At 44.6% G+C, this 121896-nt stretch overlaps 1 protein-coding gene and 1 long non-coding RNA gene across 7 annotated transcripts; one reads left to right on the forward strand and one right to left on the reverse strand.

Annotated features, from left to right (window-relative positions):
• Positions 1–4953: 4953 nt before the first annotated feature.
• TMEM150C (transmembrane protein 150C) lies at positions 4954–51094 on the reverse strand. 5 transcript variants are annotated; one of them, XM_053252153.1, is made up of 9 exons: positions 50494–51094; positions 45378–45441; positions 33120–33201; positions 30346–30399; positions 26964–26996; positions 26762–26829; positions 21967–22094; positions 18666–18843; positions 4954–9986 (listed from the first exon to the last, which is right to left on the reverse strand). In XM_053252153.1, exons 2-9 carry the CDS (start codon positions 45385–45387, stop codon positions 9778–9780), a joined length of 762 nt encoding a protein of 253 aa, XP_053108128.1. In that variant the 5' UTR covers positions 45388–45441; positions 50494–51094; the 3' UTR covers positions 4954–9777. The 5 variants fall into 5 exon arrangements, with proteins under 5 accessions (XP_053108128.1, XP_053108129.1, XP_053108131.1 ...); XM_053252154.1 differs by lacking the exons at positions 45378–45441; positions 50494–51094 and adding exons at positions 35965–36052; positions 38797–38919; XM_053252156.1 differs by lacking the exons at positions 45378–45441; positions 50494–51094 and adding exons at positions 35965–36033; positions 38797–38882.
• Positions 50281–119082, forward strand: LOC128326072 (uncharacterized). 2 transcript variants are annotated; one of them, XR_008307834.1, is made up of 4 exons: positions 50281–50390; positions 81829–81901; positions 83892–84005; positions 118217–119082. It is a non-coding gene; the product is annotated as an uncharacterized LOC128326072 (long non-coding RNA). The 2 variants fall into 2 exon arrangements; XR_008307835.1 differs by lacking the exon at positions 118217–119082 and adding an exon at positions 86237–87460.
• The last annotated feature ends 2814 nt before the right edge of the window (positions 119083–121896 follow it).

A 121896-nucleotide genomic window follows, 5' to 3' on the forward strand; every position in this document is an offset into this window, starting at 1 on the left:
TATCCAGCAACTCTTCTTATGTGGTCAGACTGGATCACTTTTGGTTTGTGACTCCTGAAGATGAGGACAAGTTGTTTCGGACTGTGCGTCCTACCACCTGCCCTCTTGACCCTTGCCCAACTTGGCTTATTTTATCTAACAATCAGATTGTTGGAGAGGGTTTGGTAAACATCGCAAATGCTTCTCTGAGGGAGGGTAGGATGCCTCCTTGTTTTAAGGAAGCTATCAGTACACCCTACTTGAAAAAAAACTACATTGGACCCCTCAGATGCAACTAATCTCCCATGACTGGGCAAGGTGATTGAGAGGTTGGTGGCCTCTCAGCATAAATGTTAGTCTGAGGAAGGGTAGGATGCCTTCTTGTCTTATCATTAGACAATACTTGAAAAAACCTACATTTGACCCCTCAGAGTTAGGCAACTATAGGCCTGTCTCTAATCTCCCATGGTTGGGCAAGGAGATTGAGAGGGTGTTGACCTCGGCTCTAGATACTCCTAGAGGAAACTGATTATCTAGACCCATTTCAAACTGGCTTTCAGGTGGGTTATGGGGTTGAGACTGCCTTGGTCAGCCTGATGGATGATCTCCAATTAGGTATTGTAGTGATCAGCCACCTCTCCCCTAAAGAGTTAACCAGAAGTGAACTCTGTCCTGGCTGACAGGCTGGTGAACTCCAGAGCTCAGCCACTCAGCACACCAGGTGGGTGGGACGTAAAGAGCTGTTGTGGGGATGAGAAGAGTTCTTTGTTAGAAGCAGCAGGCTGGGAATGCAGAGAGGAGGACATGTGACCTTGAAGGCTGGCTTCAGGAAAATGTCTCTGCAAGGCCTGGAAAGCCAGGAGGGCAGGAAGCTTGATTCTCAACCAGGAATTTGGTGAGTTCAAGACAAAGGAAGCCAGTGCTTTGGCTTTGGGAAATTTAGTCTAGGGAAAGTTTGTTTAGTCAGATTTTGTGTTAGACTTTCAGTTTCTTTTGTGTGCATTTTGTATATCTCTAAAACTGTTCTTTGATTGTTTACCTGTAATGTAACTAAACTAAGAAACACTAGCCTTTGCCAATCCAGCCAAGGCTTTGCAAAAGACTCTGTATGTTTGAATTGTGCTTTTATATTTTCCTATATACCTGTTCCTTGCAACTGGATAACCATGATTTTTAAAGCGTGCTGCCCCAACTTTTAAAGTATGGTTGGGGTGCCTTTTAAAGTATTATTGTAACTGAGTATTTTTACCTGTAACTAAATGCTGAGAAAGCCACAGACAGAAGCAGTCTGTAGCATTTGCATAAACATGTTTTTGTTCTTTTACAAGCCTTTCCAAGGGGATTTTTAACTCAGGAGAAGGGGGGGGCTGAAAGGGGGCCTTTCCCCTGCTCTGGTGCAAACACTCCTCAGGAGCTTAGCAGCTATTTGTTTTCTTACCATGTGTAAGCTTGCACGTGGAAGATTGTTGGTACTTCTCCAATAGCAAAAGAGAGTTTCCCCTGGGATTCCACCCAAGCCCAGCACAGTACAAGCTCTGTCAATAAGTGGGTCATGGTGGCAGCCATTAGAACCTACCAAAAATCACAGAAGAGTTTTAGGAGTAGCCTTTGCCGGGAAGCTCAGCATTTCTTTCCCTCACATGAGCTTGCTCTGAGACAAAGGCTTTAATCCGCTACAGGTATTGACAGAAGGAGTATGGATCTCTTGGCGGTTTTCAATACAATCAACCATGGTATCCTGGGTCGCCTGAGGGAGGTGGGATTAGGTGGCACTGTTCTACCTCTCGGGTAGATTCCAGATGGTCTCATGTGGAGACTGTTGCTCTGCAAATTGAGTTACTCTATGGAGTTCCACAAGGCTCCATACTGTCTCCTATGCTCTTTAACATCTACATGAATTCAGCAGGAGAAATCATCAGGAGATTTGGTGTGGGGTGTTATAAATATGCTGATGACACTCAAATCTATTTATCCTATCAACTTCATCAGGAAATGGCATAATTCCCTAAATGCTACCTGGGGGCGATGATGGGCTGGATGCGGGATAACAAACTGAAGTTGAATCCAAATAAGATGGAGGTAACCCCCCCTGAATCAGGTACGTAGCTTGGAGATGCACCTGGATCCAAGACTGGTTTTTCAGGTTGAGGCAGTGGCCAGGAGTGCTTTGTATCAGCTTCATCTGATACGTCAACTACACCCATTTTTGGAGGTAAATGGCCTTAAAACAGTAGTACATATGCTGATGACCTCCAGGCATGACTACTGTAATGCACTCTATGCAGGGCCAGTGGCACTCTTACCCCTGGACTTTGGGGCTGAAGTCCAGGGCCTCCACACCCTCTGGGGGGCCCCCAAATCCTCTTTAGTCTGTCCTGGGTGGTTTGGTCACCACTGGCCTGCATTATGCTGGGCGGCTGATTGTGATTATAACCTGTGCTGGGTGCTTTAGAGACAGAGTGGGGAAAGAAATATGTGGGATGGGAATATGTTAAGTTGCATGTTGAAATGTTTCTGCTAATGCATATTTGCATAAATATGCCTGTTTCATAATCTTACATTATTGTGAGTTCAGTTGCTGTTTGTGACCTCAAGAACCCACGTTAAAAACACTGCGTTTGTCACAGTGTGTGCATGTAGGGGGCTGATGCTTAACTTGCAGTGGTGGGCAGCAGGGTTTCCAAAAGGCCTTTAGTTCCAGGCTCCAAAATTACCTAGGGGCACCTTTGCAGGGGGCTGCCTTTGTACATAGTTCAGAAACTACAACTGGTACAGAGTGTGGCAACCAAGTTGGTCTCTGGGACAATGTGAAGGGTCCATATAACACAGAATCGGAAAGAATTTGTCACTGGCTGTTGATATGTTTCTGAATGAAATACAAAATGCTGATCATTACCTATAAAGCCCTGAACGGCTTAGGTCCAGGGTACTTAAGAGACCACCTTCTTTGTCAAGAACCCTGCCACCTATTAAGATCTTCTGGGGAGGTTGGGGTTACGGTTGCCACCGACTCGTCTGGTGGTAGCTCGGGGCTGGGTCTTCTCTGTGGCTGTCCCAAGGCTTTGGAATGCACTCCGTCAAAACAAGAGCTTCTGATTGCTTTTAAAAAGACCCTTAAGACACACCTTGTTCTCTTAGGCTTTTAATTAAAATTAATTGTAAACTCTTTTTATCCTGTGAACGTGTTTTGTTCTTGTTTTTCATATTGTAATTTGGATAGTGTACACTGCCTGAATATATCAGGTGGCCTGAATATATCAGGTGGTATATATATGCCTGAATATATCAGGTGGTATATAAATATGATAAATAAATAAATAGCTTTTTGCTTCAGAAAGATCTTTAGCCATAAACAAATTTACATTAATTGACAAAAGCGCATATGTTTAATTAATTACAATGTCTTTGTGTTGCAACCCTTGTTTCCTGCTGTTGCTCCTGTCTTTGCTGTACCACAACTTTAAGGAAAGATTGTGCTGTCAAGTTGGTGTTGACTCCTAGTGACCACAGAGCCATGTGGTTTTCTTGGTAGACTACAAGGAGGGGTTTACCATTGCCTTCCTCCCATGCAGTATGAGATGAGGTCTTTGCCATTATAACTGAAGTGAGCATCCGCCTCCAGCACCTTCTTATATTGCTGCTGCCCCATATAGGTGACTACAAATAGATATTTACAAGGCACAGTCTGGGAAGCACACCGGTCCCTAGGCAAGCTGCTTCCCTGCTGTGCCACCACAGCTGAGACAACTTTAAGAACATAGGCCTAATGTACTTCAGATACTACCTCCTCAGGTCACAACCTCTGTGATCTGTGGAGGGCATCCTGTGAGTGATGTAACTGATGTGCGAGTGTCAAACAATAAGACCTTTCTCGATAGTTTCCCTCTGTCTATGGAACTCCCTCCCACTGCAAACTCACCATTGGCCAAGGCTGAACACCTTTTGGCAGCATTGTAAGACCTACTTGTTTAGGCGGGGTTTGGTGACTCAGGTTTAAAATGTTAATGCATTTATTATGAAATGTTGCTGGATGTTTTTTATTGCTTTTGTTACCCACTCCAGACTTTGTAAAAAAGAAACATAGAAACAACATAGGAAGTTGCTTTATACCAAGCCAGACCATTTTCTGCCATGAAGCAAGCCAGTTATAGGACACTTCTGATGTATTTTTTTAAAAAAATTATTAAAAACCAACAGATTGTCCAATCCATTTTAAATTATATATAAAAAGTTCTCCTATCCTGCCCTATATCTGTGTCTGATATCAAAGCCCTACAGCAAGCCATTCCAGAAATATATACGGGGGGGGGGGCGGATAACCACAAAAAGGGAATCACAGACCTTCCATGATGAGTTTTGTTCTGGGCAGCAACACCTGCATTCAGAGTGGGGCCTTCCTGATTCAACCTGAGCGGGATCTAAAATTAACTGAGCGGTCATTAAAAAAATGTGTGCACACCTTAGCGGGAACACTGCTTCCATTACTAGGTCTGAGGAGGAGGCAGGCGCAGGCAGCACGCCAGGATTTGGGGGCAGGGCAGAGGGTGGGCACCATACTCGGGTGGGCAGTCAGCCCGGGCACACTCTGCCTCTGTTGTCTCTGCTGCCTGCGGGCAGCCTGCCAGCCTGTGCTGGGGAGCTTCGGGGAGGCTGCCAGAGGTGCCTCCAGATGACCCACCAAACAGCTGATAGTTGGGTGTGGGGGAGCTGGAGCAGGCAGCCTACCACCACTCCAGGAGCTTCCCAATGGCCAGGCAAGCCTCGAGATGATGGCCAGCCCCATGCTGCCGGTGCGTATGGGGCACAGAGGAAGCATTGCAAAGCCCGTGCCAGCTGTGGAGTAGGGAGGCAGGTGCCCTGGGACCTCCAGGGAAGAGGGGCCACTGAGGCCATGGACCTGCACCCCAGTGTCCAGGCCTAACGGCGCCTCTGGCTGCAGTTCATGTGTATTCATGAGTGTAATAATGCACTTGCTCTCCATAAAAGAAATTTATTTAGTGCTCATGTTTCAGTGTACAATAATTACTCATTGCTCAGCTGTACTGAAATGTGCCATAAGAAATACTCTTAAATGTACAACAGATAATCAAGGGGTGGCGGGAGCTTGAATTTCAGCTCGAGTTGAATATTTTGGGGAGGGGGGACTTTTCACAAACTGATTTTTATTTTCTTCCAATAAAATTTCAAAATATAAAAATGATACAACATAAACATTTATTTTTAAAAAAATGTCACAGTGGACTATTTACAGTAAAACACATGTGAACAGAAACCTATCTTTATCTATGTGTGTTTGTGTCTAAATTCCTGTAGCTTCTGCTATGCTTGGTTTTCCATAGCTGTGCATAAAATACATTTGGCTTGGGTTCACTTTGTTTTCATTTGGGTTCATTCTCCCGCAGGAGAAGTCCCCATGCCTACCTTTCTACCTACCAAGACATGTGTGTATTCAACAATTTCTAACTATTTTTTTTAGTCCAACACCAACGATTCCATATTCAAAGACAGCCTTTGGAATACAATAAACATTTTATACTGCCCACTTTGACAAGTCTCTTTCTGGACATTTAACTTGAGGCCAATAACTGGACGGACTGCCTGCCTATCATCACAGAAGTAAAGGGGTATTTAATCAGCCCATCTTCACCTGTATTTCTCAGCTCTCTTGAATGAGATGGACAGAGACAGAAACCAAGGACTTGGAATGTTTTAGTACCAAAGAACTATGCCCACACAGTTAGATTTGCTGATCTCCAGTGCAAGGGTAGTTAACTTTTCAACTAGTGCTACAGCTGTGCCTTTAACAGCAGTTTGATCAGCCGCAATTAACAGGTGAGATCATGTTTAGCGCCATCCTGTGAAAAGCATCACCTGGTGATTTCTGCACATCAAGCATCTATTCAAGGTACCAGGCTGCTTTTTCCTCCAGGTCACCTGACAACCCTGCCTTTCAGTGTGCATTTTAAAAACACAGCCAATATCAGGTGAAGCTTTTTGCCCAAGGGAGATTGTATCATCTGCTAATGTCTACAAATCTAGGGGTGTTCATTGTGTGCAGATCCCTGTCTGTGTGAGAGAGAGGAGCAGGTGCTGCCTCCAAGTTCCTGTAAAGCACGCCTGTGCTGCTTCTGAAGCCAGTGGGTGCTGCGTGGCTACTAAGCATTGCGAAAATATAGTTCTGACACTGCTCTCATTATCCCCAGTGCTTAGTAGCCATGCAGCTCCCCAGCAATGAGAGCAGCTTCGGAAATGCATTTTCAAAATGTTTAGTAGCCACGCAGCACCCCCACCTTTGGAAGCAGCCATGGGAGTAGCATTGGAAACTCAATTCTGCCGTGCTTAGTAACTATGCAGCACTCCTGCCTTTGGCAGCAGCATAAGTGCTTCATTCATATGGACTCGAAGCAGTGCTTGTATTTCTCTCTAACGTGGATAGGGACCTGAGCAGAATCTAAGCCAGGGTGCATTAAAAAAAAAAAAGGTGGCAAACCCAAACTACAACTAGTGTTAGGATGGCTAGTCCCAACCATCCTGAAACCCTGGAGAAGGGAGATCATACCATTTGTATCTGCAGCAGGTGAGTCTCTTAGAACAAAATGAGGCATCGACTTCCCCCCTGCAGGATAAACAGGATTTATGGTGATCTTTAAGTGATAAGGACACAGAGCTGCCAACTCTTGCTCAGAGGACTCTCCTGTGTGCTTAAGAGCCATATAGGAGGAAGAAGCCCTGCAGCTCCACCTGCCAAATGTTTTGTCCTTGCCATGCAATTATAGAAAGCATGAGAACCCATTTTGTATTAGGAACTGGAAACCCAGAAAGTTTTCTTTTCTTATTAGCCCTGATCTTGTGCCTTCAACAAGACACAGAAATACTGCAGTTGACATTTTCTCTGGAACAGAGGCCAAAACCTTCACCTGTCTAGGTTATACATGTCAAGCTGTTCTTAATGGACCCAGGGTAGTGTTTTTTGTTTTAATCACTGTGGAGGCCCCAGTGGGTATTGAATGTATCAGATCCCGGAGACTCATACAAAATTTAAAGTTCTCCAGGACATGGTCATTACGCCCCCCACCAAACCCCTCCCCCCCACAAAACTCCTTATAAAAATGATGGAGGGGTGTGTGTCAGCTTTTAGTGAAGAACAAGCATGAAAATTGGGTATGTTGAAGAATCAGACACGTGTTTTAACAGGATGCAAGAAGCCCACAAGGTATTGAATCACCCACCCAAACAACTTACTCCACCTTAGTGCTGCTGATGTTAAGGCAAGTATACTAGAGTTGGTGACCAATGGGTCATCCACTTGAGTAGACAACTGCAAACCTGTATTGTATCTGGATCACATCCAAGCTACTGCCATGACTTCGGATTCTCCCCGTGTGCCAAGAAAGGCAGTATAACACACATTAGGCAGTGTTATCTTATGGAAGCACTAAATACATGCTTTGTTTTGTGTTTTTAAATGTATGTCTCTGCCATCATTAACATGTTAGAACACTGCTGTTTGCTCCCTAGTTAGTCCTCTCCCCAGTTGGGGTTATAGTTCCTGCCAGAACATATCTGGACAGAAAATATCCAGGATCACAGGTTGAGCTCTATAACTGGGGCTGCCCTTGCTTTAAGGACACAGGCTCTGTGCATTTAACAGCTGCCTAAGAGGCAGAAATCCAACAGGAAAAGTGTGGCAATGTAGTGCTGGGAAAAGCTTTGCCTGTTGGTTTTCACCTGCCACTAAGACACATGGTCTCTGTCAACAGTGCTCAAACAGGAGCACGGGAGATATCCATGTGAGAAGGAGGATCCATTCCTCCCTCCCCCAAAGGATGGCACAAAAGTCAATCCTGACAGCAGTTCGCAGTGGCTGACATCCAGAGCAACCTAACAGAACGTCCCAACTAACTGCACCAGTGCAGAAGGAGAGCGGCAATTTCTGATGCCTTCCGGGTCTTCAGGAAGCTCTCTGTCCCCAAGGGCTGCACGACCATCAGATACATATTTTCAGTTGGCACAGAGAGCTTTCTGCAGAATAGGAGGATGTCAAAACTGCTGCTTCCCTGCGGCACTGGTGCAGTTAGTTGGGAAGTTCTGCTAGGCTGCTCTCTTGCTGCACCAATGCATCCTTACTCTTTAGATCAACCAGAGCTCCCAATCAGTTCTGCAGACTGGCAAAGGCACACCTCACATGCCTTGACCATAGGGATCAGAAGTGCTGCAACAGCATATGGTCTCTGAAATGAAGCTCTGGTTGCTCTATGCATTTGTGCACCGTCTTTTTTTCTAGAAGGTGTGCTATGCTATTAAGAGCTGTCCAACATGTAGATACTAAGTAGATGAATCTTTCCCCATCACTTCATGATGGCAAAAGTGCATCAGCTGCCATTTTTGTATGTGTCAGGCAACTCTTAAAGGCATAGGAGTGCTACAAGAAAAAAGTTGGCAATCATCATGCTGAATTTAGGAAGACAGGGAGGCGCCATCTCCCCTTCTCTCTTGCTCTGGTGCTCTCGTAGATGAGACTGCCTCTAGGGTTGCCAGGTTTTGTTTTCTAGCAGAACTCCTGTGTTTTTAATAGCAGGCTTGCAGAAGTTTAGTTTGCACAAACCTAGGGTGAAGCTGCAGTAAGGCTGCCAGACAGCAACCTGGAAGTTAACTTTAATCGGCTACTGAATCAGGAAAGAAGGTTACTGTGGCTTCTCCCCACCTGGACCTTCTGTCAGCACGCTTCCCTACCTACCGTGTGGCACACCAGGAGACCTGCATGCCAGGTTGGAGAGGACAACAAAAGAACCTGAAGATAATGGGCAGAAAATGGCCCACTTGCCAAGTCCCTCCATTCTGCAGCAAATGGAAAGATCCCCTGGGTTGCAACCTGATAACGCTCTACTGTGAGACCAACACAGATTGCAGTTTGCATGGCCAGATTCCCAACCATCTGTGTGAAAATGCCCGGGGAAAGGCACCTGCCTTCTCTAAGGTTTCTGCATTTCCAAGTTTGGGCTTGGGAGTGCAGGCAGCCAACAGGCAACCATGCCCAAAGGGGAGCTGCCAGCAGGATCTGAAATTCATGACGAGATATTCCCCAAATCATTTACAAGGCTTCTTGCTCCTCCCACTCTCCTTTCATAGCCACCCTCAGGGTGGAACGAGATCTTACAAGAGCCACAGAGCTGCCGCCACTCTGGTCTCTGCCGCTTCTTCCTTGGAATGCCTGCCACAACACAATGCATGATACAAAGGTATTGGGCTTGGTGTTCTCCACCTGTGCCAGCCAATAAGAGGCAAGGGGAAGGGAGGAAGGATGCTCAGCTTAGTGATGTCATGCCATACAAGGGGCAGCTTTACATAATCACTGGGAACTCTGGCTCCCAAGGAGCGTTTCCTCTTGGTGTGTCATCTATACTTGCCAATCATCAGTTTCCAAGTCCTCTGCCTGACTTTCACCTGACATTCTCTACTTAATGTCAAGCATTGGATACAGAAGTCAAGCAAAAATTGGACAGAGGGCTTAGGAACTGGTGGTTGGCAGGTTCGGAGAACAGACCTGCTGGGAGCAGGAACTCCCCCTGGGAACCAGACTTCCCAGTGATCATCAGGAGCTGCCCATTGGGCTGTCGAGGTGGTGAGGGAGGAGGAACAAGGAAGCATAGAGCAGTGGCAGCTCCACCACCCTTTGGCAACTTGCCTGTGATGATAGGCATGGGAAATGAACAAGGGTCTTAAAAGATAAGTTGGAAATGGGTCCAATCATGTGACTGTGGCTGCCCAACGCCATGACAAAAAGGAGGGGAGGCTGGGCTACACCTGATCCGTTTGGTACTCAGAGGCTTCCGAGAGACTTTCAGAGAAACTGAGGAAGTTTTCCTGGAACTCGGAGCAAATTATCTCGAATCGATAGTGTCTGAACTCCACTGCGAAGGTGCCAAAGTAGCAGAGGAAACACATCACCATGCCCCACTGTATCCGTGCGGCGTGCATATGAAACTTCTGGGCCATCAGGATAAAATCTGAAAAGGAGTCAAGGAAAATGCACAGGGAAGAAACAAGCGCACAGTGGGAGCAACTGCTCATGTTGTTACCTTGATATGGTGGGTACTTGCTAAAAACAACTATGCAAATTCTACAACAAGGCAAGCTGAATTCTGCAACCTGTTCAAGGAAACTGAGCAAATTTGCAAGGTACTCTTATTTTGCATAATTTATGTTGCAGTTTTGGTTACTCTGCAGAATTCTTTCGGTTTTGCTATTCATGGGAGGAGCAAGGACACTGAAGTCACACCCCTCCCCCCCTGCAACCACTTCAGATCTTTGATGCTTGTTATTTCAGTAGATATTGATTGCCCACACAGTTTCAAGTATATCTTCATAACCATAAGGCTTAGAAACACTTTGAAAAAATTAAAGCTGAGATTCTCAGAAGGCTGATTTTTCTTCACTCCCGCAGCACACAAATAGCCCTGCTTAGGCAAATTCTGGTCTGTCAAGACCCCCACTTCCTTTTGTACTTGGACTGGCAATGGCTCTTCAAGGTCTCTGGCAGAGAAAAGTGTTTCCCAGCCCTGGAAACAAAGATGTTTTACTGGGATGAATTTAGGGCCATCTGCATACAAGCCATGTACTCTACCCGCAAGCTACAGGACCTCTCTAAGCTGGGTTGCTTCTGAAAAGGAAAAAGAGGAGAGCGTGTTTTCACTCTCCCACTTCTCCAAGCCGCTGTAAGTTCCAGGGAGACATAATTTTACACAGCCAGCCAGTTCCCTGGCCACAGAGAGAGAATATCAGAGACTGCAGGTGCATGCAGATATAATAACCGACAGGAGCCAGAGCCGTCTCTCCCTGTGGTAGTGCAAGCTCTGCTTCCCCGCCACCTGGGCTCCTCTAATGATCCGACAATATACCCAGACCTGAATCCAGTTCTGACCCTTCCCTCATGCTTCAAGCAAATGTTTAGCTTTTCCTGGAAAAGCAAAGGCACCTGGCTAAATATGTATTCATTATCTTTTGGGGGAGTGACCTTTTCTTCTTTTCAAGTCAATCTGAAGGGTTTTTTCTTGGCTTGAAACCTTGCTTGTCACAAGGGCCAGCCAATCAACAATCTGCAGAATCCGCTTCTGCTGGAAACAGGGATAACTGGCTGCTCCTAAGCTTGAATCTTTAAGAAGCTGTATATTCAGCCAAAAACGGGTGAATGCAGAGCTACAGCAGACTTGCCAATCTATATCTAGACTTGCTCCTCCAGAGATGATGTAGTATCTGTGAGTAGCATTCAGACAAAAATGTCCCTGCTAATGCAGCAAAGTGGTGGCTTTCTTATATTAAGTAGCCGGAGAACAATTGTCTTTATTCAGTCCTGCATAGCATCTCTCCAGTGGTTGTTGCTTTTGTCTCTTTTGTATTTTTAGATTTCAAGCCCTTTAGGGACAGGGAGATTTTGTCTGCAAATAACTCATTAAAAACATCACAGCAGGTAACTGGTGGCTCAAAATTCTGATTCAAGGAAGCAGGGGGGACATACTAGCCCCCTCACAACCCTGAACAACTCTGCTGGACGTGAACTCGCGGATGCCATACAGGCAGAAAAGAACCGCTTCTTTGCCGCACGTATTGCCTGAGCATAGATCTTCAAATGCTCTCTATGTCATAATCAGTCATATTCGAGTCAAGTCTTTCTCCACTTGCGCTCCAGTCGCCTACCTTGCCGCTTCTGCCCCCGTAGATCATCTGTACACCAAGGGGCCAATTTCAAAGCAGGTCGGAGGGGATGCTTAGGGGCAATCGTGTCTACTGCCCTGGTGAGCTTGTTGTTCCAGTTCTTCACCAGAGCATCAACAGGATCACCAGCAGAGCCAACAATAAATCCCTCCAAGGCTTTTTGGAATCTAATTGGATCCAATAACCTCTTTGGGTGGACCATTCTAATAGGCCCCTCACCCCTGCAGAGGGGGGAAGTGGTTGTAAGCCTAACCTTAACCAGATGGTGGTCTGTCCATGACAATGAGGAAATCATAGCAGTCCCCACCCATGGAACACCACCCTGATCAGAGCAAAAGGCCAAATCAAGGGTGTGACCTGCAACATGCATCGGTCCAGAGACCCCTTGGGATAGGCCTATATTTGTCATGGCTGCTATGGACTCCTGAGCTGCCCTGGACAAGTTGACCCCAAACTGAACACTGAAGTTCCCCAGCACCAAAAGTCTGGGAGACTCCAACACAAGCCCATGAGCTCAGTAAGAAATTCTGTTGGACAGTGGGGCGCTCGGTACACCAACAGAAGTCCCAATCTGTCCCTGGTCCCCATACGTAAGTACAGATACCCCAACAGGGATCCTGGTGAGGGAGATGTTATCTTTATAGACCACAGCCACTCTACCTCCCCACCCACGTCCCCTCGCTTGCTCCTCTACAGAATACCCTGGAGGGAAAAGCTGGAACCAAACTGGGCCACTAGCCTCCCCCAACCAAGTATCCATGATGCACACCAGGTTGGCCCCTTCACCCAGAATCAAATCATGGATGAGTTCAAGTTTATTCTGGACTGACCTGACATTGCAAAGGAGCAAGGTGAGGCTATGTGGGTTGTTGGCAGTGCTCCCCGAGGTCAAAGAGCTGGCAGAACAGCTGGAGGAAAAGATAGGTATTAAATTTCTGACTTCCCTTCCCCTAGAATGGCCTTTTGACCTGCCAACGTTACTGCTTCTATTCCCAACCACCACCAGCATAGCAGCCCCACAATCAACCAAGGAGCCCTCTGTCTCCCCATTTCTAGACAAACCCAAACACAATACAAACTAACTTCAACCAAGTCTTGATAACAAAGCTGGCAAACCAGCTATTGCAGCTCCTAAAAGAGCCAAAGGGAATATAATATGCCCCAGCCCTCTGTCCCACACCAAAGGCCAGCCCGCTTTGGTGGCTGCCTGCAGACGGCAAGCACCAGCGGCTGCTCCTTGGTGCTGCTCGCCCTTATAAGGGCCAGGAGTTCAATAGCTTGACCAGTGTGGCTCCCACCTACTACCAATCAGGCCAGCCCTCCCAGGTGCAAGAAGTCACAGCACAATTAAAGTGAGCTAAGACACCAGAGAGCTGGAAGCAGCCTACAAAAGGGAGAAGCACACAGGAGCTGTTGCCAAAAATCCCTCTCGCCCCATACAAAATGGGGGGTGGGGGAGGAGGCCAGATGAACCAGACGGCTTACCCCACAATGTGCCTTCAGTTAGGGATGTGCATGGAACCACACCGGGTGGCTTGATGGCGGGGTGGTTGAGTTGCACTTTAAGGGTGAGGGAGGGTGCACTTGCCCCTCCCTCCACTTTTCCCCCACCAGTGCCCAGTTTTCCTCAAGTCCTATGGGGCGGCAGCATACTTCCCTGCCACCCTGTTTGCTCTTTGGCTGGAAGTGGCCGGAAGTAGCTGGTGTGCATGCACCCAGTGGGCGGGCACGTGGGCGCTTGCGACGCCCAGCTCAACAGAGTACCCTGGAGGGAGAAGCTGGGACCAAACTGGGCCACCAGCCTCCTCCAGCCAACTTTCTGTGATACATACCAGGTTGGCCCCTTCATCCATAATCAGATCATGGATGATTTCAGAATTACTCTGGACTAACCTGTCATTACAAAGGAGCAAGGTGAGGTTCCGAGGGTAGTTGGCACTGCTCCCCGAGGTCAAGAAGGTAGCACGACAGCCGAAAAGGGAAACAGCTATTAGATTTCTGATTTCCCTTCCCCTGTAACGGCCTGCTGACCTGCCAGTGTTACTTCTTCTATTCCCCAACACCATCAGAATAGCTGCCCCACAGTCAATGGACACCCTGCCATCTCCCCATCTCCAGACAAGCCTAGGTACACTAGACACAGTAGACATTAGATACAGTAGACTAACTTCACCCAAGACTCAGGAACAGAAGCCTTCTCAACAACATCTTCAGATTCTTATGCTACCATAAAATAACATTAATCTCCGGTCCAACACCAAAGGCAGCAAGCTTTGGTGGCCGGCTGCAGGCCAGCCGCCTGCTGCTGGGCATATCTTCCATCCTTTTAAGCCCCAGAAACCCAGAGTCTCTCCTCTCGTGAGAGATTTTGAAACAGGGCTGATGTAATTGGTGCCCACAAATGTAGATTATCAGGTAATCAGGAAAAGAAGGCCAATCAGGAAAGGAAGGCCACAACTCTAACGAAGGCAGCAGAGCAAGAGCCAAGCAGAGCTGATCTTCCAGCTGTCCAGACCGGGCAAGCAGGGTGGGACTACAACTCCCATCATCCCTAGCCACAATGGCTTTGGCACTGTAGTCCAACAGCGTCTGGGGACCCAAGGTTGGGAACCCCTGTACATAACAACAGCCCTGCTGGATCAGGTGCAAGGCCTGTTTAGTCCAGCATTAGGTTTCCCACAGTGGCCCACCAGATGCCTCTGAGGTGCCCACAGGCAAGAGATGAAGGTGTTGATGTGGACCTAGTTTGGACTAAGCTGGACTATGGAAGCTCATACTGAAAAAGAACAATGGACCATAAACTGAACCAAATGAAGACAAATAAAGGGAAAATGTAACTTTTTGCTGTGTACTATGAGAGATTCTAGCACAGAGGCCACACTTCGGCTAACTTAGCTTGAAGAAAGGGCCTCCAAGCAAGAGAAAGGCACAGCTTGATACCATTTAGCCAAGGGTTTCTTGAAGGCAACTAACAAATCTTGGGGTTACAGGTCTTGTAATGTACATGAGGAGGAGACTGGAAGACTCATTCCACCTGTGCCTTATCAAGTGGGTACCTTATTGAGGATGAAGAAGAAGAATTACAAGGCCTGATGGTAGCAGTTAACTGGGGAAGTAAACATTAACAAGCCCTGTCAAAAACTGGGGCATTTGATTTTTGATGGGTCTCCCCCTTTGTTTTCTCTCCTCTTGAGCCGTCCCTCTTTCTATCCAAGATGCTTTGAGCCCTTTCTTACAACTGCGTGAGAGGGCTGGAGGACGGGTGGTGAGGAAAGCAGTGGAAGCTCGCCTTTCCCACAGATGATCCACATGCAGTTGCTGGGTGCATGAATTGTGTACCCTGATGGTCCGCAGCTGCCATGGGCCGCACGGAGGTGCAGGGGTTGGGACATGCATCGCAAGTGTGTGGTGCATTGTGCGGATCCCCCTGACAAGTGGGTGCCCGTCAGTGTTACGGGCACACGGCGCTGACACACGGTCAATTAATCAGGGTTAAGGGAGTGCTTACTCCCTTAACCTTGTTTAACAGCCTGTCTTCTGTTACCACAGGCAGAAGGCGGTTACCACAGGCCACCAAGCCCAGGCTTAGCTGCCCTAGCCCAGTCTTGGCTGCTTGTGAGAACAGCCGCATTCTCTCTCTCTCTCTCTCTCTCTATATATATATATGGCATACCAGCCGCTAATCCAATGCATTGCAGCTCTCGCGAGCTGCTGGCAAAAGTAGAGGAAAGTGGTGGCACCGACGATAGGCTGGCAGGCGAGGCAGGAAAGATGGGGCGGGGGGAGAAAATGGCGGTGGGTAGGCGGAGAAAGAAAACGGCTGCGGCAGGTGGGGGAAGAACTACAGGTGCAGCCCAGCTAGTTCTTATTAAATCTCAAGCATTCTCTTCCATTCTAAATATATAGGCTTAATCTATGCAATTTATATTCTGATATATTCACCTACCCACTGAGTAGCTAATTCTTTGTTTAGTTTGTTCTGATTTCTTTTGGAGAAGCCTGAAAACACCTCAAGCTGCCGTAAGGGTAAATGTGATTTCTCTTAAGGATATAGGTTAAGGGGTTTAAATCCATTTAGTATAGAAAAGGGGTAGGGGACATTAGGGTGGATTTTATTATTCACATCACTCTCAACAGTAGTTTCAAATGCCACACATTTTATGCTTCTTAGAATGTTAGTTTGGAGCCTAGGAAGCTGCCATATACGGAGTCAGACCACTGGTCCATCTAGCTCAGTATTGTCTACAGACTGGCAGCGGCTTCTCCAAGGTTGCAGGCAGAAGTCCCAGCCCTATCTTGGAGATGCCAAGGAGGGAACTTGGAACCTAGATGCTCTTCCCAGAGTGGCTCCACCCCCTGAGGGGAATATCTTACAGTAGAGACACATGCTGTCTCCTATTCAAATGCAAACTAGGGCATACCCTGTTTAGCAAAGGGGACAATTCATGCTTGCTACCACAAGACAAGCTCTCCCATGCTTATATTTGGATGTATCTTTTGTGATGCATTTACCATTCTATGGTAAATTTACCATTTACCATTCTATGGTAAATTTATCCAGGAAAAAAGAAAATAATTATCTTGATTCAAGTCCTTGAATAAAAATTTTAAGCTTTAGAAGGCGTGGTCATTGGGCTTTGGGTTTGACCATATGAAAAACCTACTGAGGCAATAGAAGAGCCAATCTTTCAGAAGGCATCCTCCACTCCTGCTGTTGCTCTCCTGCAACTAGTATTCAGAGGCACAAACATACTTCCTGCCTCTGAGCCTGGAGGTACCCTACCGCTAACAAGACTAGTAGCCTTTTATAGATGTGTCCTCCATGGATTTGACTAAGCCCCTTTTAAAGCCATCCAAGCTGGTGCCATCACCACGTTCCATGGCAGAGAATTCCATAGGTTCCTTTTTTCTGTCCTATATAGAATTTGGGTGTCTGCAGAGTTTTTAACAAGAACTATGCCACACTGGTACACTGATCCAGCAACAGTCCACCAAACTCCTGCAAGCTTTGTGTAAGTACATTTCAAATGACGCTTTTTGCCAGACTAAACTTGCTACTGTTATTTTATTAGTACCACACCTCTGTCAGGTACGCATTTCTGGGAACTGAATTAGCTGGCGGAGAAGTATGTAAAAGGTACAGGCTGGGCAAACGTCCAATATTATGTAAGCACAAGGAAGGAGGCAAAATATTCTGAAAGAAAACTAGGACTGAGTGTGAGAGTGAGGTCATAGTCATACAAAGCACTTCACTTCAGTTGCAGATGAGTTGACTCAGAAGAATAATGATTGCTCTCTGGTTTTGTACCTGCAATATTATGTTTACAAGGGTCACATTCTGTCCCAAAAGAATCGACGTTGAACACAGGCAAGCCAAATGTACTGAAGAATATTCAGAAACTGCAGCTAGCGCAAAATGCGGCAGCTAGGATGTTATCTAGAGCTGCCCACTGGGACCATATTACAACTATTTTGAAAGAGCTACATTGGCTGCCGATATGTTTTCGGGTCCAATTCAAGGTGCTGGTTTTGTATTTTAAAGCCCTTAACGGTTTGGGCCCTGGATATCTGAGGGATCGCCCAAGAGTTTTTGCCAGCTTGATGAGGTCATCAGCAGGGGGCCCTGCTCCATGTGCCGACAATGAAGAAGGCTCGCCTTTCGTGCACAAGGGACAGGGTCTTCTCAGTCATTGCCCCCAGACTCAATAGAATGCTCTCCCAGTGGGCATCTGCTCTCCAGTCTCCATCACTGTCTTTAGAAAGCAAGTAAAATATTGCCTTTTACCCCGGGCTTTTATATGTGTATGTTGTTGCTGCTGCTTTGTATCTTATGGTTATATTGTACTTTTAAAAAACCTTTTAAATTAGATTTGTATTTTCTATATTCAAATGTCATTTTAATTGTGCAGTATTTATGGTTTCATATTGTTTTAAATGTCTTGTAAACTGCCTTGAGATTTTAATGAAAGGAGGTATAAAAATTTAACAATAAATAAATAAAATGTCACACTCAAAAGAAAATCTACAGCTAAATGTTATGCAAAATATAGACTTGCACATATAGCATGTGTGTACAGTCAAGCCATGGGGAAGGTGTGGGAGGGAAGAGATTGTGGTCCCTGCCCCTATCCCCCATGCATTGTTTGGGGCTTGTGAACAAACTATATGTATGCAGGCTTTGTTCACAAGACCTAAGTAACATATAGGGCTCAAGAGCAAAACCAAGGAGTCCTCTCCCCTCCATTGACTGCAAGTACGTTGACTGCATGGACATTTGTTGGGTACAAGAGGCTGATGCCTGTAGCTTTAGCTAGTCCATATGGAAACAAGCAAATTAGAAACAGAAATGCATCCACTCATCCAACTGTAATAAATCCAAATCTGAAGCACACCTGTAAGAAATCTATTAGTTGAGAAAACTGGTGTTGTATCTGTTCATAGATACTCTATGCAAGGGACACCCACCAATCTATGCACAGCTCAGCTTATCCATATATGGCAGAACAAGAACTCAACAAACCTCCTGCTTTTTCCGCTTTCCTAGGACGGGAAACAGAGGGGGGCTGCCAAGAATCTGATAGGCTACCATATAGTAGTGGTGAAATGCACTTGGCTTGGCACATCAGAAGTTTGAGAAAATGGTTCAGTTGGAGAAAATTGAGGTATTATTAAAGGGCCATGGTAAATTCATTTATATGGTTTTGCTTTGTCAAAAACATATTTTTATTAATAACTAATTTTGGACTCAGCATCCAAAATATCTTGCTTTGAATTCAAAAGTGCCAAGATGTAATTTTCAGTTCATCTTTAGTTTGTGAAATATGCACTGGGTTTAATTTTCTGATCTAAGGATAGGTTTAAGATTTAGGCCCATGACACAAACACAATATTTGCATTTCTGTGAACAATAGTTTCATCCAAACAGTCATCTGAAAGTTCACAGGGGGGGTGGGATATGTAGAATTAAAGGATACAAAGGGCTACGCAGAGCGTTATCGCTGCTGACAAGACAACCCGTGGAATTCCGCTTTTTCTTCCTTCATTCTTCAAGTTTATTTTGAGTGTTAATGCAGACTGAATCCAGCAAGCCAGCGTGCCAAAGCCAAAAGTCAGGGATGTGCCAACATTATGTATTTCTTCGTCATTGGAAAGCTACAAGAAAAAAACAACATGTGGTTTTTCTTTATACAACCAGTGCAAAAATTGCATGCCCCAAGCCTCCTGATGATTCTGCTTTTTGTTGTCCTGCTCAGGGGATGTACCATATTTGGTCACATCATTGTCAAGGGAGAAGCATGTGAGGGCTGAAAGGCCTTGTCCTGCTCTTCCCGTCTCAGTTTCCTCTCCATCCTCCTCTGAACTCCATGGCTTAAGTGGCTCTAATGGAGGCTTAGAGTAAGTGCATTATGTCTTCCACAGACAGCCTGACATCTTCCCAACGCAACCCTTATCGCGTGGTGGGAACTGTTCGTTCAAATGGCACTTACGAGTGTTTGGAGTGCATGCAGAGGGCAGCCATTTGGACAAAAAAAGGCCCTCAACCCCTAGCAACATAACAAAAGGATGTACTGGGAGGCTACTGGGACATCCATGGAAGGCATCACATAGGGTGCACTTTCAGTGTATTCCCTTCCTAACTGTGAGGGCAAGGAATGTAGTGCCCATACCAGCCCAGAGTTGTATTTGATTGCAAGTTCCACATGGTTATCAAGACTATGGGCTATTGCAGATGTTAATTTTGGTCATACCAGTCTTAAGACAAATATCTATTAATGGCCCTTGTGAGTGGTTAGTCAGTTTCATTTCAGGGAAAACTGAGGCCACTCATCAAAAATGAAATAGAGGCATGAAACTCTTATGTAGCTAGGTCTCTCAAAAGTAACCTGGAAAAGACCATATTTAGATTCCTGATGACAAAACATAATACCCCAAGGAAGAATGATATCAATCTTTTGCAATCCCCCATCCCCAGTTCAGTGCCAGGGAAACCAGAAACCAGTATACATTATGCAAATGAAACATGTATTTGGATACATAATTTATTTGGCTACTTCTTGTCAGGGGAGAGCACAGAGCACTGTAGAAGGCACCAATGCTTGGCCCACGGTCACTGAAAATCCTATTCAGCTCCCACTCTGACTTCTGAGTCTTGATTGCCCAGGCACCTAAAGCAAATCTATTAAACTATAAGAACCAGAATAATGGTTTTGGGGTTTTGTTTTGTTTTTCATTTTTAAAAATGCAAGGTGGTATTCTCAGCATGCTGGATTCTGTACCTACAACTTAATTCCAGACTTGCATGGTGTGATCAGGCCCACAGATATGCAGGGATTTAGGGAACTGGAGGTGGGGATGAGGGAACACCTGCCTATGTAGCCACCCCATCAGCTCTTTTGGGATTTGATACATTTTCATTCCGTTCTCCTTCCCAGAATGCAGAGTGGTATACATAGGACCAGGCCCACATTGGTAGTTGTGGCTAAGTACAATCTGCAGGAGGCAGAATCTAGAAAATTCTGTACATGGTCCCATGACTTTCACACAACCCTGTCAAAATGAAGTCCAAGACAATTTTCTGTCTGATTTCTGATATTAAACCCAGCTGGATATTACAATCCATTTCCACAGCTGACTTGGCAGCTCAATCAAAACTTCCTACAGTAGAAAACTATTGATTTTTGTGGAGCTACCTGCGTAAAGGGAGAAAGCGTCTCCTGCCTGCTCAGCAGTTTCCAAATCATAGCTTTCCTTAGCAAATCCTATTTTTGCCCAAAGACTGCAGAATTAGCGGATAGTGGGGGCATGTTGGATTTATCTCCACTCCAGAATCCATTTGCAATGGCTCAGAAGACCAGCTGGCTTGCAAGAACAAGGAAGGCAGTCGACTGGCATTATGTGAAGTGTGATCTAGCATCACTATCAGGAAGTACACAACCAGGCGTACAGAAATGCCCTCTCGTGGCCAGTTAAGGAAAAGCAGGAGATCATTTCTAGATAAGGAAGCAGAGATTCATACAATGCCCTAGCCCAGAGTTGCACAACTTCGGCTCTCCAGCTGTTGTTGGACTACAGCTCCCATGATCCCTGACTAGTGGCCACTGTGGCTGGGAATGATACCAGTTGTACTCCAACAACAGCTGGAGGGCCAAAGTTGTACAGTCCAGCCCTAGCCCCACTGGAATGTTGGTCAGGAGCAGCATATAATAGACCAGAGCTCTCTAAGACAGTTGGGAGACTCAAACTGGGGAAGAAGAGTACGGTGAGAGAATACAGGAATAAATACTGCATTTCCATATGTCTCAAAACTTAAGTTGACATTTTCAAAACTTAAGACACATTGCTTATGGAAATTTCCCATATCTTCAGATTGCAGTTTGCTTCTGTACTGTACAGATTGCTTCTGTACTGAATATTAAAATGTTCCATAGAATTTGTGGTTTTTGTGTCTGAACAACCAAGTTGAGGATCCATTATACAGTTTGATTGCCTTTTGTCTCAATGAATCAAGTTATTTTGAAAAAAACAATTCAAGTAAAGTAAAGTAACCTTTCTGGCTTTTGCTTTGACCAAAGTCTCTCATTCTAGATTACATACCAGAACAATGAAAATCTTAATTTTTAATATATCAGACATATCAATTTTTTAATGGCTAATCACGGAAATAAACTGAAATTGAATAAAACAGAAATATTCTGTAAGGATACTGATGCTTATGTGAATCATCTACTATCTGTTATATCTGGTTTTATGTGATTATACACTATTTTGGAATTTTTAACAGAAAAATGATCTTAAAATGTTAATAAATACATACATCTGAACATGCATTTGTAGTGAAGCTTTGCATAAAGAAGATCCTGTCTTTGGCATCTCTGGCTGAATGAATCTCAGAGTGTATAACTGGAGAAAGCCTCCTAGTCAGGTAGTAGTCAGAAGAGATACTGCTAGGCTCAGTGATCTGACTTGGTGCAAGGCTGAGGTTCCCAAACTTGGGTCCCTAGATGTTGTTGGACTACAACTCCCATCATCCCCTGACACAATGGCCTTTGTGGCTGAGGATGATGAGAGCACTGGTCCAACAACATCTGGGGACCCAAGTTTGAGAACCCCAGGCCATTGTAGCTAGGAATGAGGAGAGCTGTAGTCCAACAACATGGTGGTCTTGGACAGATAGTCCACATTTGAGAGCTCCTGGTATAAGATAATTTACAATAGTTCACATGTAGATTGGATTTTTGCTCATTGGGAAGGGTGAGAGGGAGTAGAACAATGTACCTGGAAGTTGCCCAGTAGGGTCATTCCGAAAGAGGCCAAGCATAAGGCCACCAAGCCACTCACATTGAGCCAGGGATTAAGGACCTTTGGCTTTAGCTGAATAAAGCGGAGGACAGCCACGACAAGTGCTGCATGAGGAACAGAAGGTGAAAGACATGCAATTGTAAGTCCAAACACAAGTATAATTAAACATCCAAACAGAGGTCTATAAGCCATGTTTACAAATGCACTCACTACAAGCCCGTTACTAGGAGAATATCTGTAGAATTTCAGCAGTCCAAGAATTTGCACCTCGTTTGAACTATGATGTCCTTGGCTGACCCATCAGTAACTGGATCTGCCTGCACCCCTTTAGGCATGTGGAGGTGGTGTGCAGGAAGGTATGTGGCTGTGTACACTCCATTTTGTGATACAACGCAGGTTATTTCTAGGTAGGCAACAACACATGGAACAGATAGACTCCACTTGGAATCCACTTCTTCTCTCAGCTCATTATTTGGGACAGCTATTCATTGCTTCTTATTTACAGTCAGGGCTACAAATATACAGAATGAAGTAGAAAAGTCCTGAGATGGTAGAATGGACTGTACTATTTCAGACTTCAAGTGGAGGATCACATTTTCTGAATGCTTCCCTACACAAAAAGCACCCTGCAATCAGAAAACTAGAACAGAGAGTAGCCTTGAATAGAACCTTTACCCCTGATGAGCTAGTTTTTCCTTGCAGAAAACTTGGCAGCAAAAGAGGGCAATCAAAACTGGCACACACACCCCACCCCTCGCACCTCAAGATTCTACCAGCTCATTCTGCTGCATGAGTAGACCAAGTCTAAGCAGGATGAGCAAAGGTGAAGGAAGGAAGCCAGGACTTGAGTAGTTTTAATAGCTGTGCAGAAATGGAGAGTTTGGCAAGTATAACCTGTATGTCAGCACAATGCTGGTCAAAATGCCTTATATTTATTATTTATTTTTAAAGATGCCTTTCTTTTAGTTCCTTTTTGTTAACACACCCGAGGGGGTTAACAGTTAAAACCACAATCATAAAATAACGCAGTTAACAACAACAAAAAAGACATTGGCTAACGTGATTTGCAGCCGTAAAAGAGAAAGAGGGAGGTGCAGAGATGCTGCTGCAGACTCCTAAACAGCGAGACTGTGAGGAGCTCCAAAAGGATCTCTCCAAACTGGGGGAGTGGGTAACAAAATGGCAAATGCGGTTCAATGTAAGCAAATGTAAAGTAAGGCATATTTGGGCAAAAAAACCCAACTTTACATATACACTGCTGGGTCTGAGCTGTCAGTGACTGACCAGGATAGAGATCTTGGGGTCATGGTGGACAGCTCATTAAAAGTGTCAGCTCAGTGTGTGGCAGTGGTTAAAAAATGGCAAATTCCATGCTAGAGATCATTAGGAAGGATAATTAAAACTGCAAATATTATAATACTCTTATACAAATCTATGGTGCGGCCACATTTGGAGTACTTCATACAGTTCTGGTGATTGTATCTTAAGAAGGAAGTTGTAGAACTGGGAAAGATGCAGAAGAGGGCAACCAAGACGACAAGGGGCAGGAGCACTTTCCTTTATCTATCTGTCTATCTTTCTATCTATCTATCTATACCATCTGATATGAATATCTCTAGGCGGTGTATTAAAATTTAATATTTAAAAGTCACAGATTAAAAATACATGACAATAAAAACAGTAAAATAAAATTCTAAAAAAAATTTAAATTTTTTTTAAAATTAAAATTAATTCTAATTAAAAGCCTGAGAAAATAGGAGGGTCTTGAGGTTCTTCCTGAAAACAAACAGAGAAGGAGATGCTCTTATTTCAGCAGGGAGCTTATTCCAAAGCCCTAGAGCATCCACAGAGAAAGCCCAGTCCTGGGTCGCCACCAAACGAGTCAGTAACAACTGTAACTGGTCCTCTCCAGAAGATCATAACAGGTGGCAGGGATTATGACATAGGAGGCGCTCTCTCAAATAGCCTGGACCCAAGCCATTAAGGGCTTTATCGGTAATAACCAGCACTTTGTATCTCACCTGGAAACTTATTGGCAGCCAGTGCAGTTCTTAGGAACGTAGGAACCTAGGAAACTGCCATATACTGAGTCAGACCATTAGTCTATGTAGCGCAGTATTGTCTTCACAGCGGCTTCTCCAAGGTTGCAGGCAGGAATCTCTTTTAGAACTAGTGTTATGTGGTCCCTTCATGTTGTCCCAGAGACCAATTTGGCTGCCGCATTCTGTACCAATTGTAGTTTCCGGACTACGTACAAAGGCATCCCCACACAGAGTGCATTACCAGCATATGTACCACTGTTTTAAGGTCATTCACCTCTAGAAATGGACATCGCTGATGTATCAACCGAAGCTGATAAAAAGCGCTCCTGACCACCGCCTCAACCTGAGAAACCAGGGAGAGCTTGGGATCCAGGAGCACTCCCAGACTACATACCTGATCTTTCAGTGGGAGTGTAACCCTATCCAGAGCAGGCAGATCTAAACCATCTCTCGGGTCCTGGCCCCAAAGTCAGTAAGGTAAAGTATGTCATCAAGTCGATTTCGACTCCTGGTGCCCACAGAGCCCTGTGGTTTTCTTTGGTAGAATAAAGAAGGGGTTTACTGTTGCCTGCTCCCGCACAGAATGAGATGATGCCTTTCAGCATCTTCCTATATTGCTGCTGCCCAATATAGTACCAGCTGGGATTTGAACCAGCAACTTTCTGCTTGTTAGTCAAGCATTTCCCCGCTGCGCCACATAAGGTGATTCCACAGTCAGTACCTCTATCTTATTTGGATTCAACTTCGGTTTGCTATCCCTCATCCAGCCAATTACTGCCTCCAGGCAGGCATTTAGGGAAGATATGCCATTTCCTGATGAGGTCAGCATGGAGAAGTAGATCTGGGTGTCATCAGCATATTGATAACACCCAGCACCAAACCTCCAGATGATCTCTCCCAGCGGTTTCATGTAGATGTTAAAAAGCATTGGAGACAGTATGGAGCCTTATGAGACTAGTCTACAGCATCTGTGGCTTTTTAGTCTGGAAAAGAGGTGACTATGGGGAGACATGATCGAGGTGTATAAAATTATGCATAGAGTAGAGAGAGTGGACGGAGAAAATTATTTCTCCCTCCCTCAAAACCCTCGTATACAAGAGGGCATCCCACAAAACTGAAGACTGGGAAATTTACGACCAATAGAAAGAAGTACTTTTTCACAAGCACATAATTAATTTATAAAATTCTCTTCCAACGGATGTGGTGATGGCCACAAGCTTGGATGGCTTTAAAAGGGACTTAGACAAATTCATGGAGGACAGGTCTATCAGTGGCTACTAGCCTGGTGGCTGTAGGTCACCTCCAGTCTCAAAGGCAAGATGCCTCTAGATACCATTTGTCGGAGAGCAACAGCAAGAGAGAGGGGATGCCCTCACCTCTTGCCTGTGGACTTCTCAGAGGCATCTGGTGAGCCACTGCATGAAACAGGCTGCTGGACTAGATAGGTCTTGGGCTTGATCCAGCAGGCTTCTGTTTATGTTCTAGGATTTTAAAGCTGCAGATTGGTAGATGTGTCATATAAATAAAAAATCATGTCTAAGATGAGATGGTTGTAAAAAATAAAGCAAATGGTGAAAAGAAAGCAAGCTTTAATGTTTCAGTATCTGAATATTTTACAAACATTCCCTGTAAAGATTATATTATGAGTGTTCCCAAGATGGTAGACTCTTGCCTGGGCTATACCACTGCAGTGGCAGGACTCACATCATCGACTGCTCCTCCAAATTAAAACAAAAGCAAAAAAACCCTGCATATAGAAAACTAGCATTCTGGTACAAGCCTTTTCACAAGTATTACACCCATATTGCGGTGGCTTCACTGGTTACCAGTCTGCTTCCAGGCTAGATTCAAGGTGCTGGTCTTGTCCTTTTAAACCCTACACAGTTTGATGCCAGAGTATCTGTCAGACCACATCCGCCTATATGAACCTGCCAGGGCCCTCCATTTGGCATCCCAGGCCCTCTGCATGCTCTAACAGATTTAATTGGATCTAACAGAGATCCAACTGGGAGGGACTAGAGACACGGACTTTTTGGTTGTGGCCCCTCGACTTTGGAACACCCTCCTGGAGAGCTCTGCCATGCTCCCTCCCTCATGGTCTTCAAGAATTGGTTGAAGAACCATCTTTTCAGAGAGGTGTTTTAACATTTTAGCTGTAACTATATCTGGCGGTTTAATCTTTTAACATTTTAACTTATAATTCTAAATTTTAGTTTTAACTGAGTTTTATTTTTATTTAGTTTCCATTTTATGAGTTTTATATTGTTTTATAGTGTATTGGTTTTATTGACTTTGTTAGCTGTCCTGAGCATTAATGTATTGGAGGGGCGGGGTATAAATATTTTTAATACATACGTATTAAATAAATAGCATGTCAGGGAGAAGGGTTCTAGCCCAGTTTTTATATGCAGAGAATGACTGTGTTTGGAAAAGCAGTTATTTGGATGAGGTGTGAATGTGAATGTGAGTCCTTTCTCCCTGACTTGCTAGCTTTCCAAGTGCAAGGATTTTTTAAAAAAAATTATTTGTAAGGAGGAGCAGTCAGAAGTGAGGTCCCATCACTAGTTTCAAGAGATACAGTCCAAACACATACTTGAGAACTAGACCACAGCAGTTGCAGCTCACTGGACCTGACCAGGACAACATTGACTGAGTTGCATCTGGTGATTCTCTAATGTGAATTACAAGAGACAAAAAAAGAAGCCAGACATTATTCATGCAATGCCTACCTAGAAATGCTGCCATGTTCATGACTTGGCTAAACACACAGCTTGCAGGAGGGGCATCACCTGCAATACTTCAAAAAATATAACGCGTATCATTGTAACTCTATTAAGCCTGCAACAAAGACAAATCAATCAATCAAAGTCCATTGATAAGTATGGACCTTTTTGGGGGGTGAGGGGAAGAAAAAAGAACAAAAGTGATTACCTTATATAAGGTGGCCTTTGGGAACTTTGTTGCCTAAGGGACATAAAAAGTAATCAACTGTACACAAGTCAGCATGACAGAGATTATGATGTTTCAGAACTTGTTAGCTTAGATTTTCCAGACAGTTTAAACCATGGGATGTATTTAGGGCAAGGGCAGACAGAACATCAATTGTGATCTCTTAGGAAATCCTGGGGTGGGGCAAGCAGATCACCAAAAGCTCCTGATGAGACCTGTGGGGAGCCCTCATTACCCAGCACGCCCTGGCTTAAATGTGGCCCCCAGACTGCATCTCATCTTCTCCCCACCCCACCCCACCCTCATGGAAGAACCCCCTGGGTCAGCTCAGCCCAGCCCAGGCCCTGTTCATGGCTCTGCCACTAACAGAGATGCTCCTGCTTGTAAGCAGTAGCACTGGCATGCCATCAGTCTCACGGGGCAGTAGCCACTGCCAGAGACTGCCCCCACTCCAGCTTCAAAGGCCAGCTGAGATTGCCCTCTTTGTGACTGGAGCAACGGGGCAGGCAATGGCACCATCAGCCCATACCATGATGAGCAGCCAGTCAAGGAGCTATTTGTGGGTGGCAGTAAAGAAGGTGTGCATGGGCATTGCATGTGTGTGTGTGTGTGGCGGGGGAAGAGATGCATGTATCCGTGACTCTCAGGCTCTCCTCCTTCTCCCTCTCTTGGGCCCTGCAGTGAATTCCTTCCTGCTCCAGGCAGAAGGGAGGAGATGAGTGAACCTTCCTTCCTCCATGTGGGCTGTGATGATGGTGGATTCTCCCTTCTTCCCCAATGCATTTGTGGTGGGGGGAACTGGGTGAATCCCTTTCTTCTGCAATGGGCGGGATGGGATGTATTTCTCTCTCTGCTTGTGTGTGTGTATAGTCTGTGTGTCCCTTCTGTCTTTGTGTATACATAAATGAGAACTGTTTCTCTGTGTGTCTGTCTATTCACTGTTCTTGTGTACTGCCTGCTGTAATAGAGTTAAAGAGGCATTTGACTTTGCATTTGAGTTTTTCACAGATTGTTCTTGGGATTTCTCTTAGCCTCAACTTTCCCCATCAGTAAAATTGGGTAAACATTTTCTAGAATGTCTCCTACATGCTCAGTTCCTTGACCATATGCACAGAAGTTATTTGACCTGTAACTTGACTCACTTTCTTAGTTGCTTTGCATGTCTACCCCTCATTCCTGCTTTTTTATTGTGGCATGGTTGTCTGCCAGACATCTGGATCATGTTGTGATCTGGGGAAACCGAATATTATCTTTGAACTGAGCTGATGTTCTTGCATCTCCCTTTGACATGCAAGAACATGCTGGACTCTCCCCCAGGTTCTGGTTTAACATGTTCACATTTCCCCTAGTTCTCATTCTCCCCAGTTTGCAATAAGATCTCTTTTAACTGTCATATGAACGCAAGAGGTATACAATGGGCATTAGTAACTTCTTGTATGGGGACTGGAGTCTGTATGTAGGTTGGGGGTGATCCTTCTCCCTTCTATGCATATCTTGCCCTATTCCTTCCCATGGTTCTGAGACTGAAAGAAACAGTTCCTGGTTTAATTCCATGTGAACAACAACGCAGTCTGCCTCTGGAAGCCACAATTTCACTCCATGTACTCAGCCTGGGTATTTTTCACACAGGGTTTTTAGCTCGCATCTCCACCGGAATAGAGGATGTGCGTTCACATATCGACCAGATTTACCCCGAACACGATTCAGGTTTTTCATTGCGCATTAGAGTGTAGCCCAATTTATACCCAGAGTTTAAAGAATCCACTTTTAGCGACTTTTGCGGGGGGCAACTTCGAACCCACAGAAAAACCTTGCAATAAAGCCTGTTGTGTGAAAAACACCCAGGTGCTACTAAATCTGCAATAAATTGTCATGGCTGCTAAGCAACTTGCAGTAGGTCTATGGCAATATTTCCATAGCAAACACAGGGATGGACATAGGTATCTTTGGCGCCCAGACAAGAATTGCTAGCGCTACTGGGGAGTGCCGCTGGAGTCCATACTCTTATTGCGCACATGCACAGGCCGAGGAGGCCCACCTGCGCCCGCCGCCAACCAGGTGGTAGTAATAATAATAATAATAATTCAATTTCTATACCGCCCTTCCAAAAATGGCTCAGGGCGGTTTACAAAGAGAAATAACAAATAAGATGGCTCCCTGTCCCCAAAGGGCTCACATTCTAGAAAGAAACATAAGACACACACCAGCAACAGTCACTGAGGGGTACTGTGCTGGGGGTGGATAGGGCCAGTTACTCTCCCCCTGCTAAATAAAGAGAATCACCACGGTAAAAGGTGCCTCTTTGCCCAGTTAGCAATAGCCTGCTCCGCCCAGCTCCCTGCTGGCAGTGAAGAGGGAGAAATAGCGGCGGCGCATGGCGGGGGCCCGGCAGCAGCGGCGGGACATTGGGACTCTGGGGAGGCCCCCCCAGAGCACTTTGGGGGGCCCCAGGAGGCCATGGACCCCCGCCCCATGCCTAAATGTGCCTCTGAGCAAACATATTTCTAAGGTCACTATCAAATAACAGAGATCAAGCAACAGTCAGCATTTATTTAGTAAGATTATTAATAAGAATGCTGGCAAAATGAAGTTTTTGTTTTTAACTGTAAGTAAGAAACATTCTGTGCCATGGCTTCAGTGACTAGCCTTGGGCTAGCTACTTCTCTCTCTGACTCAGTGTTTCCAAAGGTAGACTTCTTAATTGGAGGCCTGTGACCAGGCCCTTGTGTAGCATTTTTAGGGTTCAGGGTTGGAATTTCTGATGAGTGTACTAATTCAGATATAAATTTGTCTGTGCACAGGCAAGCATTCCAGCATATGGCTCATAAGATGCGGTAGGTAACTGAGACTGGCACCATCATTTGGCAAAAGGCTGCACCCCAGTGCTGCCCTTTTGCAACTCACACGACCTTCTTTGCTGTCATTTTGTGACTGGCTCCAGCTGGTGGACTCCAGAGCTCTGCCCCCCACCCCAGAAGTGGATTGCTCAAGCCTGAAATCTGCTTGAAACAAGGAGGCCATTGCAGAGTAATTTTCAGTCAGCAGGTTACTCTGTACTATTTTTCTCCTTTTTTCTGTTATTGCCTTACCCTTGTGTTATTGTTTGGCTTGCACTATGCAGAGCCGTTGGTGGAGAGCATTTGTCTGTACTGGGGAGTACAAAAGCCATGACGCACTGCATCCCAGGCTGGAGGCAAGCTGATTCTGTGTCACTAAAGGTGTTGATCGAGGGGGGCTCCCAGCCCTGCTTTGCCTCATGCACTCACACACAGCTCAATAAATCTGATACTGTAAAGCATTCAAAAACTGATGGAAAGGAGCCATGTGATTATAAAACAGATTTAAAAGATTTGAAATATTTTACCTGTCTAGCACATTTAGTGGGATAATTTTGTTGTCTTCTACAGCTATAAAATATCTGCAAAAAAGAAACAGAGAAGTTTGGAAAAACTGAATACAACAAACTTTTAAAAAAAAAAACAGTCCAGGAAGGAAGGAAGGAAGGAAGGAAGCAAGGTAGGTAGGTAGGTAGGTGTCAGGGCTCGTGGCCTGGTGCAGTTCAGTAAGGAGGCAGTTCAGCAAGTAGAACTTTCTCACTGTTGCTCCTCTGCAACTGGTATTCAGAGGCATCCTGAACAGCCAACAAGACTGCTAACAACATTGCCAACAAGCCAACAGCATTGATGGACTTGCCCTCCAGGAACTTGACCAATCTCCTTTTAAAGCCTTCCAGGCTAATGGTCATCACATTATCCTCGGAAAGAATACAATATAGCAATCTGTACACTGACATATTATGCACAAGATCCAAAAAGAGACAAACAACATGTGGGGAATATCTTTCTGTAGTGATCAACCTCCCCTCCCTCTAAAGAGTTAACAGGGCGTGAATTCTTGACTTGACTGACAGGCTGGTGAACTCCTGGGCAGCCAATCAGTACACCACATGGGTGGGACCTAGAGAGTCGTTGCTGGGAATTCTGGGAACAAGAAGAAAGGCTTAGTGAGGGGCATGGAGTTTGCTCCCTCATAGCAGGTGCCAGTATGGAGGTTTCTTTCATGAAATAACTCTGCGGATCTTTGAAATACAGGATTGCAGGAGGCTTGATTCTCATCAGGTGTTGGGTGAGTTTTCAAGGAAAAGGGAATTCAGCATAAGGAACAGTTTGTTAGTCAGATTTTGCGTTAGATACTTATATTTCTTTGTGTGTGTGTGTGCTTTGCATATTCCTGATACTGTTCTATAATTGTTTACCTGCAACGTAATTAAAATATGATACACTAACCTATACTCAACCCACCTAGGGTGTTGCAAAAGACTCTGTAAACCTTTAAGTGGGCCTAAATGCAACCTGAAACTGAAGCCTAAGACAACCTATTTTTGTAACCTACTAAGTATTTTTGAGTGTATTTAAAAACTAAAAGCCTCAGACGGAAGCAGTCTGTAATAATTGAATAAAAGTGGGGGGGTTTGTTCTTTTTTTAGCCTCTCAGAGTCGGTTTTTAACTCAAGAAAAAGGGAGGGTAGAAAGATTTATCTGGTGCAAAAGCATCCTCAAGTGCTCAGCAGCTATCGGTTTTCTCATCATGTGTAGGCCTACACGTGGAAGGTTTTTGTACTTAGCCAATAGCAGAATGAAGAGAGTTTTCCCTGGGATTCCACTCCAAGCCCAGGGAGTTTCAAGCTCTGTCGATAAGAAGAGTGGCGGTGGCAGCATTTTAATTCTACTGGAAATATAGATTCGTTTTATGAGAAGCCCAGTCAGGCAGCTCGCCAGGGATGATTCAGCATTTTAACCCCCTCACATGAGCTGCTCTGAGACAAAGACTCTAATCCGTTACACTTTCACTACTTGAAACCTTTTTATGTCTAATGAGAGAAAGTGGGTTAATCTTTTACTATTCTTCAATGTTTACATAAGAACAAAAGGCCAAAGGCAGCCCAAAGGCCTACGTAGTTTAGCATCCTGTTTCCCACAGATGCTTCTAAGAAGTCCACAAGCAGGAGATGAAGGCATGCCCTCTCTCTCCTGCCGTTGCTACTCTGTAACTGGTATTCAGAAGCATAATGCCACTGAAACCGGAGGTAACCATAGCCATCGAGATTAGTGGCCATGAATTTGTCGAATCCCCTTTTAAAGCTATCTAAGCTATCTATGTGGCCATCACATCTTGAGGCAGTGAATTCCACAGATTAAGTATGCATTATGTGAAGAAGAAGTTCCTTTTGTCCATCCTAAATCTCCTGCCAGTCAGTTTCTTTGGATTAACTGGGGTTCTAGTTTTATGGGAGAGGGAGAAACACTTCCCTCTATACACTTTCTCCACACCATACATAGTTTTATAAACCTGTATTGCGTTCCCCTTTAATCTTCTTTCTTCCAAACTAAAAAGCCCCAAATGCTTTAGCCTTTCCTCAAAGGGGAAGTACTCCAGCCCTCAGATCATTTTGGTTGCCCTTTTCTGCACTTTGTCCAGTTCTACTATTTATTTATTTATTTATTTATTTATTTATTTATTTATTTATTTATTTTGGTGACATGACAACCAGAACTGTACAGTGTGGGCAAGGCCTGCTAAAATCTCAGAAACTATTAGATTTCCAGTAGCTGGTATTGGGTTTTGAAAAAGATTTGGCCCTTCGCATGACTCGTCAGATCAAAAGGCCAAAGGTCTTTTCCAAAGGCCAAAGGTCTTTTCCAAAAGAGTAAGAGTTAGAGTTACAGAATAAAGCATGCAAAGAATGAACAATAATACAAATTTGCTCAATTCACATAACTTATACAGGTGATGAAATCTGGATTGCCTGGTCAAGCATATATTGATATAGATATACATCGGGGTGGCCAACCTAAGGATCTCCAGCTGTTGTTGGACTACAAATCCTATCATCCCAACCTTGCAGGATGGAATGATGGGAGTTGTAGTCCAATATCAGCTGGGGAGCCTCAAGTGGGCCTCCCCTGATATTGATGCAGGAAAGGAATGGAGATGTCAAGAAAGATTTTTAAGGACAATAATGGTCATCTGACAATGAGCGATTTCAGTTTAAAATATGTTGGTGGGATTCATTGAACTCTGTTGTGCTAAAGAATTATTATTCCCACAAACTACCCCCTTCCCACAAAGGTCACTTACACAATCCACAGCCCTGCTGAGGTAAACAGTGTCAACACGAGAGGTAAGAACATCCATACACTGCATTTCTTCCCATCCATGCCTGTGAAAAACAAACACAAAAGAAGTAAAACAAAGCAAATGGGGTCTGTTTGTTGAGGACTAGTGGCCTTTTCTTACCTAAAAAGAGAGCATGTTTTTCTTACCTAAAAAAGAGTTCTTGACTTCTATAAGACTGTAACACCCTTCATCCAATTTGCACATTTATTATTGTTTATCTCATCTGCCCCCCACTGTTCTTCCAAGTAGTTTATTTGCTACCACGGTACATATATAAGTAAGAATCACAACTTAAATGGTAGGAAATGAAGAACAGTAAAAGAAGTTTTTTATCATATGTGTTTCGTATCTGGATAAAAAACGGAAAAAGATTAAAACCTTAAAGGAAAAATCTTGGAAAAACTATCTCATTGTTGTTCTTTCTCATTTATATCAAGGATACTACCCCAAATAAGAACAGAGAATCAATACATGGTGGTAGCTGCAACAATAGATTTATGACAAATATTGGTGCCAACCTGAAATGCTACATTTCAATAAATAGTTAGACAGATCAAGGGAATCTTCAGAACCCAGCAAAAACTGCCAGTTATACAAGAATGACAAATAACAGACATACATTAAAAAACTGAGATTTAATTGATACTTTTCATCAATAATAATAATAATAATAATAATTATTATTATTAGCATTTTGATCAACACATCACTTCTGTTAATTATTAATTATTGTACTATAACAATTTTTGAAAAAAGCCATGTCCCCAGAGATGTCCAGAGCAAGCAGACTAGGGGGCAAATGAACCCACAGTTTGGGGGACCTAGAGAGGTTCTCATGGGACCTTGAGTGCACGCCCACAACATTTTATCTCCTACTAGCCAAACTGAGCATCAGCCCATAAAATCCCGTTAGTGACCCCAAGTCAGAGATTGTTTTAAATCTACCTTAATGAAACCCAAATTCATCCCTCAGAGCAAACTTGGAATAAAATATAATAAAATATATAATCTCCCACACCAAAAACTTTTTGTGAAGTGTTCGGTTGTTTGTTAATTGTGGAGGAGAGCTTGTCTTGTGGAAGCAAGCATGAATTGTCCCATTGCTAAGCAAAGTCTGCCCTGGTTTGCATTTGAATGGGAGATGACATGTGATCGCTGTAAGGTATAAGGTATTCCCCCTAGAGGATAGGGCTGCTCTGGGAAAAACATCCAAGGGCCGAGAGAGACTCCTGCCTGCAACCTTAGAGAAGCCGATGATGCCAGTCTGTGTAGACAATACTGAGCAAGACAGACCAAGGTATGTGGCAGTTTCCTATACAATAGATTTGCAAATCCGTAAAATCAGCAGATTGGCCTGTATTTTAGCCTGCTCTGCACCAAATTGCTTCTTTCATGGTCGCTAGTTACATCCTCATCTACTCTGTGGCGCCCTTCTTCTTATTCATCATCTATTTTGTGCTGTCCCATACAGCTCCCGGTTAGAAAATGTCAACACTCTGCAAAATTGGGGGGTGGGGAGGGGGCAGTTCAGCATGCAAACTGGACTTATTTATTCCTACATTTTATATTTGCACATGTTTTTGTGTCGTGGTATACATTTACGATGAGCGCAGTTTGAGTTCCCTCAGTGCAATTTGCATACTTAATGTCAAACAAGCAAGATGCAGGTCATCCTAGGAAATAGCTCTCCTACTATTCCCTCCACTCCAGTCCTCAAAGCCTACTAGTTCATTAATAAAGTTAATAGAAGCTGTCACTTGGGTACCAGGAGACACGCCAGCAGGGACAAAAGTCAATTTCTCTACGCTTCTAGCTTTCTCATAAGAAATTTCTGCCTATGCTGGATTTTGGTTCAGCATCATGCAGCAAAAGCTAAATCCCATCCCTCAGTACTGCAGCAATTTACCACCTCTCCCCAGTTGCCTGCTTTGGGGTATGCACCACTTTTCATTCCTCCCAACATCATTACCATAGTCAGTGCAAAAAATGCAGATCAAGTTCTTCTTGACTGACTTCAAAGAATCTTTGAGTGACATTCTGAATAAGCTGGCATTTATAGAATCACAGGGTAGTATCCAGACTAAGTTAAGTATGGATAAGCATCACAGAAATCAATGGGACAAGTTGGCCATGACTAATGTACCCTCCAACATTTCATCAATTAAAATAAGGACATGCCTGTGAATGTGTAGGGGGTGTGGCCAAGCAACCTGGAAAGTGTGGCACAGAATTCTGATTACAAGCATACCACAAAGGGAAAGCTTGTAATAAGGTGCATGCAGAACACATTATTCCAGATTACCAAAAGGCAAGCCCCTACCTTCCAACATTTTGCAGAAGAAAATAGAGATATAATAACAATAATAAAAATTTCTGATACCTATTATTACTGCCCGTGCCCTCCACCCACTATTACACATGGCTGATGATTGGATTCCACCTGCTATATGCTATACACTGTATAGCGCAACTGTGGCCCTCCTGCAGATATTGGTCTGCAATTACCATCATCCCTGGCTACTGGCATTGTGCCTGGGGATGACTGGGAATTACAATCCAACAACAGCTGGAAGGCCACATCTGGTACACTAAAGACAAGATGCATCCACCACCTACTTGGAGATTTAATTTCTAGAAATTTTGGAGAGGGAGCTCAATTGTGAAGAATGACAACTCTAGCAACTCACGTGAAAAAACTGCACAAGGCATCCCCAAGTGGGAGTAAAACAGAGACAAAAAAGGGATAGATTCCAGCAAACAAGGTCTGTCCCTGGTAAATAGGAACAGTTGGAGATTATGGACTCACCTATTTATTTCAATGGGACTTAGTCATGACTAACTTGCCTGCAGTATTTGCTGACACAGCGGGATCACTCTATCAAAAGATCAGAAAACTGAAGGAAAGATTACATATGCAAATTCATTGCTTGATTACTATTACATGTTGACTGTCATACCTAAAGATATAGTGGTGGAGGAAAAACACTTCCTCTCATCACACAACTGAGGTAACTGTGATCCAGGTACTCCAAACAGAAGCCCTTATGCCTGAAGGCCTAATTTGTGCACATCAAAAGGTGTGGGTCTCCTTTGATCCAAGGAGATTAAAGTCTCTAGGGCAGGGGTTCCCAGTCTTGGGGCTCCAGGTGTTCTTGGACTACAAATTCCATCATCCTTTGGCCACTGTGGCTAGGGATGATGGGAGTTGGACTACAATTACAACTCTCTACATCAGGGGTGGGCAAACCTGGCCCTCCAGCTGTGGCTGGGGATGATGGGAGTTGTAGTTCAACAACAGCTGGAGGGCCAAGTTTGCCCATCCCTGCTCTACATCAACATCCCCAGATACTGATGCAGTCCAACAACATCTACAGATCCAAGCCTGTGGACCCTGCTCTAGAGAGACAAGAATGTTAAGTTGTTTGTAGCGCAGTTGGCATGAGCAAAATCACATGCTTGTACTCTGTATTCAGAATACTTCAGAATCATTACTGCTCCATGTTTCTGCACCACTTCATCCCTGGCCATTCTGACTGTGCGTAGGAAAAAGCCTGTCACTTCAATGCAGGCTTATAGGTGAAGTGGGTGCAGAGCCATGGGGCAGTAATTATTCTAAATTATTAACACAGGTTACAAGGGTGTGATCTTGTATATGTAGCTTACGTCAGCTACACGACCTACGTAACAGCACATTCTTGTTCCCTTAGAGAATTTATTCTTTGGAAATCTTGCATGCGAACAACAGCAGAATCAGACATTCATTTCTGTGCATACTTAGTGGAGAGGAAGGGGAGGTAGGAAGCATGCAAGCCAAAGCCTGCTCACAGTATCTCTCCAGGGAGACTCTTGAGAGGAAATAAGAACGTAAGAACAGCCCTGCCGGATCAGGCCTAAGGCCTATCTGGTCCAGCATCTTGTTTCACACTTGAAGCTGTGCTCTAAAAATGGATGGACAAAGTGTCTTCAGGCGTTAACTAACAGAAATTATTTCATATTGAGTATGCTCTCAGTAAATGAGTATCAACAGCAGGTACAGTAAAACTGCGTGAGAAAACAAACTTTATTAACACTGAAACAAAAAACTGCTGTCTCCTCATGAGTTACTTCCTCTGCCATGTCTGGCCCGCTTCCAACAATCTTCCCACATTCACACTATCAAACTTCAGAGTAAGCATATAATGATCGGGGAACTTGCAAACCCCAGTTTTCCAACAAAAAAATGTTTTGTTGAGACATGACAAAACTTGACTTTTCCCCCACATAAGGGAACCAAACTTTCACAGCAAAAACATTTGATTTTCCCCACCCTTGTTGTGGAAAACAAAACAAAACAATACAAAAAGCAGTTGGGCCTTCCCCAGATGGTCACATTTTGCAAACACAGATCTGGCCTTCTATCCTGATTTCTGTTTCAGACATAGATGCAATTCATGCATCATATCAGCCGGTTGACAGCTGCTGTTTCTCAGCGGCATCCCACAGCAGTGGTGCAGCCACAACCAGCTCTAGGTTTGAGGGGGTCTTGAGCAAGGCGACCTATAGTGGACCCCGCTCCCCTTACTGCTGTGGCAGACAATGGTGTCTTTCAGAGGAGAGCTGGTCTTGTGGTAGCAAGCATGACGTGTCCCCTTAGCTAAGCAGGGTCCACCCTGGTTGCATATGAATGGGAGACTAGAAGCATGAGCACTGCAATATATTCCCCTTAGGCGATGGAGTCGCTCTGGGAAGAGCAGAAGGTTCCAAGATCCCTCCCTGGCAGCATCTCCAAGATAGGGCTGAGAGAGACTCCTGCCTGCAACCTTGGAGAAGCCGCTGCCAATCTGTGAAGACAATACTGCGCTAGATAGACCAATGGTCTGACTCAGTATATGGCAGCTTCCTATGTTCCTATTTTTGGCAGGCCATCAGTAACTACTGCCCTGCCCACCATGTTTCTTCCTCCACAATGCTGCATTTAGCAAAACTGGTGTGTGTGGGGGGGTGCATTGTGGAGCTAAAGAACATGGCAGGAGGCAGTGGCTGGCTAGATGGTTGCTGTCAGCAGGCCTGCTCAGCTGCACCCCCTCCCCCAGCTGTTCTTGGACTACAACTCCCATAATCCTTAGCCACAGTGGCCAACAGCCAGGGTTTATGGGAGTTGTAGTCCAACATCTGCAGGAGGGCCGAACTTGAGCAGCCCTGTGAAGCTAGATTGTTGCTGGCTAGCTTGCTGCTGGTGGTCCATTGGGGGCTCATCCAGCCAGGGGCATCCAGTTGCTGGCTGGGCCTAGCCCTCACCAGGGGACCAGGGCAGGCTTTAGCAATGGGCTCTGTGTGTGCTGGGCCCTCAGCAGCTGACCAAGGGTGCCTTGCAGAGAAGTCAGCCCTGACTATAATGTGCCCTGTGTGGTCAGGGCCAGTTGTGTAGGCCTTCCCCAGCCAGGCACGATTGTGCAGGAAAGGCCTGTGCAAATGGTGCTGCCCCAGCGGTGCCAGCCTTTAAATGCCAAAGCAGCCCCATCTTGGGATGGAGCCTCTGAAAACCGCTTCCCATGTGGATGCTGTAACCTTAATGTGGTTGTCGGATATATTTCTTCGGATCGTGGTGTGTGTGTGTGGTAATCCAGGGACAGTAACCTATTATGTGGGACAGACTCACATGTCAGCCATTGGCCCAGCCATCTGCTTGCTTGAGGCACCTCAGTAGCTGCTCTTTGGCAATGTGGGGTGGGCCTTTGTTGTCGGGCGCTCTCTGCCATCATCGGTATATATTTAGGCCGGAAGCCCCTAAAAGTCTGGAAATGGCACACTACTGCCCAACTATGTGGGAGTGAGGCTCAGCCCAAACAAGTAGGCCTCACATAGCGACCGTTTCAATCACGCACGAGCTAGTTTTGACTTACTGCCTCCTATAGGTCAGGAAGATTACTGAATGGGGGTTTAGCAACAGCCTCAACAAACTCTTCAGTTATTGAGGCACTGTGGTAGCTCCTGAATAAAACAAAATCTCTCTCCCATGGCCCAGCTCCGCACTGCCTTAGGAACACATGGAGGTCTCAGTGGGTTGCCCTAGTGCCACAGGCCTAGTTCTTTCAAACAGGGGACAAAGGGTAAACTTGTATTTTGACGGTTCCCTTTCAGACTGCAGATTGGGACTCGCATGATGGTATACACCTCCTTTAAAAATAAATAAATAAATCCATTCACACAGATAATTAGCATGGCAGAGGGAAGGCTAAGCTAGCACCCTCCATTCTGACATCTAGTTTTCTACATGCAGTGATTTGATTTGGTACGAAGAGGCATTCGATCAAGTGAGTCCCAACCTCCAGTTTAAAGTGGCACAATATGGATACAGGTTTACTATTTTGCCTGCTATTAGTGAGAACGAAGACCTGTTTGCTTCCTAAATAGCATCCCCAGCTCTGATACATGAGCAGTGCTGGCATGGAAAGCAAGAGCATGATAAGAGCTCCCCACACAATACTCTCCTATGCTAATTTGAATTTATATCTCACATTTTCATTCTACTTTTTAGCCAATGGCTCTCAAAGCAACTAAATAATCCACACAGATGAGTACTGGGACATCCTTACATTTCTCACAACAAAGATAACATTATTATTATTATTATTATTATTATTATTATTATTATTATTATTATTATTATTTAGATTTCTATACCGCCCTTCCAAAAATGGCTCAGGGCGGTTTACACAGAGGAAATAAATAAATAAATAAGATGGATCCCTGTCCCCAAAGGGCTCACAATCTAAAAAGAAACATAAGACAGACACCAGCAACAGTCACTGGAGGTACTGTGCTGGGGGTGGATAGGGCCAGTTGCTCTCCCCCTGCTAAATAAAGAGAATCGCCACGTTAAAAGATGCCTCTAACATGCTGCACAATGCTCCGTCTGCAGAGCAACAGAGTATTTCAGCAGTTGTGCAAGAGCGTTCTTGCACAAGATGCTAGAATTGCACAAACACAGCTGTGCAATTCTAGTGTCCTGTGCAAGAGTGCCTTGTACAAGAGTGCTCTTGTGCAACTGCACAAATGCACCATTTCTAGGCAAAATGTTGCACAGCATGTCAGCCTCTGCCTAAGACCTAATCAAACCCCCATTAAACACTGCTGAAGGCTCTTTTCTGCCAGCTGTATGCTGTATTCATTTATTTTTCAATAGCCTTCCTTGAACTGGTTCCTTAAAAAATTGTGTTAGTAAACTGACTTATCAGTTTTCTGCATTTAAAAAAACCAGCTAGAAATAGGACAGTCATTTCTATCTATGCATGGATGAAATGTTCACTGCCATATAGAACCTCAGTTTTAATTCCACATAGATTGTGAGCCCTTTGAGACAGGCACCTGTCTTCTAAGTGCCAGGCACACAGATGGTGCTATATAAATAATAAATATATCAGATGGCTGAAAAGTAATTATCGGGTAGCACTAAAGGGCCCTAATATGGCCCTAATATGGCAACAATATTAAATCCCACACTGCTTAAGTTCATGACAGTTCTGGGTTTATGATGTCTAATCGATATCCTACCCTTCCCACAGAGGAGGGTGTACCTAGAGCAAACCCCACATTATCATCACAACAGCCCTGTGAGATAGGTTAGGCCAAGAGACAGAAACTTATGAATTGGAATTGGATCTGAATCTTAGCTGTAAAACTGTGGAACAGCACTTTGAGGTAGAATCAGCTATATGAAAAAACCCATAATAAAACAGCAATTCTAAACGTATTTGGGAAAGTATGCTTGGGCATTCCACTGAATTTCAATACTTGGACATTCCACCAAAGCCCCTGGGACTTATTTCCACGCATGCATGATGAATCTTGGTCTATTAAAAAAGTGCATTTAACAGCATTTTACAGTTGATGAGCACTAGAGGGCACAAAAATACCATATCAAAGATGTAAGTAGTTTTGATATTAAATCCCACATTATTAACCCTAGGGACCCTAGAAGGGGGTGTATGAAGTTTCCCATAGCAAAGATGTGCTTTCCACCCTGCTCACCTAAACATGCTAACTGTGACATTCTTTGCATAGGAAGTAGCTACCCTGTTCCACACCAGAGGTCACTGGAAATATATCATGAGCTAGGGTCAATATCCCTACGCTCCAAGATTCCTCTCCATATGGACATCAACACTGCCAGAGCCTCCTGTTTTATAGCGGCTTCCCTCACAAACACAAAGTAATCTTATGTAGATTTAATTAAGAGTTTATTCAGGAACAATTCCATTTTCTCCTTCTTCTCCTTTCCCCCCACTTTGCCTTTCTGACTACACCTCCAACACTCTCTACAGCAGTGTTTCTCAACAGTGTTTTTGGAGTCATGGACTGGTACATTATTCATGCGCAGTTTCCTGGACCAACAGTTAGTAAGGGGGTTGCCCCCCTCACCCCCAACCCAACCCCCAGGCACCTCCCAATAAATAATTTCAGGCAGTTCTCTGGAACTCATTTCCAGGCAGCCCTCTCTGCTGGATAATGTTCATTTCAAGGAAGTGAAATGAATGTTGTCCAGAAGCAAGGGCTACCTGGAAATGAGCTTTGGAAAGCTCCCAGTGGCCCCCGCTGGCCCCCCAAATTTTTTTGGGGGGGTGATTTTTATTAATGATGCCTCACGGACCGATACCCAATGCCTCGCAGACCGGCACTGGTCCACGGACCGGTGGTTGAGAAATACTAATGGGGATCTACAGGATCCCCACTGGGTGAGACAAACTTTTAAACAACAAAATATAAAAGATACTGGAAAGAATACAACACTTCTCTTCCCAGAAGACCTTAAAGCAGGCTCCAGCCACAATAATGACAACCATAAACCCCGTACCAGCCAGCTAACATGTCCCTATTTTCCCATTCAGGTGAATGTTTGGCAGTTATGGAATCCAAGCTACTGGCAAATTCACCGCTGGCTGACCAGTGACTAAAGAATTGGAGTCGGAGAATCAGCTCTGCTCTGCAAGTTCACATGACTGGATAGTAGGAGAAGAAGCACATGTCACATGGTCTGAGCAGCGGGGCAGCTGGGGGTGGGGGATATAGAAGCAAGTCTGCTTTGATTGTGAAGGCCCTACCCTTCCAACCTTTCCCTGGTCACCCTTGTCAAACTATAAGGTATTCTCAGTTACACAATGAGGGAGGTATGCATGGAGCTGCCTTTCTCAAGTTCCTTGTCTTACTGTTCAGGGGGATTCCAGCCAGGCAAGGGCTGTATAGGAGCAGCTGAAATCCCTGGGTCCCCACAGGCCAAAGCAAGTCTTATCCTAACTCTTCTGCATCATAGCCTGGGCCCACGCAACACGTTGTGTGAGCAAGTGCGATGCACTTCAGGATACAGATGACAGACATCTGAATGCTCCCCCTATCCACCAAAGCCTCCTTGCACTTAGAAAACTAGCACACCCAGAGAGAAGTGGAAGTCCTTCTCCCTTACATGCTAGTTTTCTACACACAGGGAACTTAGCTGGAAGGGAAGCATCAAAAACTGTGACCCCCACCTCCAATAAATGCTTTACTTCCTCAGTGGGGAAGCATTCAAAAACGGGACCCGCACTCTCCAAGAAATGCTTTACCACTTGTATAAACTGGCCTTTTATTGCAGCAGCACAAATGCCCAGGACCTGCCTTAGCTATGACAGGCTGAAGTGAGAGCATCCCTCTGCAGTGCTCCCTCAGCATCTGCTCGAGAAACAGCCGTTGCTTATTTTCACGTGTTGCAAGCCAAGAACCATTCCCTGCTGCTGCTACACTGCAGTTCTGATAAGTAGCAGCAATGAGGCCAGCAGCCAGAGAGTACCAGTGTTCTGAGACACACCCACTGCTGCAGAGAGAAGGGAACGCAGGCAAGGGTGACAGGTGAGTGGCTGCAAGGTACTCATCTTCAGTTCCACTCTTAGCCTCAAGACCTCTTTGCCTGTGCTGGCAAATGTCTCATGTCAGATAAACTGTCAGAGAATCAGGGCAATGTAGCACCCAGCTTTTACTCCAGGATTACATGGATTAGGATGGATGGCAGAGCTCACTTTGCGGCTCCAAGCCAGAGATCAGGCTGTCATCTTAATTCTGCTCTGTAGACCAAGAGGCCAAAATATTCCATTTGAGAAACAAGCTCTATGCAAGCACAAGCAAATATTATTAACTGTTCAAGTGCATGAAGCAAGAAGAATCTGGGGCAAGAGTTACAAGTCAGTTAGCTGCAGGTGAACTATTGGCTTGTTTTCTGTGCTTTTGGATGCTTTGTCCTGGGTAGAGATGAGTAGAACCAAGAATTTAGGGGAATCCAGAATTAACTGATTCAGCCTCAACAAAGCTGGATTCTAGAATCCTCTCTAGAGCATAAGCAGGGATATTGCTAAGCCAGGCTTGTTTGCAGTAGGTTTGCCCCTTCAGAAAGGGGGTCAAAACATACCTTTCTTGGCCCCTTCCAGAACAGGCCAGAGTACAGAAGGAACCAGGTCTAGTCCAGAAATCAATCAGTCCATCTCAGCTAGCACCCTAGCTTCTAGCCCGCATTCCAGTTGGCTTGGACTTTACCCTCATCTCTTGTACAATCAGGGCTTCCATTGCACATCAGACAAATGAGGATATGGATACAGAAGTGTGGAATAGGTGACAATTCAAATGCGCAGTTGCTGAGATGGTACAGTCCTCTCCTTGACTATACCACCGCAGTATGACATGAGGAATTACTTGTTCAAAAACACCCCATCAAGTGGGACTACAAAATGGTAATTACAAAACTGAAATAACCAGTTCCCATCCTTTCATTTCCCATCCAAGACGTAACTGTCACAATGCCCATTCCCTTTCCTATTAGATAACAGTTCAAAAATGTAGAGGTTGGGGGTGGGGGAGTTGAGTCAGCTCAAATCCCGGTATTTCTGCAATCCATTGTAAAACTGATGTCCGAAGAAGTGGCCTGACTCATTTGTGTCTTAATATAATTAACTCTTCTGGGCTTACTTGAGAAAGAGCTGCGATTTCTAAAATGGACTCCTCCCTCTCCGCTCTCATGTCCCATTACACTCCTGTCTGTCACCATCACGGTTCCACCACCCACAACTGTCCAGAGGTCTTCTGCTCCCCACAATGCCTCCGCCCTGTATCCCTTGCTGCCCTTTATGACTGGAATTGCCTCCTGGAACATCTGCCTCCACTCTTCCTTCCTTCAAGTCTCTTCTTAAAATCCACCTTTTCCATGAAGTCTCTGGCAAAATGCCTTCGTTTCCATTCCACGCAGTAACTAAGCTTAAGTATGTACAGCTGAAACAACTACAGACTCTTCCCCTGCCTACCTCTGGGCCCTGCCTCCATTTCCTATGTTGATATCTAGGTTGAAAGCCCCTTGGGGCAGGAACTATTCTCTTGTTTTTTGCAAAGCACCATCTACACGGGTGGCACTATATGCATAGCAAATAATAACAAATAATGTTAATAGCCCATGAACACCAAACAATTCCCCTGCAGAAAATGTGCAACATTTACAGAAAATGGAAATTTCTTACGATTCCCGGGCAGGGGGGCACACCACTTTTCATGCTACAATACCCAGTTGTTGTGGATATGCAGACATCTAGGCCCCTTTGAGAAGCCAGTGACTAGTCTTCTCTTTCAAATCAGTCTAGAAAAGATAATCGGAATGCTCATATGGAGACAAGATCCTCCCTTTTCCATCCATAGACAAAATCTTCCATCCATACTGTTCATAGAGGCGACTTTGTCAAGGACTCCAGAACTTGCTGAGGACCTTGAGTCTGAGCCTGGGACCTAGCCTAGTGAGCTACAGTGGGCTATATATTCAGATGTAGAAGGGAACAAGGGTGTGCAACATCGGCCCTTGCAATTGGTAGGCAGTATAAAGCCTCTGGATTGGTCAAGCCTGGCATAACTATTTGTAGCCTGCCTGGCCCTCTGACTTTACCTGGTCAACAGAGCAGGTGTGCTCCAGTGTGCTGTCCTTCTGGCTTGTCGTTTAAGCCACTATCCTTGGGAGCCCTAAGCTAGCGAATGCACCTTCCCAATCAAGATTTGGGAATGGCCACTCACTGTCCCAATCTAGCCCAGACACCTTTCTGCACTGAAATCCTAGGGGGTGATTGCTCCAAACACAATGAACTCTATTCACTAATCCTTCCGGGAGATAGCTCCAGTGTCTGCTTGGGACTGTACCAATTAACAAGTGCCAAGAATTTAAGTGCTAAGGACAAAACTCACCTTGAAGCATTCAAGTACTGCCTCATATATGGTGTTGTACTGAGGATCACGCTTTGCTCCCAGCCTGCTTGACAGAGGAAAATGTGTTGGTTATCATATATTAGATGTGCCACAAGAAGCCAATGTAGCATGTACTCACACTTTTAATCTATGGAAAATCCAAAACAGAGAGTTATGTTCTATTCCCTATTTGATGAGTAATTTTTTTTTTAAAAACCATGCCAAGGGAACCAGACTGCGCATATTGACATGCACCTTCATTTGGAGCCTATTTCAAGCTGTATGCTGAACACAAAGTAAGAAAATGATGCATCTCTTTGTACCTTTAGAAGTAAGCATCTCCAGCAAGACCTCAGATCTGCTTGTAAGACCTTAGATCTAGGGATGTGCAATTCACCCACAAATCGATTTGGGTTGAATTGGGGATGATTAGATTATTCCACCCCAAATCGAATCACCCTGAAAACAAAGGACCAGATTCAGGGTAGAATAGAATCACCCTGATTTGACCCAATTCAATTTGGGTGAATCAGACGCCATTTTGAGGTCCATTTTGCTGGGAAAACAGGCCTCAAAATGGCACTTATTTCCAGGGAGAACTGGTCTACCAATTAGGATCAGCAGGTAGACCAGCCCTCTGAGGCACACTGGTGCACTAAATCTGGAGTGGAAGGTTGGTCTATCTGCCAATCCCGGTTGGAAGACCAGCTCTCCCTGGAAAACCAGGAGAGCTGGTCTAACAGTTGGGATCAGCAGGTAGACCAACCCTCTGCATCAGCCTGCCTTGGATGGCCAGTTTACTCGCTGATCGCAATTGGTAAACCAGCTCTCCCTGGGGGGGAAAGCACCATTTTGAGGCCTGTTTCCTAGCAAAATAGGCCTCAAAATGGTGCCTGAATCACCCAAATTGATTTGGGTCGAATCAGGGGTGATTCATCAAGGCAGATGGCCAAGTCAGCTGCTTTCAACAAATCAATTTAGGAGTCTGTGATTTGATTCGAGGTTGAATCAAATATCAGATTCTGATTTATGTACACCCCTACTTAGATCTCCTTCTCCTACTACTATGAATATTTATATACCACTTTTCAACCAAAGTTCTCAAAGTGGTTTACATTGAAAAACAACTACTAAAGAGGCCTACCTGTCCCCAAAGGGCTCACAATCTAAAATGCAGATCTGAGCTAGCTAGCACCTTAGACCTTAGCAGGTAGCAAAAGGGAAAATGTGCCTCAAACTGCATTATGAGCTAATAGCAGCAACAGTGCTGAAGGTGGAAGAGAGGGTAGGCTGTTTATACGCACCCCCCCAACCTGCCCACATCTGAGTTCTCAGGCTGCAATCATATGGAACAAGTCTTATTAATGGGACTTAATTCTGAGTAAGCTTCTACAGGGCCAGAAGGGATATGGGCCATAAGGGATAAACAACAATGAGCAAAATTCAAAGCTCGCATTAGCAGGAGAGGAAGAGACGGAAGGTTGTATGACAGAAGTAATTGGCCATTCAGAAGCCCCACTGCCCCCAGAATATTTTTCCTTTTTATCCAAAGATACAAACACAAAACCATGAATATGTCTCACTCTGCCATCACTAAGACCATGGCGCTATAATCTAGCCATCCACAGGGCAGCAAGGGCAAATGTCCCCAGCAATGGAGCACTTTTGAGATTATATGAGCCAGTGTGGTATAGTGGTTGGAGTGTTGGAGATTCAAGTTCAAATCCCTGTTCAGCCATGAAACTCACTGGGTGATTCTGGGTCAATCACAGGGTTGTTGTGAAGATAAACAGTACCATGTATACCTCGGGCTTCTTGGAGGAAGAGTGAGATATAAAGTATTAAATAAATAAATGTATGGTGTCTGAAATCACGACTAGAACTGCAAAGAATGGAATCAATGGACTGGGGCAGGGATTTTTTTTCAGCAGATCAGGCACAGATTTGAATGAGAGGCTCTTAGCTGGTTCACATATCACCTGGTGTCTGTATTTTGGACTGCTTTATACATGCAGCTATATAACTTGATTTCTGTATACTTGATGATTGTGTTGTTGGCTGATTCATGCATGTTTTTCAGTTGATACAACAGCATCCTACAATAAATTTTATGGGCATGACTTTTATGTATGTCATGGCCATCACAGATATTACACTACAGAGAGGAATCTCATGTTATCCCACATGGAATGTGGAGTGGGTTTAATTCACACATTCAGTTGCTTGTCACCAATGTACAGAAATCAAGTAATGTACAAGTGTCTGTGAATCAGCGCCTGATGACTGGCAGCTGCATATGTGAACTGACTCAACTGAAAAGTGTTGTTTGACAGGTGAATGAAAATTCTGCATGCGGTTGTATCTGTGATGGCCCATTCATGCGTGAAGAGGTTGTCACTTGATACTGCAGCCGTAAAGTGACGAACATGTGTGTGTGAAGTGGTCATAAGTGTCATTCAGACTGCTAACCTCTGAGACAAGGAAGCCTTTTAATACTGTATAATAATATAATATAAAGTGGCAACACTTTATATTAGGGGGTATTTGATAAGCCAAGCTACACTACTAATGAAAAAAAAAAAGAATTTCAAACATCATTATGATGACGCCACTTTTCAATAAAACACTTATCAAGGCAAAGTTCACATATTGTAGCCCTGTCCCAAAACGGTTCACAATTTAAGAATAATACAACAGAATATAAGTAACAGCCACTGGAGGGGAGCCATGCTGGGATTAATAGGGGCAATTGTTCTCCCCCTGCCTAAACGTGACACCACTTTAAAAGGCATCTCTTTGCCCAGTTCTAACAGGTAATGGAGTCCTAAAGTTTTATTTGGCCAGCGGACAAATCTTCTTGGAATGACCTCTGGGGAAGACCTGTGGTGTTCAGCTGTACCCAAGAATGACATGAAACTCTGTGCACGTGCACAGAGAAACAGAAACCTCATTCCCAAGAAGAGGTCAGTCAGTACCTGGTACAAAGTTTACTCCATATGTTCCTGTTCAAACACCAACAAAAAAAGTGTCACAGCCAGAGAGCAAATAAAGGGTGGGGAATGCTTTCTTGCTTCAAATGTTGTAACCTGGCAACTCATTCATCACATACGTCTTATGTAAAAGACATAAACATATGTTAAGCAAAGAAGATAAGTGGGGGAGAGCTAGTCTTGTGGTTGCAACCATGAATTGTCCCATTTGCTAAGCAGGGTCTGCCTTGCTTTGAATTTGGATGGGTGACTACAAGTGAGCACTGTAAGATATACCCCTTAGGGGATGGGGCCGTGGCTTAGTGGAAGAGCATCTGCATGCTTGGATGAAGAAGGTCTCACTCCATGGCATCTTCAGGTAGGGTTGGGGGAGACTCTGGCCTGAAACCTTGGAGAGTTGCTGCCAGTCAGGGTAGACAATACTGAGCTAGTTGGACCAATGGTCTGACTAGGTATAAGGGGGCTTTCTATGCTCCTTACTTCTCTATATCAATGCAGTTCCCAACATTCTGTCCCAATCTAATGTAACCCAGGATGGCAGGATTCCAATATCCTCCTGGATGTTGGGGGCCCCGGGGGGTAGGGCCTCCTCGTGGGCCCCCTAACCCAGAACACATGAAGCATGCACTCCGTACAAAGTGAGAATGCTGGTGCTTCTGGGGAATTGAGCCCTTTGCCCATCTCGGGTGTCTGGAAAACCCACGATGCTGCCACTCTCGGCTGGAGCTATGCTTTCCAAATAAGAGGGCCCTTGATTGTCAATGGCTGGAGTCACCGGGGCAGAGGGCAGATTCCACTCCCAAAGGCACACCTTTACTATGTCACTTATAAGGCAAATTATTGCCCTGCAGTCCTATAGGCAAAAGTGATGAACTTGGAGAAACTGTTCCAGGGAGGACAAAACCTGCCCTCCATTTCTGACATTGGGGAGTCAGGCCCCAAAATGTCAGGGATCCTGCAAGGTGTGTGTGTGTGTGTGTGTGTGTGTGTGTGTGTGTGTGTGTGTGTACGAGCATGTGCAATGTGTGCCTCCTGCAATGTTAGCTCTTCTTCCATGCACACACACCAGCTGTCATAATGACAAGCATTCTGCTAGTGAAACAATACAGGCCACATGGCTTTGTCTCCATCACTGGCTTGCCTGCACTCCCGCTTTTAAAAAGCATAACTGAAATCACATTGCATAGAGGATCCCCTAAAATCAGCATCACCTAGAGGCAAACATTCAAAACAAGAAGCAGTTCAGAGAGATCTGCTGCTTTTAGGGGGTGTATTAAGAGGGACACATCTAATGTTCTATGGGGCTGAAATAAAGAGACGTGTCTGGTGGGTGGGGGGAGAGAACGGGACCCCACTTAAGACTCAGCAAACCAATTTTTCGATGAGGGAATCCAGGCTGGGAAGCATCCCCCAAGCTGGTAAAGAAAAACCCACAAAAATTGTGAATATGGCTGAAGAAGGCTATCTAAGTAACACTGCTGCAGTATGATGGAGATATTGGGGCAGGGAGAGAGGGCAGGCAGGATTTGAGGAGGGGAGGGAATGAGACACTAAATATACTTCCTATCCACATGCCTGGTTATTGCAGAGAAGAGAATTGCTGCACCTGTGGGTGCTTTTTTATTTGGGGGGGGGGGTGTTGATTGAATCACAGCAGGGAGAGGAAGGATGGAAGGGATTTTCCTAGTGCGAAGCAAACCAGATAAGGTGGTTTGCTTAGGGTGTACAAAGCAGTACATACATAAAGTATACACACAGGCACACACACGAGGAAGAAGAAGAAGTGGGGGGAGCTTTGGAGGAGAAGCTCCAAATCAGCTAGCAGATCAGCAGGGAATCTAGCCCAGATCCAAGAGATTCCTGGGGATCGGGGTGTGTGGTGTGGGAGGGTGTTGGCTGTAATTTGCAACACACACACGGCACACCACCCAACATGATCGCAAGAAAGGGCTGGTGGTTCTTATCTGCAAGGTCTGCTGTGCAGCGGAGAAGACGGAGGCAGACGGGGCTGTGCCCTGCGAAGGTGGTGTGGGGTGGAGTGAGGGGGGAGGGAATGCAGAGGTTTCTGCGGGGGGTGGGGGGGAGAGGCGCAGGAGGAGCAGGCAGCACAGGCAGCGATCACCTACCGGCTGCTGTGGGGGGTCCGGCCCGCTGATCCCTGGCGCTGATCACCTGCAAGAGGCGGCGGCGGCGGCGGGAGGAGGAAACCCAGGAGCGAGCGAGGAAGAGCGGAGGAGAGGGAGGGGTTTCCCCGGAGGCAGGCGTGGGGGTTGCTCGCGTCGGCCCCCTCAATGCCGGAATTTCCCGGGCTGCAGACAAAGAGAGCTCGCCCGCTTGCTGGCCTCTCCGATTCCAGCGCGCAGAGGGGAATAACGGGGTGGTTGGTGGTAGGGACAGGGAAACACACACAACCCTCAAGCGGGGTGGGACGGATGGAGCTGATAGGGAGAGCGGGGGTCGGGGGTGGGGAGGGACAGCCTCCTTGCAGCCAGAGAGGCAGGCGGGGAGGGGGCCGCCGCCGTGCCAGCAGCTCCGTCTCCCTCGCCTCCCCCTTGCTTGCTGGAGGGTTTTGTGGTTCCCCCCCCTCCCCTTTCCTTTTCTTTTTTGGGCAAAGGAGAAGCTGCTGCACTCTGACTTCAAGGAGAGAGCTCCGCTGTTCCCACGAGTCGCGCTGGTCTTGGCTGTGCGTCTAGCAGGACAGATCTCACACGCGGTTGCGGAGTGATCTTGGCTCTTTGTGTGTGTGTGTGTGTGTGGTGTGTAGATATACCTATATATGGAGATATAGATAGATCTCTCTCACACACTATTGCTGATCCGGGTGATCCTGCTGCACTGTGCCGACGGCGCTTCTGTTGAGGACCCCCCTTCCAGTTCCATATTAGAATGAGAAAGGGGGTATCCACCAGTGTTCCCCCTGTGACAGGGATTCCCAGAGGTCGTTGACTACAACCCCCATCATCCTCCCATGCAGTGGCCTTTGGCTGGGGGGAATGGGAGTTGTAGTCAACGACCTCTCAAAATCCCCGTTTCAAGGAACATTGGCACCCACATTTTTCAGTCGTATGCACAAGATCAAGCAATGTGGATCTCTGTAGTTGGGTTAGTTTCCACACAACACAGTATAGGCATTTTCACACGCAATGCATTTTCACAACGGGGTGCTAGATTCTCCCTCCCTTCAGTTCTGTCTAATTTGTATATAGATATAAAGCTATATATTTAATGTGATATATATATTTAATGTTAATTTAACAGGAGCCAGTGTGGTGTAGTGGCTAGAGTTGTGGACTAGGACCAGGGAGACCTGAGTTCAAATCCCCATTCAGCCATGAAACTAGCTGGGTGACTCTGGGCCAGTCACTTCTCTCTCTCAGCCTAACCTACTTCACAGGGTTGTTGTGAGGAGAAACTCAAGTATGTAGCACACTGCTCTGGGCTCCTTGGAGGAACAGCGGGATATAAAATGTAAAATACAAATAAATAAATAATAATGTTAAAGATATATATTTAATGTAGTATAAATATAAAGATATATATTTAACATGATATCTGTTCTCTTATATTTAGCAAGGGAAGAGCATGGTGGTAGTAGGCCTCTCTGTGCATGCTTGAAAGGGAAACAAAATTGCCAGAGATTTCTGTTCGGAGGAGGTCTAGTGTGACCCAAGTAATTTCCCTGAGGCTGTGCTAGGCCTCACCTCCTTTTTCTCCTATGTAAACCACTTTGAGGACTTTTCATTGAAAAATGGGGTGTGTGTGTGTATTAATGATAATAAGCTATATATATTTTTCTGACCCAAAAGGAAAATCTATATTGTTTTGAATATTTATTATTTATTTATTTAGCATATTTTTATACCACCCAAAACTTATGTCTCTGGGTATTTTACAACAAAGCAAAAGAAATAACAGAAAAGTTAAAACATTAGTTAAAACAAAATAAATGATAACATAAAAAGTTAAAACATTACAACAATTTAAAAAAATTAAAACAATATTTTAAAAACAATGTTTAAAATATTAAAATAATATTTAATTAAAAGCCTGGGTGAAGAAATGCATCTTTAAAGGCTTTTAAAAAGTTGCCAGAGATGGGGAGGCTCTTATTTCAGCAGGGAGTGCATTCCAAAGCTTCGGGGCAGCAGCGGAGAAGGCCCTTCCCTGAGTAGCCACCAGATGAGCCAGTGGCAACTGCAGATGGAATATGTATTACATTTTTTAAAATCCCCCCTTTCCTATTCATATTAACAATATTCACCCCATGCTAGCACTTAAAACATTGGTTGACATACAGATTAAATTCCTCTTGAGAAATTCTATTGAAATTAAGTAGGCCTTAGACTCAGTAAGTGCTGAGTTGTATTGTTCGATAAGTTAGTCTGGATGTCAGCCACTGTGTTTTAGTGTCATGTGTGGTATGTGTTCTTTAACTGTGGTGCTCAGAACAAGGGCTCATTTGATGACAGCAACATCAAATTATGTTCTGACACCACACAGAAAATGTTCCTATCACCTTGCATCTCCTCACGTTGCCATGATGGAGTCAATCCACACATTCAGCAGTCAGTCATAGAGGGTTGTGAGAACCCACTCTTAAGGTAGTTAAAGAACAGATTTTGCCCACCTTTTCAGTGCATGTTTTTTTTTTTTTGATTACATAGGAGTTCTCATCCAGGTTAGTTCTTTTAAGTATGGAAGCAGGAATTACTCTGGTTTAATTAACATGGATAGCAAAGGTGTTATCTGGCTGGGGTATGTGGCCTCAGACACATATGCACTGTGTTATATAGCCTTATCTGTAATAGATAATATGCTGTTATGCCTCTCCCACTCCCCCAAGTGGTGAGACATCCAGGGGTCATGCTACAGTGTTTACTTCCTTCAATATGAGAGCTCTGGAGAACTGTGTTGTAAAATTTGTTTAGTTTTCAAATATACAAACAGAGCCTGTTGTAAACAAATAGACTTCTTAAAATATCAGCAAAACCACAGATCTTCATCAGATTCCCAGGCAACCAGTGTTTGAACCCCCAATGCTACACCCCAGTTTTTGCTAACTCCCTAAAACCCTTCACTTTCGTCCTACATCTCTAAATCCAAACTGCTTCCAATATGTTTCACTGCCCCTCTCTCCAGCTTGAAGGTGCTACTCTTCAAAAACTCTGATGGATATAACATTCCAAAGGCTGGAGAGATTCCCAGCTATCAAGGAATATTATTGTTATTCTGTTACAGTCCCTGGCTACTCATCAGTTTGTGATTAAAACAGCTCAAACTCAACAATATCGTTGACTTGTTCCATATGTGTAGCTGTGTTATTGTGTTGCAGCAAAGGCACTTATAACCTTTTAAGGACTAGCTGATGGTAGTGAAAGCTTCATGGGCCAGAACACGCTTGACCAGTCCTGCAACTGGTGTTTAATAACTGGGGCTGTCCACTGTGCAAGCCTAATAGGTTCAATAATACCCACTTCCTACAGCCATTAAACTTTTTCTTTCACTGAAAAGTATGGGCCTGGGCTTGAAGTAACACAGAAAGGATCTTCGCTTCTCTTCCACAATAAGTTCATACTGACAGAGCCCATGAAAGGCTGATTCTATAAGCTCTCCTTCTCCGAAAAGTTATTGGGGTGGGGTGTATTGGTTATTAGCAGGGAGCCTTGCTGGAGATAAACCAGATGCTGGCATGCAGAGGTGCTCTTACCCCTGAACTTCAGGGCCGAATTCTTGGGCCACCACAGCCCTTGGGGACCCCAAATCCTCTTTAGTCTGTCCCGGGTGGTGTGGTTACCCAGGGGAGCATGATGATGCTTAATTTGTGGGGAGTGGGGGAGGCTTCAAAGGCCTTTAGGTCCAGGCTCCAAAATTACCTAGGTGCACCTCTGCTGGCATGGCTTGCTATTGTGGAATATGTGTATATATTGCAAGAGACCCAAAATGCCAGTCTCTACAAAGACTGAAAAAGCATTGAACTAGGGTTGAGCCAAAACAACTCACAATTTTAGTGGCAGTGGGACGTATTTTATTCACAATTTCTTCTAAAAATACAAAAGAAGAAGAAGAAGTTCCAACATTGCCCTGAGCATATTCTAGTGTGAAAACTAGTGCATTCAGCTAATTTAAGTGGCAGGGCTGTCCATGCAAAATGGGATGGCTGCAGGCCAGTGGGCAGTATTTTATACAGAATGGCCCAGAATTCAACGTGCTTCTACACATCACAGATTAGACTGGGCCTTAATGGGGCCATTCTTGTTACAAGCAAATGTATTATAGTCCAGAACACTCCAGGCTTCGCATTTTTTCACCACTAATTATAACTCAAAATCTGTGCCAAGTTTATCCTCTGTTCATACTTGCCCTACTAAAAACTGGGCTAGTTTTCAGAAAGATAGGTCTGTGACCCCCATGTAGACTGCATGGTTACTTGCCTGCCTGGTGCAAAGGTTGCAGACGCCATGCTGCATCTAGGTAGGCTGTTGGGCAGTGCTGGGGATGAGTCAGCTGTCGTGGTGAACGCTGGCACCAACGATGTTGGGAAATGCAGTTAGGAGGTCCTGGAAGCCAAATTTAGGCTACTAGGTAGCATACTGAAGTCCAGGACCCCCAGGGTAGCGTTTTCTGAAGTGCTACCTGTTCTACATACAGGGACAGTGAGACAGTTCCTTATGAGACTAGGCTACCGCATCTGGGGCTCTTTACCTTGGAAAAGAGGCAACTAAGGGGAGATAAAGATCAAGCTGTATTAAATTATGCATGGAGTGGAGAGAGTGGACAGAGACAAATGTCTCTCCCTCTCTCACAACACTAGAACCAGAGGTCACCCCATGAAACCAAAGGTCGGGGAATTTAGGACCAACAAGCGGAAGTACTTTTTCACACAGTGCATAATTAATCTATGGAATTCCTTGCCATGGGATGTGGTGATGGCCACCAGCTTGGATCGCTTTAAAAGGGGCTTAGACAGATTCATGGAGGACACGACAATTGCTACTAGTCTGATGACTGTGGGCCATCTCCAGCCTCAGAGGCACGATGCCTCTCAGTACCAGTTGCAGGGGAGCAACAGCAGGAGGAGAGAGGGCATGCACATACCTGTTGCCTGTGGGCTCCCCAGAGGCATCTGGTGGGCCACTGTGTGAAACAGGATGCTGAACTAGATGGGCCTTGGAACTGATCTAGAAGGGCTGTTCTCATGTTCTTATATTTGTCAAGCCCTGGCTGACATTTCAGTGGTTAGCTGTCCTACCCTGAAAGACAGCATCTAGAACACTAAAATTTTAGATTCGGAAGGAGGCCTTCTAGGGACCCTCACTCAGTGGCAGACCCTCTGCATCCTTGCATGCAGAAGGACACAGATTCCATCCTTGGATCTCCAGGAAGGCCTGGGAAAAGCTCTCACTGGAATCCTTGGAGTGCTGCTGCCAGTCAGTGTAGACCAGGGCTGCACATCTTTGGCCCTCCTGCTGATGGTGGACTACAATTCCCATGATTCCTGATTATTGGCCACTGTGGCCACATGTACTATGAGTGTCCACCCAATTGTATAGTGCTGTGTTTTTATCACCATCTCTTTCTCTCAGAATATTAATGACTGGTAGCTTTTTAAAAGGGTCTTTTCACAGCTTGCAGGTTTGCACACAAAACAATGAAACTGCATTTTAAAATACAAATAATATAAAGTGGTTGTTTGCTTGGTGGTCTTTGCATTGGGGCGCAGCTATGGGGCAGGGCTGCTGGGGGCAGGCGGGCAGGGCTATATGGGCTGGCATGTGGAGTGCCTGCACTTCTGAATTGGTGACTGCTGCACCACGGCCTAAAAGATCAGTACTGTGAGACAATATTGCCATAGCACTGATCAGTTTGGAAGGGCAGAAGAAGTGCTTCGACTGACTCATGTAACCAGCTTTCAGTTTCATATTACTTGAAACCAGTCAGGTATGGAAAACTGTGCAGATTGGTTAGCATGTTTGTAGACCAATACAAAAAAATCATGCAGAGAGAGAGTGAGAGATTTTTTAAGCCTAAATGAGATTCATGCCAACTAGATACAAATATCTAGATAGAAGCTCAGTGGCCTCCTGTACTGATACTGGAGCACAAGGCTTTTCAGCCTTTAAAAAGAAGTGTACCTCTTCAATCGCAAAGCTTCAGCTCAGATACTCCATATAAGCAGCCAAGAATTGTGACCCCCAGAAATAAATCATGCCAAAGTTGGTGATGGGAAATAAAATACAAGCGAAGTGAATCTACTTAGGAATCAAGGAACACAGTCTCTGGGTTTTATGCATAAGTTCCTTTTTGTCCAACTGTCCATGTGTATAATTTCTCAGTTGACTGTATGGTGTATTTTTCATGTTATAAATCGTACTCTAGTATACTTACTCATACATTTTTTTTCAGTTCTTTACTGTAAGTACTCATTATACTGGTGTGTATACCATAAGCTTGTCAGTCAGGCTGAGGGAGGGGTGAGCCTGAGAGCACATAGTCAACTGATCATGTGAAGAGAAGATGGGAAGGCGGGATGCTGCCTGATACTCCTCCCCTCCCCTCCTGGAGAGGGAGTCAATGGTGTAGCATACCAGTGAGTCAGGGAAGCGGGCGGGTTCTGTGTACTCCCAAGGCTTCAAGCTACCCCTGGTTGAAAACCTGTAGCAAATTCCCATAGCAAATATGTAGCAGGGGATTGGACTAGAAGATGTACACACACCCACACACCATTCGGGCCTGGGGTCAAAGTGTATACATGCAGTGACTCAATAATTATGTTGCTGAATGACCTCTCTAAAGAGGTTTCCCCTCCTGGCTTCCATCACCGCCTGCCTTGATACAAGCAATGAAGACTGTTTATACAGAAATGCATGACAGAAGTTTTAGTAAGAAGTAAATAAACAGTAACAATATTTGACAGACTCTATACATGCAACTTCATATGACTCTCCATGTGTTGAACTAGCAAGAATCCAGTAATCAAATACCACAAAATCCATAGATGCATTCATACCATATGTTTATCCACAGATTATATGCTTCATCTCATGGTACACTAACAAAACCTAAAGAGGTGATTTAAATACAAAAAAGAACATGGAGAGACTGCTGGACTCACCAGATTTAGAACAGAAACATGTGGCAAAAACATGGGCTGTAAGGTACCAGGGGACTTAATCAGGGATTTTGGCAGCAGGGCCTGGGCATCTGATTCTCTGCCAAAGCAGTTGCCAGGCAAAGGGAGTTATTTGCTTGGTCTTTGCTGCTCTGTATCACCACCCATATAATGGTCGGTGATGGTACTGCAACTCATCAGGTCAGCCAGACCAGGTAATCTGAGAAGTCAGTTGAAGCCAAGCCTGGCAGGGCCTATACATAACAGCCGGTTTGGTTCCTCCCAGCAACCTTTTGCTAGAATAGCCATGCCTGGAGCTTAAGTCTCTGAGATCTTTTGCAACGTGACCATCTACATAACCTTAGCTACATACCTGCCTCTGACCTTTGTTCACTACTCTGGATTTTGACTTTGGGCTGGACTGCACACCTCTCTCTGGCCTTTCTAATAAACCACTTATAGGTCAGACCCCACAGGGGCCTGACATTAAAAATGTGTCTGGTATCTAGGAGTCAGTATTCCTGCACCTATTTCTCAGCCACAGAAATTTAACTTTAAAGGAATAATGGGGATTACATAACTGTCTAAAGCAACAGGATATCTATAATAAGGTTGGATTTTCTGCTATTAAAATGATGGTGTTGCCCAAATTTAATTTCTTTTTTCAAACACTCCTGATTGCAATACCTTTTAAAAAAAAACACATGTCAAAATCCAATTGAAAAGTGCAAGTTAAAAGAAATGAAGTAAATACAAACATTGGCTGCCAACTAGACTTGGAAGAGCAGTTGAAGACAAATGGGATAAATGTGAATAATTTATAAATGTGCAAATTGTATGAAGAGTGTCATAGATTAAGAGAATACTAGAGCCCAATTCAGACGTGCTGTTCTAGCGTATAGATGTCTATACACTCATACATGTGTTGCTGTGAATGACTGTACCTGTGTTCATTTAAAAATTGGACCTAGATACAGGCCCTTCTAATGCATGGTATAGACAGGAAGTGTACTTTTGTAACTGCTGTCAACATAACATGTTAATGACTGTACCTGTGTACAGATCTGTGCCTTTGTACACTGTACACTCATTGTACAGGTGTTGAATATAACGTGGGAATGGGCCTCAGGTATGTGCTCTCTTTTTAGGTTAAAAAATGGTCACTAGTCTTCAACAAATAGACCCCATTTGCTTTATTTTACTTCTGTTGTCTTTGTTTCTCCCAGGCATGGATGGGAAGAAATCCAGTGTATGGATATTCTCACCTCTTGCACTGACACTGTTTACTGTGGATTGTGTATGTGACCTTTTCTGGTGGGGGGTGGAAGTTGTGGTTTCTGGGAAACACATAGCAGCCACCAAACAATACACTGTAATTGGGAATGGAAATTATATTAAAAATCTTTCTTGATACGTTGGACTACAACTCCAAAGGTTGCAGTTGTAGTCCAATAACACCTGGAGAGCCTCAAGTTGACACCCCTGATATAGATACAGGAAAGGAACAGAGCATATCAAGAAATTTTTAAAAGGATAATGATGATCATCTGATGAAGAGCTATTTCAGCTGGAAATATGTTGGTGGGAATCAATAAACTGTGTTGTGCTGAATAACTGCTCTTCCCAGAATAGCCTTGGGGGCTAAGAAACGGGTTTCTGGGAATCTGATACTGGAACTGTTTCTTTGCTGCCTACTTTTGCGGAGACGCTTGCCTCCAGTTGGCTCTGCTTGTGGGGTGTTTGTAAATGACTCTATTACTAAAAAGGCATCAGACGTTCCCAGTGCTCTTTGACCAAAGGAAGCAAAACTTTTCAGTGCTGCTCCTGGACTCACCACCCAGGGAAATGGGGTGCGTGCCACACTGTTTTGAATGTCAAATGCCAAAAAGAAAATAGGTGTTAAAAGGAGAAAGAAGTTAGAAAAGGGCTTTCTTCTGATAACTTTTCCTTGGAATCTCCCTTCTTGCACCTCTCTCAGTTACACTTTCAGCTTTAATAACAAGTTGAGAAAGTTCAACACAGTTCATGTTTTTACCCCCGCCCCCCACCGCATTGGGCTTGGACTGAACACTGGATCAGACTAATCCTCCTTCTTGCCAGCACCTAGGATTGGCTTTGTGCTGCTGGGAGGCTCACAAGCAATGCCAAATGAAGATAACTAAGAACATCTGCTGTTCTTTGTCCCCCAGATCTGGTTATCATAATATACTGCTGGAAATTCTCTGTGGTGAGAGAATCCCTTTCTCATTATAGCAGAGTGCACAGAGGCACAACACAGCGGACATTTAGTTAAGCACGCGTGTATTCTGAGAGTAAAGTAACTTGGAGCCAATTCATAGTTTCAAATCAATATAAAAGGCATTTATTAAGGAACTCCATTCTAGATAGGAAAGTGAGGAGTTAGGATCTCTAATCTATCTATCTAGCTGGATGCAGATGGATTCTGCATCTTCTCTGCACACATGGTGCAGGGAGAGGAGCTTGCCATGTTGCAAGGTAGAAGGGCAGGAAGGGGAGAGAGAGAGGAAGGAAGTTAATCCCTGAGATTAGCAATCTACATTTCAAAGGGATAGTATCAGCGCAGTGGAGAAGGGATGACCAATGTCTTGACCCTCTAGCCCTCTGACTTACTAGTCTGTCCTCCACTGTCTGAGACAAGAGACAGCGCAAAGTCCTTTAACTTCCAACATATACTGTCTCTAAATATGGAGGATCTAAAACGTGATTAGGAACATAGGAAGCTGCTTTATACCGAGTCAGACCACTGGTCCATCTAGCTCAGTATTGCCCAGTTGCAGGGGAGTAACAGAAGGAGAGAGGGCATGCCCTCAACTCCTGCCTGTGGCTTCCAGCAGCATCTGGTGGGCCACTGTACGGGACAGGATGCTGGACTAGATGGGCCTTGGGCCTGATCCAGCAGGGCTGTTCTTAAGTTCTTATGTCTATACTGACTGGCAGCAGCTTGCCAAGGTTTCAGGCGGGAGTCGTTCCCAGCCCTACCTGGAGATGCTCCCAAGGACTGAACTGAAAACTTCTGCATAGATTCAGACTGAGTTTATTATAGTCCAAGAGCAGAAAACAAACAAACAAAAAAAGAAACAGAAACAAAAGAAACAGAAACAAACAAAAAAAGAAACAGAAACAAAGGAAAAAATACAAAGCTATAAGAAAACCAACACAACATACAGCACAACAACATACAACATACATCAATTTACGATTTTACAAATACACTATATAAGTACTCAAAAACCAACACTTTTCTAGGGAATCAAATTGCAGATTTAACCATCTGACTCCTAATGGAGCGGGCCCTGGAACAGAATTTTGCCACATTAAAAGTAACATGCAATAATATCATCTTCATCATCATCATCGTCATCATCATTATTATTATTATTAGACAGTTCACAAATTAGCCCACGTGCTTCAAATGTTCACATGACCCCCATCTTGAATGGGGTATAATATTATATATTATATATATTATAATATAATATAATAGTATATTATAATATAATATAAACTATGCCGTTGAGGTGTTCCTATGTGTAACTCACTACAGTTGTACCAAATTTGGTTCAAATTGGTTAGGCAGTTCACAAGTTAGCGCTCTTGCGCCTCAAACATTTATGCATCCGCCATATTGGATTGGGGTGGATAACATCATCACAAACTATGCCACTGAGATGTCTGTATGTGTCCCCACAATTGTACCCAATTTGGTTCATAATGGTCCAGGCATTGCAAAGTTGATAGGGGAACACACACATATGGACACACACACAATACTGGGTGATATCATTTGCTCACTTTCCTTTAAGATAGTAGGCTAATAATTGACTCCAGACTAGATCCCCTGAGGCAGTATTGGCAGAACAGAGAAGGGTGCCCAAAGATGCAGAAGTCCAAAGCTATTTGAGAGCTTTTTCACATGCTTTTATGCCTCAGGGAGCCCATTCATGGGACTGAAACCACAAGGCCTGAGTTCAAGCCTGAGTTCAGCTGTACACAGTTGTTGTGTTGTTCAAGGCTCCCCTGGGGTACATTTTTTAAAGACAGGGGAAATAGAATGGCTTTCAGTTCTACCCAATAGCAGCGTTTTAGCTAAACTAGATAAAAACAAACAAGGAAGAAGGGCAAGCCCAGAGGGAAAACACAAAGGCACATTTGGTGCCACAAGTAGCTGTCCAGACCCAAGGGATTTCTGTTCACATGAATTTTTGTAGTGTAGTGATTTGAAGAAGGGAAATTTGTCCTTCAGATTGGTACAATTTTCTTTAATTGCATTCCTAGGCAACCACAAAAATTGGAAAAACATATGGGGAAATATGTCAGCCAATCATGATACTTTAGTTACAATATATTTCTGTTGAAACATTCATAACGTGATGTTTCTATTTCCAATTTTCCGCTCTTCACAGTGTGGGCGTATTTGGGGGCATGCACCATGGTTACTCAAAGGAGGAATAAGGGATCACATTTAAGCACACAACTTCCCCATTTGCTAAAAAAAGTAAAAAAAATAGTGGTGTTTCCAGTTTGCTCCCTAGAAGTCATAGGAACTCAATCAGGGAACAAAAGCTGAGATTAATGCGGTTGTGAAACCTCCTTATCCACAGGCTGGGATGCTGGGATGTCACAGAAGTCTGGGTATCAGTGAACAAGACCACCTCCTCCCTCATCACTGGCTGAGCTGAGCTGATATCATAGAATGATCATGAACAAATTTCTAACTGCTAAGTTGTTAAATTGTCAGTACAGAGGACCAAAGGACAGTGGGAACAGTGGGAAGTTAGCAGGAAGAACGGAGGAGTAAAAAGGCATCACTCTGTTACTGCAGTGATTAATAGTTAGGGTCTCTGTGTGTGACTGGATAAGTGTGTGGTGTGTATATGGATGGAAATGTGAGGGATAATATACGAATGGAGGTGCGAATGGTGTGCATAAGGAATGTGGGTGTTGGATGCATACCTGTGGGTGAGTGTGTAAATGGGGAGTGTCAGTGGGAGCTATGTGTGTGTGTGTGTGTGTGTGTGTGTGTGTGTGTGTGTAAATTCAGAGTCTACTTTGGATTAATGGTTGTTGAATAAAGTGTATGCAAATGGGTACAAAGTAATGGAAATTTTTAAAAAATGGACAATTGTCACTTATTAATATCTTGTTTTTAATTTTTTAATTTTTGTTTTAATCATTTTTTATATCCCGCTCTTCCTCCAAAGAGCCCAGAGCAGTGGTGTACTACATACTTAGGTTTCTCTTCACAACAACCCTGTGAAGTAGGTTAGGCTGAGAGATGTGTGACTGGCCCAGAGTCACCCAGCTAGTATCATGGCTGAATGAGGATTTGAACTCAGGTCTCCCCGGTCCTAGTCCAGCACTCTAACCACTACACCACGCTGGCTCTTGTGCCCAAAGTTGGCAAAAGGTAACCAGACAGGAGCAACTTTTCTGTGAGGTAGGTTAAGGCAGGCAGTTGTGGGCCCCTGCTGCTATGGGGCACCACCTTGCCACTCACTACCATCATCTTTCCTCACTCTGGCACATCATTTTCACCTCCTTTACCCACTGGGGTGCATGTCTTCTTGCCTGCCCCCTACCCACACCTGAGCTAGGAACAGCCCGCCACCACTGCCTGGCTGGGTGGCATAACCTGAGAGGGTTCACATGCCCCCACCACTAGCTTGGCAGCATAATGAGCACCCACCCACAGATATTGGGGGGTGGTGTGTGATATTGTCCTTTGCCTCAGCCAGCAAAATGCCTTGGACTGCCTCCACAACCAGATATTCTTGGAGTCAATAATGCTGTTTTCCTCATGAGCCATACCTTTGATACCAATTTGTTCATATTAAGCACATATAAGCCAAATAATGAAAACTAGCTGACCTGGCACAGAGCATCTGTGCCCCTAGTTCTCCCTGTCTCTCCCCCGCCATCTTCATTTCGTTCTCCCCCCGCCTTCAGCCCCATTTCATCCTCCCCCCCGCCCCAGCCGCAGTTCGTTCTCCCTCAGAGGCCAGCCAGCCTGGCCACCGCTTCTCCTCCCCACCTGCTCGGCCGTTCTTATGGCCAGCCGTTTCTTTCCGCCCATCCCCGTCGCTAATTGGCAGCTGCTCACGAATTCTCGTGAAAGCTGCCACGCATGGGATTAGCGATGGGTACGCCATATATGTGTGTGTGTGTGTGTGTGTGTGTGTGTGTGTATGTATGTGTGTTACTGAAGAATCTCTTGGTGCTGAAGAGCTTGCGTGGCCTGGATTCCTCCTGCTGATGATGATGCAGGACAAGAAGCAATGGCAATCAATCAATCAATCTGTCTATCTATCTATCTATCTATCTATCTATCTATCTATCTATCTATCTATCTATCTCTCTCTCTCTCTATCTATCTATCTATCTATCTAAAGATTGCCATTGCTTCTTGTCCTGCATCATCATCAGCAGGAGGAATCCAGGCCACGCAAGCTCTTCAGCACCAAGAGATTCTTCAGTAACACACACACACACACCGCCCATTGGTAGAGTTGAGCACCCATTCTATAAGCACCATCAAGGGAGCAGGTGAGAGGATGTAAGCGGGGAGGTGGGGTGGCTGTGGTCTAAGAATGCCATCTCCCTTACCACGATCCCTGTCAGGGAATTGGCCTATATTGAATGTGTATACTTAAGTCTAGGGACCAAGGATAGACTGGGGCTTCTGTTGGTGTACCAATCACCCCACTGCCCAACAGAGTCCCTAACTGAGCTGACGGAACTGGTTGTGGAGTTGGCATATTTATATGAACCCTGTTGCCTATTAAGATCATCTGGAGAGCTCCGGTTACAGTTTCTGCCGGCTCGTTTGGTGGCGACTCAGGACTGGGCCTTCTCAGTGGCTGCCCCAGGGCTTTGGAATGTGTTCTCTGTTAAAACAGAAGCATCCCCTTCTCTGTTTGCTTTTAGGAAGACTCTCAAGGAACACCTGTTATCTCAGGCTTCTAACTGAAATTAATTTTAAACTGTTTAATTTGTTTTTATCGCATGAGGTTATTTTAACTTCTTATTCCGTTAAATTGTTCTAACTGTTTTTACTCTGTTTTATATTTGTTGTGTTTTAAATTATTTACATCTCCTAGAAATGTACATATCAGCCGGTATATAAATATGATACATAAAATAAATAAATTGTCCTGAGTAATGTGGCAGGGTTAGGGTCTTTATCTTGCTTTGACTGCTCCTTTACATTCAATTCACTCCACAGAAGAAATAACACCAGATAACACCTTGACAGTTAGGGGAATGGCTGAACAGCTGACTATCTGATGGTGAATTCATAATCTGTGTCATGTAACTGGTAGCTGCCTTGTGGCTACAGTAATGTCAGGAAGGAAGGTTCAGAAGATTGACATGATGGGAACTTCCTTCCTTCCTTCCTTCCTAGCAAGGCCATTAAAAAAAAAAAAAAGAGGAAAAACCCTAGGGTAGTCAGAGATGAGCAGTATCTAAAATACAAGTATTTTAAAATAAGTATTTGCAATACTTTTGTATTTTGTATACTTTTCAGAACAGTATTTTGTATCTAAAATACATTTGTTCAGGTATTTTGTATTTTTAAAATACATTGCCAAAACCAAAATACATCAACCAATTATTGTTTGGGTTTTTTTGCTTCAGGAGCTGCATTTTTATTACAAGCAAGCAGCCCATTAGCATCAGCAAGCTTGTATGCTCAAGTTTATCAGTCAGTTGAACAATCCAGCCAATCCTGTGTTGTCTTTGTAGCGACTCAGCAAGCAAATTCTTAGGAGGCACATCGTTTCACTCTAGGATTCTCTGATTAGAAGTAGTATAACAAGGAGAAAAGCAAGTGATAACTGGCTTGACCAGTTTGAAATGACCAGGCTAATGTCTTTCAATGATCAATAAGGAGAGGAGATCTGGTCTTGTGGTAGCAAGCATGACTTGTCCCCATAGCTAAGCAGGGTCTGCCCTGGTTGCATATGAATGGGAGACTTGATGTGTGAGTACTGCAAGATCTTCCCCTCAGGGGATGAAGCCGCTCTGGGAAGAGCATAAGGTTTCAAGTTCCCTCCCTGGCTTCTCCAAGATAGGGCTGAGAGAGATTCCTGCCTGCAACCTTGGAAAAGTTGCTGCCAGTCTGTGAAGACAATACTGAGCTAGATAGACCAATGGTCTGACTCAGTATATGGCAGTTTCCTATGTTCCTATGATCAGTGACACCCACACTGGGATGCGAACTCCATCCCCAGCCCCTTGGAAGGTGGGAGGGTTTGGAGACATGTGGATTAATTGAGATTTGCCTACACCTTGACCTTCTCTGGTCTACAGTACAGCAATCAACAAAGTGCAATTAGGAGGGCAAGAGGTAAATCATTATTTTATCTTCTTAAAAACTCTTTGCAAACACTTTGGGCTCTGGGCTGGCTGGGAATCAAAGTCTGATTCTGAGCCAGCACAGCAGCTACCCTGTTTGTAAGCTATTTGGGGGATGGGGATGTTCCATCCTGGGTACTGTATTCTTTTTGTAGGGTTGTGGGGGGGAGAGTGGGAGATTTTCATTTGCTTTCTAATTGCAAAGAGGTGAGAGAAACTGAGAATCCTTATCTCTGTGTGGCTGGGAAAAGGTCGTATGTTTCCTGTGTGTAGAGTTCTGTGCCCATCCACTCCAGCTTCGTGTTTCACACAGTGGCCCACCTGTTGCCTCTGAGAAGCCTACAGGCAAGAGCTGAGGGCATGCCCTCTCTCTTGCTGTTGTTCCCCTGCAACTGGTATTTGGAGGCATCTTGCCTCTGAGGTGCCTGGAGCTGGCGACACATAGCCTTGTAGGAATAAGAGAAATGCTTATATCTGTCATGTTAGATTGCTGAAAAAGCTCTGCTATGCTTTTTGCGTGTTCATTTTATGGGAAGTGTTTGCGGATCTGATCCTGTTTATGTTTTGTACTTTGCTGTGCTATTCCTAGTATGCATCATAGGCTATGTAGGCTACATGACGAATTGGGTCTAGTATTCCCCATAACTCACTGGTAATGTTTAAGCCATGTTGTCCCATTTTCAGCAGTGTCCAGCCCCAGAACACCTTCCCCACCGGGACAGGTGGTGGCAGGTGGGGGGGAGGGGGAGGATGTGACAGAATGGGCTTTTGCTTGGCTTAAAAACACATTCCAGTTTCATATCAGAACTTCCCTCAATTCCAAAAGACAATTTTGGCCTGGGCTCACACTCACCGCTTTTGTGGATTTATTGTGTCTCACTTGTTTGTCACGAATATTTTTCCTATTGTTCGGAAAACTCTACCCTGAGGGAGAAACATTAAACTTTTGATTGTTTTGCCTATTTCCAAGAGGGGAGAGTTAACCTCAGGTTAGGTGAAGGGAGGGACTCTTGAGGTTGCAGTTTCCAACATGCTACTTTGGTATTAGTTTAGCTTTGTTAGCTGAGACCAGGCTGCATGGCTCCTGGGAATGTGCAGACTTCACCATGATGCACCTTTTGTTCTCTGAACTGCAATTTGAGAACTAAAAGTTATCAAGCTTCCTGTCTAACACAAGATAGGAAAAAAGGTATCTTGCTTGTGCATTTTTACCATTTTGCTTTGATTGCCTGTGAACAGTCCTACTTTTAAAATTTACTTAAATAAATTAGCTTTTGATTGTTTTAAACCTGATCTGGCTGGAAGTGTGCTCCGTTCTGTCTCCCTGTGTGCCTACTCCGGCTACATGCTCCGAAGAGGTTTGAAGGCATCTGGGCTATTTTTTGAGTTCACCCTGGTTCTAGATAGAAGGTTTTGGTGTTAGTTTTGTCTTATAGGAGACTGATGGCAGCTCTACCAGAGGATTCATTTAATTCATGTAAAAATTTACTTGATTTTTATTTTAGATTGCGGGCTTCAATTTACAGAGTGAAAAGTATATTCCATTTTTAAATCTATGTGATCAATTGTTGATGAAGACTGATTTCTAGAAATATAAACAATAAATACATATAGATGAATACACCTGTGCCTGTCCTGGGGACTGGGTTTAGCCATAGGAATATAGGAAGCCGCCCTATACTGAGTCAAACCCTAGGTCCAGCTAGCTCAGTATTTTCTACATAGATTGGCAGCAGCTTCTCCAGTTCTTGCAGGACAAATCCAAGCACATTAGTATGTTGGATGGGTATCCCATTGTCCGATGGCTATTTTAGTACTAGTTTAGCATCAAATGGTCCTGTTGAACCATTTTTTCCCTTTGCTAGGATCATTCACAGCCTCAGGAGGCACAACTTGAGTGATTTATTATTATTATTTCTTGTTTACACAGTCAGACAGGTGTTATTGACTGGTTTGTTTCATCCAGACATCGAGTCATTCCCAAGGACCTGGGATGGCTGAATTTTATTGTCAATTGTTATAGATATCGTCGCAGAATATAGGTTGTTCTCAGTAAAGCTGCTTTTTGTAATTGGCTGATGGTGATTTCTGTGACCCCTATGGTTTTGAGGTGCTCTTCGAGGTCTTTTGGAACTGCAACCAGGGCACCAATGACCACTGGGATTATTTGGGTCTTTTTCTGCCGCAGCCTTTCAATTTCAATTTGTAGATCTTTGTATTTGGTGATTTTTTCTATTTCTTTTTCTTCTATTCTGCTATCCCCTGGTATTGCTATGTCGATTATTTTAACTTTCCCCCCCTTTCTTCTCGACTACAGTTATATCTGGTGTATTGTGTGGCAGATGTTTGTCTGTTTGTAGTCGGAAGTCCCATAATATTTTTACATCTTCATTTTCTTCAACTTTTTCAATTTGATGGTCCCACCAATTTTTGGCTACAGGTAGCTTGTATTTTTTGCAGATGTTCCAGTGTATCATCCCTGCTACCTTGTCATGCCTTTGTTTGTAGTCAGTCTGCACGATCTTTTTACAACAGCTGATTAGGTGGTCCACTGTTTCATCTGCTTCTTTACAAAGGCGGCAATTGCTGTTTGTTGTGGATTTTTCTACCTTTGCTCTTATTGCATTTGTTCTTAGTGCCTGTTCTTGCACAGCCAGTATTAAACCCTCTGTTTCTTTCTTCAAGTAACCATTCTTAAGCCATTGCCAGGTCTTGGTGATGTCTGATTTTCCACTTATATTGTGCAAATATTGACCATGCAGGGGCTTATTTTTCCATTTTGCGTTATTGACCATTTGAAGTGCATCTTCTTCACTGTCCTTGATATATTCTTCAAGGCTTCTTTTCTCCTCCTCTTCTGTTTGATGGACTTGCAGCATTCCTCTTCCACCTGAGCTGCAAGGGAGGTATAGCCTATCTACATCACTGCGGGGGTGCAGAGCGTGATTGATGGTCATGATTTTCCTGGTCTTACGATCTAGCGTCTCTAGCTCTGCCTGGGTCCAGTCTATTATTCCTGCAGTGTATCTGATAACAGGTATAGCCCAGGTGTTTATGGCTTGTATGGTGTTCCCACCATTGAGTTTGGACATGAGGATTTTTCTAACTCTCCTGATGTACTCACTTCCAATTTTTCTTTTAACTTCAGTGTGTGCGATGTTATCAGCCTGGAGAATGCCCAAGTATTTGTAAGGTTCTTTCTCTTCCAGGTCCTTGATCTTGCTTCCATTGGGCAGTTCTGTTCCTTCTGTTTTTCTTATTTTTCCTCTGTTCATTATTAATGCAGCACACTTGTCTAGTCCAAACTCCATTGCTATATCGCTACTGAATATACGGACAGTGTTTAGCAGTGATTCGATTTCTGACTGGGACTTTCCATACAACTTCAGATCGTCCATGTACAGCAGATGGTTTGTTTGACTTGATGTTTTAGATGTTTGGTATCCGAGGCCTGTTTTGTTTAGTATTTGTGAAAGTGGGGTCATGGCGATTACAAACAACAGAGAGGATAGTGAGTCCCCTTGGAAAATGCCTCTTCTCATGCTAACCTGTCCAAGTGTCTCGCCATTGATTGTTAACGGTATACTCCACATGCTCATTGCTTTTTAAAATAAATATCTGAATGTTTTTGCTGACACCAGTTGTTTCTAAACATTTTAGTATCCATGTGTGAGGCAATGAATCGAAGGCTTTCTTGTAGTCAATCCATGCAACATTTAGATTTGTTTTTCTTCTCTTGCAGTTTTCTAAAATCATTTTGTCAGTCAGCAGCTGGTCTTTTGTGTCTCTGGTGTTCGGGCAATTTCCTTTCTGTTCAACTGGAAGCTGTTTGTTAGTTAATAAGTGTTGCATCACTTCATCTGCTATTATTCCAGTTAATAATTTGAACATGGTTGGCAGGCAGGTTATTGGTCTATAATTACTTGGAACTGCACCTTTTGCTGGGTCTTTCATGATGAGATGAGTTTTTCTAGTTGTTAGCCATTGTTCAACATCACCGCCTTGCAAAATGTGATTGAACTGTTTTGATAGTTGTTTATGAAGGCTTGTTAGGTGTTTAAGCCAAAAGCCATGCAGTTCATCGTCGCCTGGCTCAGTCCAATTTTTAATTTTCTTTGCTCTTTCACTTATTAATTCTGGTGTTATTATTAGATCTTGCATTTGTTGGTTACATTTTTTGACCTCTTTCATCCAGCCTGCTTTTTTATTAAAATCTATTGGATTGTCCCATAATTTCCCCCAGAACTGCACTGTTTCTTCTTTATTTCGTGTTTCTATGTTTCTTGCAGTTTCTCCTTCTATACTTTGGTAGAAACCTCTCTGATTCGACTGGAATTGGAGATTCTGCCTGTGTTGTGTAATTCTGGCTTCATATCTGCTAGTCTTCTTTGACACTGCTGTTATTTGCTGCTTTATTATTTCCAGGACTTCTCTAATTTTCCTTGAATCTAGGTGGTATTTTTGGATCAGATACTGTTTGGTGTTTTCATTCTTCAGCTTCTTGTCTTTCATATCTTTCAATTTACTAGCATCTGATCTAAGCCTGGAGATTTTATTTTCTAATCTAATCTTCCATTTAGGTGATGTACTGCTTTCTTTTTTTACAGGTCCACTGATCTTATATCCGAGCTCTTGTGTTGTTATTGTTGCTGCACTGTACATTAGTTGGTTTGTTTCTTGCAAATTATTGGTTGTTATTTCTGCAAGTGCAGCATTGACATCTTTTAATACCTGAGCAAGTTGTTTTTTGGCAACTGTTTTTAGAGTTGGAAGTCGAACCCTGGTGGTTGTTTGGTTCATGTGCTCAGTTATTTTTTGCTTTAGTTCTTGTTGCTTTTCTGTTAAACGGCATTTGGGTTTTTGAGGTGAAGGCAAAGGGGCTGTTGCCTGGTTTTGATTTTGAAACAGTTCAGCAACAGTGGCATCCTCGATTTCCAACACCTCCTCCACCTGCGCCTGAGCAACTTCTTCAATTGGTGGTAATTCTTCTTCCATATCTTGAGCCTGTGTTGCTCTTTGCAGTTCTTCCAGCTCAACTCCTGTGAATACTTTATTTCTTATTATGAATCTTCTCTGGTCTGCTAGCCTTTGTTCTGTTATTTCTGTATCTGGATGCTTCTCTTTCCAAATTTGGTACATTCTTTTTAAATAACCTCTTCTAGTTGGACTAGACTTGTAATAGCAGATCATTATTTCCTTGTTGGCATTTTTCGTATATTTTTTTCAGTTAAGCGGCATTTCTTCCAGTAACCTTGCAGTCTCCAGCCCTGGTTGCTCAACTGAAGATCCTGAGTCCTGTTGCCCACTTGCCACCAGATGTCCAGGGACTATAGCACCTGGCACGGTCCTTGTTGACCCAGGCGACGACCGATCCCGTATAGATTTATTAAAGTTACGTCTCACCATATTGTTGATGGGAGAGGCACTCTTTGTCTGGCTCCTCTGGTGAGTCCTGTCCAGTATGGTTGGACCTCTGGCATAGCTCTCACCTTCCTCAGAGCACACAAGCCCCACAACCACGCCAAGGTAGTGCCTAACTACATTATTATTATTATTATTATTATTATTATTATTATTATTATTATTACATTTATATCCCGCTCTTCCTCCAAGGAGCCCAGAGTGGTGTACTTCATACTTAAGTTTCTCTTTCACAACAAGCCTGTGAAGTAGGTTAGGCTGAGAGAGAAGTGACTGGCCCAGAGTCACCCAGCTAGGTTCATGGCTGAATGGGGATTTGAACTCGGGTCTCCCCGGTCCTAGTCCAGCACTCTAACCACTACACCACTGCCTCTGGATTTACTATTTGAAAAACTTGTATTGCTGAAAGGAAATGGAAACAAGTTTGGCTAAGTAACACACATCTCAAATTTGTTTCCTTTTTTCAGGCATTGTATTTTGTATTTTAAAATACTATTTTGTATTTTGTATTTTTATTGGTTTTATTTATGTATATAAAATACATTTTCTCAGGTATTTTGTATCTAAAATACTTTTCCTGAGTCTTTTGCCCATCTCTGAAGGTAGCTGGCTCAGTTATGTAAGTGGCTCAATCAAAACTCTATTGGAACAAAGCATTGGTCTGACATCTGCTCTGGCCTGGCATCTGAAAGTCACAAGGGAAGGAACCAAGTTGATTTTTCCTGCCAGGGAGTTCCAGAATCTTGGGGCTCTCAAGGAGAAGGCTCTGCCTCACTGACCATGGAGCTGAAGGCAGAAGAGGAAGGAGCAAAGCCTTCCTTGTGGATCTGGCGGGCAAACAGGACTGTGCTGGTAGAATGGTGATTCCGATCCATGTCAATGTTGGTGCCAAGGAATCTGGAGACAGTGGCCCACATACTGCACAGTGTCCCATGGGTGGTTTCTGTACCACCCGTGCTCCTGTGGGCATTTAAAACAAAACTGACATCGTTGCTTACAAGTGCTGTTGAGAAATGCCGGACATTGTGCAAGCAACACTATGGTAACTGGAAATAACTGTAGTGGTGTGAAACTGTGTCTGTACAATTTTTGGCATCTGCTGCACAACAACGCTCTTGGGCAGCTATGTTGGTTTTGTTTTAAATGCCTGCTGCTGTGCAAGCTATGTGGGAACTCCCTGTGGGCTGCTGTGTGGTATGTCGGCCAATATTTGAATCCTGGTTAAGTAATGTAGAATGTAATAGTTGAATTACAGAAGTTAAAATGGATTTATTAATGTATTACAGTTATACTCCGCTTTCCCCAAAACATTATGCTCAAAGCTGAAAACAGAAAAATAATAAAATATAAGCAAAACTTTAAAACCATTTGAACCACCATATTAAAAAATGCAAAAACAACTGATGACCACTTTGGGCCTTGATCAGTCTGCCCTGCTTATGCAAAGTTTGGAGACAGCTAGGAAGCTCATCAAACAGAGAATTGAGGATATCGAGAGACAAACAGATATAGCAAGGGTACTTGACTTTCAGAGCCAGGAATCAGTCAGATCTAGTTTGGCTCCAGCATCCTACCTCACTGTCTTGGAGGTGCCCCCTCTTAGAAGAGTTTTTATCCTGGCAAGATGCAATGTCCTGCCTTCAGCCCTCTTAGAGGGCCGATATAGAGGGATTCCCTATGGGGAGAGGCTCTGCCCATGTGGTGAGGGTCAAGTGGAAACAGTCACCCATGTGCTATTGGAATGTTTGTTCTATAGAGACCTGCGCCGGGATCTCATTTACCCCTTGATAGCCAAATGCCCAGGTCTTGATTCTCCTCGGATGACTGACATGCTGTTGGAAGGAAGCAATTCCTGCGCTACCAGACAGATAGCTAAATTTTGCAGTGCAGCCCTCTGTTTGCGGAAGAACTTAATAATTGGAAAATAGGCGATGGATCTAAGGCCAGAGCAACTTGTAGCCATAATGTGGCTAGCTGCAGGTGGGCATGCAGGTACTGGTATCACCTGTATATCAGCTGTAAATTTAATGACAATATCTTCCAGAGCTCCAGAATTGTTTAACCCCCCTCAGGTTTAGGAGTCGAGAAGGCAACTGGTTGAGTTTTGATTTGTGTGCAATAGCCTCATAAGTAGGAAATACTGCTGCCTCTTTTATCTTCAAGTTATTTTAGTAGTATTTTCAGTATCCTGATCTATGCTGAGGAGGATTTTTTAAAATTTATTTGGTGTTATTGTTTGCAATAGAAGTTTGACTGTCCTCTCTTTTACATTTGTTTTAATCTCATGCTGGTCGCTGACCAAAATAAAGAGATTGATTGAAAAACAACTGGTATAAACACTTGTAGTAACAGCTGGCCCCAGACCAAGCAGCCAAAAGTTGCTTGAACTGAACTCTCTTTACCCTGTTAAAAAAGCACCCAACTATGATTGGCTCCTGATCTTCATGTGCTATCTGTTATGCTGATCAGCAGGCAGTAACACAGTGTGCGTGTGTGCACTTCTGGGTGTCTTGGTACTCAAAGGGGAAGGCGGGGGGTGGGGGGGTGGGAAGGAAGCCGGGTGGTTTTGTTTCAAATTGGACCAGATTCAGTTACATCTGTGGAAAAGAAGTGGGATAGTTTTAGGTACGCCTGAAAGGAAGTAGGAGTTATTGATTGAATAATTCTCCCATTTACTGTATTTTTAACCTGCTTTTTTGTAACTAAAATGGCGTGCAAATATAAAACATCAAATCCCCAGCCGAACAGACAGCAAGCGGGGCGTATCTAGTGTAGGGCAGGCAGGGCATGTGCCCTGGGCGCTACTTGAAAGGGGCGCCATTTATAAAAATGATTTTTTAAAAAATGGCTTCTGAAAACAAAATGGCCACAACACATGCTCAAATGGCCTCTGCAAGGCCCTAAGTTATGCCAGGCCTCGCAGGGGCCATTTTAGCATGTGTGGTGGCCATTTTGTTTTCAGAAGCCATTTTTAAAAAATCATTTTTAAAAATGGCCACTGCAAATGCTCAAATGGTCCCTGCGAGGCCCTAGGCCTTGCCAGGCCTTGCAGAGGCCATTTGAGCATGTGTGCCAGCCTCCAAAATGGCCACCACACCGATTTTTGCAGGCCCAAACAGGCCCGAAAATCAGCCAGGGACAGGTTGTGGTGGCGAATTAAGAGGCCGGTGGGGGGAGGGGAAACCTTTCCAGACCCCCCCCCCCCATGGCCTTTAGGAAGCACCCTGGAGGGGCTATCGGTAATTTAATTTTTTAAAAAATATATAGTATAAGTCACTGTACACATATTCAGTTTGGCACTATGTACAGAGAATCAGGGCTTGTGAATACTGAGCTGAAGCTTATGAGCTAGGAGTGTATTCATTTGCTCTTACTTTGTTTCTTGTCATAAGTGAGTTAAATGTGATGCCTTAATCATATGGCTATTAATGGTAGGTTTGTCTTTGAATCAGTGTGAAATCCTTAGTAATAAGGCCCACTGGGTGTTTCTTGCTCTCTTTCTCTCATTTTAACTGTCTTTCTGAAATATTAGAATATATTCCTAGCAGTGACACAGTTTACTTTGCATATCCTTTAATTATTTTCAGAGTATCTGGGAAAAGTCAAATTCTCCATTTATTTTTAAAACTTATGTAATAGTGATGCTACAATTCACAGTAGACAATTAGACAGGCACTTCTGTTTAGTTTTCCAAGTACATCTCCACATAGTATTTGGGTATTTCATGAGCCTACTTTTCCAGCATTTTTTTGGTCTTGCTTGTCCACTGCTAAATAGCTTTTGAAATATTAAAAGATTAACAAGCTTGACTTGTATTTTTCAGCTGATATTATGGTAAAGTTATCTGAAAGATGGGTGACAGATGTTTGGACAGGGGGTGCAATTTCAGTGCTTGCCCTAGGCGCTATTTTCCCTAGATACGCCTCTGACATCAAAGATCTGTTTTATAAAAACCCAGCAATAAAAGACTGACCAGTAGAATGGATAGTAGTAACAGATTTTATTTGCATCATCAGACCGCAGCAAAACAAATAGATTCAAGTCCAAAAATCCAATAAAAACAGATTACATAAAACATACAAGAAGAATAGCACAGAGGCCCAAATAAAAATTAAAAACAACTAAAAACCTGCAGCTTAAAATTCAAAATCCCCCCACTCTGTAAGCTGCATTTAGGTACTTTCCTCTTACATTAATCACTGAGGACAGAAAACTAGCAGTTTTTGCAGTTATATATTTATCTTGACCACACAACAAGTAAAACACTATTTCTTTGGCAGGCATCATCTCAACAAGTAAAACACTGAATTGGCAGGCATCCTCATAACATTCTTCAAAATATGTCCAAGATGTAATTCAGTCTTAAAGAGTGGACACTGCATAATGATATGAACTAGATTGTCAATAGACTTTAAACTATGCAGGTAGGTACTTGGCCTATTGTTATCACAGCTGATGACATCAAGTTAAGCTAGCTTTAGTCAAACCTTCTCTTTCCCAATCCCTCCCTCTGTAAAATAGTATGGCAAAGGTGCCCAGGGAAGATTTCTATAAAATGGTGATACTCGTCTAGAAGCTGATATATTTTCTCTGTCAGCTTGAAGAGCTACATCCTGAAAACACTGGCCAAGCAACTCTTTAGCAAAGGCTCTTTATAAAGAAAATAGTTCAGAAAAGTCCAGAATCATCACTAAAGATGATACATGTTGCTTCCAGGACCAAGTACTCATTTCTTCAAGTGCAAAGTGAAGGGGACACACACAAGGTGTCCTGCTAATATAAAATATATACTATAAATATGAAATATATAATATAAATATAAAATATACTATAAATATGAAATATATAATATAAATATAAAATAGACTATAAATATGAAATATATAATATAAATATAAAATATAATATAAATATGAAATATATAATATAAAATGGCTAATATTATAATGCTCTTATACAAAACTATGGTACACCTGGAGTACTGCGTACAATTCTGGTCACCGCATCTAAAAAAGGACATTGTAGAACTGAAAAAAGTGCAGAAGAGAGCAACCAAGATGATCAGGGGCCTAGAGCACCTTTCTTATGTGGCAAGGCTACAACACCTGGGGCTTTTTAGTTTAGAAAAAGATGACTGCAGGGAGAGATGATAGAGGTCTATAAAATCATGCATGGTGTGAGGGAAGTGGATAAAGAGAAATTCTTCTCCCTCTCACAAAACACTAGAACCAGCGGTCATCCCATGAAATTGATTGCCAGGAAATCTAGGACCAGCAAATGGAAGTACTTTTTCATACAACTCATAATCAACTTGTGGAATTCTCTGCCACGAGATGTGGGACAGCCAACAAACTGGATGGCTTTAAGATGGGGTTTGGATAACTTCATTTAAGGGGTTTGGATAACTTCCTTTAAGAGGGGTATGGATAACTTCAAAGTGATAACTCAGGGGCCTAGAGCACCTTTCTTATGAGGCAAGACTACAACAGCTTGGGCTATTTAGTTTAGAAAAAAGACGACTGGGGGGAGACATGACAGAGGTCTGTAAAATCATGCATGGTGTGGAGAAAGTGGATAGAGATAAATTCTTCTCCCTCTCACATAACACTAGACCAGGGGGTCACGCCATGAAATTGATTGCCAGGAGGTCTAGGACCAACAAACGGAAGTACTTTTTCACACAACGCGTGATCCACTTGTGGAACTCTCTGCCACGAGATGTGGTGACAGCCAACAACCTGGATGGCTTTAAGATGGGGTTTGGATAACTTCATGGAGGAGAGGTCTATTGATGGCTACTAGTCAGAGGGCTGTAGGCCACCTCCAGCCTCGGGGGCGGGGTGCCTCTGGGTACCAGTTGAGGGGGAGTAACTGCAGGAGAGAGGGCATGCCCTCAACTCCTGCCTGTGGCTTCCAGCAGCATCTGGTGGGCCACTGTGCGAAACGGGATTCTGGACTAGATGGGCCTTGGGCCTGATCCAGCAGGGCTGTTCTTATGTTCTTATGTTATGTTTAAGCCAGTTTGTGTTAGTGACAGCAGAGCTGGGTCCTCTGCATACAACAGAGTTGAGATGTTCTTGGTTCCTGTTTTAGGAGGAAAATACTGTGTACCAGACAGACAAGATAGCAGATAATTTATATACAGATTAAAAAGCATTGTGCCAAAATACACTCCTGATGTACACTATTTATAGTTCTGATGAAATCAGAGTTTCCCATGCATTCCGACCCTGACTTTGGATGAAGTATTAGTATAAAGGATTTGTATGCAATAAAGAGCATTATTCAGAAACTGTGCAGTCTACTGTCTGTCATGCAGCTCTATGTAAACCACTTTGGGAACTTTTGTTGAAAGTGATATATAAATATTTGTCGTCGTCATTCTGCTCAGAATTACTCGGCCAGTCACTCCTTGCAAAGACACAGAGCCTCCAAGATTCCTAAAGATTGTATCATCACTTCAGCAGTGGTGCTCCCTTTAGGAAGCCCTGCTACAAGAGAAAAGAGGCACCTTTTAAAAGTGGTAATTCTCTTTATTTAGCATGGGGAGAGCAACTGGCCTTATCCATCCACAGCACAGCATTTTTCCAGTGGCTGTTGCTGGTATCTATCTAATTTCTTTTTTAGATTGTGAGCTCTTTGGGGACAGGAATCCATCTTTATTTATGTCTGTGTAAACCATTTTGGGAACTTTGGTTGAAAAGCAGTATATAAGTATTCATCATATTCGTATTCATATAATAATGACGCAATCTTTAGGAACTATTTAGGAACTTTAGGTACTAGCAAACAGCCAGGGCCAGATGGCATCCATCCAAGAGTCCTCAAAGAACTCAAAGTGTGAAATTGCCAGTCTCCTTGCTAAAATATATAACTTATCCTTGCAATCAGGCTCTGTACCGGAGGACTGGAAAGTAGCAAATGTAACACTGATTTTCAAAAAGGGATCCAGGGGCAATCTGGGAAATTACAGGCCGGTTAGCTTAACATCCATTCCAGGCAAATTGTTGGAAAGCATCCTCAAGGATAAAATTGTAAAGCACATAGAAGAACAGGCCCTGCTGGGAGAGAACCAGCATGGCTTCTAAAAAGTTAAATCTTGCTTCACAAACCTTTCGGAGTTCTTTGAGAGTGTCAACAGACACGTGGATCAAGGTGATCCAGTTTTTTTTTAAATTGGTTTTTAAAAACATTTTATATCCCGCTCTTCCTCCAAGGAGCCCAGAGCAGTGTACTACCTACTTGAGTTTCTCCTCACAACAACCCTGTGAAGTAGGTTAGGCAGAGAGAGAAGTGACTGGCCCAGAGCTACCCAGCTAGTATCATGGCTGAATGGGGATTTGAACTCAGGTCTCCCTGGTCCTAGTCCTAGTCCTAACTTCATTTAAGGGGTTTGGAGAACTTCCTTTAAGAGAGGTTTGGATAACTTCAAAGTGATAACTCAGGGGCCTAGAGCACCTTCCTTATGAGGCTAGGCTACAATACCTGGGGCTATTTAGTTTAGAAAAAAGACGACTGCAAGGAGACATGATAGAGGTCTATAAAATCATGCATGCTGTGGGGAAAGTGGATAGAGCGAAATTCTTCTCCCTCTCCCATAACTCTAGAACCAGGAGTCATCCCATGAAACTGATTGCCAGGAAATTTAGGACTAACAAATGGAAGTAGTTTTTCACACAATGCATAATCAACTTGTGGAATTCTCTGCCACGAGATGTCGTGACAGCCAACAACCTGAATGGCTTTAAGAGGGGTTTGGATAACTTCATGGAGGAGAGGTCTATGGGCTACTAGTCGGCGGGCTAAAGGCCACCTCCAGCCTCAAAGGCAGGATGCCTGAGTACCAGTTGCAGGAGAGTAACAGCAGGAGAGAGCCCTTAACTCTTGCCTGTGGGCTCCCCGGAGGCATCTGGTGGGCCACTGTGCGAAACAGGATGCTGGACTAGATAGGCCTTGGGCCTGATCCAGCAGGGCTGTTCTCTTAACCCGGGGGGGGGGGCACTGCGTCTTTGCAAGGAGTGGTTGAATTGTTCTGAGCAGAATGGAGCTACATGGGGGCATCATGCATGGTATGGTATGTGAGTTGACGTTTATCAGTTTGCAGTGCCTCAAGTTTCTTTGAGTCTTGCTCTCGGTATAGTATCAAATGTTGATTTAAGATCCAGAAAAACTACATACAAAGTTTGGGTGTGGGCTATAGCATATTTTTCAAACATATGATGTAATCGAAAACTAAGGGCAGCTGTATATCTAACAGTATAAACTCCTGTTTGCTCATACTGTATTTACCTGAATCTAATACGAGGTTTTTTCCAAGTTATATGATGTTAGAAACTGGGGGGGGGGGTGTCATCTTAAATTCAGTGTCCTCTTTCTAATGGGTAAATACAGATACAACCTATATTTAACCTGCATTTGTTAAAGGCCTCATCTTAAATTCAGTTCTATTTGGGTAAATACGGTATGTCAATATATTGTTAGTTTGACTCCAATTTTACCACTGTCTTGCATATACTTTCCCAATAGCATCAAGGAAACGAATGAATCTGTACCTAGCTGGATGATGATGATGATGATGATTATTGCCACTCTTCTTGTACACAGGACCCTCTGTAGCTTCCCTCCATTCATTTGGGACATCCCCATATTTATTAATAAAAGCAAAGAGTGAGACCAGCATTGGTGTACAATATTTGTTGAAAGCTTTTACTAAATTGGGAACATACAATTTTCCCTGGAAGTTTTTCACATCCAGCTTTTAGTTCGCATCTCCTCTGGAATGGAGTGTGCGTTCACATATTGGCCAGATTTACCCCGAAGTCCTTGCGAGCTGTCAGGGAGCACTTCACACACAATTTGGGTTTTTCATTGTGCATTAGAGTGTAGCCTGGTTTATATCTGGAGTAAAAAAAAAATCCACTTTTTGCATTGTTTTGGGGGGGCAACTTTGAACTTGCAGTAAAGCCTCACAGTAAAACCACGGTAAAGCCTGCTGTCTCGGAAAGCTCCTGCAGCCATATTACAGTCACCCCTCACCAAGCACGAGGATTTAGTTCCAGCAAAACCTCGCCGTTGGCAAATTCGCAGTTGGCGAGCAATTGAAATCAATGGGAAACGGGGTTAGAGGAACTGCGCTTGTTAAAAGACCAGAAAATTAAAGGGGGAAAACATACAATTTTTGTTTCCCAAAAATCACCCTTAAAATCACCAAGAATAAGCAAGAGGAGTGAGCAAATTGAACCTCTGGGAAATTTTGAACCCCTCAAAGCCACTCAAAGTCCTTTGGAGAGGAGAGCTGGTCTTGTGGTAGCAAGCATGTCTTGTCCCCATAGCTAAGCAGGGTCTGCCCTGGTTGCATCTGAATGGGAGACATGATGTGTGAGCACTGCAAGATATTCCCCTCAGGGGATGAAGCCGCTCTGGGAAGAGCAGAAGGTTTCAAGTTCCCTCCCTGGCCTCTCCAAGATAGGGCTGAGAGAGATTCCTGCCTGCAACCTTGGAGAAGCCGCTGCCAGTCTGTGAAGACAATACTGAGCTAGATAGACCAAAGGTCTGACTCAATATATGGCAGTTTCCTATGTTCCTATGTTTCCTAAAGTCACTTTAAATTGTGAGGAGTTGGCAGGGCCAGCAAGAGGAATGAGCAGATTAAACCTCTGGAAACCTCCCCCCCCCCCACACACACACAATTGCAAGAAACCCGCATCACTAAAAAATCTTGCCAGACTGCAGATACATCACGGTTGGTGAGACTGGTCACAATTTCCCAGTCGCCGATACTCAAAACTGTGATTGGGAAAACTGCGGTTGGCAAGGGATGACAGTATTTTTAACTTGGGCTATTAATGATTTCCTTTTGTTAGCTGCCACAAGCAGCCAACTGTCATCCAAATCAGCAAAATTTGGAGGGGTGATGTCAAATGCGACTGGGTCATTAAATAATTGTTGGAAGAAATCCTCCCACATGGATTTTTTAATATAACAGTTAATGTTCTGGGGAGAGTATCTCTCTTTTCCAGCTACCAACTTCCAAAACTTAGGAGCACTGTGAGTTTCTAGAGCTTGAACCAATTCGAAACACCCTCCCTTGATTAATCTCTCTCTTCTGTTTTATCATTTTTTATGTTTTTGATATTTCAGAAAGCTATAGGTATTCTCTTTACATTTGCCTTTTGAACAAACGTAAACCATTTCCAAAGATTTATTTTATGTTGTATATAATCTTTATCAAACCAGCCATTCTGAACTTCTCTTACACCAGATTTCCAAACTGAATTTTTTACACTTTTTAAAACAATTTTTTACACTAGATTTATAACTCTCCCTCTATTCTGTTATTTAGATCTGGGACTGAAAGACCTGAGCCCCCCAAACCTATATCATTTCTTATTTTCTTAAGGGGTTAAAGATTTTTAAAAAGAGTCTAATGACTGTGCAAGGTCTTTGTGTCATCTGCACAAATTCAAACCTCTAGTGCTGTTCTGGGGGGGAGATAGCGTACTTTACCTAGGAACAGTTTTACTAACTTGGGCTAATTATCACTTTTCTTTTTCAGTTGAAGAACTTCCTTTTCCAGAGAGAGTGAAATAGCCACATAGTCAATTACACTTAGGCCCTGAAGGATTTACGTAAGTAAACTCTCCATCCAAAACATCCCTAAAGTTTCCATTCAGGGCAATTAATTCCAGTCTATTCAAGAAATGAACGAATTGCAATCCACACTTATTAATTTTACAGTTCTTTGAAATCCAATCACCTGCTAAACCACCAAACATCTACCAAAACATGCTCCATGTCACTTAAGGTGGATACAAGTTTACCAGTACCAATACGGGCACTGAAATCTCCCATTAGCATTATTTCTGCATCTGGATATCTATTTCGCAGATTGAATATATAATCCTCCATCTTAATCCACATTAAGGGGTTAGAGAACAGGGAACTCTAGCGTAGAATATACACATTAGTTAATAGGAATAGAAATTCCTATTCAACAAGGAGAGCCATAGCAACAGTATTAAGAATGTCTAAATTTGTTTGTTTGTTTATTACATTTATATTCTGCTCTTTCTCCAAAGAGCCCAGAGCAGTGTACATGGTTATGTTTATCCTCACAACAATCCTGAGATGTAGGTTAGGCTGAGAGATACGTGACTGGCCTAGAGTCACCCAGTAAGTTTCATGGCTGAATGAGGGATTTGAACTTGGGTCTCCCTGGTCCTAGTCCAACACTCTAACCACTACACCACACCAATTAAAGGTGTTACTTTAATTTTTAAAGATGTTAAGAATATGTTAAAAGAGGTTGTGGCTATCATAATGGCCAAACCTTCTGCCTGTCTTCCCCACTTCATAAGAGCCACAGTTGAGAAAACATATACTAAGGCAGTTCTCATGATCAATCACTGTGGCTTCCATGATGGGCAGCCCTGCCCTCCATCAACAGAAAAGACTCATCGGAACTGCTGCACAACATCAAAAGCAGCTGTGATGGAGCTGCTGCAGAATGGCTAAAAATACAATGCTTCTGGGCGGCCGCAGCAGAGTTGCATCCAGAAACAATGGAAGGTGCACTATGCTGCTGCCTGGAAGCATTTTTTGCCCGTCATGCAAGGCAATATCTCTTGTCTTCCAGGTTTCCTGCAAGATGAATATATCAAATTTCTCAAGGAAATTGAGAAGGTGCTCCTCCTACCCACTTTATTTTTAAAATGTGTTTTAATGTGGTTCGAACATAGGAACATAAGAAAAGCCTTGCTATGGCTGCATGACCGGCTTGAGTTAGTGGCACATGAAAAATGGGCCATCATAAAAATAAATAAACCAGATAAATGGTCAGAAATCTGGGACAACTTCCTTGAATTATTCTTAGAATAAAAATCCTTTTGATTTACCCACATCTATGCAAAGGTGTGTATTCATCCTCTCCTCTCCTCTCCTCTCCTCTCCTCTCCTCTCCTCTTTTCTCTTCTTCCTCTCCTTCTGCTCTCCCTCTTTCTCTCTCCCTCTTTCTCTCCTTTCTTTTCTTATCTCCCACCAACCAGTACATTTGGCAAAGCCTGGCTTGGGGAGGACAAGTTGGGCTTAGGCAGTGGTACTCTTTGGGGGCCCCTGGGGGCCCCCAAATCCTCTTTAGACTGTCCCGGGTGTTGTGGTTGCTGCTAGCCTGCACTGCGCCAGGCATCAGAGTGTGATTATGACCTGTGCTGGGTTCTTTAGAGACAGAGGGGGGAGTGGGGGAAGAAAAATGTGGGATGGGAATATGTTAAGTAGCGTGTTGAAATGTTCCTTCTAATGAATATTTACATAAATATACCCCACATGTTACAAATACTGTGTTTGTCATGTTGTGTGTGTGTGTGTGTGTGTTGATGCTTAACTTGCAGCAGGAGCGGGGCCTCCAGCTCGGGTGGTGGTGGTGGCCTTTAAGTCCAGACTCCAAAATAACTTAAGTGCCCCTCTGGGCTCGGGGGTGAGGTGGGGAGAAGGGAGGATGGGGGGGGGGGACTGGGAAAGATGTTTGTAAACTACATAATGTCAAAAATTGTAATTTTTTAAAAAAGAGCCTTGCTGGATCATTCTCAAAGTCTCTCTAATCTAGCCTCCTGTTTCCCACAGTGGCCCACCAGATGCCTTGGGAAGCCACAGAGCCATGAGATGAAGGCATGCCCCTTTCCTGTCATTGCTCCCCTGCAACTGGTTTTTGAAGACATCCTACCTCTGAACATGGAGGTAGGCTATAGCCATCAAGACTTTATCTTCCATGAATTTGTCTAAGCCCCGCATAAAGCCATCCAACCTGGTGACCATCACCACATCCCATGCAGTGAATTCCATAGAGTAATGTGTGGATCTGTGTGGAAAATACCTCCTTTTGTCAGTCCTAAATTTTAATCCATTTCATATGATGACTCCTGGCAATCCATTTCATATGATGACTCCTGGTTCTAGTATTGTAAGAGAGGGAGAATAACTTCTCCCTATTCACTCTCTCCACACCATGAATAGTTTTATGAACCTCTTCCATTTCTCCCTTTAGTCATCTTTTTTTCTAAACCCAAAAGGCCCAAGTGCTTTAGCCTTACCTTGTAAGGAAGGTGCTCTAGGCCAATGATCATCTTGGTTGCCCTCTTCTATACCGTTTCTAATTCTAAAATATCCTTTATGAGAAATGGGGACCAGAATGTTCACAGTATTCCCCATGTGGCCACACCATAGATTTGAATAAAGGCATTATGGTATTAGAAGGTTCCTTCTGCCCGCACCTGCCAAACCCTTTCTTAATAATTACCAGCATGGGATTTGCCTTTTCCATAGCTGCTGCACACTGAGATGACCTCTTCAGTGAGCTGTCCACCAGAACCTCCAAACCCTTCCAGTGTTCCCTCTAACAGGGATGTTAGAAGGAACACTGGATGTTGTTGACTATGACTCCCAGAATTCCCTGCTGCAATGGCTTTTGCTTGGGGATTCTGGGGATTCTAAAAAAGTGGACCTACAGTTTCTCTCCCCAAACTGTGATTTGTACTTTCAGTTTGGAGTGAGATCTACTGCTTGGTCCTCTGGTTCTATGGTATGAGCGTCACATCTGAACGCTGGCATCCCAGTCTGGTTGCTGTGCAACTGGAGTTAAGGGAAGAAGCTCCTCTCTTGTTCTGACTGCTATTGGCTGTCGGGGCTGTCCTTCAGTAAAGAAGGAAGCCCCAGCAGCCAGTTCCTCCTCCCTCTGCAGTCAGCGAGACTGCAGAGAGGGAGGTTTCCTGAATGTCCAAATTTGGGGGGGGGGGAGTGGGGCACGGAACTGCAGGTCCAATTGGCCCATGTTTCCACATTATGTCTGAAGGCGGCCTATATGTGAAATTTGGGTTTTTTGTTCCAATGTGCTTAACTTTACAGTTATTTACACTGAATTTTAAATTATTGTTTTTATTCAACTTCAGAGACTTTTTAAAGTTTAAAAGCAAACTATAAATCCAAGATAGATAGATAGATAGATAGATAGATAGATAGATAGATAGATAGATAGATAGACAGCTAGCTAATCTTTTGCTTCCCATCAAAACCAGAATGAAGGTTCTGACAATTTATTTATTTAGAACATATCTGCCTCATATTTCAGTCCAAACTGGAACACTTAATTTGCCTGAAGAACATAGTCAAAAATAAAAATTAAAGCCAAAATTAAAAACAATTGACTTGACAAAAGTCAAGGAATTTTACCAATTTAGAAAACGACCAACACTAAAACACAGGGAGAACCAGCAGGAAAATTAACCAACTTGCAGGTTAGAAGCCTACTGAAACAAAAGGTTTTCAGTAAGTGATAAAATATCATGAAAGAAGGTGCCAAACAGATACCATGTGGCAGGGAGTTTCACATTACACAATTTTAAGAGAGTTAGAAGTGGCTTAGGAGAAACTTTCTTTCTCATGTGCATGCAGTCATTTCTTTTGTCTTACTGTCAGCCCCTCTTTACATCAGCCTTTGTCTCTTCCAAAGAACAGATCATAATCTGTTACCAGTCTGCTTAAAGCAACCAGCCCTGGCTTGTCTGGAGGACAGCAGTTTATAAAATCAGGCTGCAAGCAGAAACAAGTAGTTTTTGGTTTTTTAAGGGACCTGTTGTATTCTATCTAGTAATCTTTTGTGTTTTGTTGTTTGGAGGTTTGTCCCAGTGAGGATCCTGTAGAGAGTGTGGGGGGAAAGGAAAAGGGAGGTAAAGGAGGAGGAAGAAATGGAGCTTTTTTTGAATAAACTCTTAGTTAAATCAGCCTAAGCTTTCTTCATGTTTACAACAAAGAAAGCAGTGATAAAAGGACCATATACAAATGTCTTCTTTAAAATAACTTTTTGCTTCTAAGCCACAAGGGCACAAACATGTTTTATCAATAATCACATCATTCATTATAAGAGAATAATAAGCTTTTCTCTATGTTTTTTTTAATGCTGATCCATAATTCAGCTGGTTTGTACACCAAGCCCACATCTTCTCCAGAAAAACCACACAACCAAGACATCAACAGAAAAGAAAAACTTGGCTAGCTGCTCACCCTAACTCTTAAAATAAGGATGTAGAGAGAAGAAGCATCAGTCAACTGAAGATCTATCAGCAGACTTCTAACCTTTGCAAAACAGGAACGTAACACCGACAGCTAATACAAAAGCTATGGATAGTGACCATAGAAAATGTTTCTTCCTCACATTCCAAACCGGTCCACCCTTTATTAGCCAAAACACTCACTGCTGGCCATCTGTCCATCTGTTTCAGGTTTTAAAATATTTGATATAGCAAACGCTTTTAAAGAAAATGCTTTAAAATGGCCTGCCACCTACATATGCTTTATCTTGAGTTTGCACGTGTTCTGTTCAGTGCCTTGTGTTCTCTGCCTCATGTGTCCCCCCCACCCCCGAACATTTTCTATATATCTAGGCAGATATCCTTTTGGCTCATTGTTCAGTGGTAAAGTGCATGCTTCCAGGGGTGCTTCCAGGGGTGACCTTTTAATGAGGCACGGTCAGGCAGTTGCCTCAGGCAGCAGATTCCTGAGGTCCCAGGTCCATGCATGTTGGAAGTTAAAGGTCTTTGCACTGTCTCTTTGTCTCAGACAGTGGAGGACAGACTAGTAAGTCAGAGGGCTAGAGAGTCAAGACATTGGTCATCACTTCTCCACTGCTCTGCTGCTATCCCTTTGAAATGTAGATTGCTACTCTTAGGGATTCAACTTCCTTCCTCTTTCTCTCTTCCCTACCTGCCCGCCTACCTTGCAACATGGCAAGCCTCTCTCCCTGCACCATATGTGCAGAGAGGATGCAGAATCCATCTGCATCCAGCTAGATAGATAGATTAGAGATCCTAACTCCTCACTTTCCTATCTAGAATGGAGTTCCTTAATAAATGCCTTTTATATTGATTTGAAACTATGAATTGGCTCCAAGTTACTTTACTCTCAGCATAAACGCATGCCTAACTAAACTACCGCTGTGTTGTGCCTCTGTGCACTCTGCTATAATGAGAAAGTGATTCTTTCACCACAGAGAATTTCCAACAATGCAAACGTTACAGGGTGTGCCTCTCCTTGTAATTCTTGCAAAGCTTGCAAGAAGCATGTAAAGAGAAGAATAGGCTGCTTGCAAGCTCCACCCTTCCTCCCTCCTTCCCTGCCCCCCCATGTATTTTAAAGCTTGCAAGTGTTGGTTTTGAAAGGGGACTTGCCCCCACCAAGGAAATGGTGCAAGGCAGCATTTTGAAGCTCATCTTGTGCTGCCCCTGCATGTTTTGTTGTGCAGAAGTCTAATCCCAGATCTAATCCCTGGCATCAATAATTTACAGGATCTTTGGGTCAAACAAGAAGTGACATTAATAAGTGACATCACCATCTCAACATCTTAAAAAAAAAAAAAAAGCAGCCATGAGAGCCTTGATAAGGATTGTCATGGGAGTGAAAAGGTTTAAGCCTGCCCGCCCCTTCTGTGATTCTGAGGGAAATCTCCCTATCCCTGAAGCTGCCGTTTCCCTGGATTAGGTAGCAGAGCTAACAAAGACTGGAGATGGGCTGTAACTCACGGTTAGAGCATCCGCTTTGCATGCAGAAGGTCCTAGGTTCAACCCTTTGCATCTGTACCTAGCAGCTGTGCTAGCACAGTGGAGACTGTTGTTGATGCTAACATGGCCAGTAGGGATGGGGCTGTAGCTCAGTGGTGATTTGCATGCAGTGGCGCACTGAGGTAATTTTGATGCCCGGACTGCACCTGCCGCGAGGCCTCCCACTAGGGATGTGCAGATCGGTCTGGAGGTTCGTGGGTTCGGGATCGAACCGAAACCCACCTCAGTTCCATCCAGACCAGAACCGAACCTCTGGACAAGTCTGTTGTTGTTTTTTAATGCCGCTGCGCATGTGCAAATGACCTCTGCGAGGCCATGGGCCATGCCAGGCCTCGCAGAGGCCATTTATGCATGTGAGGTGGTGGCCAAAATGTCCGCCGCATGCACTTATGGAGGCCCAAACGGGCCAAAAAGAGTGATTTTACCTGGCTGCAGCGGTGATGTAAGAGGCCGGCGGGGGGAGGGGGAACCTTCATGGACTCCCCTGCAGCGTACATGAAGCCCCCTGAAGGGGCTGGAGGTAATGTTATTTATTTTAAAATTTTTAAAAATGTTGTGGCCCCCCTGGACTGGACCAGGGGGGGTTGATGGGGGCTGGACTGAACTTGGCCAGTCTGGTTCAAGTCCAGTTTGGACTCGAACCGAACCGGGCCAGCCAGTTCTGTGCACACCCCTACCTCTCACTGTGGCCACAGGGCCCCGCTCTGCAAAGTTCCCCCATGGCTGTGATGCCCCCCTGCACCGCGAGCCCCTTGTGGCCGCAAGCTTCTCTCCACCACTGTGGGTTCCCCCCCGCCGCCGCGAGGCCGAACTGCAGATTTTCCCAATAATTCTAGCCGCCAGGGGGTGGGAGGTGAGCTGAACTCTATTCCAACTGTGCAGGTGCGCTGGAGCACTTCACATTTCTCAGTGGCTGCCCAGAGGCCCCTTCCGCTCCACCCAGGATGCGGTTTGGCCTCAGGGCAGGGCAGTGGTGGCTGGTGCAGGGTGGCAGCAGGAGCTCCCCCCGCCCAGCCTTTGGAGGCCCCCTGGACCTTAGAGGCCATGGGCCGGGGCCCCAAGGTCCGGGGATAAGAGCACTTCTGTTTGCGTGCAGAAGATCTCAGGTTCAATCCCTTGCATCTTCAAGTAGGGCAGGGAAATGCCTGAAACCTTGGACAGCTGCTGCCAGTCAGTGTAGACAATATTGAGCTAGATAGACCAATTGTAGAAGGCAGCTTCCTATGTACTTTGGAGAGAGGGAGCTAGTCAGTGTAGACAGCACTGCATTAGATGGATGGATGCTCCAACTCAATAGAATGCTGTGTTCCCCTCGCCCTCTCTTAAAAGACTCCTGACACTAATTGATTAGCTATTCTAATTTGAGGCATAAATTATCCCCCCCCCCCAGTGGTGATTTCCATGTACAGAATTTTCAATGGATTATTCTTTAGGCCAGCATATCAGATGAAATGATTTACTGTTAGTTCTCTTGTTTGGAGAAGGAAGTGTTCAAGATCCATAGCTCTGGACTTTAGCTTATTTTTGCAGTGCTTATTATTTTGAACCTTGATACAGAACCAAATTGACTAAGAGCCACTTCAGACAATACTCTGATCAACCCACCTCCATGCAAGCAGGGAGAGGCGGTGGCATAACTATAACTGGGCCCAGTGATGGGCTTTTACGTCATTAAGCCCACTCAGGCTTTTAAAAAAAATTGATTTAAAAAAAATTAAATGTTTTGTACAGTATTTTCTATTTTCTGTTGTAATTTGTTTTGTGTTATGTGTTTTAATTTTATGTTTTTATTGTATTGTTGTGAGCTGTCCAGAGAACAATTTGTTATGAGGCAGCTATCAAATAAAGTTGTTTATTTATATATATATATTTATTATATATTATATATAATATTTATATATGTAATAATAATAATACAGAGACGCAGCTGGTAAACCTTAGCAAGCCAGTTGTGCCTTACTCCTGCTAAAAGAGCAAAGAAAGGGAAAAAGGAAAGGTTGTGCCATCGAGTCAGTGTCAACGCCTGGTGACCACAGAGCCATGTGGTTTCTTAGTAGAGCAAAGAGGCACCTTTTAAAAGTGGTGATTTTATTTAGCAATGGGAGATAAACTGGCCCTGTCAGTGGCTGTTGCTGGTGTTTGTGTGCTCTTTGGGGGACAGGGAGCATCTATCTATCTATCTATCTATCTATCTATCTATCTATCTATCTATCTAAGTATTTCTATGTAAACTGCTTTGGGGACTTTGGTTGAAAAGCGGTATATAAATATTCACCGTATTCGTATTACAGCTACTACATGCTTAGTGGAGCCGCCACACAGGTGGCAGGGGAGCAGAGAGCAGGGAGTGAGCCCCAGGGCTGGGGAGAGGTGCTGTTGGCAGATGGAGAGAGGGGAGGCAACAGGTGAGCAGTGGGAATGGCAGGCAGCACACCAAAGATTTGGACACGGGCTGCCACCAATGACGTCGCTACACCACTGGGGAGAAGCGTGAGCATGCACATTGTCACTGATGCACCATCATCTAATCGGGGTGTAGGGCGGGGGATGGCATGAATGACCTGCCCCTGCTGTTCGGAAACTACTTTGAAGTATTTTAAAGTGTGCTCAGTTTCCAAGCTAAGGATCAGTCAGCAAAAACTGTTACTGGTATGTTATGGGAGCCATGATAGATTCCCTTGGCGAGTGCATAGAAGAGTTCTGCAATTTGCGTGGGACCACGTCCAGGGCCACTTCTCATCATCCTAGAGGCAGTTCTGAAGAACTCAACCACTATATTAAAACTATATTTTAAAAAACTGGAATGGTGAACACATGTCAAGACACAAACACACATTGCCTGATTATTATTTACTTCTGCTAACTGAGCAAAGAGGCAGCATTACATAGGAACATAGGAAGCTGCCATATACTGAGTCAGACCATTGGTCCATCTAGCTCAGTATTGTCTACACAGACTGGCAGCAGCTTCTCCAAGGTTGCAGGCCGGGGTCTCTCTCAACCCCATCTTGGAGATGCCAGGGAGGGAACTTGGAACCTTCTGCTCTTCCCAGAGCAGCCCCATCCCATGAGGGGAACATCTTACAGTGCTCACACACGTAGTCTCCCATTCAAATGCAAACCAGGGTGGACCCTGCTTAGCTAAGGGGACAAGTCATGTTGGCCACCACAAGACCAGTTTAAAGTGGTGATTCTTCTATATTTAGCATGGAAAGAGTAACTGTCCCTATCCAGCCCCAGCACAGCAGCCCTCCAGTGGTTGAGAGACATGGTGGAGAGCTGGTCTTGTGGTAGTGAGCATGAATTGCCCCCTTTGCTAAGCACGGTTTGCCTTGGTTCACATTTGAATGGATGGCTACATGTGAGCACCATCTGCTGTAAGTGAGGCCATAGCTCAGTAGCGGAGGATCACTCCCTGGCAGCATTTCTGGGTAGGGGTGGGAAAGTCTCCTGCCTGTAATCTTGGAGAGATGCTGCCAGTCAGTGTAGACCAGGGATTCTCAACGTTGGGTCCCCAGACATTATTGGACTTCAACTCCCATCACCCCTAGCCCCTGTGGCCTTTGTTTGGGGATTATGGGAGTTGATGTCCAATAACATCTGGGGACACAACATTGAGAATCCTTGGTGTAGACAATACTGAGCTAGATGGACCAATGGTCTGACTCAGTATAAGGCATGTTCCTATGGTTGTTGCTGGTATTTACCTTGTGTTTCTTTTTAGATTGTGAGCCCTTTTGGGACAGAGAACCATCAAACGTGTTTATTATTTGTTTTTCTATGTAAACAGCTTCGAGGTGGTTGTCATTTTAAAAAAAGTGCTATATAATTAAATATCCCTAATTGTAGTGGTAGCATTCTCATTTACTGCTATAGATGTGCTGAGAATCACAAAGATGAGATCACACTGCTGTTATAACTGAACCCAGTGCTCCCTCTAACAGGGATTCCCAGACATTGTGGACTACAACTCCCAGAATCCCCAGCTGCAATGGCTTTTGTTTGGTGATTATGGGAGTTGTAGTCCACAGCATCTGGGAATCCCTGTTAGAGGGAACACTGACTGAATCCACTAATTTTATTTTATTGTGTCTTATATGAACATGCTAGTGATCCCATTTGGGTTGGGATTACAAAAATTGTGGACAAACTGCCCACCTGCACGAGTAGAGACCAGCATGCCACATGGGGGAGAAATATGCTTGCCCGTGCTTCTCTCCCACACAGTTTCAATGACCAGTTCAATGTATCACCTAAACCAGCCCTGAGCCTTTTCTGGTATAACTTAGCCCTATGATGAGCTTAAGGTGCAATGACATTTTAACACAGGGGTTCCAAACAGGGTGGTACTAGTACCCCAGGAGGTACTTGTAGGGCTCCCTGGGGGTCCTCCTGTCTCCCTATGCTGCAACTACACTATTTGTTCCCTGTCTAAGGATTGCTGGCTTGATGCTGACATACCAACTGCGATGTGTCTGCTACAGAAGGGGCGGGAAGAGAATGAAGACCCTGCTCCTCACTGGCTGGCTATGTGCTGAAGCTCAGTGCACCCCTCCCTTCAGTCTAACTGACAGTCTTCTGAAAAGTAGCACTTTCACTGAAGTGAATAGTACAGTGTGGCAGTGATGAGATGAGCTACTTTGGTCCCTGGCTTAAATCCAGATAAAGTTACTCATAAACAGTCTTATTGCAATTTATGGGAGAAGTTTACTTTCCCCATTAATTTCATTGGGAGTTGGTAAACCCCTCTTGTAATCTACCAAAGACAACCACAGGGCTCCATGGTCACCAGGAGTCGACACCAACTCAACGGCACACTTTTCTTTACTTTATTTTACTTTACTTTACTGATGATTAATTTAGTCTAGATGTTAACCAGTGAGTGGAGTAGTCCTTCTCATAACTGTAACCCACAAACAAACAAACTCTCTCTCTCTCTCTCTCTCTCTGGTGTACCTGAGTTGAAGGTTTGCAAAAGAAGGGGTGCACTTGTTTAAAAAGATTGGGAACTCCTGGGAGGAAAGCTAGTCTTGTGGTTGCAAGCATGAATTGTCCCCTTTGCTAAGCAGGGTCTGCTTTGGTTTGCATTTGAATGGGAGACTACCTGTATGAGCACTATAAGATGTTCCCCTCAGGGGATGGGGCCGCTCTGGGAAGAGCATCTGCATGCTTGCATGCAGTAGGTTACAAGTTCCCTCCCGGGCATCTGCAAAATAGGGTTGAGAGAGACTCCTGCCTACAACCTTGGAGAAGCTGCAGGCAGTCTGTGTAGACAATACTGAGCTAGATGGACCAAGGGTCTGACTGAGTAGAAGGCAGCTTCCTATGTTCCTAACATATAGAGTTCCATTGTTGTCATGGATGGCTCTGTGACACTGATATTTTTTCACAGCTTCCCACTTCTTCAAAGGACTTCTTTTTACCATGCCAGTTTCCTGGTGAGAAGAGAGTACTGAAGATTTATGGTGGTGATTTTGTGTGTGTGTGTTACCCTATCTGCGTAAAAGCAGATATATACGCTGGCATGGAAAAGGAGGAGGCAAGCACCCCGGCAGATGGTGCTAGTCTTTGATGTAGCATCAGTTCCCCCTCTGGCACTGCCCTACCCCCAGAACAAAAAAACACTCTTGGAACCCGGAGATAACTGCAAAAACTCCTTCACTGGCTATATTTTGAATGTCAAACTGGTTCTTTTTAAATAAGACAGAAGGCTGTGTTGCTTTATTGCTTCCTCTGAAGAAGAGTATCCACTTGAAACATGTTGGGCCTAATAAAAAGCATTTCTAGTGCACCTCTGAGGTTGCCTTTCCTCTTTTTTTTGCATCGGTGCCCTCCGTCTTTTCTTTTGCCCCCAAGTCAGCGGCAAAAATGGAAAACTTCCCTCTCCTGCACTGGCTGCATTTCAAATGCCAAACGTTCACTTTAACCACACAGGCAGCATACTGGTCCAAGCAGCCTTCACCCTGGCTGGTAGTTGTGTCCTATAGCTAACAGCCACCAGCCCTCAATGGCCATTGAGCAAGCATATTCAGACTCATTCAGGAAACATCTTTAACAGCTATTAAACAGAAGACTAGGCTCCAGGTCATCACTTCACTTAAGGACCTTTGGAGCACATTGAGGCAAAGCCAGCATTTTCTTGTGCAATTTCCCTGAGAGTTTTTTGTGACTTCACATAGTTTTCTAGTGTCTGTTCTCCTTAGGGGTTTTTCTTCTCTTCTGAGAGCCAGCGGGGTGGGAGCTGGGGAAAAGCTCAGTGAATGAGAATTACTTTTTTGTGTTTGCTCGAATTTGGCTGACAGCTCAGTTTATGAATCAGTTCCATGGTTTTGCAACCTCTTTGTTAACAACGATTGGGGTCAGTTTGTATTGGAGGAAAGAGCAAGAGGCAGCTTATGTGGCCATACTTAAGCAACGGAACGGCACCATCTGCTTTCAATCAGTTCTCAGAGTTTATGCACCAGACATCACAAGTTTAAAGCAAAACTTATCAGCAACTCAGCCATGAACCATGCCAATCTTTGCCATGGGGCTTTCCAGATTAACCCCTACTATGGTGCCACAACATATCTGCTAAGTGTGCTTCCGGCCTTCTGGTGTTGTGACACTACGCTGTCAGCAGGGTGCCATTCACATTTCTGATGCCTTATTCAGGATTTTATCGCTGAAATTTAATGCTATAATGTTGTATGTCCATTGCAAAAAATTAGCAGTTTTAGGATGGTTACAATGCTGTTTTGGCACTGTAAGTGGTGTGATGTGGGCAGTTAAATTTACTTTTTGTGTGTAAATTTTGGCTGGGGTTGTGAAGAACTTTACACCTTGACTTTCCCCCAAGCGGTGTGCAAAAGAAAGCTGATGCTCTGGCGAGGCTGGAAATGTGCTGCGTGCAGCCACAGCAGCAGCAGAAGGGCGGAGAGCAAGAGGGCTGCCCTCCTCCTGCTTGGCCATCCCATTGTTCCTGTAGGCAGCGGCCCCAATAAGAAGGTTCAGGGGTGCAGCAAGGTTGGAGTTGACCCAGGGACAAGATTTTAAAATGCCCCCCCCCTCACTGAAGCTCAGCTCATGAAGTAAAGAAATCTTAAATGAGGCTGAATAGTGGTAACAAAAAGCACACACACACACACACACACACACACACACACACACACACACACCTAGCTATGTGCCACAATAGAACATCATCTTAAATTGTTTTTTTAAAGGTTTTGTAAATTGTGGACAATGCAAGTCCTTTAATGGTACTAGAGAAAGACATGCTGTTCTGGTAGCTCCAGGTCTTAACACACATCAATTTCGGAGGATGAATACAACTGAAAGAAGCCCGGGCAGGTGCGCAGCTGGGGGAGTCAGTCATGTGACTTGCCTCTGCCCCCCCCGGCAGTGGGCCCCCAGACAACTGTCTCCCCTTGCCCTATTATAGTTACGCCCCTGAGAAGGTTTGCGCACGGAAGTCCCCCCCCCCCGCCACAAGCTTGCAAGCAAGTTCTGTGGCACAGCCTTCCCCACCCTCCCCCGAGAGCATTTGCATCCCCTTCTCTCGCTCGTTCTTGCGCGCGGTTCTAATAATGCTAATAACAATAATAATGCTAAGGGTGGGGTTAGGGGTGGACCCTCTTTCTTTGCATGTGCAGCAGCCAGAGAGAGAAAGAGAGAGAGAGAGGAAGAGAGAGAGAAAGAAGAGGAAGAGAGAGAGAGGAAGAGAGAGAGGAAGAGAGAGAGAGAAAGAAGAGAGAGAGGAAGAGAGAGAGAAAGAAGAGGAAGAGAGAGAGAGGAAGAGAGAGAGAAAGAAGAGAGAGAGAAAGAAGAGAAAGAAGAGGAAGAGAGAGAGAAAGAAGAGAGAGAGAAAGAAGAGGAAGAGAGAGAGAGGAAGAGAGAGAGGAAGAGAGAGAGAGAAAGAAGAGAGAGAGGAAGAGAGAGAGAAAGAAGAGGAAGAGAGAGAGAGGAAGAGAGAGAGAAAGAAGAGAGAGAGAAAGAAGAGAAAGAAGAGGAAGAGAGAGAGAAAGAAGAGATAGAGAAAGAAGAGAAAGAGAGAGAGAGAGAGAGAGAGAGAGAGAGAGAGAGAGAGAGAGAGAGAGAGAGAGATGCCCTTGGGGGCAAAGAATAACTGTCTGTGTATGCTTGATCGTGTGTGAGTGTGTGTGCATGCATCTCTCTTTAAGAGAGTAAAAAGGAGATGCAACCTCCTCAACACTGAATTGCAACTCTGCAGCTGCTAGTGCAGTTTCTTGGGGGGGGGAGGGGTGCGGCACACAGTATGAATGGTTCCTGCTGGGAAAACACGTTGTTCCATGGACTATGCAACCAACAGCTCACACCCTTCCTTTACGTTTCCAATGCGATCCTGCCAAGCTGGAGCATTTTATACCACCCCAACCACTGTAGAGCATGTAATTGAGATAAGAGCTGGTCTTGTGGTAGCAAGCATGACTTGTCTCCCTAGCTAAGCAGGGTCCACCCTGGTTGCATCTGAATGGGAGACTTGATGTGTGAGCACTGCAAGATATTCCCCTCAGGGGATGAAGCCGCTCTGGGAAGAGCAGAAGGTTTCAAGTTCCTTCCCTGGCAGCATCTCCAAGATAGGGCTGAGAGAGATTCCTGCCTGCAACCTTGGAGAAGCCACTGCCAGTCTGTGAAGACAATGCTGAGCTAGACAGACCAATGGTCTGACTCAGTATATGGCAGATTCCTATGTCCCTATGTCCCTATGTAATCCGGAAAGCGGATACTCATCCATGTGGAGGAGTATGGCTCTCAGGACGGTTCATACTGGAGGCTCTGATTGGAGGTCCTTTCTGGCCACCTAGGATCTGCAGATAGGTGGATTCCTACTATTTTTTGAATGGCATATAACGAGGTTGTGTCTCCATGGCCCAGCCATGGATATATGAAATGGCATGTGCTGGGACTGCCTGCATCTTAGGAGCTGCAGTGTGTGAAATGGCAAACTATTTGCTGCAAGCTGACTTAATGTTTATGCACTCGTGCATGTCTAATTACAGGCTTTCAAATTTTCATTGTTAGCCTCCTTGGAACCTTCTGCTGAAAGATGGGATACAAATTAGGGGTGTGCGTTTTGGAATTTTCTTGTTTCTATTTGTATCTGGATCGAAACATCCCCGTTTTGTACCCAAATTTTCTGAATCCGAATCAGCCCTGTTTTGTTTTGAAGCCACATTTTCCGAATCCGAATCCGAATTGATTTGGATTTTTAAAAAGGGTCCCAGGGCAAAAAGAGTGGGTGGTGGTGGTAGTGTCCAATGGGTGGAAGCTACCACCCAAATTTCAAAGGAATTAGGCAAAGGGCTGATTTTTTTTGTGAATCTTTTTTAAAGTTTACACATCTTTAAGAATTTTCCTATAGGGAATAATGGGGATTCCAGCAAATGTATTGCTTCAAATCAAGGGGAAAGGGATGACCCAGAGTAGAGTGTGGTGGGTGGTAGTGCCCAATGGGGGCAAGGAAACTTCCAGAATTATTTCAAAGGAATTGGGCAAAGGGCTGATCTTTTGTGGTTTGTTGAAGTTTACGTGTCTTTAAGATTTCTCCCATAGGGAATAATGGAGGTTTCAGCAGCCCCATAATTCCACTTGGGGGGGTGAGGGGTTGTGTAGTGCAGATAGGGTGCCAACCACCCCCATACCCACAAGCCTGTGGGGTACTGGGTTTTGTTGTTTCTGAGGTGTTCATTGTAGATTCTCTGGTAGCATATGAGATTTTCAGTGAAAAACAAGAATCCACTCTCATTTGCTACCAGAGAATCTACACTCAGAACACCACAGAAACAGCAGAACCCAGCACCCCATGGGTTAGCAACCCTTCCCCTGGCCAATGTGGGGAACAAGGAGGGAATTCTCAGCAGGTCAGCCCATGATTTAGGTCACTAATCAGAAGGCTGGAAGGGTGGGAAATTCAAAGAGATGTCAAACACAAAATGGAGACTGACTCAGAGATCACCACAAAATGGAGGTCCAAAACAACAAAACATTTTGTAGCCGAAACAGGGGCGTTTTGTTTTGTATACAAAACTTTTGGATCTGGAAAATGGGTGTTTTGTTTTGTCTACAAAACACCCGAAACAGGCTGTTTTGGGTACTGGCGTTGCCCAGAGCGAGGGGTTGTGTAGTGCACATAGGGTGCCAACCACCCCCACACCCACAAGCCTGTGGGGTACTGGGTTTTGTTGTTTCTGAGATGTTCATTGTAGATTCCCTGGTAGCATATGAGATTTTCAGTGAAAAACAAGAATCCACTTTCATATGCTACCAGAGAATCTATACTCAGAACACCACAGAAACAGCAGAACCCAGCACCCCATGGGTTAGCAACCCTTCCCCTGGCCAATGTGGGGAACAAGGAGGGAATTCTCAGCAGGTCAGCCCATGATTTAGCTCACTGATCAGAAGGCTGGAAGGGTGGGAAATTCAAAGAGTGTGGATTCTATGATAGCAAATTAGAGTGGATTCATGGTGTCTCATTGAAAATCTCATTTGCTATCATAGAATCCACACTCAGAATACCTCAGAAACAACACAACCCTGTACCCCATGGGTTAGAAACCCATGGGGGTGGTTGGCACCCTATGTGCACTACACCACCACTCACTCTGGGCCACCCCAGCACCCCCAAGTGCACTTATGGGGCTGCTGAAAGCTCCATTATATTATAACTTATGAGGAAAAACCTTAAAGACGCGTAAACTTCAACAATTAACCAAAAACCAGCCCTCTGCCCAAGTCCTTTGAAAAAATTCAGGTAGCTTCCTTGCCCCTGCCCGGCACTACCACCAACCCCACACTGCTCTAGGCCACCCCTTTCCCCCCGACATGAAGCAATACACCCTCCATTATACCTAATGGGGGAAAACCTTAAAGACGCGTAAACTTCAACAATTCACCAAAAATCAGCCCTCTGCCCAATCACTCTGCAATTGGGGTGGTAGCCTCCACCCATTAGGCACTACCACCCCACCCCACTCTTTTGGCCCAGATCCCACATTATGCCCCCTATCTGGCCCAAAGACACTAAAACTTCAGAAATTCACCAAAAATCAGCCCTTTGCCCAATCCCTCTGCAATTGGGGTGGTAACCTCCACCCATTAGGCACTACCACCACCCCACTATTTTGCCCCTGGGACCTGAAATTCGAGCAGACGTCACATCAGACCTTTTTGCATTGAAGTCAATGGGAGGCAAAAAGGTGGGAAATTCAAATAGACGTCATTGCTCAAAATGGAGGGGGATCTATTGGCCACTAAATGGAGGGCCGAAACATCCGAATATTTCAGATCCGAAACAGGGGTGATTCGTTTCGGATCCGAAATTATTCTGGGCTCTTCGTGGGTGATTCGGTTCGGATCCAAATCACCCGAAATTCACTGTTTCAGGTACGGATCATTCTGTACCCGAAACGTTTCGCACATCCCTAGCCGATATGTTTCTGGGCAAAATACAAAGTGCTGGTTTTTACCTTTAAAGCCCAGAACAGATTGGGTCCAAGTTACCTTAGAGAGCGCCTTCTTCTACATGATCCCCACCACACATAAAGGTCATCTGACGGGGTCCATCTCCAGTTACCCCCAGTATGTCTGGTGGTGACTCAGCCTTCTCTGTAGCTGCTCCTGAGATGTAGAATGCAGTCCCTGAAGAAATCTGTAATCTGAATTTATTATAGGTCTTCAGGAGAGTCCTCAAAACCTGTTTGGCCTGGCCTTCCAGGGTGCACAGCCCCGTTCGGGAGCTAGACCATGCCCCCGTGTCTGACGTCAGATGCGGGGACATGGCTAACCCCCACGTCTGACGTCAGACATAGGAGTTGGGGCAAGCGGGGCTGAGGTGGTGTCCCAACACGGGCCGCCCATGGTCTGGCTCCGCTGGTGCTGAGCTAGAAGGACCAAGGGTCTGACTTAGGAGAAGGCAGTTTCCTAGGTGCCTATGACTTGCTTACCTACTGAGCCATGCTAAAAATAGATATTAATCACATCATTGCAAGGAAACAAGATAAAAGGAAAGTTATTTGTCGAGTTTTTAGAGGGAGCTGGTACATTAGCTTCTAGGCAAGGCAAGCATTCTTACTGGAACCGCAATACCTTTTGAATTACTTTGGGTTGATGCAAAAATGAAAAAAGTCTCTCTTTTACATTGCTTAGAGAGGGGAGATGCCATTGTCCTGTGGAGTATGAAGACGTTGAAGCTATTCACACACACATGCAAAGCTGGGCTAAGGAAACCCAGCGTGGTTTTGCACATGCATGTGTATCACCGGGATCAGGCCTAACCCCAGCGGTGTGGCCGTGGCAAACCTGCCTCCGGAGCCACCCTCCAAAATGAGGTTAGGGGACCGAACACTCTCCTAACCCTGTTTCTGTGGTCGACTGTGGGGCTCCTGGTCGGCTTTGGGGAGGGGGGGATCCCCATAAGGCACCACACACTCGCATGGTATATCATGGGAGCTCTGGGACGTGGGGCAATGCAGGGTGATGAGTCCGACACCCTGACCCTTGTTGCTACAGGCAGCAGGGAAGGGAAGAACCGGACCGTCTACAAGGAGGTCAGCTATTTAAGGCATCCTCCCCACTTCCTTCCTCTTGTCCTTTCTCACTGCTCGTGAGAAAGGGCTCATGGTGTGCTGCCCACAGAGTTGTTTTAATAAGATCAATGAGCCAGAACAAATCAGAGGACCCTGGAATGCTTAAAGTCTGACACTTGAATATGTTTCCCCATAAACTGATTCTAATAATTTGAAATGATTTAAAAAACAACAACCCCTAGACCCAAATAAAAAGAAGGGGGAAAACTGTTCAATATCACTGCTCAGAACAGGACATTAAATTGTGTGTGTGTGATATTGTACTATATCTATCTATATCTATATCTATATCTATATCTATATCTATATCTATATCTATATCTATATCTATATCTATGTATCTATAAAGGTAAAGTTGGGCCCTTGAGTCGGTGTTGACTCCTGGCGCCTACAGAGCCCTGTGGTTTTCTTTTGGTAGAATACAGGAGGGGTTTACCATTGCCTCCTCCCTCACAGTATGAGATGATGCCTTTCAGCACCTTCCTATATCGCTGCTGCCCGATACAGGAAACATACCAGCAGGGATTCGAACCGGCAACCTCTTGCTTGCTAGGCAGATCATTTCCCCACTGCGCCATTAGGTGGTATATCTATATCTATATATCTATGAATCTGTATCTATATCTATATCTATATCTATATCCACTGTATATCTATATCTTTATCTATATCTATAAAGGTAAAGTTATGCCCTCGAGTCGGTGTTGACTCCCGGCGCCCACAGAGCCCTGTGGGGTTTTTTTGGTAGAATACATGAGAGGTTTACCATTGCCTCCTCCCACACAGTATGAGATGATTCCTTTCAACACCTTCCTATATTGCTGTTGCCCTATACAGGAAACATAGCAGCAGGGATTCGAACTGGCAACCTCTTGCTCTTTAGGCAGATCATTTCCCCGCTGTGCCATTAGGTGGCATATCGATATCTATGTATCTATCTATATCTATATCTATTCATAAATATTATATACATAACCCACACTAGAGCAGGGGTTCCCAATCAGTGGTACTCTGGATGCTGCTAAATTACAACTCCCATTATCCTCAGCAACAATTTATATTGGCGTTGGTGTTCAGCAACAACTGGAGGACCAGTGGTTGGGAACCTCTGCACTAGAGGGCAGGCAGGACACTACCAGTTCCAAGGACTTCCAGTAGTAGGTAAGGTTCTGCTACTCCCCTCCCTTCTAGTCAAAAATAAGAGTGAAATCCTGCAGCAATCAGTATCCTCAAACTTGCTCTAGCCTGCTGCAAACAAACCTGCCACCATCAAATACGAAGCGCTGATATATGATAAAGCTGTTTATGGCTTGATGGTTCTTATGGTTCTTCTCATAAACCTTAATGGCTACTAATATGTGCCATGAAATTTGGACGCAATGTGAGTGTGTTGGATGACAATTTATATGGCAATTCAGGCAACGCTTCTACAATATTCCTAGTCATTTTGCTTTATGAAAAACCAGGTATTATTTAGATGAAAACGTGGCTGCTTTATGAAAAACCAGGTATTATTTAGATGAAAACGTGGCTGTGAATAAAAAAATAGCAATAAAAGAAGTGGTGCAGCATTTTAATAAATGAAGATTAGAAATTCGATGCAAACGTACCTGGGAATAAATCCCATTAAATTCAATAGGGCTTCCTTCCAAGTAAGCATGGATAGGAACCGGCTGTGACTCTGATGCTCGGTTCCTTCGATTTTAATCTCATTTGAATTATTTTAGTATATATAATCAATCTTGCCAGCCTATTTTATGCTTCTGTCTTTTGAGGTCAAGTTCCAAGGGAACAGTTGTCAAGGAAACCTGCAATGCATGACTTTTCCAGTAAGTAGTTCATTCTGTCAGTTTCTCCAGTATGAACGGCCTCATTCCTTGCATGTATCCCCTCTATTCCCTAAATAAGACAAGGAAATAATGGCTTGCTTTGAAAAGGAACTGCGGATTCCCTAAAGAAATCTGCATCATAAAAGACACTTTACCCCTCTAAGGAAATGTCTGCAAAATAACTTGCTGTGCTAATGATTTGGATCACTGCTTTATTCCAGCACCTGCATGTGTGTCTTTTCTGGTTTCATGCTAAAGTGGTGAAGAGCGAGCCTGGGAAAGGTGACCTGCAATGTGGCACCAGCATCCAAGCTGGCTGATGCTCTGAGATCAAATTCATGTCAGAGACAGTTGATGAAGGTAATGAATAGGCATGCAGGAGGGTTGTTAAGAGAATAGCATTGTGGTTAGAGTGTTGGACTAGGACGGGAAGACCTGAGTTCAAATCCCCATTCAACCATGAAACTCACTGGGTGACTCTGGGCCAGTCACGTATCTCTCAGCCTAACCTACCTCACAGGGTTGTTGTAAGGATAAAAATAACCATGTATGAGCTCCTCTGAGGAAGAGTGTGATATAAATGGGTTATAAAGGGTTCAGGCGTAAGAAACCACAGCTTGAAGACTTAGATTGTCCTCACAAGCAGCACAGGCGTAAGCAGGCTGCCCATGAGAACCACCAGGAACCACATGGATCCTGGCTGCTGTTTGCCGAGGTTAAGGACACAAATGCACCCTTAACCCGGTTCCCGGGGTCGTGCTTGGCGCACAGGCCACTGTGGGATTCTTGGAGGCTGGGACAATGAGTCCCGGTCTTTGTTTACCCACACTGATTGTGTGGGCGTGCAGTTTGCACACCACAGGAGCTCCGCGTGGTCGCCTGGGGGAAGGTAGGTTGAACTCTGCCTTCCCTCGCCACCCGCCCAACCATGTGCACACACAGTTGTGTGAATAGACCCTTTGATTGTGAAATCCATGGCGTAAAAAGAAAACTTTTGGAAACACATGGAAGCTGGAATAAGCCTTGTCAATGGGACAAACTGATGTAATGATATGGAAGAACAAACATTCCCCTAAGCAGGGGTTCTCAAACTTGGGTTCCCAGATTACCCAACTACATCACCCCCAGAAGCAGTGGTGGCTGGGGATGATGGGAGTTGTAGTCCAACAACATCTGAGAACCCAGATTTGATGACCCCTGCCCTAAGGAACAGACAAATCTACAGTAAGTTAGCCATGCATTAAGTAATTAACAAATCAAGTGCAAGCTTCTATGTGTAGTTATTGTGAACCAGGCAGATAGATGAGCTGGAAGTCAATATTTATTTATGTGTAGAGTTAGGAAATGAATGTAATTGAATGTAAAAATTATTGTAAAATCTAATAAAAATTTAAGAAGCAAAAGACAAATCAAGTGCAACTAGGCATTGTGGGAAGTGATTAGAACACTCAAGTGTGCCAAAACAAAATGCAGATCTTATGATCAGTTGATTATATTACGTGTATTCATAGCATTCCCTCCCCCACCAATAACAGAGCTGTAATTAAAACCATTCTTTGGGCTTGGAGGATTAACGCATCCACCATCACCACCACCAATAATTTTCCCATGAAAGATCCAGCTAGCTTGCTCTTGCCTACATATCTACTCTACAGAATATTAAGCTGGTTTGATCGTCATCCCGTCTCCTCAAGGGACTGGGAACTGATTATGCAGGGAGGACTCAGAGGCACTCTTACCCCCCCGGACCTTGGGACCCTGGCCCATGGCCTCCAAGGTCCAGGGGGGCCTCCTGCTGCCACCCCCACCATGTGCCTGCCCTGCCACTGCCCTGTGGCGCTGAACTGTGGTGTCGAAAACTTCACTAATTCTAGCCTCCGTGTGTGTGGCTGAGGTGTGTGGAATGTGTGTGGGGGTGAGCCAAATAGGCCTCCCCCCGCTGTGGTGGTCACGGCGGTGGGGGGAGCGGCCGCTGGTTGTGACGGTTCGGCCCAGTGGCCCTTGAGAACTGCGAGGTGCTCTGGCAGGCCTTGCAGTTCTCAAGGGCCTCTGGGCCGAATGGTCAGACTCAGCGGCCACTCCTGCTCTGCCCGCCACCACCGCCACCGCCACCGCCACCATGGGGGTGGGGGAGGCCTGCTTGGCTCACCCCACATGCACCCCGGCTGCGCACATGGTGGCTAGAATGCGTGAAGTCTTCAGGGCCGTGGTTCAGTGCAGCGGGGCCCTCGAAAAATGAAGGTTCCCTTAAAACACTTTTAAAACCCCCTTTAACTCTTTTTTAAAACTTGTGGTGGGATAGGGGGTGCAGACGGGGCACGCGTTGGCGGGGTGTGTGTGTGTGTCTCCGAAGCCCTTCAGGTCCAGGCACCAAAATTACCTAGGTGCACCGTTGGGAGGACTGGAACCTTAACCGAGAATTCGTGACACCCTGACCATTCCCAGAGCATCCACAGGGCCTGAAGGCTTTCATCACGATGGGTGAGCTCTTTCCCATATAGTATGGTTAGTTTCTCCCCACCCCTCATAATCCCCATATCCATAATCCCCATGTCCATCTATGAGTGTTACATTTACAAAGCAAGATAACTTCCTCAGGAGCTCTTAAGGGTTAGGACATAACCAAGCTGTGCTTTGCAATCTTAAGCAACAATCTCAAGCAACAAAACGGCTTTGGACTGGGTTATCTGGGAGAGTGCCTTCTTCTGCATGATCCCCACTGCACATTAAGGTGCATTAAACATTAATGTATTACATTACATTAATGTAATACATAAAATAATAAAGGTCATCGAGAGAGGTCAGTCTCCAGATGCTGCCAGCTTGTCTGGCGGTGACTCTGGAACAGGCTTTCTCTGAAGTCACTCCTAGGCTGTGGAATGTGCTCCCTATAGAGATTCATGGTTTAACATCTTTAAAGGTAAAGTGTGCCGTCGAGTTGGTGTCGACTCCTGGCGCCCACAGAGCCTTGTGGCTGTCTTTGGTAGAATACAGGAGGGGTTGACCATTGCGATCTCCCACGCAGTATGAGATGATGCCTTCCAGCATCTTTCTATATCTCTGCTGCCCGATATAGGTGTTTCCCATAGTCTCGGGATACATACCAGCGGGGATTCGAACCGGCAACCTTTGGCTTGCTAGTCAAGTCATTTAAAAGAGCCCTTAAGAAACTTTTTTTTTAAGCCAGGCTTTTAGTAATCTTTGAATTTTAAAAATTGTTTTAAATTGTTTTAACAGTTTGTCTTATTTTATTTTTGTGTGTGTTTATTTTTGTGAACTGCCTAGAGCCTTTGGAGTCAGGTGGTCTATAAATAAAATAAATAATCATAGCAGCCATGTTAGGATCAAACAAAATGTGATGCTGAAAACATCACTGTGGGCTGGTCTTTTTAAAAATTCTGAATTGAGACCACAATGTGGGGGAAGGAAAGGTTTAACACTTCCCCCCATCTGTGAGCCTAAAGAAAATTAGCTTCCCAAGTTGGCATTGGTCCAACAGGGAAGTTGCCATTAGGAACAGCAGCATCTTCCTCCCTAGGAAAAACAGCAGCTTTGAGGTGTGCGCATGTGCAACACGCAAGTAATAGAGAGTGGAAGACGAAACAGGAGACACTTTTGACTAAGGCAGCTGCTCTGTGGTTGCCTCCTCTCTGCCATCCCATTCCATCCAGCAAGGGGATGGAGCTATAGCTCAGTGGCAGAGCATCTGCTTTGCATGCAGAAGGTCCCAGGCTCAATCCCTGGCATCTCCAGGTAGGGCTGGGAAAGACTCCTGCCTGAAGCCTTGGAGAAGCTGCTGCCAGTCAATGTGAACAATACGGAGCAAGATGGACCAATGGTCTGACTTGGTATAAGGGGCTTGTATGTAAGTGCCTATGCAAGGTGAGCCCCATCACAAACCTTAGCGAGGACTCATCCAGCTAGAAGAAGGCCTGTGGAGGGCAGTTTGCTGAGGACTACCTGAAATGTGGTAGTTGACCACATTTGGATGTGGAGCCGACCCTGGGGAAAATGAAACTGTCCATATTTTCCAATAACTTCCTCGTGTACGTCTGTCTCTGTTGTGTCCCTCCTGGCTGGGGCTATGGGATCTGCCTTCTCTTTCCCACTTCTATTTGTTTGTTTTGTTTATTTATTATTCCAAAAATGGCTCAGGGTGGTTTACATCAAAATAAAAACAATTCAAATCAACTAACAATTAAAATAAAAACTAAACCAATTAAACAATTAAAATCATTTAAACATTAAAATCATTAACATTAAAATCATTTAAAACCAATGTTAAAAATTTAAAACCATGAATCTAATTAAAAGCCTGGGTGAATAAATGTGTCTTCAGTGCCTTTTTAAAAGTTGCCAGAGATAGGGAGGCTCTTATTTCAACTATGGGCACATTCCAAAGTCCAGGGGCAGCAATGGAGAAGGCCTGTTCCCGAGTAGCCGTCAAACTAGTTGGAGTCAACCACAGACGAACCTGTCCATTAACAGGCGGTGGGGCTCATGGTGAGGAAGACATTCTCTTAAATACCCAGGGCCTAAGCTGTTTCTTTCTCTTTAATTTGATTCGCTGTTGACCCAACACTTGGTATCACCACAGATTACTTCAGTGGCAGGGAAATGGAGAATGATATTAAAATTGCTCTTGGGAGAGGCATATAAGATAAGATATTTAACAATGCATGTTAGGAGCCATCGAAGAGCTTCTAAAATTGGCACACCAAAGTTGAAACAGAAGCCGCAGGCTCTGAAACAGCTTTTGTATTATTTATGCAACATAAGGTTGCCAAGACCACATTTCCTGAATGGCAAAGCAATACCCTTGTGCAATTGTTATTTTGCATTTTATTTTTTAACACATTTAAGAGAAGCAATACCACATGGGCTTATTGGTGTGAACTAGAGACCAAGGTAAAGGAAAAGGCTATTCCCTAGCTGTGTGCTAAGGTTGAAACGAGACGTGACAGTGATGGCATGACTCAGACCAGAACGTGCTGAATACCTACAAAGCAGAGGGGAGCAATTTATAGCACAATGGCTGACATGATGTGCAGCATCCCAGCGAAGCTGCGAAGCATATAAAGACTGCTGTGGATGCATAAGGCAGCCTGGTGCTTTTGAGGACGAGTGGTACAGTATATCCCTACTCAGACCTTGAGATCCTCTTCAGAATTCAAAAGTCAGGCAGAACTCCATGCTGACTTCTAGTGGCGGCTTCTGTACAGGTCTGTGCCATAGTTGTTCTTGGGGCCCTGTCGAGCATCCTACATTATAGGGCATGCCCAGATATTGGGCAAAGAGCATTTGTTTATTTCATTTATATCCCACTCCTTATCCAAGGAGCCCAGAGCAGTGCACAAAGTTATTCCCACAATAACCCTGTGAGGTAGATTAGATGGAGAGCTATGTGACTGGTCCAGCATCACCCAGAGAGTCTCATGGCTAAATGGAGATTTGAACTCAGGTCTCCCTGATCTTAATCCAACCCTCTAACCACTAGATGAGTCCTTGCATTCAGTAATATTCAAGAGAGAAGCATCCTTCACAGCTGCTGTCCTAAAGAAAGGAATATCAACCCCTCCTGACCCCAGCATGCTCAGGGGTCTGCTCTGCACCCTGGGGTATGTTGGAGTTGTTACCAGAACTGCAGGGGTCTGTTGCGATTGTTGCCAGAACTGCACGGAAGCGTTGGCTAGATGCTTTGGCTATACTTTTAGGCTTGTGTGAGGAAATTAACTCAAATTGGAGCGAGGTCCTGACACAGTATCAATTTAAGCAAGCAAGGTGTATTGGAAAATTGCAAAGGAGAAGAGTTTTAAGGCTTTATTAAGGATAAACTTGGGGAAGTTACAGAATGCAAAGGGGGTTTGGTTAGGAATTTCAATGAATGGTGTAGCATTACATAGAAAACAATAGAGAATTTACTTAGAAATCTTTAACAAAAGTGCATGAGCAGAAGGAGAGGGGAGGGAGGCAGAGAGGTGGTGGAGCCTGAGAGAGAGAGAGAGAGAGAGAGAGAGAGAGAGAGAGAGAATGTTACCTATCCTTCATGGGCATGTTTGTCCTTCTTGGGCACATTCGGTGCGCGAAGGTCGATCGGGGGCCTCCTTGAAAGTGGGGTGCAGGGGCAGAGCGAAGAAGGGAGGAAGGAGTGAGGGGCAGCAGCCTCAGCTTGCGTGTGAGAATCCATAGATAGCAGCTTCCAACAGAGTCCAAGAGTCTCGACTCTCTGCACTCTGAAGCCATGGATCTTAAGAAGGGCAAATATACCCAAAAGCATGTCCTGGGGCAGTATTGGGTCAATCAAAAAATTATCCCTCCCTGGAGGTTAGGGTGATTGTCGCATGACAAATGTGTGCATTGCTAAGGTACACTTAATCAGTGCAAGAGTGTCCCAGAATGGCTGAGAAGACAAAGAAAAGTTTGAGCTATGCATGGGTGGTGAAAATAATTCTATGTCTGTTCATTTCCTCAAACCTGGGCCTCCAAGATGCAAAATGTGGAGATTTCATTTAGAGATGAGCTCTCAGCCTTATCTTTACAATTCACTCAATTAAGCTAACAAGGGTGGAAATGGTCATGTGTTTGCTCATTCTGCTGGGTTCTTACTCCTTATTGCTGGATGGGAGTCTCCCACCCAGAGCAGCTTTTCTTTTGATGGCCTACTAGCTCCTTGTACTCCAAAAGAGAGTTGTCCAGATCATCCTTTCACAGCCTTTGAGTCTTTTGACCTGGAGGCATGTTGCCAAACTTCACTTGCGCTAGTGAGTGGTCCGTGCCAAGGGGCTGAGGCTGAATGAGGCGAAGGTTTACTAGAGTCTCTTAGACTGCACCTTGGTACTTTTGCTGGATCACAGAGAGGGGTGCCTTTTTTTGTGACCCCAAAATACTGCTACTTGGCAGCACGGTTCCCCACTTCTTTTCTGACTAGTCCATCAATCGCATGCTCTGGGAGTTGGCAGATCCTAGCAATAACCAATCCTGATCTAAATATAACGGGGATGTAGCATTTCCCCTGGTCTGCGCAATTCAAAAGCTTGCACACTCTCATAGAAGAAGAAGCTGGTCCAATTAAAAATAGCACCTTCGCTGTTTTGTATTTCACAAAGCTGTGAAGGCAAGATAATTATTTTTAAGTTTTAAAAAAACAAAGCACCACTCAGCCAGTGCTTATTGGTTGGAAACGGAACCCCTCAATTGTCAATTAATTTCATGAGACATGAGATGCTTCTCAATCATTAAAAACATCCCTGGGATAGATAGATATGTAGCCTGGTGTTTATTTAATAAGGACTTAATAGAGGCAATCACTTGAAGCACTTTGCATGCAACTGCATTACATTATATTGGTTTAGGCCACATGGAAGCACGCCAGTGTTATCAAGGCTACTTCCTGAAACCATAGAGATAGCCTGACAGCCAAAATGTCATTGCTTGACATGCAAGAATAGCACCAGACTGTGGATGAAAACTCTACTACAAGGAATGAAATGAGAGCTGGTGCAGTGTAGTGGCTAACGGTGTGGACTGGGCTCAGATTTTACAATGGCATGAAATCATCAGCTGACCTTAAGCAGTCAGCTTCTGTCTTTCAGCCTCAGCCTCCCTTCTATAATGGGAGGTGTTACAGGCAGTGTTATCTGCAGGTGGGTGTAACGGGATGGTGTTACAGGCAGGTGAGCTGGCCAACCATTTTCTTTTTAAGGTAGATCAGTGGTTAATAGACTAGGATAGTTGATGGTTCTTTAATGATTTAGGACAAGGAAAAGGTAACTGAGGGACCCAGGCTGTGTTGAACTACAACTCCCAACATCCCCAGCCACGACCTGAACTACAACTGATGAGAGTTGTAGTTCAACAACTGCTGGAGTGCCAAGGCTGCCTATCTCTGGTCTAGGAGATAACCTCCGGATAACTGGAGATCTGTCTTGAGTGATCTACAGCAGAGAGCCAGCTGTACTTGTAGAAAGCCACCCTGGAAGGCTACTCTGTGAAGAGCAGACACAGCTGAGAAGGTGAGCAAGCTTTTCTAAACATCTAGCCTTTTCTGCTTCAAACAAACTAACAGGAAGAGGGGAGATTTTCAGGGGCTGTTTCTCTTTAAGGGGTAGGTCTTAGTCTCTCTCTCTCTCTCTCTCTCTCTCTCTCTCTCTCTGTGTACATTATTTGCTAGGGTTAGAATTTCCTAGGGCTAGGATTTGCTAGGGCTACCAAACTCCAGTGTTTTACTTTGTCCATGCCTGGAGGGGGTGGAGTCAGCTAGGGCTGGGAGGGGCCCCACATTCCTTTGACTCACATCCTGTGTCTCAGTTGGAAAGCTACTCTACATAAGCGGTGAAGGCTTGAGAGCATAGCGTACATAGCATAGCGGACAGGGTTAGCAAACAGGACGTAGAAATTTTTCAGGAGTTTAGCGGAAAGTGTGCGGGGGAGCCTGGAACAAGCCCCTATGATCACAAGGAGCCTGGTGGAGAAGAGAACATAAGTAGAAATCCCTCCCTCGTATCCCTCATATTCCTGGGAAAGGCTGTTTGGACAGATAAATAGCTGACCATTACAGCTGAGACCTTTCCTTCTAATAAACTATCTAATAAACAGATAATAAACTACTTCTAATAAACTATCTCGGTAAACTGTAAACAGCCAACAAAAACAGTATGAAGATAGAAAGTCAGCAGGGGAAGGGGCACTTCCCAGTGTATTGCACAGAGTGCCACATATATGACTATTTGCTCCATGGGCAGAAGTCATGTGTGTATGCTCGGTGCAAGGAGCTCCTGGCCCTCAGGGAACAAATTTGTTCCCTTAAGACCAAGGTGGCGGACCTGGAGAAGCTCAGAGAGACAGAGAGGCATGTGGATGAGACCTTCAGGGATGTGATAGAGGCATCCCATTCCAAGGCTGGTAGCTCCTCTGCTGTTAGGGAGAATGAAGGTCTCGGGCAAGGAGGACATCGGTCTGAGGAAGAGGAAAATGCTCCTTTAGAAGGGACCGCTTCGATGGATGATGAGCCCATATCCTCTTGCACAGGGGATACTCCTCTGGGGGGTGGGGGCCTTCTTGTAGTTGGTGATTCGATCATTAGAGGGATAGAGAGATGGGTTTGTGACCCGCGTGTTGACCACACGGTGACATGACTGTCTGGTGCGAAGGTTGCGGGCATCACACAGACAGGCTCTTAGGCAGTTCTGGGGAGGAGACAGCTGTCGTGGTGCATGTTGGCACCAATGATGTGGGGAAATGCAGTCGGGAGGTCCTGGAAGCCAAATTTAGCCTGATATATAGCATTTTGAAGTCCAGGACCCCCAAGGTAGCATTCTCAGAAATGCTACCTGTTCCACGTGCAGGTACAGTGAGACAGGCAGAGCTGAGGGGTTTCAATGCGTGGATGAGACATTGGTGCCGGGAGGAGGGGTTTAGATTTGTTAGGCACTGGGATACATTTTGGGGAAAGCAAGGCCTGTACCAAAGTGATGGGCTGCACTTGAACCAAGATGGAACCAGACTGCTGGCACTTAAAATCAAAAAGGTTGCAGAGCAGCTTTTAAAATGATGCCTGGGGAACAAAATGGCAAATGCAGTTCACTGTTAGCAAGTGTAAGGTGATGCACATTGGAATGAAAAACCCCAACTTCAAGTATATGCTGATGGGATCTGAGCTGTCGGTGATTGACCAGGAGAGGGAACTTGGGGTCGTGGTAGACAGCTCGTTGAAAGCATTGACTCAAAGCGGCAGCTTTGAAAAAGGTCAATTGCATGCTAGGTATCATTAGGAAGGGGATTGAAAATAAAACGGCTAATATTATAATACCCTTATACAAAACTATGGTGCGACCACACTTGGAGTACTGTGTACAATTCTGGTCACCACATCTTAAAAAGGACATTGTAGAACTGGAAAAGGTACAGAAGAGGGCAACCAAGATGATCAGGGGCCTAGAGCACCATTCTTATGAGGCAAGACTACAACATCTGGGGATTTTTAGTTTAGAAAAAAGATGACTGCAGGGAGACATGACAGAGGTCTATAAAATCATGCATGGTTTGGAGAAAGTGGAGACAGAGAAATTATTTTCCCTCTCACTCAACACTAGAACCAGGGGTCACTCCATGAAATTGATTGCCAGGAGGTCTAGGATCAACAATCGGAAGTACTTTTTTGCACAACACATGATCCACTTGTGGAACTCTCTGCCACAGGATGTGGTGACAGCCAACAACCAGGATGGCTTTAAGAGGGTTTTGGATAACTTCATGGAGGTCTATCAATGGCTACCAGTCACAGGGCTGTGGTCCACCTCCAGCCTCAAAGGCAGGATGCCTCTGAGTACCAGTTCCAGGGGAGTAATGGCAGGAGAGAGGACACACCTCCAACTCCTGCCTCCAGCGGCATCTGGTGGGCCACTGTGCGAAACAGGATGCTGGACTAGATGGGCCTTGGGCCTGATCCAGCAGGGCTGTGCTTATGTTCTCCCTCAGCTAAAGAGTGAGGGTAGGTGTTGGCCCAGCTCAGACATACAAGTTAACTGGAGTTAAGCATGGCTGAGATTTCAATTCTTAACTCCAAATTGCACTGCAGACATTCACCAAACCGTAGCCAGGCAAACTCCAGTTGAAGGAGTGGGGAGCCCTCCCTACTGCCCAGCTGCTGAGGCATCTGCCTGCCGCCTCTATAACTGGAGTTTGGAATAGGCATCAAACTACGGTTATAGTGGAGGCAGCATTTGGGCGTAACACTTCAGCGGCAAAACCTCAGTTGTGTGGGTGGCGAAATGTAGAGATAGCCAAAGGTTCCAGCTGGAGTTTGGTGAGGCAATCCGGAGTTAGCTTTTGGCCCGTCACCTCGGTTTCGCGCATTCAGGCGTAATCCAATTACAACCCCGGCCAGCTATAACTGTGGTTATGGTATGTCACACTCAGCGTTTGTGTGTGTGTGGGAGGGGGGAGCAGTTTGCAGTTTTGAAAGAGGCAGTGGCAAAGAGCTGAGAGCTGGCTGAAGGAACCTCTTTCTGGCAACTTAAGATGGGATGGCGGCAGCAGCAGCATTTGCAGCACAGAGTCACCTGGGCACATGCCTTGGATCAGTTCTTTATTACCACAAATGTCCTCCGCACTGCCTGACAGACTGGCTGTGTTGTTACTATAACAGTCTCGGTGGCGGTGTTACGGTGTTATGCTTAACAGCCACAAATGACTGTTTGTTTGTTTGTTTGTTTGTTTGTTTGTTTGTTTGTTTGTTTAGTGCAATGAACTAAAATCAGGACCCAGTTAAAACCAGGTTTCAAAATTTAAAAGCAGCAAGTGCGCTGCCAGCTCAAGCAGGAAATATCTGCCCAGCCTGCGTGTGATGCTGAGTAGATAGTGCTGTCTTCCTCCTTCCTTTCCTTCCCAACACCACGAGGCAAGCAGTAGCTTGGAGAAAGGGTGCTGCTGAATTCTTCCGGTAACTGTTTATAGGCAGAGGGGCAAGAATGAGGCACAGCGAAGCCAACCCTTGGTGGAAGATCGGGCTGTTTTAGGAGACGTAATGGTACGCCAGTCCAGGGACAGTGGAAAGAGAGCTGGTCTTGTAATAGCAAGCATGAATTGTCCCCTTTGCTAAGCAGGGTCCACCCTAGTTATTATCTGGATGGGAGACTAAAGTGTAAGCACTGTAAGATATTCCCCTTAGGGGATGGGGCCACACTGGGAAAAGTACCTTCATGTTTGCATGCAGAAGGTTCCACGTTCCCTCCGTGGCATCTCCAAGATCGGACTGACAGAGACTCCTGCCTGCAACCTTGGAGAGCTGCTGTTAGTCTGTGTAGACAATACTGAGCGAGATGGACCAATGGTCTGACTCCGTATAAAGCAGCTTCCTGTGTTCCTGCATGGTGTTCTATGCATGCACGCAAGTTGCGCAAATGGCATCACACAAGAGCAAGCCCAGTGGGCTTACTCTAGAGTAACATGATTCGTCCAATTTTTGTATTGGCGCACTATGTGCAGCTTGCATTCATGCAACATTACTGGGCTGATATACCCCTTGCATGGGCAGCCAGCCAGCACAGGTGGCTCAAATACCACACAGTGTTCTGTGCATGCTTTGTACACTGTGGTCGCTGCTGTGTCTTCCAAATACAAATGGCACGACACCACACTTTCACAAATGCTGAAACTGCATGAGGCACTTGTGTGACCGCACAGCCACTGTTTCCAATAGTGCAGTCAACTCCTTTGCATGATTTCAGTATTTGCACAAGTGAACTGTAGTATGAATTGCATATGGAAAATCTAGCACCACTCATGGTGCACAAAACGCCCTGGGAACACTGGGCCACCATTTCCAGCCATCTCCAGCCAGTGTGGTGTAGTAGTGGTTAGAGTGCTGGACTAGGACTGGGGAGACCCGAGTTCAAATCTCCATTCAGTCATGAGACTTGCTGGGTGACTCTGGGCCAGTCACTTCTCTCTCAGCCTAACCTACTTCACAGGGTTGTTGTGAGGAGAAACTTAAGTATGTATTACCCAGGTACACCTCTGTCCAAAGGGACTACAAAAACACACGTGTGTGTGTGTGTGTGTGTGTGTGTGTGTGTGTGTGTGTGTGTGTGATTTATCTCCCTTGCCACTGTGTTCTCTTTCCCACCTGTATTGCCTGAAGGAATGATTGCCATGGGCCACCTCAGTGAGAACTAGGCTTCAGAGAAGAAGATAAACTGGAAGAGTTAATAGCCAGGAAGGAGAGATTCACACAGCCAGGAACTGTGGAGCTTAATGTGAAACAAATAACTAAATATTTGGTCACAGGTCTCTAGTTTCATCAGAACCTGGCTAATTAGGACCCTTGCTTACACACAAGATCTTTTATATTAGCTTTACCAGTCCGAGTACAGATATTCCATAACAGTGCTTAAATATAGACCTTGCTTCATGTTGCTTTGAAAAAGCAATCTGTTGTAAACTCACTGCTAGTTACTGGATGTGAAATGTAATCAATATCACCGAAGCAGGGGATGGTTCTTCCCCCGCTCCCCCTTCATGTTGTTCCTTTGAGCTGTTCTGAGAGATCATAGCAGTAAGAATCAGCATTCATATTTCCCATTGGAATGATTGGGCCATTAAAAGAAGTGGGATGTCACTGTGGTGCCAGTTAGGCCTATAAAACAACCCAGTCCTTTCGTGGTGTGCCATTGATGTAGTACAGTTCATTACTGTAACCACTGGAGAGTATAGATTTTTAAAATCACAGCCAAGTTTTGATCCTGCATGCACAGCACACGCAACGCTCTCACTGGAGCCAAGCAGTACTTTCTGCTGTTCTGCTGTGGAGGGAATGCAGAAGGAAGGAGAACTTCCACTCAAACTCACCAGCAATAATCCCAGTGTTGTTGCCTTGTATTTTGACAACCAAGATTTAAAGCAGGGGTTCTCAAACTTGAGTCCCCAGATGTTACTTGACTACAGCTCCCATCATCCCCCTCTGACCATTGTGATGGGGATGATGGGCGTTGTAGTCCTGCATCATCTGGGAACCCAAGTTTGAAACACTGTGATTTTAAAGATTTAAACCTTGCCTCCTCTTCAGCCTTCGTCATCAAATATCAACCCATGTTCGTAGGTTCACTGCTTTTGCAGTAAGTTGGTGAACATTCAGAAGAAAGAAGCATCATAATAGGAACATAGGAAGCTGCCTTCTACTGAGTCAGACCATTGGTCCATCTGGCTCAGTATTGTCTTCACAGACTGGCAGCGGCTTCTCCAAGGTTGCAGGCAGGAGTCTCTCTCAGCCCTGTCTGGTAGATGCCGGGGACGGAACTTGGAACTTTCTGCATGCAAGCGGGCAGATGCTCTTCCCAGAGCTGCCCCATTCCCTAAGGGGAATATCTTATAGTGCTCACATGTAGATCCCTTTCTCACATGCAGTGAGAAAGGGCTACCTGTTTTGTGGGGGGGAAGCCCAAAAGCGCTTACCTCCCCTCAGATGATTGTTCTGCCATCCCTGGATGGACCGATTGCTTGCCCAACTGAGCACCAGCTCCTGCCGGTAGCTCTGAGAGTCGGGGAACTGGGACGCACCGCTTCACGTTGCCACGGCCCCCAGAGCTCCAATAACGCACCGCATGAGTGTGTGGTGCATTGTGGGGATTGCCTCCCCTCCCCAAGTCTGCCTGCCAGCCATGGCTGACACACAAGCAGCAAAACGGGGCTAGGAAAGCACTCCCTCTCCTAGCCCCATTTCAAGGGGAGGCTTTGTATGCGGGTTTGCTGCCGTGATGCCATCAGGATCAAGCCAACCCAAGTGGTTCATATGCACATGCAAAACCGGACTGGGCTCCGTTCGCCCGGTTTTGCACGCACGTGTGAATAGCCTCGTAGTCTCCCATTCAAATGCAAACCAGGGTGGACCCTGCTCAGCAAAGGGGGCAATTCATGCTAAGCTCCCACAAGACGTGATAAGCTGCTGCTGCTGTCTTTCTATGTGCTCTTGAAGTTTGAACCTCATGCGTGGAAGGTATTGTTCATGGCATTGCCGGGCTCCGGAAGAAAAGAGGATGGCCTCTTAAAACCTCCTTTTCACATGACATCAAGGTTTATTCTAAGATGTAGCTGGATACATTTTTTGCAGTGAAAAAAATTGTGCAGTGGGGACTACTTATGTATTTATTTTTCTGTGTAAACCGCTTTGAGAACTTTGGTTGTAGAGCGGTATATAAACATTCGTAGTGGCAGTGGGGATGTGCGTGGAACCGGTGGGGGGTGGTTCGAAGGTGGTGAGGGTGCTCATTTAAGGGTGGGGGAGGGTGCACTTACCCCTCCTGCTGCCCCCCCCCGGCACTCCAGTTTTCTAAAGTCCATCGGGGCTGCAGAGTATGTCCCTGCTGCCCCGTTTACCAGAACTATCTGGAAGTAGTTGACATGCCTGATGTGCAGGCTGGCATGCCCAAGGTGCGTGTCAGCTACTTCTAGATAGTTCCCATAAACGGGGACAATAGAGCAGCAGGGAGGTACGCTGCCACCTGAATGGACTTTAGGAAACCAGATTGCCAGCGGGGGAGGAGCGGTGGGAAGGGTAAGTGCACCCTCCCCCACCCTTAAAGCAGCACCCCCTGCCTTCGAACCAGTGGAACTGGCCGCTGTTCAAAGCAGTTTGATGCGCTTCCTTAATTAGCAGTAGTATAGGGTTTAATGAGGTAGGTTGTTTCTTACAGAGAAATGGAGCAGAAAAGGGAAAAAGGGAAAGGAAATAAGGACGAGTATTTTCCCTTTCAATCTTTATAACCTCATACAGAAATATATAACAAAGCCTTCATTAGAACATAAGAAGAGCCCTGCTGGATCAGGCCCAAGGCCCATCTGGTCCAGCATCCTGTTGCACACAGTGGCTCACCAGATGCCGCTGGAAGCCACAGGCAGGAGCTGAGGGCATGCCCTCCCTCCTGTGGTTACTCCCCTGCAACTGGTATTCAGAGGCATCCTGCCTTTGAGGCTGGAGGTGGCCTATAGCCCTCTGACTAGTAGCCATTGGTAGATCTCTCCTTCATGAAATTATCCAAACCCCTCTTAAAGCCATCCAAACTAGTAGCCAGCACCACAGCTTGTGGCAGAGAATTCTACAAGTTGATTATGTGTTGTGTGAAAAAGTACTTCAGTTTGTTGGTCCTACATTTCTTGACCTTCAGTTTCATGGGGATGTCCTCGAGTTCTAGTGTTCTGTGTGTGAGAGAGAAATTTCTCTCTCTCTACTTTCTCAACACCAAGCATGATTTTATATACCTCTATCAAGTCTCCCTTTACACTCTTTACGTTTTTGCATGGCTCTTCCACTTTTCTTGCTTCTTCTCTAACTTTCTTTTTCTTTCCTCTTTCTGCCCCCCATCTGTCCCTTTCTTTTCCTATTTATTCTTATTTCCCTTTCCATTTTTCTCTTTCCTTTCTGTTAGAACATTCTGGAGTAAACGGATACTTGTGGATGGGCGTGGGCTGTACCTGCTGCTTGTGCAGAAGAAAACAACGTTTGGAATAAACCTGGAGCCAACTCCAGGGCGCTTTCCAGATTACGCGCTACAATAGCGGTAGTTTACTTTGGCTTGACAGCATCGTCTTAAAACCATAAAGGGTGTTGTGCATAACCACCAGCAGGGGGAGCAGTATTTTCTAGCTTGCACAGTCCTCCTACAATGGGAAATACAGCTTTTTTTTCTTTTTCTTTTCTTTTTTACAACATTGTAGTACTGTAGGGCAAAGATAAAACCTGAAAGAAGGCATTGGAAATGTGAATAACAACTTGCTGATAGCACAGGGACTGCGAGGTGGAAACACAGGCAGTACGGAAGCACACTTAACGGACACATCGTGACACTGTTTGTAGGGTGTTATCTAGAAAGCGCCGAGGTCTCCTCCCACCTGGAAGTGCCCTCGGGAAACTGGGGCAATGTTGGCAGTGGGGAAGATTGGAGGAATGGGTTCTTTCCACATTTCCTGGGACTTCTCACGTGACCCTGGTGCAGAAAGGAATGGCACAGCACGGCCAGCTAGGTGACATAAGACAGGAGCAAAAGATATCCGTTTAACTGCTAGACGTGCTAGCTGGGCAAAGAGGCACATTTTAAAGTGGTGGTGGCTCACTTATATTTAGCGGTGGGGAAGCAATTGTCCTGTTCAGCCTAGCCCAACCCAGCATCCCTCCGGTGGCTGTTGCTGGCGTCTCACTTCATGACTCTTTTTAGATTGTGAGCCTTTGTAGGACAGGGGAACCATGTTCTTCTTTTGCTGTGTCAACTGCTTTGGAGACTTTTTTTTAATTGAAAAGCGGAATTAAGGATAATACAAAATAATAATTTAAAATTTATTTGGTTTTATTTTAAAATTTAGTTGTTTTTATTGTTTGTAGTAGTCTTCTCTTCTACATTTGTTTTAATCTCATGCTGGCCGCTGACTGGAATAAAGAGATGTTGCTGTTGGCAAAATAATAATATGGGGGTGGGTGTTATTATTATTATTTATTGTTTATTCGATTTCTATAACGCCCTTCCAAAAATGGCTCAGGGCGGTTTACACAGATAAATAACAAACAAATAAGATGGAACCCTGTCCCCAAAGGGCTCACAATCTAAAAAGAAACATAAGACAGACACCAGCAACAGTCACTGGAGGCACTGTGCTGGGGGCGGATAGGGCCAGTTGCTTTCCCCCTGCTAAATATAAGAGAACCACCACGTTAAAAGATGCCTCTTTGCCAAGTTAGCAGGGGTTGAAGTGTAAAGATCAATTTGCAAGCTCACACATATCACTTTAAAATCTATCAGTAAGGTCTGTGTATTCCATACTTTAAAGAAAAAAAATCATCCCTCAAAGTCAAATTTCAAAAGCAGTCTTTTTTCCTCAAAAATTCAAAAAGTAGAATTAGAACACTGAACATTTGTCAAAACCAAATATGGTCTCACAAGTTGAAGATACTGGAAAGTGGGAATTACACACACACACACTCACTTCAGTTTGTATTTGTTTTGTGCCCTTGTTGAAATAAGCATCGGAAAGAGGCAAACTCATTTAGTAACTGTTTACTATAAATCACTCAAGCATTTTACATGTCACTCATAACATATTGACACTGTTAAACACCTGCTGGATGAAGAACAAAAATATGATAATTTATTTTCTGTATACAGTCATCATTTAATAAACCAATAAGACATTAACAAACCAAACTGAGATTTCTTTTTTTTTTTTAAATGTAGATATCCAACATCCATCTTGAGAAATCTGGCCTTCCATCTCATTTACACTACAAATAAGTTTACACACAATTCAGATGGTTTAAACAGGATCTTGGAGTGTGCATAAAAGCACAGAGCATTCTGCTGAACCCAGAAACGAAGCAAACTCATTTTAATGTTAGCTATGAAAGGCCCCACTCCATCTACAGGTTATTCATCTGCAGAAAACAGAGGTTGCTCCTGCTGCATGCACAAAAGGCTGCAGTGTGCGTAGGGTGAGCAACCACATTCAGTTGCCCAGGCACATTTAATGCTCTCCACCTGATGCAAAGAGCCATGAGGACCATAGCAGAATGCGTGTGACTCTGCTTACATTTGTGGTGTCTCCCTGTTGGGGGGACACACCCTTTCTCCTCTCTGTTGATCAAATGTTCAGCATATGGGAGATTCACAAGTATTACCGATCACATGGATATTATCTACATACATGTAAGCTGCAGCCTTTGGTGGAATACGTGCGACGTTACTTGGTGTCATGGGATTATGATTTCTTTAGAATAAGCAGCAATCCCTTTCCCACCAGTTCCCAGATTGCCTCATAGGTTTTGAAGGAGTTATTATCAAAATTGATAATGTTTCATCTGCCACTTCAAATTCTACTCATCACATGCACCCAATGGATTAGATAGTGCATGTCAAGCATGGCCAATGTGAATCCACAGGAGGATTCAAGATGGCGGTGCCTATGTCTACTAGCCACCATTTTGAATTCTGCTCCACTTCTTGGTCTGTGATCTCTTGTGCACTTGATGCAGTTGGTAGAACATGTGTGGCAAGGCCAATTTGCATCCAGAGAAGAATTCAAGATGGCTGTGCATTTTTTTCACCCCAAATCTGACTGATTTGCAGGTTTTGGGGGGTATTTCTAGAGTTGGGTTGCCATATTCTGGCTTTCCAAATCCAGGTGCCTAATTTGCATATTATGTAAATTGGCTGGAAAATATTTTTTGAGCAGAATAGTGACTGCATGTTTTGTTCCATAACTCCGCTTCTACAAGGGCTAGAGCTTAGCTCTTTCTTTCTTTCTTTCTTTTTTTCTTTTTAATGAAAGCTGAAATCTGGGCGGATCTGGGTGGGCTAAGCAATTTGGTTGAGATGCTTAAAATCTGGATGAAACCTGGAATTTTGGGGGGCATGGCAACTCTATTCTAGAGCCCTGCAATCCTGGAGAGTAAGGTACTGTGCATTCCTACTGTTCTTTCTCACCCATCCCACTTTTTTAGGCATTTGAATGCATTTCCCCCCTATTTGGAACCTAATCTCTTAATTCCCATATAGTTAAGGTTTCGTTATTCATGGTTTCTATATTTGCGCCTATATATTTATTTATTTTACAGAACAGAACCCCCATGAATAATGAGGGCCACCTGTACTCCTGCTTGATCCTTTAATGAGTGCAAACCCCACCTGAAAGATGGTGGCAACAGTTCAGAAAAGTAACCCAGCAGAGGCAAAGCAGCAGGAACAAACATAGGAACATACTTCTACCGAGTCAGATCCTTGGTCCATCTAGCTCAGTATTGTCTGCACAGACTGGCAGCGGCTTCTCCAAGGTTACAGGTAGGAGTCTCTCTCAGCTCTCTCTTGGAGATGCTGCCAGGCAGGAAATGTGGAACCTTCTGCATGCAACGAAACAGCAAGGCCTTTTGTAGCATGCAGTGAGGCCTGAAACCTCCGGATCAACTGGATTTTATTGCACCTAATCTTTCCCAGGAATAGAAGCACTGGAGGGAGGAATTTGAACTGCATCTGGACCTAGCCTTGGAAGGAGAGGAAGAAATGCATACGGTAAAGCTGCTATTCTACCTTATAAGAGAGAAGAGGGGAGAGATTTGCCAGTCTCT

The sequence above is a fragment of the Hemicordylus capensis genome, chromosome 5 (assembly GCF_027244095.1).
Source record: "Hemicordylus capensis ecotype Gifberg chromosome 5, rHemCap1.1.pri, whole genome shotgun sequence".
Lineage (NCBI taxonomy): Eukaryota > Metazoa > Chordata > Lepidosauria > Squamata > Cordylidae > Hemicordylus > Hemicordylus capensis.

What these genes read in the sequence shown, in the direction of transcription:
- TMEM150C (XM_053252151.1), bottom strand. Translation starts at nt 38,899, where the DNA reads ATGATGGCAGAGAGCGCCCGACAACAAAGGCCCACCCCACATTGCCAA. An exon ending in TCAGCAGGGCTGTGGATTGT is followed by an intron (nt 30,400 to 33,119) that starts GTAAGTGACCTT and finishes TCTTTTTTGCAG; the next exon opens with ATATTTTATAGCTGTAGAAG. An exon ending in CCACTAAATGTGCTAGACAG is followed by an intron (nt 26,997 to 30,345) that starts GTAAAATATTTC and finishes TATGTCCCTTAG; the next exon opens with GCAACAAAGTTCCCAAAGGC.